At 43.8% G+C, this 144,179-nt stretch overlaps 2 protein-coding genes across 2 annotated transcripts; one reads left to right on the forward strand and one right to left on the reverse strand.

Annotated features, from left to right (window-relative positions):
• Positions 1–19,640: 19,640 nt before the first annotated feature.
• LOC144766928 (zinc finger BED domain-containing protein 4-like) lies at positions 19,641–24,190 on the forward strand. Its single transcript, XM_078650621.1, has 2 exons — positions 19,641–21,736; positions 23,999–24,190. The coding sequence occupies exon 1, from the start codon at positions 19,716–19,718 to the stop codon at positions 21,729–21,731; it is 2,016 nt and encodes a 671-aa protein (XP_078506747.1). The 5' UTR covers positions 19,641–19,715; the 3' UTR covers positions 21,732–21,736; positions 23,999–24,190.
• Positions 21,994–66,524, reverse strand: LOC144769197 (uncharacterized). The gene is made up of 4 exons (XM_078653215.1): positions 66,329–66,524; positions 24,731–24,823; positions 23,360–23,491; positions 21,994–22,633 (listed from the first exon to the last, which is right to left on the reverse strand). Exons 1-4 carry the CDS (start codon positions 66,522–66,524, stop codon positions 22,233–22,235), a joined length of 822 nt encoding a protein of 273 aa, XP_078509341.1. The 3' UTR covers positions 21,994–22,232.
• Positions 66,525–144,179: the final 77,655 nt, after the last annotated feature.

Here is a 144,179-nt window from a genome sequence, read left to right on the forward strand (position 1 = left end):
GGCAGAGGAAGCGCAAAATCTAAAAATATAAATCCTACCAGAGGTTGGATGACATAGTTCAATGAGCCGAGGACCCTGGGATGAGTAGAAACAGCTTCACGAAGAAAACGGGTCTTCAACACAACGCAAGCAAGCTCGAAATATTGGTGACTGCTGTCTTCTTTATACCTTCTCCCGCTTGTCGCCAAATTTATATACTGAAGAGGCAGACAGCAGTGGATCCGATAAGTATATTTATTGCAGGAAAACAAGACAGCTTAAACAGCCACCCACAGGAGCAGACAGCAAGGCAACCGTCACCATGTAGAAACTCCCCACGGTTCCCTCAAAGACAGCCCTACATTCTAAAAATACACCTATTTCCGTTCACCCGTTCGACCTATAGCTTTGTCTAAAGTTTCCTATGGAAATTAACATGGAGAAAACATGTTTTGGGACCCCCTTTTATCTTGGCCCTTCCTTGATGAATCACCTCCAAACTGTCAAAATAGGAGCTGATATGAACAAAGAATTAATTTGGAAAATTTCATGAAGATTCATAAAACGACGCCAAAGTTATAAACAAAAAATAAATGCTCTTCCAATGGAAACTTGGTCCTAACTATAACTACCTACTGGCGACCGCCAGTAGGTAATATATATATATGTGTGTGAATATATATATATATATATATATATATATATATATATATATATATATATATATATATATATATATGAAGCTCCACTGTCACAGACAGGAGGACCAGCACTCGTGTTAGATTAAATCCAGTCTAGGATTTATTGCGCAAATCAAAATGAACTGACGCGTTTCAGCCATAGCATCCGTCAGTGTCAGCTGGCGTCTGCGAGGCGTAAGTACTTACATATTTACAATGAGGTAGAGAGCGGACTCAAAATTTGATAATGGTCGCCATGTTGGACTGTGCAAATCAAAATAGGGTGAACGTTAATCCATTCCTTCAACGAAAATACGTATTTACAATATTTACATATCCTGCACAAAGATACTGAGTGCTAGTTATCAGACCAAACCCTATAGGCTCAAGGTTGAGATGTTTTCTGCATATTGATTCACTTCAACACATTCTTAGTACAGGTACGGTCGCCATATTGGAACGTAAAATTCATTTGGAAACGTTTCATCCCTCATAATTAAAAATCATGTTATTTATCAACAGACCCAACATCTATTTTCTCCAATTTCGTAATATTGGTTACAATTCATTTATAGATAGTGTGATTCAATATATACAGATTCTATTTACAGGAAGTTAATTAATTGAGCCCTGGATGGGCTAAGATGACACATTTCGCATCAAACTTCTTCTCATAATTGTTCTTGTCTGTGTCTAACTAGTAATCACAATATAACCTGTCGCATTATCACGTATCCATGAACCACACTACATCTCAACTAATTTAACCACATTATTTTCCTGATCGTTTCTCTACCTTTTAATGTATTCATCATTAGACTCGTTCTTGGACTATAAGTGCGTTATAAGTTCCTCTCCTGCATTCAAGCCCTTAGGTGACTTTGTTTGGAGTTCAATGATGTATCTAGACTCCAAACGTCGTAAACTTTTTTCTTTGTCACCCCCCCTGATGTTAAATGGGATACAGTCTAAGCAAAATAATTTAAGAAGATTTCTATCGCTATTGTGATGGCTAGCGAAATGTCGGGCTACCGGGTAGTTCTCATCTTTATTAGCAATCGCTCTCTGATGTTCTAATATGCGTTTCTTTACCGCATTTACTGTACTGCCTATGTAGCGGTAGCCACACGGGGATTCAAGACAGTATACCCCATAGGGTGTGGAGCAGGTCATGAATTTCATGGTCTTAGTTGCAGATGTTTTGTCTGGGATTTGGAAGGTTAAAACCTATTTGCTAGTACTGAGTGCTTTACATTTCCCACACGGAAATAATCCATGGAGGTTTTGTAGTCCTGAGACTGGTCTCTCTTTCATCAGGTGACTTTGCACGAGTTTGTCTTTCAAAGACCTAGATTTTCTGAACGTTATTAGGGGGTACTCAGAAAGTTCCTTCCCTATGGTGTTATCTGATTTTAGAATACTCCAGTTTCTGCGCATTATGCCCCTGATTTTATTGGCTGCAGAGGAGTAGTTGGTAATAAGTCTAAACTCGCCTTTCCCTTCTTTCGATGTGACACCTGGTACTTCTCTCAGTAATATCTGCCTAACTATGGTTTCTACCTTCTCCTTTGCCAATTGAAGGACCTTTCCTGAGTAGCCTTGTGACTTAAAGCGTCCCAAGCTGCTGCTAGCAGCCTCTTTATAGTCTTCTTTTCTAGAGCTGTTTCTTTTGATTCGTAGTAGTTCCCCAATCGGGGATACTACTTACTAAAGTCTTCGGGTGGCTACTTCGACCATTTAAGACGGATTTGCCAGCCGTGGCTTTTCTGTATAGGGCTGTTTGGATGCTTCCGGCTTCTACAAAGACTTTGAGGTCCAGGAAGCTGACTTCAGTCTTGCTCATCTCGTGGGTGAATTTTAGGTTCAGATTGTTCTCATTTAGGGCATGAATATACATTTCGGCCGATTCCTGTGATCCCTTCCAAATGACGAAGAGATCATCAATGTATCTCCGCCAACTGATCACTTTATCCACCCATTCACCTTTGTCATCGGCCCAGACCACCTGCTTCTCCCACCAGCCACGAATAAATTCGCGTAACTGGGGGTGAAGGAGGTGCCCATCATCGTACCCCTTATCTGCCGGTATCTCTGATCCTGGTAAATAAAGACAGTGTTATTTAGGCAAAACGAAACAAATTCCATTAACATTTCGCTATGTTCCACATACTTTGCCGGACGATGTCCGGAAGGATTTCACTGCTGTCATTCCATCATTGTGTCTTATGCTCCTATATAAATTGCAAATATCTAGGGTGATCATGATAAAATCATCTTCCCACCCAATGTTCTGTATTTGCCTGAGGAAATCTTTAGTATCCCTTGTGTGCGAGCTTAGTTGTTTGACCCAAGGTGCCAAATATATATATATATATATAGTTAATATTCATTAAAAACAAAATGTTACACAAATGTTATAGTTGGGAAACTTACATTTGAAAAACCTTTGAAATTCACAGAAAAATGAAACCTAGGAAATTCATTTAAAATCTGCGAAATTCACCAAAAAAAACAAATGTTAAATGCAATTTTATTTAGGTACATATTTGATATGCACAAAACCATAGAAATTCAGCAGCTAATATTACCTGGGCCAACGATAAAACATATATATATATATATATATATATATATATATATATATATATATATATAAATATATTGCCAATAGGATCACGGGTCTCTCTGCCACTTGTTGATGTTGGGCTCTAGTGAGGTCGCGAACCTCAAATACTTTCCTAAAAAACTTCCGTAAATCTTACAATTTCACGCTTGAAGATTTTGGGCGGAAAAAAAAATATATATATGACATCATCATCAAAACCACTCCCACACCCACACAACCTCTCACACACCAACTTAAAGACCCTCACAACCACTCACACACTCATACAACTGCTCAAGCACCCATTCACATACCCACAAAACCACTCACATGCCCACATACATACCCATACAATTACTCACAGACCCACTCATACACAATAATGAATGTCCATGGTTTTAATACTATTTCTTAACTATATTCTTAACTATATTGTCCCTGCAATCTGGGTGTTTGACAGGGTGTGTGAGTGGTTGTATGATGTGTAATTGGGCGTGTGAGTGTGTGGTGGATGGGTATGTGAGTGCATGTGACTGGCTTTGTGGGTCAGGGTGAGTGTGGGAGTGGCTGTGTGAGTTAGTGTGTGAGTGGCTATATTGGTGTGTGAGTGGTTCTGTATATATGTAAGTGGGTGTGTGAAAGCTTTGAGTGGGTATGTGGGCAGTTTTTGTGGGTATGTAAGTGGGTATGTGAGTGGGTGTGTAAGTAGATGTGTGGATCATTGAGTGAGTGTATGTCTTTTAAATTGGGGTATGGATCTTCAGCTCACCTGAATTTAGAAGGAGGTTTTGAGGAGGGTACATGGAGGATTTGAGGCTCCTTGCATGGTAAAACAAAGTTTTTGCACAATTTCTTGCCCATGAGGGATCCCTCACAGACCCCTCCATTAGTCTTTCACCTTTTAAGTTTATGTTACCGTGCTTGGAACTGAATCCTAATGTAAATGGGGATAAAAATGGTGGTGATGAAAATGGTGACAGCAACTTTCCTCTCAGGTTACAGCCAGCCAATCACAGCATTGCTTTTAGTTCATGGATTCGCAAATCCAAGAAAAAAGGAGGTTCCATGGAAGATCTGAATCCCTATATAAATAAATTTGGATTTCAGTTAATACGGATTTACATCAAACTCCAAAAGGTCGCTTTTTAGACCACAATCTAACTTTCTACCAAATTTGGTGTCCTTCCATTAAGTGGTTCAGACTGTAGTCGGGTCGAAACTTCAAATGGAAATTAACAGGGGAAAGACACTTTTTTTGACTGCCGTTTTCCTCAGCCCTCACTTGACGGGTCAACTCAAAACTTTCTATGCACAACAAGAATTACTGCAGCACTTTTTTGGGAACATCTTGTGAAGATTCGTCAAATCACACCAAACACATAGCAAGTCAAAAAATACTTTTCTTATATAAACTGGGCCCTAACTATAATTACCTAGTGAATTTCTAAGATTTTTTAAATTCTATCTCCTAACTATAACTAACATCACTGTAACCTTTGTTTTTTTCAGTGAATTTCCAAGGTTTTTCAAACTCTATTTCTTAACTATAATATCCATGTAACCTTTGGAACTTTTAGTGAATTTCTATCCAAAAATCTTTTCTCTGACCCCGGAACTGTTAAACTTTCTCCAGATGGTCAGCAATGGTGATTTTAGAATTTTTAATCTTTTGACCTTAAATGACTATTGCATGTGAATTATCACTTTTGGAACTAACATAAGTGTGTTCAGAATCATTTTACCCTCCAAAATTGGTAAAAATTGTAGCTTCTGACTACGAAGAAAAGGCTGTAAAAATTGCAATTTTGGTCACTGTGAGGCTTTAAAAAGTGGTTATTCAACATGAGGCATAATCCAAATGACATTTTGTAAAAAAAAATCTACAGTCTAAAAAAAACTATTTTCTGATGAAAAACGATGACCTTGGGCCTGTCGAACTTTTTACAGATGGTTTTATGTTTAATCTTTTGACTGTAAATTAGTATTGCATGTGAATTATCATTTTTGGAACTAAAATAAGTGTGTTTATTGTCATTTTCCTAATCGAAATCGGTCAAAATAAAAGCTTCTGAGTAGCAGGAAAAGTCTGTAAAAATGGCAATTTTGGTCACTGTGAGGCTGTAAAAAGTGGTTATTCAACATGAATTGACATTTTGAATAATTTTTTCCCAAAAATCAATGATCTTATGAAAAACGATGACCCCGGACCTGTTGAGCTTTCTCCAGATGTTCTGTTATGGAATTTTTTTAATGTTGAATCTTTTGACTGTAAATGACTGATGTGAATGATCAGTTTTGGAACTAAAATAAGTGTATTTACATTCATTTTCATGCCCAAAGTAGGTCAAAATAGTAGCTTCCGAGTAGAGGGAAATATTTGTAAAAAATTGCAATTTTCGTCACTGTGTGGGTTTGAAAAGTGGTAATTCAACATGAGGCACGATCATATTGACATTCTGAATAATTTTTTGTACAGTCCAAAAAATCAATTTTCTGATGAAAAACGATGACCTTGGAACTGTTGAACTTTCCCAAGATGGTCAGTAATAGTGACTTTTTAATGTTTAATCTTTTGACTGTAAATGACTATTGCATGTGAATTAATACTTTTGGAATAAAAATATGTGTCTTCGGAATAATTTTCCTGCCTGAAATAGGTCAAAATAGAAGCTTCTGAGTAGGAAGAAAAGTCTGAAAAAACTGCAATTTCGGTCACAGTGGTTATTCAACGTGAAGCACAATCCAATTGACATTTTGAATCATTTTTTGTGCAGTCTAAAAAATAAATTTTCTGATTACAAACAATGACCTGTCAAACACTCTCCAGATAGTCAGTTATAGTGATTTTATTAATGTTTAATCTTTTGACTAAAAAAGCCTATTGCATGTGAATTATCATTTGTGGAACTAAAATAATTGTGTTTAGAGTCAATTTACTGCCCTAAAGTGGTCAAAATAGAAGTTTCGGAGTAGGAGGAAAAGTCTGTAAAAATGGCAATTCTGGTCACTGTGAGACTTTAAAACGTGGTTATTAAACACAAGGCATCATCCAAATGACATTTTGAACCATTTTTTGTACAGTTTAAAAAATCAATATTCTTATGAAAAACAATGACCCGGGACCTGTTGAACTTTCTCCAGATGGTCCGTAATGGTGATTTTTTAATTCAATTCACTATTGCATATAAATTATCACTTTCAGAAATAAAATAAGTGTTTAGAGTCATTGTCGTGACTGAAATTGGTCAAAATAGAAGCTCCAGAGTAGGAGAAAAAGTCTATAAAAATGGCAATTTTGGTCAGTGTGAGGTTTTAATGAGTGGTTATTTAAAATGAGGCATGATCCATTTGGTTTTTCTCAACAATTACCCACTCCCAACCCCACCCCCCTCCCTCCAGGTCGGACAAGTAAACATACATTACATATTTGTATATGCTCATGATATGCACATTTCATCATTTTCATAAACAGTTTACAAATTAACGTTCACATTCCCCAAGGATGCATACAATGAAATAAACTTCCTCATGAATCATAATATATTACTTTGGGTTTGACACCAATCCATTAGAGGGGTCTAAATTCTCAACCACTGTTTGCGCCTTTTCTTGCCTTTCCTTTTATAAATGGCAATTTCCAAATTAAAGATTGCCAGTAACCTCGCAAGTCATTGCTGAAATGATGGAGCAATCGGATCCAACCACACCGAGGTTATGCAAATCCTTAACACTGCCATAGCAATAAAAATGAATTCCTACCCGAATCTGGGAGTGCTAGGATCTGAGACCCATAATAGGATAACTTCATTAGGCAGGATTATATCTCTTTTTAATACGGCGGAAAGGAATTTCTCAATCTCACGTTTTAAAAAGGTTAATCCGTCACAGGTAGAAAAAATATGTACACAGTCGGCATTGAATAGCTTACATCTAGGGCAGCATGTCCCTTTTCCACACCCCCATTTGGCAATTTTATCAGGAGTATAGTATAGTATAAGAAAAAGCAAGTTTAGTAAAACTGTGCTTGGAGTTTTGTGGACATAAGATATGTTTTAGACATTGAATAGGCATTGTTAAACTCATCCAAAGTTATACCTATTTTCCCCTGCCACGTCTGAGCGGTTTTCTCCAGATCATCTGGAAACATCATATTTAAAAGCGAGTATATCCCCCCAATGGTGTTTCTATTACTGTAAATTAATGTTTCCACTAGTGCGACTTTCTCAGATGGGGCCCCTCCCCCCACCCTTCGTGAAGGATAATCTCAGATTTGGAAAAATTACAAAAAAATCCCGCATGTCCACCTGGAAGTTTTCCCTTAGTTCCTCAAAAGATAGAAACCCGACGGGGGAGAAGAGACACCCAATATGGGTTATTCCTGCCGCATCCCATTTATTCATGCAGTTATCTCTAAAAATCTCTGGCAGATCAGGGTTATCCCTGGTATAATATAACACTCGCCCAATACCCAGCATTTTTCTCATACCTTTCCATGTTTTAAATCCACTGAATAATGTCTTAAACTTCACTTTTTTTCTGGTAGCTGTTGTGCAGTTGTCACCATAAATATCCTGTGCTTTTACTTCCTAAAATTAGCTGAAAGAAGGAAGGCTGGCTGCCGCCTGGGATCATGTCATCCCTATTATTTTGTAATAGTTCCCAACTGTAAAACAGTACAGAAGCCCAATAATATGCTTTAACTCCTTTGCTGCGGCGGCTATTCCGCCGCAGCGCTAACGGTCGCGGGCGCGCGGCTCACCTGCGCTGGTGACAGAACCGTTCCGTCACGGCTCGCGGGTGAGCTGTGCTCATGACGGAACGGTTCCGTCACAGCCCCGCCCGCTTAATGAAACCCGCCGCGCAGGCGCGAAATCAACGCCGCGCAGGCGCGGCGGCCAGGCCGTGACGGAACCGTTCCGTCATGAGCACAGCCCACCCGAGGGGCGTGACGGAATGGTTCCGTCAGTAGCGTCGAAGGTGTTAAGATTTGGGAGGGCTAAACCTCCTCTTTCTTTTGTAAGGGTCAGAAATTTATAAGCACGCCGGGGTTGCGCGTATGTCCAGATGAAACTGGAAAAGGTATGTTCCATAGATTTAAATCATTGATCAGAGAATTCTAAACATATGGCTCTAAATAGGTAAAGAATTTTAGGAAAGAAGACCATTTTCAAGGCGTTAGCCCTACCACTTAAGGAAAGATGTAAATTATCTAGCCGGCGGAGATCCTTTTGCATAGAATCCAACATTGGCTTCACATTTAGTTCTACCAAACTCTCAAGTTTAGATGTAGTGCAGATGCCTAGGTATGTCGCCTTATCTACCACTAGAGGATCGCAAATCTCAATTTTCATATTCAACACAATCTGTGTTTACCCCTGATTGAGTGCATATCCCGATACCATTCCAAATTTGATAGCCTCCCTAGTGATAGTAGTCGTAGCTAACTTCGGGTCTGCTGTCACAATCGCTATGTCGTAGGCGTAAGCCAAGGTTTTGGTTGTGTGTTCCTGTGACAAAATCGGTTCTATCTCTTGGTTTGTTTACAGTCTGCGAATAAAAGGATCAAGATATATCGCAATGATTAGGGGGGAGTAAGGGCACCCCTGCCGGGTTCCTCGAGATATAATCAGCTCTTTAGTAAGGCTGCCATTTACCATTACCATAGCCCGGAGGTTAACATATAATTTTTGTACTGCCTGGATAAACCCCTTTTGAATACCAACCCTGGACATGGCAGTCCACAAAAATTGCCAGGAGACCCTATCGAAGGCCTTCTCGGCATCCAGAAGAACCAGCACCATAGGGTCTCCTTCAACTTCCGAGTGGTCGAATAGGGTAATCACTCTTTGGATATGATTAACTGTTGATCTCCCTGGCACAAAGCTGTGCTGGTATTTGTCTATTACTTTGTGAATGATAGGGGCAATTCGGTTTGCCAGGAGTTTCGAGAGCATTTTGGAATCTACGTTAATGAGAGTGATAGGGCAGTATGAACCTAGCTGTTATGGAGGTTTATTTGTTTTAGGGAAAATTACTATCTTTACCTTGGACCAGGAGTTTGGGGGCTGCCCTCCTTTGAAAATGTAAATAAATAAATCAAGTAGGATACCTTTAATCTGGTCTAAAAAAACGAAATAGAAATCAGATGGCATATTATCTAAACCGGTTGCTTTTCCTTTCGGTAAATTTTTGATTATAGTAAAAATTTCTTCTGTATTAGGAATTTCTTCTAGAATAGCTTGATCTGTTTTGTTAAACCTATCAAGGCCACCACTATCTATATAACTTTGAATCTCGGCTGGGTTTCCTCCACCCTCCTCCGCATATAGGGTACTATAAAATCACCAAAAAGCCTCTCTAATCAATTCTGCATCAGAAATGTGGCCTTCCACTGTCCTGTATCTCCCGTATCAGATTTACTGAAGCCTGTTGTCTCTTATGAATAGCTAACTGGTGGCCGACCTGCTCGTTAACCTCGTACACCATCTCCTGCTGCTGCTTTTTTATGGCTTTGGCGGTAAAAATATCTGTGAATGCTGCCCTTGCGATTGCCACTATGCTTTACTTTCTATTAATTTCTTCTATCCCTTGGTTCCCAATGGTTGCGATTAGCAACCCTTCTTCGGCCAATCGAAGATTTTTTTGCAGCTCCCTCATAGACTCTTTGGCAATTTTATTAGCTTTAATGAAAATTGCATTGTTTCCCGGCGAATCCCTGCTTTTAGGGCATCCCACATAACTTCAATAGAGACACTCTCGAAGTTATCTTTTAAAAAATTAGGGATCCACTCTCGCATGTGTGTGCAATAATTGTCATCAAACAGCAGCGATTTCTCAAATGACCAAGATCTGGGTGTTATGTTTTCCCGTGCTAAATCTAGTGTACAAATTAAGGGGTTATGGTCTGAGAGAATTCTGGGCAGTTTCTTGATTTGAGACTTAGATTTAAGTGAATTAGACATCAGGAAGTAATCTATTCTTACGTGTGTATGGTGTGGGTATAGTATCACCGGAATCATTAGTATTTAAAATTTGCCAATAAGCTCATGTGTATAGCACATGTGTTTTATCGCCTTAAACACTTTTGGTTTCCGGCCATTGTACTGCCAGTCGTCCTTAATGGACCAGTCGCTGGGGAGGTTAATATTGAAGTCCCCGCAAATCAGTAAAGGTTGAGGCCAATGTGAAAGTTCGTTAGAGATGTCATTAAAAACAGACGGGTCATTGCTATTGCTCCCATATACAGCACAAATCGTTATCTTTAGCCCCTCTCCGTCCTGACAGTTTGTGACAGCACAGCGGCCAAATTTATCATCTTTGCAGAGGATAAAAGTATATCCTGTGCCCTTGGCTAAAATAGCAACCCCCGTTCCTGAGCCCCTTGTGGACGTTGCACAAACCAATTTATAGCCCAGTGTTTTTAAAAGGTGTATTTAAGAACCCTCTATATGGGGTTTCTGTAAACAGACAACATTAGCACCCATAGTTTGTAATCCTATGGCAACATTTTGCCTCTTCCTGACATCATTTAGGCCGCAAATATTTAAGGATAACACCCTTAGTGCCCCCATCCTTTAATCTCAAGTTTCCCGACTGTTTGCTCCGGCTTTTGCAAGGACCCTTCGTCGTGCCATGACCTGATATTTTCAGCATACCAGTTTACCCTGCTCCGGTTACTCTTACTTTTGCTTGTACTGATGACCTTTCTGACCTTCCACCCTTCCCCCCGCCAGCCCTCCCCTACCCCCCACACCTCACCATTATTGGAGGTTACCTGGCCAGCACCGGGCCAGGGGTGAGACATCCGTCATGCAATACCCCAGTGAGTCCCCTGAGACACCCCCCTTATGTAGTAACTATTTAAGGAACACCAAAAGAACCAATACCCAAACCAAAACCAATATCAGGCCAGAAATCCAGCACCATATAGTTTGCAATATTTACACGCAGGCCTTGCACTACAACTATAGCTGCTACTTTCAATACCACAAACCCACATCAAATGCCAGTAAGCAAAGCCAGGATATCCCTGAAGCCAGGTTTTAGTGCATATTACTTATGTCCCGAAATTTCATCGAGGTACTTTTTGGCATGTATTTCAGAAATAAAGCTACGAGTATTCCCTTGATGAACAATTTTTAGTCTGGCAGTGTTTTGAAAATACACTGTTGCCCCGAGTTTTTGGAAGAGCTGCCTCAGACTCCACCTGCGCTCAACTGTGGCATGTGCAAAATCCGGCCTGGTGAAAAATGTTATTCCATCAAACGATCTTTTGCTTGTGGGTGTGGCGATATCATAAAGGGCTTGCCTGAGCAGAAAGTTTCCAAAAAACAAAAGCATTGCACAAGGGTGTTGTTGAGTTGAGGAGTTGCGCTTTCCAGGAGTCAAAAGAAACCTATGTGCTCTTTAGATTTCCATGTCCCAATCCCATGATTGTAGTTCGGGGACTGACCCCCTAAGGAACGAGACCATACATTTTCTGGGATCATCCTGCTCAACACCTTCTGGGATCCCTAGGAAGCTGAGGTTGTTACGTTTCTGTCAATTTTCCTGTTCCTCCAGTGTCCACATGTAATCTTTTATCGTCCCCCTCATGCTCGTCAGATTTTGTTTTAAGTGAGGTAACATCTTTCTCTAGTTGTTCAGTTCTTTCTTCCACTGATGCCATTCGGTCTACAATTTCGGCGCAAGTTTTTCCCACTTTCCTGACTGCTCCTTGCAATTTCTTGGCTGCCAGGCGGGATCTGTGGCTGTCAGCTTTTGCTTCAGCTTGAAAGCTTTTGATATACTGCAAAATGTCTGTTAAATCCAGGTTCACCACTTTGCGCACCTTGCGTCCCCCTTTGAGCTATGCCAGTATCAATAATAGTTTGGTTGCCCCCTGATGTGCCCGTAGTGTTAGAACAGATCGTAAGTGATGTATCATTATAATCCCATTTTAGCTCAGTGTCTTCCTTATCAGAAAGATAATTTTTCTTCTTGTGGCGATCTCTGTTTTTCTTCTTTTGCACTTTCTTAGAGCGATGTTTGTGTCTCTGTAAGTCGGAATTAGAGCTACTGCTCCATTTGATTTCCTCTTCTCCACTCGACAAATTCAGATTAATCTGTAAGAGAGTAGAATAGGTCTTGATTGTCAGGTGTTCTTGGCTTGTAGCCATGCAGTGTGGTGCTGATGGCCGGTGGTGATAGTGCAGCCACTGAGCAGTCAGCCTCTATAGCATTAGGATTATCCCTTGGGAGAGCGCTGGTATTGTTACCACTGTTGATACTGTCCAAAGGAGTACTTTCTAACTGAGCAGAAGGTACTGACCCAGTTATAATAACCTGAGTGGGGTGAATGGGGGACTCAGGAAACAGGAAAGTGTTAGATTTGGCTGATGCGGAGTGATCTGCTATTTCTCCTTTCGTTGGTACAAGCATAGCAGCTGTTTCACCGGAGCACCCGGCCAAAGTACCAAAACTGCTTGTAATTAATGGCTGACAACAGTCAATCTCTTTAATTAGGCGGGTGAGTGTTTTCTTTGCCATGGTATTGTTTGCTGCATTGATCTCCCTGGAACTTTTATCAGCACCTTCCTTTTTCCCCCCACCTTTATATCCCTCACTTCTGCCTTTTACTCCCAAGGTTTCTGGTTTCTTTTGGCGTGAGGTTGCCAGGGTTGTGCTGCCCTGTGTAACAGTTATAGTATTTTTGCCTTTTGTAGCACGACCCCCCTTGCTAGCCATCCTTACTTGTGTCTTCTGGATGATAAGGAGGGACTGCACAGTGGGTGAACCGGCACTAGGAAACGGTTTGTGGTATTCACCGCACGTTTCTGGTGAATTGAAGTCTCTCCTCTGTACTCCCCGGCGCTTTGCAGACTGCCGCCAGTTTAGCCGCTCCTTGAATGACACCGCGAGTGGCACAGCGGGTGCTCCGGCTCCGAGAGATGCTTTGTAGTGTTCACTGCGCATTACCAGCGAGTGAAAGTATCTCCTCTGTGTTCCCCCCACCCTTTGCAGAAAGCTCCCGGTTTCTCTGGTTTCGCCGATCTGTCTGTGATGCACGCAGGCTAGATTCAATCCGGGATACCAGAGCCCGCAGACGTCCTCGAGGCAGTGAGATTGCACTCCATCAACCCATAACCGCCAGGTCAGGGAAAAATGCTTTTCTTGCAGCATTCCTTGTGTGTCTTGAAGTATGATGAGGCAGTTTTTACGAAGAAGGTGTTCTCAGCGGAGCATCACAATGGTGTTGTTTAGCCGGACGCCATCTTGCCTCCAACTGCGGCTTTAAAAAGTGGTTACTCAACATGAAGCACAAATAAATTGACTTATTGAATCATTTTTGTACTGTCTAAAAAATACATTTTATGTTTAAAAACAATGACCCCGGACCTGTCAAACCTTCTCCAGATGGTCAGTAATAGTGATTTTTTTAATGTTTAATCTTTTGACTGAAAAAGACTATTGCATGTGAATTATCACTTTTGGAACTAAAATAACTGTGTTTAGAGTCATTTTACTGCCCAAAAGTGGTCAAAGAAGCTTCTGAGCAGGAGGAAAAGTCTATAAAAATGGCAATTTTGATCAGTGTGAGGTTTTAACCCCTTCCATGCTCATGTCGAGCTCAGCTCGTCATGCAGTACACTGCTCGTGTGCTCATGACGAGCTGAGCTTGTCATGAACAATGGGATACTAGAGACACCAGCACCGGGGGAGAATTGCTGTAGCATTGAAGGTGTTAATAAGTGGTTATTCAACATGAGGCATGATCCAATTGATATTTTGAATAATTTTTCGCACAGCCCAATGCATCAATTTTCTGATGAAAAAAAATTACCCTAGACCTGTTGAACTTTCTCCAGATGGTCAGTAATGGTGATTTTTTAATGCTTAATCTTTTGACTGTAAATGACTGTTTGATGTGAATAATCAGTTTCTGAACTAAAATAAGGGTGTTTACAGTTATTTTCCTGGCCGAAATAGGTAAAAAAAGAAGCTTCTGAGAATGAGGAAATATCTGTAAAAATTGCAATTTTGTTCACTGTGATGGTTTAAAAGGAGGTTATTCAACATAAGGCATGATTATATTAACATTTTGAATAATTTTTTGCACGTACCAAAAAATCTCTTTTATGATGAAAAATTATGACCACGGACCTGTTGAACGTTTCCCGGATGGTCAGTAATAGTGACTGTTTAATGTTTAATCTTCTGACTGTAAATGACTATTGCATGAGAATGATCACTTTTGGAACAAAAATAAGTATGTTTAGAGTCAAATAGAAGCTTCTGAGTAGGAGGAAATATCTATAAAAATGGTAATTTTGATCACTGTGAGGGTTTAAAAAGAGGTTATTCAACATAAGGCACAATCATATTTGACATGTTGAATTATTTTTTGCACAGACCCAAAAATCTATTTTCTGATGAAAAACAATGACCCCGGAACTGTTGAACTTTCCCCGAATGGTCAGTAATGGTGATTTTTTTAATGTTTAATCTTTTGACTGAAATTGACTATTGCAGTGAATTATCACTTTCGGAACTAAAATAAGTGTGTTTAGAGTCCTTTTCCTGTCAGAAATTGGTCACAATAGAAGCTCCTGAGTAGGAGGAAAAGTCTGTAAAAATGGCAATTTTGGTCACTGTGAGGCTTTAAAAAGTGGTTATTAAACAAGAGGCATGATCCAAATGACCTTTTGAACCATTTTTTGTACAGTTTAACAAATCAATATTCTTATGAAAAACAATGATCCCGGACCTGTTGAACTTTCTCCATATGGTCAGTAATGGTGATTTTTTTAATGTTTAATCTTTTGACTGTAATTGACTATTGCATGTGAATTACCACTTTCGGAACTAAAATAAGTGTGTTTAGAGTCATTGTCCTGCCTGAAATTGGTCAAAATGGAAGCTTCTGAGTAGGAGGAAAAGTCTATAAAAATGGCAATTTTGGTCAGTGTGAGGTTTTAATTAACCCTGGGCGAAGAACTACGCTCCGTTCGCGGAGCTTGCGGAGTTTCGGCAGCTCCGCGTTCCGCGGAGAACGCGTAGCTGTCGATAACTCCGCGATCCGGTGCGTAGCGTAGTTCTCGCGCGCTGAATAACATTATCGCGTGCGCGGCAATGGCTTACCTTCGTTCTGCGTTCGTTTTTTCCTGGTCGCTTGTGCCACCATGTTTGGAAACACTCTCGCACAGTCCCGTGCGACTGTGCGAACGCGATAACGTCATTTTGATGCGCGATAGCGTCATAAGGATGCGCGAGGATGCTTTTTGGTAAGATCGAGTTGCCGAACACGCAGAAACTGCATTCTTGCACAGAATAACTCGCGAGCATGTTAAAACCATAATAAATTACCATTTTGGTTAGGAAAAAAAAGCAAAAAACCTTAAAGTTGTACCTTTGGCTTTATTTTTAGGGGGAAGGACCCCTCTTTTTGTTTCTACTCTTGTTTTGAAGAGTAAGGAGGAAGGGCTCTTGAGTTTACAACTTCCTGTTCCTGTCCACCAGGCTCCTCCCAGTGCTTTGTCCATGTGGTGCTCACTTTCCTTTGGATTTTGAGCTGGAAGGATCACTTTCTGTCTGTGTTGGCTGCATTACTGATTTACCTTGGATTTAATGAGGACTTTTTGAATTGGAATTCTCTTTTTCAAGTAAGTTTGTGTAATGTATGAGTGATGTAGACTTGTGCTTGTTTGATTTGATTTTTTTTTAACTACAGTATTCAATCCTGGAATGAAATTATTGATGGAGGCCTGTACTTTCATGAGGTCCCAAATTGTAATTTTTTTCTAACATTGCATTTTGTGGAATTTAAAATGTTTCTAATTTTTAAGCCAATATCTGACCCTAGTACCCCATGTAGTTAGTGTGTAGGCATGCATGAGTTCATTGTATTAACTTTCTGTGGTTGGCCTGGCCATGTGTTGGCGGCCATTTAATGTTTCCAGCCACTTTGCTCTTGCCATAGGCCTCCAACCTTGTGGCCTACTCTGGCAGTAGGCCATAGGTACTACTCATAGGGTCATGAAAGTTAATCAACTGTTTTTGTGGTGTACCCTTAATGTGAAAATCATGGATGGCTTGGATTGATATAGAAAATCTTATTTTTATGTGTGGGGTATTTCTGGTTTTGGGTGTGTTTAAACTTTAAATACTCTGTCAATTTCTGCCATTAGGTAACCCTAGGAATACAGCTTGGGTAGTTTTGGTAACTTCGCACAGTGTGAGCACGTGAACTTACATTTTTTGTCTTGTTCGCGCACTCAATGTACTTGCTCGGGAACGCGAACACGACTTTTTATTCCATTCGCGCTGCCGAACATGCCGATTTAGCATTCTCGCGGACAATATGTCCCGAGTTGCATAAAAGTTTCTCAAAAATGTTGCAGGTGTTTCTTGTGCACCCAAAAAGTCCTCATTTATGTTATGTTGTCATTTTGGTTGTAGTTTTCTCTTTTTGGAGCATGGACCACTTCCATTTTCTGTCCTCTATGTAATTTTTTTTTTTTTTTGGGGTGGGGTGACCAATTTGGGCGGTGGTGTGGTGTGTCCATTTTCTGAAGCAAAGCATTGTCCCTTTGCCATAGGCATTATTGTCTGTCTTCTCTTTCTTGTCATGTTGTTGTTGGTGGCCAGGCCATGTGGTGGCGGCCATTTTGTGTATGCTTCCTTTGTGATTTATTTTGCCATGTTGTTGTTGGTGGCCAGGCCATGTGGTGGAGGCCATTTTGTAAAGTTGTCCATGTTGTTGTTGGTGGCCAGGCCCTATGGTGGTGATCTTTTTGTGTATGCTTCCTTTGTGATTTATTTTGCCATGTTGTTGTTGGTGGCCAGGCCATGTGGTGGAGGCCATTTTGTGTATACATCCTTTGTGATTTTGCCATGTTGTTGTTGGTGGCCAGGCCCTATGTCGGCGGCCATTTTGTGTGTCCTTCCTTTGTGCTTTTGCCATAGGCATAGGCCTCCAACCTTGTGGCCTACTCTGGCAGTAGGCCATAGGTACTACTCATAGTAGGGTCATGAAAGTTAATCAACTGTTTTTGTGGTGTACCCTTAATGTGAAAATCATGGATGTCTTGGATTGATATAGAAAATCTTATTTTTATGTGTGGGGTATTTCTGGTTTTGGGTGTGTTTAAACTTTAAATACTCTGTCAATTTCTGCCATTAGGTAACCCTAGGAATACAGCTTGGGTAGTTTTGGTAACTTCGCACAGTGTGAGCACGTGAACTTACATTTTTTGTCTTGTTCGCGCACTCAATGTACTTGCTCGGGAACGCGAACACGACTTTTTATTCCGTTCGCGCTGCCGAACATGCCGATTTAGCATTCTCGCGGACAATATGTCCCGAGTTGCATAAACGTTTCTCAAAAATGTTGCAGGTCTTTCTTGTGCACCCAAAAAAACAGAATTTGTCATTTGGTTGTTGTTTTGGGAGCCTGGGCAGGGGTTTCTTTGTATGTGTTTTTGCGGTGTTAGGTTTACAACCTCTGTCTTAGCCATGGGCTATTTATTCCTTGCACATTAACCTGTCATGTGCAGCAGGCATCCTCGTTTTTCTGTCCATATTGGTATCTATAGGCCTGCTAGACTTTATTGGTTCTTTCTGGACTTCATGTGGCCTTTGAGCTGTGGTGCTGCTGGACTGGTATTATTAGTCTTCTGTTTTGTCTTTTATACATTGACCTGTGTGTCTTTCAATTGTTCATGTTGCCTTACTGCTTGTTTGACTGATGTTGTTCTGCCTTCTTTACTTGTAGGTGCACAAAAAAGACTGAGGAGGTGCTGGTTGTTTTTTCATCCATCGCTCGTTCTACTGCCAGACGGACGTCCTTCAGTTGTACGCCACGTGTGGTGTGTGACTCATCTGACCAGACATCTCTGCAATTTGTGCTGCTGTGAGCTGACTGACATCAGAAGAAGATGGGCCCTAAGAAAGCTACCAGGTCCTCCACCACAAAGAAAGTTGCTGCGAAGAAGGAACAGCAGAAGGAAGTGTCACTTAAGTCTGGTATGGACCCCAAAACCTTTTTTGGCACCCCAAAAGGTACGCCTGCAGCAGCGGGGTCTGGGGTGCAAGCTGGGACCAGCACATCTGCATTAGTGGGGGCAAGCCAGCATCCCAGGGCCAAGCACATGATGAGGGTCGAAGAGGTAGCCAGCCTTCTGCTTGCGAGCAGTGATACTGAGCCAGAACTAAACTTATCGCTGTCTCAAAGTAGTACACAATCCACGCAAGATGGAAGTGCTCAACAACCACCGCCCGCAATAGGAGTTGTTCACCCACAACCACAACCACTTCCCGCAACAGTTGTTGAACAACCACAACCACCGCCCGCAACAGTTGTTGTTGAAAAACCCCAGCCCGCAATAGTACTTCCTCAAGAACAACAACCACCATCTCCGCACCAAATAGTAGTAGTTGTTCCTCCCGAAGTCGGGGCAGTTCAGGAAGTAGAGCCTCCTTCCGAACAAGAAGAAGAGGAAGCCACTTCTGTAGGTGATCTATTTCCTTTGAATTCACCAAGGGAAAGGAGGGTTAGTGCATCGAGTTCTTCGCAAAGCATCCCTTCCGATGACCTTGATACGGATTGGCAGCCACAACTATCTGCGCATTCAAAGGAGAGACATCCCAAGAAGACCATGCTAGGAAAAAGGAAGTTTCCAGGCAGGCTTGAACTTATGGAGGTCGATGTAGGTGAGCAGGATACTGCTGGTGATAAAGACGGGTCTGACACTGTCATCATCACAAGCGTTATTCCTGGTGCAGAGGATGTAGAGACCAACATTTTCACCCTATCCAGAAATGCTGCAATGACTGATGAGCAGGTACCACGCATAACTCCTACACACTCAACACCCACAGTAACACCAGCTCCAATTTTTTCAACAGCGAAGGCCCGGCAGCATCCGACATCCAGCAGAAGCGCCACTTCAACAGAAGGAGGTAGTGGCAGTACTAGGACTGAGCTGTCCCATAGTGAAATTCTACAATCCTCCAGTCCATCCGGCATTGGCAGTGGGTCCTCCTCTTCCTATGGCAGGAGACAAAAGTTTACCTCCCCAGTGTGGGACTTCTTTACGGTTCACCCAGTTCAGGAGAACATTGCTGTATGCACCATTTGTCATGTCAATGTTAGTCGTGGTAAGCTTGGTACAAACTATGGGACTGGAGGCCAAACGACCCATTTGAAAAAAACACACGTGATCAGGTGGGAGAACCACCTTGCAAGCTTAAAAAATGTTAGCACTCGTGTTGGTGGGGATACAGTGGTACAAGGTCCACTCATGGTTGACCAGGAGGTAGAAGAAGAGGGAGACGATGACCTTCTATCTAGGAGTGGTACACAATGGACCCCTGTCGCCAGCACTGGAGTGGTAAAGTCCACATCCTCCGCATCTGCAACTTCTCAGTGGCACCAGAGTCAGCTGGAAACACCAAGGAGTGCAAAGTCTGCGATGCAAGGTGGTCCGTCTAGCACAACTCAAAGACATGCAAAGCAGCTTACCATTCCTAGCATGTTAAGGCAGGAGGGAAAGTACGAGCGGAACCACCCAGTAGCACGTTTATACAATGCCAAACTTGCGAAAATGTTAGCACTGGACCTTCTCCCATTTTCATTTGTTGAGGCTGTTGGATTTCTGGAATTAGTGGCAACCCTCTGCCCAAAATGGAACGTTCCCAGTCGCTACTATTTTGCCCGAGTGGCTGTTCCAGCACTACACCACGATGTGCTGGAATTGATTGGGAAAGCCTTACAACAGAGTGTTGTCCATTGTATCCACCTGACAACAGACATGTGGAGCAGTTGCGATGCTACAGATTTCATGTGCATCACCGCACACTGGATCTCTTTTGCAGGTGTTAAAGACAAGTTAACTTCAGGCCTCCGTGACGTTGCTGGAATTTTTAATGATACGCGCAGACATGCAACTATAGCCATGTTTGGTATGGACAAAAGTCATACTGCTGAAAACATTTTGTCTGACTTTAACGACAAGGTCTTTGAATGGCTGAAACCAAGAGGCCTTAAGATTGGTTTTGTTTCCACCGACAATGGCAGTAATGTAGTGAAGGCAATGAGAGAAGGACATTATTTCAGGGTACCCTGTTTGGCACACTGCATAAACTTAGTCGTGCAAGACTTTCTGAAAAATGAAGCCAAAGTCAGCAACATAATGGCCATCTGCAGAAGAATATGCACGCACTTTAACCATTCTTTCAAAGGACGGAAGCTGCTACGGGTCATTCAGCAAGAGCATAGGTTGCCAGTCAAAGCACTGATCCAGGAGGTCCCAACACGTTGGAACTCAACTTATTTCATGCTTGAGCGTCTCTTTGAGCAGTACATCCCACTGAATGCTTATGTCATGTCAAGAAGATTAGGGGATCCTACTGTTAATCTTAAAGCCCTGACCATTGAGATGTGGCAGTGGGACCTCATTAAATGCATCACAGAGATGCTACAACCCTTTGAGGTCTTCACACGTGCAGTTAGCAGGGAGGACTGTACTATGGGCCAAGCCATCCCATTGTTGTACATGCTTGAGCAACAGGTGAAGGAGGTCTGTCAAACATACGAAGGTGACGAACAAAAAGTTGATGCATATACCTTAGCCAAGGGCTTAGTCAACCGCTTGTGTGAAAATGTAAGGCTCAACAATATTGTGTCAGGTGAACATTACATAACTGCAACAATCTTGGATCCACGGTACAAATTATTTGTCAGCAGTAACGAAGTAATTCCATTTTCAGATGAGGATGTTGACAAGTACAAAACTTCCATAGCTGCGGAAGCTAATGAGTTAGAAACTGAACGGCTGTTACTTAAAGGCCTGCCACTGCCAGCCCAGGCCAGTCCAAGTACTCCTGACGCAAGTTCTTCACAGCGTGAGAGCAGTGCGTCTGCTTTCCAGCAGGCACCAACAGTACCAAAAGCAGCACCTACACGATCTGATTCAGCAGACCCAACCAAAAGCATAACTGCTTTTTTTCTACAGAAAGGGATGGGTAAGTCCGTTGCTGTTGCAAAGGGAAAAGAGGACCAGCAAAGCCGAGCACCAATGAACATTGAGCGGATGGTTCAGGCCTATCTGGATGACACAACAGAGGTGTTCATGGAGCAAAGCCCATTGGTCTATTGGTATGAAAGAAGGAGACAGTGGCCAGTGCTGAGCAGGCTGGCGATAAAGTATCTGGCTTGTCCTGTAGCCAGTGTCTCCTCTGAGCGGGTTTTCAGTGCTGCTGGTGCCATTGTCACATCGAAAAGGACTAGTCTCTCCCCCAAAAGCGTGGAGCGGCTGACAATGATAAAAATGAATCAACGCTTCATACCACCAGACTATCAAGTACGTGAATCACCGCCGGATGAAGAAAGCGAGTGTGAAGAAGACGTCCTCACTACTGGGTTACATGACCTACTTCTGTCTGAACGCACAGAGTTTGAGGACGAGCTCCTCTTCCCTGACAACTAGGACAGGTATATTAAAGGAATGATGCAATGCATTGCATAGGATTGTTTAGCCGACTCTGAGCAAATGTGCATGGAATTAAAGTATACTAGTAGTAACTTCAGACTCACGTGATGGGCAATTTTCCCATGGGTTTTAATAATATAAATTATTTATGCACTTGTGACCCTACTACTACAGGTGCAGTCAGTACTTAATTTATCGTTCGTAGTTCATGTTCATGTTGCACAACGTACATTATTTGGTGAAACAGTCCCCCCTCCACCCCCCCAACAAACACAAATGAACTTCAAATGTTTTCTTGTGAAAATATCTTTGTTTTATTTTTATATTTTCATAATGATAATAGAAAAATAAAATATATAACAAATGTAACCCCCTGACCCAGAGCTGTCCCTACCCTCCCCTAACCCCAACCAAATTTCAACCCAAATGTACACCCCAACTCCCACATCCCACCCACCAACAAAAGGATTAAAAAAGGGGCAAAAAACAGGGTCCATTTCAAAGCCGGCGGGCTTTCAGGTGTTTGTCCACCATTATCTTCACACGCTCCTCTAGACCGTCCTCCAGCTTCTTCCGCTCCTCCTCCAACTTCGCTACCCGGCGGAGAATCTTTGCTTTGAAATCACGGCACCTACACTTGCATGCATGTTGTTGTTGTTGTGGGGGGGCCGCCGAAGATGTAACAATGCGGCGGCGGGCGGCTGCCTGACCACGGCGACGTAGTCCTGCAGGCTTGGGGCCCGGGGCATTGGAAGAGGCAGCAGCTGCTGCCGCCGCCTCCTCCTCCTCCTCCTCGGCCTGATCCACCAGCCGGCGGTAGGCCTCTACAATTGCCTGCAGTTTCCGCTGCCGGGCCCGGACTGCCAACTCCTTCCTTGTTGGTTTTTGGGAAGGAGTAACTATAAAGAAAGAAACAGAATTGTTGTAATCCAAACTCCCCGCAAATCAAGAACACAACATTGATTCAACACATAGTGGGCGGCACAGTAGCACTAGCAAGCAAGCTGAGTACCAGAAATTGTGTTGCGTCTATCTTGAACATTCTACAGCCTCTATTAATTTTTTGGACTTTTTGGCACGGCATTATGCCTGCCCTATTAGCATGGGTGTACTTCAACGGTCACACACATTAGAACGAACACCTGTCTTTTTCATATCTCCTTTTGTATTATATACTCTGATTCCGGGAAGGCGGGAACACTCTCAAAGTAACATTAATTAACAGGGGGCAGCTGGTAGCACATGTCTAGTAAATACTATAATACTTTATACCGCGCAACAAACCTTATTTGGTTTGTGTTTCACCAGCAACGACCCATGCACCCAGTCGTCCCCTCCTTCCCTTGCCTTTGGGTTTGCCCAAAACACCGCTGCTGCTGAGACTATCCACTAACCACCGGTATTGGGTGTGTCTCCCAACCACGCTGGCAGCTGTGTTTTCCCCTTTACATGCTTTAACAACAACCCATGCATCCGACTGCTATCAGCCACTTGCATTACTGTAGTGGTAATGCTTAGCATGCTAATGACAAGTAAAGGTAACATCATATATTTTCCAGTAGAGTACAGTGAGAAAGTTTTCCCCTCCCACCAAGTAATGCAGATCACTATTGAATGTAACTTACCATCGCCCGCCGCTGTTGGCTCCCCCCCCACTGCTGCTGGTGTAGGTGCCTCTGTTCCTCCTGTCCCCGCCGGGATCGCTGAAGCTGCGCCGCTGTCCCCGTCGGCACTGGTCGATGGTAAGGGTTCTGCACCTATAAAAATAAGTACACCTTTTTAGATGGATGCACAGCCCCCTTTGTACTTGTTCACCAAGAATGGAGTTCTTCAAAACAGTTAAGTACAACGTACGTAATCAGTATGAGTCCACATTGCATAGTACAGCAGAGTCACTACACATATTAGCATTCATTGTTATGGTATGGTACCCAAGCTCATCTCATCTGTCCTGCTACTCTAGTCCTTGGAAATTGGAAGTGAACTATGTAACCTTTGTACATCAATGTATCCAGTTTTGCGCATGTTAACTCGCAGCTTGTTGCGCAGTACGAGAAGACGCTCTGGGGCAACACATCATTGTTCAATGCATACACCTGAAGAGGTGGGAAAGTAAAAGGGCCCGTATTTAAGTTTTCTATGTGGATTGTGGAATAGAGTTTGCTTACAGGTTACAACTTCTTTTTAGCATGGCTGCATAAAACTGGCATAAATGTATTTCATACTGTCTAACGTGCACCACTTTTGTCATTATTTTTCGGCAGGTGAGAAGATTGCCTTCTACGAAGCGGACATTTCCATAGCTTACAAAAAAAGAGGAATATCTGACCAGTATACGTTGGTGAGAGGTCTCCGATAGTTGCCACATTTCCCTATTGTGCACTAGTAGCTGTACAAATGTTGATTACTTTATTATGCCTGTTTTAACTCTGGATTTTTTCTGGTGGGCCCTTCAACGTATTTGACGGAACAACTTAAAAACATTGATGTTACTTACTTACTTCTAACAAAATAAAGCTTTTGAATGACCACTTTGACTCTGAAGTTTATTTTCAGTGTCTGTTGTCTTAGAGACTCACACGAGTGAGTGAGCAAAAGGGGGTTTCTTAGGTAACGGTTTGTGTCCTAAAAGCATTCGGCATCTTGGTATTGGGGTTCAGGAGTGTGAATTGAATAATTGACCAATGACTCAGGCCATATAGGCTGACGTTCAGTGAATTGTGCGTTCCTCAGAGTTCTGTGACTGAGGTGTAAGTAAGGTCCAACCTGCCTATCAGTACCAACAACATCCAATTTTCGTGTGCATAGTTACATAGTTGTGTAATATGTATATAACTCCATAGGAGATAGAAGAATACCCACAAGACTAGTAGTGGTATACTAACGTTTACAAAAATACTAGACAAACATCATTCTGGATGCATACTTGGTTGCTGTCAATTGCCAAAGCACTGCAGACACATTACAGAGGAAAAAACAAGCACTGTTGGACTTACTGGGGACAGCAGCAGGATCCTCAGTAGAGGAGCTCTGTGTAACTGGTGGTTCACCCGCCGACTCGGTCCCTGTATTCTGCTTGCCCCTGGGTTCTGTGGTTCATGTAAAAATTAAAATAATAAACAAAGAGAAAAACATTGAGTGCTGTGAAACATAGACATCATTGCAAAAAACACTGCTACAGTGGAACAGAGCCGGAGGCAACAAATCCATGCCAGGGGCCGCAACGCAAATATGTATCCATCCTTAGAGTATTATTAAATTAAGGATATCTATTGGTGCGGTGGCCCCTGAAGTTTGGTGCCCCTGTGCAGTTGCACAGCTTGCACATGCCCCCTAGAGCCGGCCCTGGCTGAGGTAAGAAGAACAAAGTAACGTTAGCATTCTTTGCAAGAAAAGGATTCGATTCATGCAGAAGAGAAGGCCGTGAAAAAAATGCTACAATATGCAAACTACGTACAATTATCCATCCACCGCTATTTCACTGACGGACAAAGGAAGGACAAGACTCTATTAATAGCATTAACTAACTTCAGTTCTCAACAATAAAGAAAATCTCACATCAATAAACAGCAACAGCTAGCGCCAAGTTGAAACAACACGCAAGAGCCAGTGAAGAAGAAGAACACTGTCATACAATGACAGTAGATATACCGGAATACATCGCAAATGTAACTAGGGGCAACAGTCATCGCGTTACTTATTCAGCCAATATTTACAAAGATACAATAACAATATTTATACAACTATATATATATATATATATATATATATATATATATATATATATATATATATATATATATGTATATAACTATATATATATATATATATATATATATATATATATATATATATACACACTTTATTTTTGGGGTAGCCACTCACCAAGACCCACAACCTCCACACCAAGCAGGTCCAACAGGTCCTGCTCCCGGTCCAAAATGTCGGCCCAGCGGTGGGACAGCTGATGGTGGGTACGCCGGATACCGGAGCAGCGGAAGACTGCACGGCGCACCTTCGCCCACCGCCGGAGACGCTCTTCAATGCGCTGGTAGCCGGAGCCGGGCCTGCCGCCTGCTGCCAAAGTCAAGGGGAGGTGACGTTGGATAAAAAAGACCAGGGCGGCCACCTCCTCCTCCCCAAAAAGTTGGCGGGGCGTCACTCCTGCCGGGCGCATTCTGCCGCAAGGCAGCCGGGTTTTTTTAGGCACAGCCGCCTTGCCCTTTGAGCCGCCGATGCTGCTGGCACCCTTCACCATGGTTCTGGGTGGAGGGGAGAAGGAAAGTTGAAGACAAAAAGGTTAGGGGAAGAAAGAAGAAAGATAAAAGAAGGAAGTAATATAAAACAAGAGAAAAGTTGCAAAAAAAGTGGTAAAAGTAAAAATAAAATGAGAAATATAAACCTAGGCACAGACAGAAATAGGTAAGAAGTAAAGAAAGTTAGAAAAACTGAGGGAAAAGACCAGGATGGAAGAGATAGGAGTGAGAAGCTAAAGTAGGCCCAAAACCATAGCCAGAGTGTGAAATCGAAGATGGCTCTGCCCGTCGCGACCGCCGCGGTAAGTTCGCGCGATATTTGACGCGATCACGCACTTTGGCAGTGCGAACGAGAAGATGAGTTCCCGAACATGTCTAACACAACGCGAACACGTTACTTGTGACCCGGAACCGGAAATAAGGGAACGCAAGCGGGCGGGACAAACCTCATTGAGTAACTTAGCGCGCTAGCTATTGCGAGCATGCAGGCAGCGCCCCGAACACGCGCACCGCGCTCCCGAAGACGAAAAACGGCGCGCGAACGGGTCTAGCAAGCTACTACGCATGTCCGCGGAGCTACGTGTAGCTCGCGGAGTGCAAGTGCGTCTTCGCGTAGCATCGCGGAGTGCGGCTACGCGAACTACGCCCAGGGTTAGTTTTAATAAGTTGTTATTCTTCACAAGGCATGATCCAATTGACATTTTGAATAATTTTTTGTACAGTCCAAAGAATCAATTTTCTGACGAAAAACGATGAAAAACCTGTCAAACTTTCTCCAGATGGTCAGTAATGGTGAATTTTTAATACTTAATCTTTTGACTGTAAATGACTGTTTGGTGTGAATAATCAGTTTTTGAACTAAAATAAATCTGTTTACAGTCATGTTCATGCCCGAAATCGGTCAAAATAGAAGCTTCTGAGTAGGAGGAAAAGTCTGTAAACATGGGAATTTTGGTTCCTTTGAGGCTTTAACAAGTGGTTATTTGACATGAGGCATGATCCAATTGACATTTTGAATAATTTCTTGTCTTGTACAGCCCAAAAAATCAGTTTTCTGATTAAAAACGATGACCCTGGACCTGTCGAACTTTCTGCAGATGGCCAGTTATAGTGAGTTTTTTATTTTTTAATCTTTTGACTGTAAAAGTCTATTGCATGAGAATTATAACTTTTGGAACACAAATATGTCTGTTCAGAGTCATTTTCCTGCCTGAAATTGGTCAAAATACAAGCTTCCGATTAGGAGAAAAAGTCTATAAAAATGGCAGTTTTGGTCACTGGGAGGCCTTAAAAAGTAGTTATTCAGCATGAGGAGCAATACAATTGACATTTTGAATCATTTATGTACAGTCCAAAAAATCTAATTTTTGATGAAAAACAAGGACCCCGGACCTATGGAACTTTCTCAGAATGGTCAAAAATAGTGTTTTTTAAAATGTTTACTCTTTAACGATGAACCTTTGGAACTTTCTCCAAATGGTCAGAAATGGGGATTTTTTAATGTTTTATCTTTTGACTGTAAATGACTCTCGGATGTAAGTCATCACTTTTGGAACAAAACTAGGTGTGTTAGAGTCGTTTTCATGCTCGAAATCAGGCAAAACTAAGTTTCTGAGCAAAATTCTATTAAAAAGGCAATTTGGGTCACTGGAAGGCCCTACAAAGTGGTTAATCAAGATGAGGCACAATACAATTGACATTTTGAATAATTTATTAACAGTCCGAAAAAAACAATTTCTGATGAAAATTGATGACCCCAAACCTGTGGAACTTTCTCCGAATAGTCAGAAATGCAGATATTTTTAATGTTTAATCGTTCAACGGTAAAGGACTGTCAGATGTGACTCGTCACTTTTGGAACTAAAATGATTGTGTTTAAAGTCATTTTAATGCTCGAAAACGGGCAAAATACAAGATTCCAATTAGGAGGGAAAGTCTATTAAAATGGCAGTTTTGGTCACTGGAAGGCCTTAAAAAGTGGTTATTCAGCATGAGGCGCAATATAATTGACATTTTGAATCATTTTTGTACAGTCCAAAAAATCCAATTTCTGATGAAAAACAATGACCCGGACCTAAGAAACATTATCCGAATTGTCAGTAATTGTGATTTTTTAATGTTTAGTCTTTCCACTGTACATGACTGTCGATGTGAGTTATCACTTTTGGAACTAAAATTAGTGTGTTTTGGGTCATTTTCATGCTCGACATTGGGTAAAATAAAATTTTCCGATTAGCAGAAAAAAGATATAAAATGACAATTTTGGGCACTGTGAAGCCTTAAAAAGTGTCTATTCAACACAGAAATCCCTTTTCTGATGACAAATTGTGACCTCGGACCTGAGTAACTATTTAAGAATGGTCAGTAATGGTGATTTTTTAAAGTTTAATCCTTTGACAGTGAATGACTCTCGGATGTGAAACATGACTTTTGGAAGAAAAATGTGCTTGTTTATAGGCATTTTTATGCTCAAAATCAGCCTGGACCTGAGGAACATTATCCGAATTGTCAGTAATTGTGATTTTTTAATGTTTAGTCTTTCCACTGTAAATTTGTGTGTTTAGAGTCCTTTTCGTGCTCAAAATACAGAAATATACATCTTCTGATTAGGAGGAAAAGGCTATAAAAATGACAATTTTGGGCACAGGGAAGCCCTTAAAAGTGCTTATTCAACAAGAGGCATGATACAATTGACATTCTGAATCATTTTTTGACACAGTTCCATAAATCAAATTTCTGATTAGAAATGATGACTCTGGACCTGAGGAACTTTCTCTGGTTGGTGAGTAATGGTGACTTTTTAATGTGTAGTATTTTGACTGTAAATGACCGTCAGGTGTGAATCATCACTTTTGGAAGTGAAATTAGTGTCCTTAGAGTAATTTTGGTGCTCTAAATCAGGCAAAATACAAGCCTCTGTGCAGGAGGAAATGGCCATAAAAATGGCAATTTTGATAACTGGGAAACCTTAACAAGTGTTTTTTCAACAAGAGGCGTGATACAATTGACATTTTATGCATTCTTTGCACAGGCCAAAAATCCATTTTATAATGAAAAAAGATTAACCCTGACCTGAGGAACTTTCTCTGAATGGCCAGTAATTGTGATTTTTTTTTAATGTTTAGTCTTTCCACCCACTGTAAATGACTGTCAGATGTGAATGATCATTTTTGGAAGCAAAATGAGTGTGTTTAGAGTCATTTTCATGCTCAGGCAAAATACAAGCTTCTGAGTAGGAGGAATGTCTATACAATGGCAATTTTGGTCACTGGGAGGCCTTAAAAAGTGGTTATTCAACATGAGGAATGATACAGTTGACATTTTGATTTATTTTTTATACAGTCCAAAAATCAACTTTCTGATGAAAAGCAAGGACCCACGACCTGAGGAACTTTCTCCGGTTGGTAAGTAATTGTGATTATTTAATATTTAGTCCTTTGACTGTAAATGAGTGGCGGATGTGAAACATCACTTTTGGAAGCAAAACTAGTGTGTTTAGAGTCATTTTCATGCTCGAATTCAGGCAAAATACTAGCTTCTGAGTAAGAGGAAAAGTCTATAAAAATTGCAATTTTGGTCACTGGGATGCCTCAAAAAGTGGGTATTGAACATGAGGTGGGATGCAGTTGACATTTTGAGTCATTTTTTTATACAGTCCAAAAACTCAATTTTATGATGAAAAAAGATGACCCCGGACTTGAGGAACTTTCTCCGGTTGGTAAGTACTGGTGATTTTTTAATGTCTAGTCTTTTGACTGTAAATTGCTTTTGGTCTGAATCATCACTTTTGGAAGCAAAATTAGTGTGTTTAGAGTCGTTTTCATGGTCGAAATCAGGCAAAATACAAGCTTCTGAGTAGGAGGAAAAGTCTATAAATATGGCATTGTTTGTCACTGGAAAGCCTTAAAAAGTGGTTATTCAACAAGAGGGATGATGCAATTGATATTTTCAATCCTTTTTTGCACAGTCCAAAAAACCCTACTTTTGATGAAAATGATGACCCCGGACATGAGGAACTTTCTCCAAACGGTCACTAATGGTGATCTTTTAATGTTTAATCTTTCAACCGTAAATGACTGTTGGATGTGAATTTTCACTTTTGGAACTAAAATAGGTGAGTGTGGAGTCATGTTATGATCAAAATCGGGCCAAATACAAGCTTTTTTGAGTAGGTGGAAAAGTCTATAAACATAGCAAATTTGGTCACTGGGAGGCCTTAAAAAGTGATTATTCAATTTGAGGCGCGATACAATTGACATTTTGAATCATTTGTTGTACAGTCTAAAAAATCCAATTTCTGAAGAAAAACCATGACACCAGAACTGTGGAACTTTCTCCAAATGATCAGAAATGGTGATTATTTCATGTTAAACTTTCGACCGAAAATGACTGTCGGAAGTGAATCATCACTTTTGGACCTAAAATAGGTGGGACTTTTGGACACTGGAAAGACTTAAAAAGTGGTTATTCAACATAAGGCGTAATACAATTGACATTTTTTATCATTTTGTACAAATGCAATAGAAGCCAATTTGGAACACATGGAGAACAGAATGTCAAACTGTGATGGCCAGGTGAGAGCTCTAAGAGCAGGACGGAAAAGAAGGAAAATAGAGTCAGCCATGTAGAACTGGGCATTAGTGGGACAACAAATATGCTGATGTATTTCTGACTCTTGAGAGGATAATATAGGTGTTGAAAAATATGAGAAAATTGAGGTGTTGAAAAATAGGAGTAAAGCATTGAATATGCACGTTCTAGGATTTCCCTCAGTGCCTCCAGTCTAATCACTGGATTTACAGGACCCAGCCATGCTCAAAGCAGCTGCAAAGAGACACTTTCGCCAGGAGGATAAGAAAGGACAATTGCTCTTCCCGGATTTCAGAGTCTGTACCAAGAAAGAGCAAACACAAGTCTTTCATAAGTTTTTGTGAATGGTATCTTCATGATGGCTGATGGAGAGGAGATCTCCTAAGAACCTCCGGGCCAGGAATAAACATCAAGGTCAAATCCCTAGGCCACCGACTACCACTCTGCCATCAATCTAAAACTAACATTACCAATCCGACGAAACATCAGTGTATCTGAGGGTAAAAAATACTGAAAGTTTTGAGCAACAACCTACCGGACTCTAATAGTGCTGCCCACCAACGCTGCCCTTCAGATAATCCAGCTGTTGATCTGGCCAATGAGGCTGCAGTGCAGACGGCACCCAAGTGTGCCTGGAGGCAGCCCTGCAGTGCATGCACCCATGGTGGTGGCGCCCGCAGAAGTCAGGTGAGTCACAACCCCAATGCTCCAACTGTCGGACTGGTTGATGATTGCTAGCCCCATTGGAACTTGGCACCCGATACCACTGCATGTCCTGGGTGCTACTCCTGCTTGCAACGCCAGTCTCCCAAGTACTAGACCGGCAATCTATTTATTTGCCTATTATCTATACTACCCTTGTGCCTGAAAGGCCGTGGGCCAGTATTCAGAGCTGCACCAACCAGATAGGGCCTGGCTTTGTGCCTATATTTACCCACTAACAGACCTTTAAATTTGGAGACGCGCTTCCAGACAGGAGCTGGCTCCATATCCAGTATTTACTCACCAATGTAGTGATTGGTGGGGCATGGATGGGCACGACCGGGACAGCACCCCAGCCCCGGTCTGCCCCACAGCCCCTGCAAAATGTGATGTGACACAGGAGTGGCCAAACGAACACTACATGCTTGAGGAAGTGCCAGCGCTCACACGAAGAATTCTCACAGCAAGCCTCCCAATACTCCTCATTTCTGCACTATTGTGAGCCAATATTTGTGGCTGAGCTACAGTGCAGCAGACAGCATTAGTTGGGGGTCCAGGTCTCATCTCCCCACGCTCTCTCAGTAGCCGCAAAAGAATGAAGGAACCTCAGAAACAAAAGAGGTTCCCTCTAACCCCCTAACCTCTATAGCAGAAAGAATACTGAATCAACAGAAAGAGGTTGAAAACCTCAAAAGCAATGGCCATCTTAAAGAGGACACACTCCCACCAACTAAATACAAAAACAGCAGCCACAGATAAACAAAGGTCGGTGGCCATCTTGTTTTGGGCATAACAATAGAAAGGACTAATAACTAAAAACTGCAAAAGAGCTCACCAACTAAACACCAAGAACAACGGCCATCCTGGTTGGGCCAGCTGCACACCAATGTTATCCCTACTGCATTCACAAAGTCACCTCCCCGTGATCCAAATAGAGAATTAACTCGGACTCTTCATGGTTTTTTTTCACGATAGGGAGGCCAAAAGTGTTTACTAGATGCAACTCAAATGAAGATTTCTTTTTAATCATCAAGATCTAAGAAGACACAAATATGCATGCTTCCACAGCATCCTCAACCTGTACACTGCCCAACAACCTGAAACCCCATGGACCTAACTTCTTCTCCATAACCTAACCCCCAAACCTCTCAGCGAATGCGGCCAAAAATCTCAAACACAAACTGATCAAGCAACACCCATAAACACTAATAGCCGTTATCTACTACAACTCCTCCAAAGGGCTAAAAAAACAATCTCATCTTCAACACACCCCATGCAGCGAAATGGTGCACAACCCTAACTAACATCCTTACTATTACAAAATCCACCAACATCCCATACGGCTGAAAACTGATGATCGCCAACTCTCCCACCTTCAAGGGCAAAGCCACCATAACCATCTACAGGAACGGAAATATCATGGTCCAAGATAACGACATTAACCTACATTACTTCGACTCCATTTTTCCAACTCTAAGGTATGCCATTTACCTTAAGGCTAACCACCCCCTCCCGGCCCAAACTCCACCTCAGGGTATGATACAGGATGGTAACAATTCAAGACCCACCAATCATTCCATCTCTAGCTCCTCTACCATTATTTTCGCTGCCCACTCCACCAACCTGACTGAACCTGCCTCCGCCACCCCTCTCAATTACATCGCATCCCATCACACTGCAGCGGCAGGCTACCCAGCTAACAAGGCAACATCAACATCAACAACCCTATTGCACAGCCTTCCACCACCCATGTACACCTTAACCTACCCCCCTTTCTATTTCCCTCCCATACCTCACAATAAGCAGACTAAGAGGCACCTGCACCCGACAAACCCAAACAGCACCCCATTCTTTTCAACTCAACAAAGTCTAAAGTTCACAGATACTCTTTTAATCCCAACTCGGTTCAAACCAGGATAGATATTTGCAGCAGCTCCACGCTCACCCTCACTAAACTCTGCCCTCCATACCTAAAATGCTTCACACAAGATAAATCTCACCTCAACTACTCTTCTCTCCCCTGACTAAACCCTATGTCCATGACGGATATCAAGGAATGACTAACTCACATGGATAACCAACTCTATAAAGTAAAGCAGGACATTAACAATATTCTATTGAACCTCAAATTGTATCATGAACTGGCCCAAAGACAACTCCTCCCCTTCTCCTACCCCTCAAGACAACCCACACGATTGTCAATGAAACAGTCTCACAGCTGGTGCACAACTCCCCTCAAAAGCCTAGCAAACAGGCCAAAAAGATCAACCCTGGGATGTCTCTGAAGGAACCAATAGTTCTAGCCAAAAACCTATGACTTAAATTCCGCACCGGACAACCCCATCTCCAAGATACAGGTCATGGACGGAATCAGGCGAGACATCAACCCTTCAAAAGTTGCCAGAAACCCAACTCTCCATATCAAGGCCTCCCTGGCACCATCTCAACAGCAGCAGTAACATCAACTGCATGCTCACAAACTGCATATCAGCAACTAAACATGCAACTGACCTAGCTGATACCATCCTGAACTATGACATTGCCAGTGCAGTTATCACAGAAACACAACTAAACAACACCTCCTATCCCATCCTTGACCTACTAGACCCTCCTGACTTCTCCATCATCAAGAAAGATAGGGAAAATTGCAACGGGTGGAATAGCCATTATCTTCAAGAACATCCACATGGCAGAAACCAACATCTATACCTACCCCTCATTTGAACATACCAGCACAAACTTAACGACGAACGATAAAACAACAACATGCCACATTCTTTATCAACCACCAGGCAACACACTGCTTCGGAGAACACCTATTGAAACTGCTTACTCTTCAATGACAATCACTTATTCCTAGGTGACTTCAATCTTCACTTGAATGATAAGAAAGACTCACTTATACAATCCCTAAATGATCTCCTTCTCAGCAAAAACCTTATCCAGCACTGCAAGGGCCAAACACATACCAAAGGTGCAACCTTAGACGACATCATAGCCCACTATAAAGAGGTAAGGACTGATAACATCCTTCCAGTCGGCTCATCAGACAACCACTCCATTGTTTTCCCCCTCAACCAAACAGAAATGAAATAGACCCTATTTGTACTCAAAAAACAAATAATGGGCCTGCAATATACATCAGATTCCCATGGAGGATCTGGAAGATACAAATATGTCCCTACTCCCTCCCTGCCCCAACAGACAATCTCTTCACAGTCTCACACCCCTCTATATCTCAAGAACGTCATCCATCCTAGGTCAACAAGCTCCCTGGAAACCTAAAAAAATTAGAGACACTCACTTGAGAGCCTGGTGCAACAAATACCTCAACGTAGAAAGAAGACAACTGAGAGCGGAAGAAAGACTCTGGGCAACCAACCCCTCCACACCAGGTCAGTATAGAATGCAGAAAATATAAAAACCACATCATAAAGGGTAAAGCCACACTTTTGTGTGAATTTGCTATTTGTGAAATGGCAGTATGCCATCACTCAGTGAAGTTTTACAAAGTTGAACATCAGACCTAATGAAAGAAATATTAAATAAGGGTGCCAAAACGACCCAGAATTCGAAGGGCTGCTGACTGGAAAGCTAAGGCTGCCTTACATCATCACTCCACAAGCCAGGAAGGCAGCTGTGTGTCTGTGATATATAGTGCAGATTTTTATGTAAAGTAACTATTACGATTAAGATTGTGAAATGTTTCTTTCAGTAATCTGAATACTACGCCCATGCAGAGCAACCAAATTGATAATATTGATCTGGCCAACACACAAAGACCTTCAAGAACCTAGTATGGTGCACTGACATTAGTTGGTGTCCCTACTGTAACGAATACTTGGTCGCAGCAGGGGTAACTGTTGAAATTAATTGTAATGCACTCTTTTTGTATTTAAAATGACGGATTTGTGATCACCTGTGGGCATTTGTTCCAGGTGCACTGTCAGCATTAACTGGGTCTGTCTGTCTCCACCCCTACACTTTAACCTGCAAATGATCACATCTTGCTATCCTTGTCTCCCACTTACTGACCCTCTTAGTCCTGCTTGTATGTTAGCTCCATCTGATTAGGCATCACTGACCAGCCCGATTGCCTCAGGAGCCAGGTTCACAACATTATTGATGATTCAGATGACCCAATTTTGGAAATAAATTTGGAGGAATTGCAGGTAGCACCTTAGAATGGTAGGGGGCTTGTGGACTTGTGAAATTGTAATTTCATCTTTTTTTAGGATTGGACGATGTTGTTTATTTCACTGCCAATCTCTGCTCCTGCCCCTTCAGCTCTCACACACTGACCCATCTGCTGCTGTCAACCAAAAACACTCAACACCCTCGCTTCTCCCTGCCCCTTCTGCTCTCACCATGAACGCTGAGTCTTTTCTGCTCCCTGCTGGAATAACATAGTTCCTGGCTCAAAGTGCGAACATGTTCTTTGAGGTTTGTGGGTTCCTGACTTGAGTATTCATTGGTCCATTCACTCGAATTGATCTACAAAGGCATAGACAACACAACAGTTATGTTTGACATAATAAAAGTGCTTGATCCTAAGGGGCCTTTACCCCTAGAGGTGGATTAAACTTTTTATATAATTACCAAGACTTGGAAACTATCAATTGCATCTCACAACAAGCGTTGGCAAAGCCAATAAATCTAGCATATGAAAGAACTATTGGCTTTCTCAATGGTTTTTGCCATGTTGTACAACATGATTATATTATAATTCAATATAATATAGTATAAAATCATTGCATGATAACTTTTGCATAGCATGATATGGTATGGTATGTCTTGTCATTGTATGAAATGGCTTGTCATTGTAAATGGTATGTCTTATGAAGATCTGGTATGGCATGTCATTGTATAGTATGTTATGCAATAGCATGGCCTGTCATTTTATGGTATGGTCTATCATTGTATAAAATAGTATGGTATGGCATGTTATTGTATAGTATGGTATGGCATGACATCGTCCAGGGAAGACATGGCTTGGCAGTTCGGGCTGGACTGTTCCCATGAGGCACAGGGTCAAGGCTAATTTGCATATGGCCATGTCTGAACTGAGGTGGTGTGGAGTGCAAAATACTATGGATTTAGGCCCAGATCTTTGTACTGGGGTGAATGTATGACATTGTTCTGCATTCTGTCCATCAACTGTTGTTTTTGCATTTGTCACCCCGAGTGGGACGGGTATGCTCAGATGTGAGTCCCGTGCTCTCCACAGCACTGGAGTCAAGCTATCCTGGCTGATGACGGCTGATAGCCAGAAACCGGTCCTAGGATGCTTGATTCCGGTCCAGGGAAGACATGGCTTGGCAGTTCGGGCTGGTCTGTTCCCATGAGGCACAGGGTCAAGGCTGATTTGCATGTGGCCATATCTGAACTGGGGTGGTGTGGAGTGCAAAAATACAATGGATTTAGTCCCAGATCTCTGTACTGGGGTGAATGTATGACATTGTTCTGCATTCTGTCCATCAACTGTTGTTTTTGCATTTGTCACCCCGAGTTGGACGGGTATGCTCAGACGTGAGTCCCGTGCTCTCCACAGCACTGGAGTCAAGCTATCCTGGCTGATGACGGCTGATAGCCAGAAACCGGTCCTAGGATGCTTGATTCCGGTCCAGGGAAGACATGGCTGGGCAGTTCAGGCTGGTCTGTTCCCATGAGGCACAGGGTCAAGGCTGATTTGCATGTGGCCATGTCTGAACTGGGGTGGTGTGGAGTGCAAAAATACAATGGATTTAGGCACAGATCTCTGTACTGGGGTGAAACTATGACATTGTTCTGCATTCTGTCCATCAACTGTTGTTTTTGCATTTGTCACCCCGAGTGGGACGGATATGCTCAGGCATGATTCCCGTGCTCTCCACAGCACTGGAGTCAAGCTATCCTGGCTGATGACGGCTGATAGCCAGAAACCGGTCCTAGGATGCTTGATTCCGGTCCAGGGAAGACATGGCTTGGCAGTTCGGGCTGGTCTGTTCCCATGAGGCACAGGGTCAAGGCTGATTTGCATGTGGCCATGTCTGAACTGGGGTGGTGTGGAGTGCAAAAATACAATGGATTTAGTCCCAGATCTCTGTACTGGGGTGAATGTATGACATTGTTCTGCATTCTGTCCATCAACTGTTGTTTTTGCATTTGTCACCCCGAGTGGGACGGGTATGCTCAGATGTGAGTCCCGTGCTCTCCACAGCACTGGAGTCAAGCTATCCTGGCTGATGATGGCTGATAGCCAGAAACCGGTCCTAGGATGCTTGATTCCGGTCCAGGGAAGACATGGCTTGGCAGTTCGGGCTGGTCTGTTCCCATGAGGCACAGGGTCAAGGCTGATTTGCATGTGGCCATGTCTGAACTGGGGTGGTGTGGAGTGCAAAAATACAATGGATTTAGGCCCAGATCTCTGTACTGGGGTGAATGTATGACATTGTTCTGCATTCTGTCCATCTGTGGAAAAGTAAATTTTGCCATGTTCTGTGTCCCTACGTGTCATCCATCATATGTTATGTGTGCATGATTAAATATGCATATGCATTCCCCACGTTCGATTAATGACGCAATTACAGTTGTGTCCACCTCTAGTATGCCAGTTTCCAGTTCTCGTGAATACTACGAATATCAGGCCTATGTAAAGCTACGTTGCCACGTTTCTCAGTGTGCACGTTATTTCATTATAAAGTCCCCGTTTCTAGGCCTCAAAAGGGCCTGGACACCAGATTCAGCTCCTGTCTCCTGAAACTTCGCTGAGGAGCGATACAGCCCCCACCTGTATCCTCGACCCTTCACTTACTTCCTGCCTCGCAGTGCCCGGCTCACCCTGGCTCAGCCTCTGAGTCTGCCAAGAATATGTTATGATTCCAGTTATCAGTTCAGTCCTCCTTCTCTGCATTCCTAAAGCTACTGAATCGCATCAATAGTTTCCGTCATTGTCTAGCCTTCACGTCTCCACGTTAGAGAAATACTGCATTTAATGGTCATTTAATATTCTTCATCACGCACTACATGTAGAATAATGCATGGTCCAGTCTTAGAATCAAGTTAGCCTTTCCCCTCCTGACTTATAGTTTATATCAACATGTTCTCTAAACATCAGATACTAGATACTGTTTAGGTACATGTCGCCCTGACTCTCCAGACTTCAGTCTCTGCTCCTAGCACAGAGTTCATAGCCCCCAGCTTCTCCTAGTAACACGTCATTGCTAGTTTGCGCGCACCATCAGGTTAGAGGTCCCGGCTCCTCAGGTAGCCCCCTCCATGGTTTCCGCCCCATTCATGACATATTCTGTTACGTTTGCATCACATGTCTATGTATACGCCCCGTTACACCTCTTTTCACCCTTTGCTCCACCCACTGCTCCGCCTATCATATGTACTGTAATGCAACTGTTTTACTATATATGCTTGTGTATTGTTATTAAATGCTAGCGCGCTCATCCCAGATCCAGCCCCGGCAGCTGTTGGGCCCTGCCATCCTATTCCTATGCAGGTTGTCCTGTTCCTGTCCTTTATGCTGTAATAAACCTGCGAAACTCCTACTACCTCGAATCTTGACTCTTATTTATTGAGCTATCTGTTATTCATTTATACATTCAAAAATAGGGTATTATTTATTTATTTACCACATAATGGCGCCCGAACAGGGACTTGCCCTTTCCCCACGCGTCGGTGAAGCCACGCCGACCCCCTGACCCTCTGCAGTCGTGACGGAACTCTTCTGCGCACCGGCAGATATTTCTGCTTCAAGTATCCCTCAGGCCCACGGAGGAGACGGAGGAGGCGGTCCAGCATCCAAACGAGACGGTGGAGGAACGCGGCGAGTCCCGACCAGAGCCCAAGCCGAGAGTCCAAGGTCCGAGGTATCCGGAGGTCCACCCGTAACTGAAGTCCGAAGTTCGCCCGTCCGGCGTCCAAGCAGTCCCGTCCAGTCTGAGGCTTTCCGTTCTTGCTGCCCGGTGAGTACCGTTACTGGGGTAGTATCTAGACAGGGTCAATTTAATTGACTCTGGTCCGTGGGTTGGTGGTACACAGACCCACAAACGAAGTGTCCACTTCGGTGGATGCGGGTCCTGACGTGTCTCTTTATGAGACCGGTAAGTTTCGTACTGTTTCAGCAGTGCATCTAGTTCCTGTTCTAGTCAGTTCTGTTCTCGAGAAAATTCATGTATTCTGTGTTCCGTATTCCACGTAGTATTCTGTTCGAACTGTTATTTTTAAATGTTCTTCATGTATTTTAATGTCGTGGTATGAATGGGGAATAAGTATCGTGTTTATTGTGTCTAGATTATAGTTCAGTCATGCCGCTCTTTTCGAAATTACGTCAGTTAAAAACCAGAAAGGGTCTGCTGGAAGCAGCAGTTCCAGTTCCGCCTAGGGACAGTCCAGGTCATTTTATGTATCAGAAGCATGGCATAAGCGCCATACTGTATCTAGATTTATGGGTAGAGTATACCAAACAGTTAGAAGAAAAGTATAGATGGCCCGTATCGGGTACATGGGATGCCGAGTGCATCATGCGAGTAGAAGAGGCATTATGGAAAAAGAAAGCCAGACAGTCACAGAAAGATGCCATCGAGTTATGGCGCAAAGAAGCTCATAAAAGAACTGAAAAGGAAATCAGAAAGTCAGAATTAAGTAGAGAATCCTTAGAACGAGCACAAGAAAAAGAACTAATCGAGATAGGTGAACAAATCAAAGCCGAACAGTTAGACAGACAGAGGCATGCCCTTATTAAGGGTATGTATCCTCTTCTTGCCGAGGGCTTGCCAAAAGCGACCCCGGAGGCATCCAGTAATTTCCCGCCACCATTAGTTCCGACCAAACTACGTCACAAACAGCACCGCAGCCTATTGCTGCAACACAGCACGTCACACAGCAGATGTACCAGTATGCACAGTCTGAGTATCCAGAGTACCAACAGTATTCATGAAACAGCCTAGAGAGGGAGGTAGGCTTGCCTCTCATCGAGATACCTGTAGATCAAGAAGGTCCCTATGTTCATAGTCAAGTATTAGGGAAAGACAGAAAGTTTTTGATCGATACAGGGGCAAGTAGGACCACAATTAGTCACGCCGAAGTTCCAGGGGCTCCGCTCTCAGGCTCAAGAAATGTTTCCCTTGGATTTTCAGGAAAACCCATTGTAAATGAAATATCAAAGCCAGTTACTCTAGAAGTAGGTCCATTGTCCCGCACTACTGATCTGTTACTTACTAAGTCATGTCCAGAAAATCTATTAGGCATTAAGACACTGAAAGAGTTAGGTGCAGTTATATGCTGTTCCCCAGAGGGAATACGATTGTTCCTACGTGACTTTAAGGGTCACTATGTATTACGAGATTTTGATTCAAGACTGTCTAATGTTCCGCAGCACTTATGGGCGCAAGGTCCAACTGATGTAGGTTACATGCAAATCACACCCTATCGTGTGACTCTCAAGCCAGGTGTAGTGTTACCACGAATCAGACAGTACAGATTGCCACCTGAGGCTGTAGCAGCCTTATCCAAAATTATTGACGAGCTCATGGCTCAAGGAGTGGTTGTAGAAACTGACTCCAATGTATGTAATTCTCCGATCATTCCAGTCATGAAACGTACTGATCCAAATGCACCCCCAGTATATCGATTAGTGATTGACCTACGAGAGCTTAATAAGTGTATTATTCCTCAGTACCCAGTTGTCCCAGACATCTCTTCCCTATTAACAGCCATTGATTCCGAAGCCACGTTCTTTACTGTAATCGACCTCAAGAACGCGTTTTTCAGTGTCCCTATTCATCCAGACAGCCAGTTCCTTTTCGGATTTTGTTTAAATGGAAGGAGCTATATGTTTACACGAGCTCCTCAAGGTTTCACAGAAAGTCCTAGTATTTACAGTCAAGCACTCAAGAGACAACTAGACAACATTCACATGCCAACTGACACTGCCCTGCTCCAGTATGTCGATGATCTACTGATCACAGCCCGTTCTGAACGTGCTTGCGAGCAAGCATCCCTTACAGTCTTGTATTTCCTAGCCGAGATGGGGCACAAGGTGTCCCCTTCTAAGCTTCAATTCTGTGTCCAGCAAGTGGTCTACTTAGGACACTTACTGTCCAAGAGGGGTAGGCAGTTGACACCAGACCGTATCCAGTTAATAGCGAGTCTTCCACAGCCCAAGACCCAGAAGGAGGTACGTGCTTTTATCGGCCTCACTTCTTACTGCAGACAATGGATTCCTCAGTATGCATTTCTAGCCAAGCCACTGATACAGTTAACGACACAGGAGGCAGCCGTATCGACTGTCCTCCCTTGGACATCTGAACATACACTTAGTTTCAATGAGTTAAAGAAAGCCCTATGCCAAGCTCCAGTTCTAGCGACACCGAACTACAGTAAGCCTTTTACACTTTTCGTCACTGAACGTGAAGGTACAGCATTATCTGTTCTCACACAAGATCAAGCAGGACAATACAAGCCCTGCGCTTATTTTTCGAGCACATTAGATCCTGTAGCCCAGGCTCTGCCTGCGTGCCTCAAGTCAGTTGCAGCCGCAGCCCTAGCTATCAGACAAAGTGATTCCATAGTCTTAGGACATACCTTGACAGTACAAGTTCCACACTCTGTGGAAGTTCTTTTAAACCGAACACAAACTCAGCACTTGACAATTGCACGTTTAACAGGTTATGAATTGACACTGTTCCAGCCACACATAGAAATCAGACGCTGCAACATTTTAAATCCTGCTACATTGTTACCATCAGTTACTTCGAATTCTGCCACACATGACTGTGTGGAAATAGTTAACATTACGACAAAGCCAAGACAAGATCTGACAGATATTCCATTACCAGATCCAGACCTGACACTTTATGTGGATGGTTCATGTATGAGAACAAGTACAGGAGAACTAGTCGCCGCGTATGCAGTGACTACTGACACCGAAGTTATTGAAACACACCGTATTGACACCCTGTCCGCTCAAGCAGCAGAGCTAGTTGCTCTGACACAAGCCTGCATACACGCCAAGAACTTGAAAGTTAATGTTTACACAGATTCACGCTACGCATTTGGAGTTGTACACGACTTCGGAGTGCTCTGGCAGGAGAGAGGTTTCATGACTTCTCATGGAACCAAGATTCAGCATGGTCTCCTTATTCAAGCTCTGTTAGATGCCATACACTTACCGACATCTATCGCTATCATGAAATGCAAAGCACATACGAAAGTTACTGACATTATTTCCCAAGGTAACGATCTAGCAGATCGCACAGCTAAGCTTACAGCACAGACTCTAGACATTCCAGTTAACATGACACACACTCCAGATCCGATTACATGTATGACAGTTAAAGACCCTACACAAGATGTCATAGACATACAGTTACACGCTACTCCCGAAGAAATCAAGAAATGGTCCGAACAAGGAGGGGTCCAGACAGATCAAGGATGGTTAACGAAGGGTAGAGCAACATGGTTTCTCCCCGACTCTATGGTTCAAGTCATTATTAATACCGCACATAGTCCAGCACATTTAGGAGAAAAAGCTATGTTAGACAGTATCCAGAATATTTGGTTCAACAAACATTTACGAGCTGCAGCCAAGCAGAAAGTCCGTACCTGTATGATATGTTGTCAGTTTAATCCAGGTAAAAGTGTCCCGGTGGAACAAGGTGGATTCCAGCCCCCTGACCACCCTTTTGAAGTCCTCCAGATGGATTATATTCAGATGGAGCGATGTCGAGGTTTCAAGTATGTCCTTGTAGTTGTATGCGCTTTGTCCAGGTGGACAGAAGCATATCCAGTCCCAGATTACACAGCCGCGACCACTGCCAAGCAGTTGGTTCGTGAGTTCTTCCCCCGTTATGGACTCCCTAGAGTCGTATATTCTGATAACGGTCAGCCATTCTCATCTGAACTCATGAAGCATGTTTCCCTGTTGTTAGGGTACCAGTGGAAGTTTCATTGTGTACGCCACCCTGAAGCAGCCGGTCTCGTAGAGAGACATAACCAGACTCTGAAAATCCGAATCGCCAAAGTATGTAAAGAGAAAGGTGTGGACTGGCTGGTAGCTCTACCAGTCGCTTTATTTTATATGCGCATGGTCGCACATTCCAGATCAGGTCTGTCCCCGCATGAGGTCGTTTTCGGCCGCCCCCCTAACATGTGGGGTACTCCTAGACCCCGAAGTATTACCGATGTTTCAAGTAATATGCTGACAGATTACCTAGCTTCCTTGATGTCTGCCCTCAACTCATGTCGTTCACAGGTTGCCGCCGCATTTCCAGACAATACCGAGGTGGCACCGCATGAAATCGTTCCAGGATCCATGGTGATGGTGAGGAATTTTGACAGATCAAGTCCGCTGGAGCCTCGCTGGAAGGAGCCCCGACAGGTCCTCCTCACCACCCGTACAGCCGTGAAGTTGGAAGGTCGCAAAGGCTGGGTGCACCTTTCTCATGTAAAACAGTTTAATGGACTGAAGCCCGTCTTAAAGAACATTTCCCAGGATTTGAAGGATTGCCAAAGCATTGTTCTCAAGGACTGTCCCGCAAAAGACATTGCTACAAACCCTCCCCTGTTAGAGAAAACTCCGCAACAGGAGTATAAACTCAAGTTAAGGTCTAGTAAAATAAGTCAGTCAGTTTGATTGTCTAAGTCCTCCCCTAGGTGAAACGGTTAGACTGTTTCTGACATGTATAAAATAGACCCCCATAGTGAGAGAGTTAGTCAAAACTCAATTCGATGTATCGTTTTTCTATGTTTCATATTGTTTCTCAGCATTATGATGTCCTGCACCAGTTATGCATTTTTCTTGTATTTCCCAGTTCTTCATGTAAATAAGTCTGCTAATGCTACAGTAGAGCACATGTTTAGTGATCTGCCTCCTCATGAACTCTCTTACCGCCTCGCTATGCGAAATAATTCCTTTATCCGCATGTTACATTACTCACACCAGACCAGCAATGCCACTAATTGTTGGGTGTGTGGTCGACTCCCCCCTTTCCAGATACCGAAGGGAGTTCTGCCACTTTTTCCTTATCCATTTTCACATAATGGTTCGTGTGGAGCATGGTCCACGTTAACGTCATCCTCAACAGATATGTCTTTTCTTAACAGTACATGTTTTCCAGACAAGCAAGGTCTTCCCCACAGAACAGGCTTAGATCTAGAAAACGAAGTGTATAATTTAGGTAATTATTCTTCGAATTTCATGGTCTTGAATGTTCAGTCTGATACTACTCCAGACTTACCTGCTATTTCAGTACTACCAGTCAAAGGCGAATTATGTGTCCGAAATAATGGTTCCGTACATGTAGGACACAGTGATTGTACTACTATTGTCAAGTATAGTGACAGTGGGAAATCTATTTTTAAAGCCTCACGTCATTCTTATTTTATTTGTGGTCAAACTGCATATGTTCGTCTGCCCCTCGATTGGGAAGGAACCTGTTACATTGCCTTCCTACTGCCACCAGTTTTCCTAGCCCCACCTGATTATCATAGAAATACACATCTAGTACACATTAGACATAGAAGGGAGTCCCCAATTGTCGATTATACTGAAACTGCTCTAGAACAGTATGCAGATTTCAATAGAGGTTTCTTCTTCTTTATAGGACCTATCCAGAATAGTAAGCTAATCCGTAGGTTAACAAGAACTCTTGAAGCTGTGGTAAATGAGACTGCCTCTGCTCTAGGTAACTTAACCGAAGAGCAATCTGCTATGAGATTTGTCGTTTTACAGAATCGTCTCGTCCTTGACGTCATACTGGCCGATAGGGGCGGGGCCTGTAGAGTCATCGGATCTAGTTGCTGCATTTTCATTCCAAATAACGCGCCGTCTGTTTATTCAGCTATAACCAGACTCCATAAAATTGCCCATCTGATACACCAAGATCCAGGCACCTGGACATGGTCCGGTTGGTTCTGGAATATAATTTCCGCATGGGGATGGAAAATATTGTCCTTCCTAGGTATTGCAGTAGCGATCATATTCAGCTGCTGCCTCTGTATACAATGTGGCCCTGCGATTTGCGGCATTTGTGCTACCTCTTGTATTCCTAGTCCCAAGCCCCGTTCTAAATCCCGTTCCAGGATAATTCGAGACGAGCAAATGATACTGTATGAAATGATAGATGGTATCATGAATATTGATGTTTCCTGATGGAAACGTAGTGACAAGGAGGGAATGTGGAAAAGTAAATTTTGCCATGTTCTGTGTCCCTACGTGTCATCCATCATATGTTATGTGTGCATGATTAAATATGCATATGCATTCCCCACGTTCGATTAATGACGCAATTACAGTTGTGTCCACCTCTAGTATGCCAGTTTCCAGTTCTCGTGAATACTACGAATATCAGGCCTATGTAAAGCTACGTTGCCACGTTTCTCAGTGTGCACGTTATTTCATTATAAAGTCCCCGTTTCTAGGCCTCAAAAGGGCCTGGACACCAGATTCAGCTCCTGTCTCCTGAAACTTCGCTGAGGAGCGATACAGCCCCCACCTGTATCCTCGACCCTTCACTTACTTCCTGCCTCGCAGTGCCCGGCTCACCCTGGCTCAGCCTCTGAGTCTGCCAAGAATATGTTATGATTCCAGTTATCAGTTCAGTCCTCCTTCTCTGCATTCCTAAAGCTACTGAATCGCATCGATAGTTTCCATCATTGTCTAGCCTTCACGTCTCCACGTTAGAGAAATACTGCATTTAATGGTCATTTAATATTCTTCATCACGCACTACATGTAGAATAATGCATGGTCCAGTCTTAGAATCAAGTTAGCCTTTCCCCTCCTGACTTATAGTTTATATCAACATGTTCTCTAAACATCAGATACTAGATACTGTTTAGGTACATGTCGCCCTGACTCTCCAGACTTCAGTCTCTGCTCCTAGCACAGAGTTCATAGCCCCCAGCTTCTCCTAGTAACACGTCATTGCTAGTTTGCGCGCACCATCAGGTTAGAGGTCCCGGCTCCTCAGGTAGCCCCCTCCATGGTTTCCGCCCCATTCATGACATATTCTGTTACGTTTGCATCACATGTCTATGTATACGCCCCGTTTCACCTCTTTTCACCCTTTGCTCCACCCACTGCTCCGCCTATCATATGTACTGTAATGCAACTGTTTTACTATATATGCTTGTGTATTGTTATTAAATGCTAGCGCGCTCATCCCAGATCCAGCCCCGGCAGCTGTTGGGCCCTGCCATCCTATTCCTATGCAGGTTGTCCTGTTCCTGTCCTTTATGCTGTAATAAACCTGCGAAACTCCTACTACCTCGAATCTTGACTCTTATTTATTGAGCTATCTGTTATTCATTTATACATTCAAAAATAGGGTATTATTTATTTATTTACCACACATCAACTGTTGTTTTTGCATTTGTCACCCCGAGTTGGACGGGTATGCTCAGACGTGAGTCCCGTGCTCTCCACAGCACTGGAGTCAAGCTATCCTGGCTGATGACGGCTGATAGCCAGAAACCGATCCTAGGATGCTTGATTCCGGTCCAGGGAAGACATGGCTTGGCAGTTCGGGCTGGTCTGTTCCCATGAGGCATAGGGTCAAGGCTGATTTGCATGTGGCCATGTCTGAACTGGGGTGGTGTGGAGTGCAAAAATACAATGGATTTAGGCACAGATCTCTGTACTGGGGTGAATGTATGACATTGTTCTGCATTCTGTCCATCAACTGTTGTTTTTGCATTTGTCACCCTGAGTGGGACGGATATGCTCAGGCATGATTCCCGTGCTCTCCACATCACTGGAGTCAAGCTATCCTGGCTGATGACGGCTGATAGCCAGAAACCGGTCCTAGGATGCTTGATTCCGGTCCAGGGAAGACATGGCTTGGCAGTTCGGGCTTGACTGTTCCCATGAGGCATAAGGTCAAGGCTGATTTGCATATGGCCATGTCTGAACTGGGGTGGTGTGGAGTGCAAAAAAATGATGAATTTAGGCCCAAATCTCTGTACTGGGGTGAATGTATGACATTGTTCTGCATTCTGTCCATCAACTGCTGTTTTTGTATGAATATTAATAAGCCTCTCACAATTTGCGAGCCCATTGGGAATGACAGTCCCACCCAGGGATGGTGGCCTGCTGGGCTCAGCAGACCACCATCTCTGGGACAGCTTTTAAATAAAGCAGCTTTTTTTTTTAATGCAGCCTGTTTTCCGGTATTCATTATTTTCTTTTTTCAAATGAAACATTTTCGTTACAGTTTTTGAGGGCAGGTAGTGGTCCCCGAGACCACTGCCTGCCCTTAAAAAATATTTCCAGAGTCTGTCACAAAGGGGAAGGGGTCCCCTGGGAAACCCTTCCCATTTACGACTCCATTACCACCCTCTTGAAAAGGGTGGGAATTTGCAAATGTTTAAGCGACCACAATTGCGGTCACAATACATTGGTACATGCTTTGCGGTCGCTCTTTGGAAGGGAACGCCCCTTCCTAATAACGAGTCGCAAAACCTATTTAGCGAGTCGCAAATAATTTGTGACTGCCTATATAAGCTTTGTACATGGCCCATGAGGTTTCTGCATGTGCAAACGGATCGCAAACGCGTTTGCGCATGCAAAAACGGGTCGTACATCTGGCCCATATCCACTTCTTTGGACCTCGTATTCTTCCAGTGGGGCAAGGCTGCAGGCTGTAGTCGAAGAGCGCTCCACAAGGTGAGATACACTCTACACCAAGTCCAGCTGAATTGGATTTGGTGCTGCAGAAAAGCTCATAGCGAGAGCAACCTAATTTTTGGGTCAGTGTCAATGCAAATTAGTCGGATCAGCTTGGCAGGAGGTCTTGAAGATCTGTCTGTTATTTGGCCTTCTCAGCCTTTGGTGGACACTCCTGTTTTAGCAGATGCAGACTGTCAATCATTGGCACATCTGCAACATTATGGAGTCTTTGCTTCCTTACTTGGTACTGGTTGGCATTCCTGCTTGCAGTGTGAGACATTTTGACCTCAGTAACTGACAGATTTTCTGCACTGACAGTTCGGCACCCACACTAATTTCTAAACTAGATAGTATGCTTAATTGGGTAGCCCCAGCCTCTCTTTGCCCTACAGAGCCCAGTGAACAAACTATAGAGAAGATATATTACCTTCCTTACACATATATACCTTCCATAATCCCATGTATCTTTATATTTCTTTCTTTACTCCTAATTCAGCATCTCCAATACACTACCCCATACCACTCTCAATATATTCTACACCAATACTCTGTGACTCATCCCATAGCTCATTCTCCTAATCTGCACAAGTTCTAGATCCCTTCCGTAAGGGTGCATTTTCTCCGGACCATGATAAATGCTGCTTCATTTTTGACTGCTTTAATAAATCTGAGTGCATACACACCCTGTTTATTGCATTTGTTGCAGCACATGTCCCAGAGAATCACAATCTTCAGGTGCACCAGTTTTGGCATGGAAAGCTATGTCAGTGGTCAGAGTTAGCAAATTGTGAACTGGCTGATTTGACGTTGCCCGTCTCAATTGGCAATGTTGAGATGGCCTTTACACAGATGGGAAGGAAAGAGTGAGTGTGCATGATCAAAGACTCACTAAATAAGTTTTGTATGTTGTACTACAATAAGTTTGATTTGTAAAAATGTGTTTGGACCCCATAAACACTGTAGTACACTGCCTATATACCATTCACTATCATTGCAGAAAGGAAGCAATAATAAAAGCAAAACGTTCTATAAACATCGGAAAACCCCTGTTTCGGTTATTTTTAATGGCATGAAAATGTGTAACCACTGATAACCATTGTTTTTTAAGGTATTGAAATCACTGGGAAACACTGAAAAAAAACACCAGAATTGACCAAAAATAGAAACTGACAACAGGAAAGCCTAGGTATGGCATGTCAAAACAAAGATTACCATACTATACAATGTACACATAAAGCTGCTGGAGCAAGCTCAAGCTCAAGTACAAGAAATATGAAAGAAAGCCTTAACACCAAGGTCCTACACGGCCGTCGTACGTATTAACAAAACATAAATCTATCAACCTTGCACTTTTCTGCCGTACAAACAGACATAGATCCTCTGAGATTTGATTACATCCAATAAGAGCCACTGTTCTATATATTTTCTATTTATTGGCTGTAGGTGCTAAGTGTTAAAAGGAACTTATAGTGGTAGTAGTAAATAACTTAAGGGATTATCATGTATAAACAAATGTGTTGATGTTAAATGATTACCCCTATGAAATCTTTCTTAAATGTCTATTTCAGTACTTCCACCAATTTGCCTCAGTGCTTGATCTTGGCTATGAAGAGCTATATAAATGCATTTACAGTACAATACCAAGGTTCCTTGGTGGATACAGGGTTGGCACTTTTATGAATATATGTGGTATAGATCGCAGCCAGATGTCTGCCCATATTTCTCTCTGAAAAAAGAAAAATCGGAATCATTTATACCATGTTTACTCCAAATCCAGTCAGTGATATCTGATCCATCTCACCTCTATTACTAGATGAGGAAGTAAATTGATAGCACAGGCTGTGACAGGAATAGTCTGTTTAAAATGCAGTTTGGTGTGCAGTTTATGTCCTTCAGATAGACTGTAAATTTGTGCATCAGACCCTGTTTGGAGGGACCCAAGGCAAGTGTTGACTTTTGGGCCTCAACTGTGATGGTTGAGGTTGTTTGCCAATGGTGTCCTAGGGACTCTCCTACTCTAGCTCAGCAAACTGGGTCAAGTGCATGTCCACACTTGGATTGCAGGGTAGTGTGGGAGCCAAACCCCAATAATCCCATGAACCCCAATATTTCAAACATCCCAAAATGTACCAAATTAATTTGAGTGCAGGATCTCCAAACATGTTGGGGCTAGAGACTACACTCATCATGTAAAAATATACATTTCAGCAGAGTAAAATAGAATAAATGAGGAAGTGCTAATAACTGAGTTCTAGATCAAAAATAGATTTATTACAGGATGTTGGTAAACAAGGTACAGAGATACATGAATGAACTGCCATTAAGGCCCAATTATAGATATCCAGAATTATAACCTTAACCCTAACAAATAAGCTAAGCAAATCCCAAGTTGAAATCATAAAGAGCACCGACAACAACCCCATTAAAAATACTTGTCAAATAGATATAAAAAATAAAAAATCTCCCAGTTTCAGCAGCGCTAGAAACAAATGTAAAAATTAACCCTCCCGTATTCTAAATCCCAAGAGTTTTTATAAACAAATCGCAAATTTTATTATTAGATTCTGTAAATTCAGTATAGTATAAACATGGTTAGGGTCGCTTTGGCAAATCAGAAACAGTAACATAATTTAAAAATCTTTAGCACTAACGCATTTCTCAAGGTAAGAGAAATATTTTACCTACTTTCTCAGCAACTGCACTCCGGAGATGAGCAGCACAAAATGAAACATTTCCTAAACAATGCCTAATAGAATTCTCATGCCTTCAGCTGACCTTCCAGTGGAAGCTCTTGAATAGGATACTTTTGGGTACATGATGGAAGCTTCATTCACAATACACACTTCCTAACACAATAGTTCATTTCTGAATCCTTGATGTCAGTCCCATGATGATCCGCTGTAAGGAGCAACAAGATGGTTTCAGCAGGACACTCATTGGGAGGGGTAATGAGCAGGAGCAAGATGAACAGACCACCAGGAGCATAATCCATTTTGAAATAAATGGCGTCTCACAGAAAATGTGGCATAACTACTTCACAGTATAATTTACATTTAAAAGTGACTCGGTACTCTCATTTCAAGTGCAACATTAGTAATTCATCAATTACAACTATATACATCATTAAGACCATCACATTTCAAGAATAATTTTCACCCAAAATTTTCACATTTGCTCATGAAAAAAGCTACTACAATAGCGAGGGCAAGCAGTCCAAGGTATTTGATTTTTTGTATTTTGTATGGGGTATTTGTAAACAGCGTACTGTCGCTCCGAAAGGAGCATCCTGGCGCTGAAGTAATGTATTGTACAATGATGGGAATTAAATGGAAGCCATTACAAAAACATCAGATAAATTAAAAATCCAAGTTTTCAGTTGTTTCCTAAAAGTGTTCTCATGGGCTAGGAGTCTAAGTTCTTTGGGCATATCTCAGGGAGTTAGGATGCGGTGCAAGAGTTTAGAACTCAACAGTCAAACCATTGACCTAATAACATATTGTGTGGCTCAGTGCCTATTTTTTAGTTAAAATAAAGTACTTTAATCTCACAACAAAACCTAATACTACACAGTTCAGTAGGAATGAAAGTACAGCGTTGTTATCTCAGTTACAATCTTCAGTAAGGAGTTACACCCCCCCTCGGTATTCTCCTTCTATAGGAGGTATCTAGTGGCTACTACCCACAGTATAATGTGGCATAGGCAACAATTATTGGTTATGTGGGTGTGTGAGGAGCACTCCGTTGGTTGTCCTTCTTTATAAATTTTAAGAATCGGCGCCAAGGCTAATAAGCGTAGTCACTCCTTGTTTCTAAATTTAAGTTATGATGGGTTTACAAACTCATCTAGACGCGCACTGTGCACTTGGTGTGTTACACCTTCACCATTTTCAAAAAGAAATTTTAACTAAACTCTGTGCCAGCAAACAATTCACTGTTTTAATACATGATACTCATTGTTTACTGTACATTTATATACTCAATGCTGATTATTTCATCACATCAACAAATGCATCATGATATCTGCTATTGCTTTAAATCATTCATATACAATATACATTCCATTGTTATTTCTCAATACAGTATTCTTATGCTGCCCAATGCATTTCGGTACACAATGGTACCTTCATCAGGGGCCAGTCTGAAAAAACTAAGATATAAGGAGATGTAAGTGTAATGTAATTGTAAGAACGCCCATGAGTGTGGTATTACTGTTGTATTAAATTCATACCTGTATGAACAAATCACTGTGCTTGCGAGCTGAAAACAATAGAAATATGTAAATGTTCGATCTATCCCAAATTGATACTCTACTACACTACATTGGTAGATCTCTTTTTTAGGAATGTTTAAGCTTACCGTGTTCTGAACAGTGTTATACTGTAGATAAGCTGAAAAAACGAAATAATGATAATGATGAACTCTCACTGATAACTACTGGTATTTCCATATTGAATACCCCAAATATCATCCGAACATACCTAAGCTGTTGCCGAACCGTTTCTAGTCCTGCAAAAATATATATCCGATGTTATGGTAGTTGACGGGCCAAATATTCATATGCTCAATATTACCGTATTAACGTGTGTACGTACCTCAATGCTTGGATGTTAAATCTACAAAATAAACGAAACGAAAACAACACTGTAAATTCCTGCCGCTTATTTAAATGTTAAAGTGCTAAAGCCTTCATATGAAGCCCAACAAGCTCCGTATTTACCTGTACTAGTGTCTCTTCCCGCCTACACGTTAACGAGGTTTGCAAAACTGCGTTCAAAGTCGCCGCCATTCGCGGGCAGGTTTTAAGTTGCTCACATCAATGCTCTGCCTTAAACATAGAAAACGGACTGTAAACACTATTCTAGACATATCGCTAACGCCCGTGATCGCCATCTTAAACTAGCTTAAAGAGTCACTAAAACCTAGTGAATATCTATAGTTATTCCAACTGCAGGCTGTGCGCTTCCTAAAGATATTCCCAATACGTACTGGTTAAGTTTATGATGTACGTTCCGCGTGAATTCTAATGTTGAAAAAAATCCGGGTTCCGATAAACATTACGTGATGCTGCAAGTTAATTATTGCTAATCCTGTAATTCACTCTCAATGGGGTAAACGATCTTTCTATTCAACCACAACTATTAACAACGTTACCGTGGGGAATTATATGCCTGTGTGACCAAGATCTCCTCCATAATTTAGATTTTTATCTGTGTTATGTTAAACTAATGTACGATCGTTCTGAGTGTGCTATAATGACCGTATTTCATGGGATAAGATCTGATGTAAAAGTTTACCCCGTACAAAACTAAAAGCATTAATCATAAAAAATTGAAAATTGAAAACATTGCGTCTAGTATCGATATTGATTACATGAATTAAATCTCGAGGTTGATACAGTTCTCTTTTTACAGGACAGTTCATACCTGGATGATGATATGTAGTTGATAGATATTGCTCATTTGATACTATATGATGTTAGATCTCCTAAGCTCAACGAATACATTATAATTGGATACAATTGAAAACATTCCAATTTAAAACGATGTCACATACTTAAATACCAGTTGAGTGTTTTTAGGTCTATGTTTGGAGATAGCATGAGAAACCATTCCTTAATTACGATGTTATAAACCATATACTATAGTGAGACAATATCTAGTTACATATGCTTTGGTATCAAGTTCATCTTATACACCATCATAATAAAACCGCTATCGATTGTTCAGAGATTAAATCCCGCTTACTATGTTTTATGTGTCCAAAAGCTGTGTTTACAGATAACACGATAAATCATACCTATCATTCAGACCAGTCGGGATCATGGTGTTTAGATGTTTTATCCAATATAGTTCACGTTGTAGCAATCTTTGGTCATTGTCTAGTCCTGATCGCATGTCTACTTTCTCAATAATAAGGAAACAAATTTGTGAAATGGTGTGTTTTGCATCTCTCCAGTGCGTAACCAATGGTGATGACAAATTTAAATTGCGTATTCTACTCTTGTGCTCGGTCGGTCTGATTTTTAACTTCCGTTTGGTTTTGCCAACATACATCATCCCGCATGGACATTTGATGCCATAAACAACGTGCTGAGCATTGCAATCACTTGTGTGTCTCAGTTTGATCTGTGCTCCTGTTGTAGGGTGTGTGAATGTATTTCCAGTAATCACATTGTTGCAATGTGTACAGTTCTGACAACGCACTGTGCCTTTATGAGATGGTACTTGTTGTGCTGCTTGTTTCTGTTTCTGCTTAAATATTTGTCTTAGATTTTGTCCTCTGGTGTAGGCATGCATTTTTTTTTCTCTGAATATGTCTTTAAACTCAGATTCTGTGGACAGCAATTCCCACCTTTGGAAGGAGCAATGGTGATTATGGACACTCATTTTTATGAGAGGAAAGTTAATGAACACGTATTAGACACTAACACCTACCTGTTGCTGGAAAGTGATCCTACAGGGAAACTGCAACAAATGTTGAGAGACCTACTACAGAATGCCATTAACCAACAATGGATTGATGTGAACACACAAGCTTTTCTGATGACTAAGCATCCAAGATGCCCGAAGCTATATATGATTCCAAAGGTCCATAAACATCTGACCAACCCTCCATTTAGACCGATCGTCTCGGGGTGTGGGTCGAAATTCGACCCCGTCGGACGGTATTTGGATTATTTCCTGCAACAATTTGTGCAAGGGTGGAGGTCCTATATCAGGGACACAACAGATTTCTTGAATAAATTATCCACAATGCAACAGGATTTTCAGGAACATTGGATCTTGTGTACAATTGATGTTGTAGCGCTTTATACCTCGATTCCACATTCATTAGGTCTTGAATCAACAGAATGGGCACTACTTAAAATGGAGAATTTACCCACAGATAAAGTATTTTTACTACAACTTCTTCAGTTTTGTCTGCACAACAGCTATTTTCAGTGGAAAGATCAATATTTTGCACAACTATCTGGTACATCGATGGGTTTTGCAGGGGCCCCTGTGTACGCAAATATATTTATGGCTCAATTTGAAGCAGATAACTTGATGAACACCAATGAATGGAGCAACATTAAAATGTATTGTCGATTCATCGACAACATATTTTTAATATGGGATGACACAACAGACTCATTACAAGAACTAATTTTGAAACTCAATCAGGTGAACCCTAGAATACAATTCACTCACAAAATTGACAACAACGTGATGGACTTTTTGGACGTCAGAATAATTAAGAAACCAACAGGATTTGAGACTGAACTGTACTCCAAGCCAACAGATCGCAATAACGCATTGAGCTATGCGAGTTTCCATCCCAGGAGTCTGGCAAAGAATCTTCCACTTTCTCAGTTTATCAGAATTAAGAGAATTTGCTCAGACCCAAAAACTTGTCGAATGAAGTTGCAGGACCAGGCAATAAAATATGAGGACAGAGGCTATCCCAGAGAAGAACTGCAAGCAAGTATTGAGAGAGTGATCAAGATGGACAGACAAGAGTTACTCACACCTAAAATCAAAACAACCAGTGACAGGATGGTCCTTGTCACTAAGTATACTACACAATCTAAAGCTATCAAAAGTATCATAAATCAAAGGTGGGAATTGCTGTCCACAAAATCTGAGTTTAAAGACATATTCAGAGAAAAACCAATGCATGCCTACACCAGAGGACAAAATCTAAGACAAATATTTAAGCAGAAACAGAAACAAGCAGCACAACAAGTACCATCTCATAAAGGCACAGTGCGTTGTCAGAACTGTACACATTGCAACAATGTGATTACTGGAAATTCATTCACACACCCTACAACAGGAGCACAGATCAAACTGAGACACACAAGTGATTGCAATGCGCAGCACGTTGGGCCCGATTCACAGAATGAACTTAAGACTCAATCCTAAACTTACTACTATTTTGGTATTCACAGAATGCACTTACTACTTTTGGCATTCACAGAATAAACTTACTACTTTTGGAATTCACAGAAGTTAGGATTTTGTCTTAAGTCTGTCTTAAGTCTGTCTTAAGTTTGTCTTAAGACAAACTTAAGACAAAATCCTAACTTCTGTGAATACCAAAAGTAGTAAGTTCATTCTGTGAATGCCAAAAGTAGTAAGTGCATTCTGTGAATACCAAAATAGTAGTAAGTTTAGGATTGAGTCTTAAGTTCATTCTGTGAATCGGGCCCGTTTTTTATGGCATCAAATGTCCATGCGGGATGATGTATGTTGGCAAACCAAACGGAAGTTAAAAATCAGACTGACCGAGCACAAGAGTAGAATACGCAATTTAAATTTGTCATCACCATTGGTTACGAACTGGAGAGATACAAAACACTCCATTTCACAAATTTGTTTCCTTATTATTGAGAAAGTAGACATGCAATCAGGAATAGACAATGACCAAAGATTGCTACAACGTGAACTATATTGGATAAAACATCTAAACACCATGATCCCGACTGGTCTGAATGATAGGTATGATTTATCGCGTTATCTGTAAACACAGCTTTTGGACACATAAAACATAGTAAGCGGGATTTAATCACTGAACAATCGATAGCGGTTTTATTATGATGGTGTATAAGACGAACTTGATACCAAAGCATATGTAACTAGATATTGTCTCACTACAGTATATGGTTTATAACATCGTAATTAAGGAATGGTTTCTAATGCTATCTCCAAACATAGACCTAAAAACACTCAACTGGTATTTAAGTATGTGACATCATTTTAAATTGGAATGTTTTCAATTGTATCCATTTATAATGTATTTGTTGAGCTTGGGAGATCTAAAATCATATAGTATCAAATGAGCAATGTCTATCAACTACATATCATCATCCAGGTATGAACTGTCCTGTAAAAAGAGAACTGTATCAACCTCGAGATTTAATTCATGTAATCAATATCGATACTAGACGCAATGTTTTCAATTTTCAATTTTTTATGATTAATGCTTTTGGTTTTGTGCGGGGTAAACTTTTACATCAGATCTTATCCCATGAAATACGGTCATTATAGAACACTCAGAACGATCGTACATTAGTTTAACATAGCACAGATAAAAATCTAACTTATGGAGGAGATCTTGGACACACAGGCATATAATTCCCCACGGTAACGTTGTTAATAGTTGTGGTTGAATAGAAAGATCGATTACCCCATTGAGAGTGAACTACAGGCTTAGCAATAATTAACTTGCAGCATCACGTAATGTTTATCGGAACGCAGATTTTTTTCAACATTAGAATTCACGCGGGGCGTACATCATAAACGTAACCAGTACGTATTGGGAATATCTTTAGGAGGCGCACAACCTGCAGTTGGAATAACTATAGATATTCACTAGGTTTTAGTGGCTCTTTAACCTAGTTTAAGATGGCGATCACGGGCGTTAGCGATATGTTGTGTTATGTTATGTTAAAAAAGACTTCTATAGCGCACAGCTGCCCCAGCAAAGGGGCGTCCCGGCGCTTAGGATAGGCAGAAGAAACACAACACTACAGAAAACAGCAGGAAGACCAGGGGCATAGAAAATTTAAAAAAGGAAGGAAACAGAAACGTTTTGATAGCCCTCCTGAATTCGAACAGGTCATTGAGGGCACGAATGTGACATGGAAGTGAATTCCAGAGTTTGGCAGCTAAAACACGAAAGGAACGTCCACCAGCTCTACAAAGCCTAAATCGTGGAACAACCGCCAGATTTTGGCCAAGAGACCTCAGAGATCGTGAAGGGACATAGGAAATAAGAAGCTTCTGAAGAATCCGAGGAGAGGATAACTTGAGAATCTTGAAGGAGAGACATAAGGTCTTAAAGTCAATCCTTTGCGCCATCGGTAGCCAGTGGAGTGCGCGGATAGTTTCTTTTGCAGAGCAGAACCTCTGTAGGCCTACCACAGCCCTAGCCGCAGCATTCTGTGCACGCTGAAACCGGACAATTTCCGCTTGATTAGCCCCTAACAGAACTGAGCTGGCATAATCAAGTCGGGATAAAATGCTTGCCTGCATAATCAGCTGCCTGGTAGGGGCATCAAAAAATTTTTATACGGGCCTCAAGCCACATAAAATCCCAAAACAGGTCGCTGCTACTTTTTTTGAATGGCCACAGAAAGTGAGGGCTGGATCTAGCCAGACACCTAGGTTTTTAACCTCCGAAACCGGGGTAGGAGTGATTCCTAACTCTGGGGGCCACCAATTATCACCCCAGAGGTTGCTTTGCTTGCCCACAATCAAGACGTCCGTTTTCTTGGCGGTAAGCTGAAGACAGTTAGCTGTCATCCAGCCAGCCACTGCCAGGAGACCATTTCGGAACCGAAGGGCGTCGATGTCAGAATTCCCACTAAGAGTAACCGCCAGCTGCGTGTTGTCAGCGTAGGAGACAAAAGTCATACCCCACAGCTTGGCGAATAGTGTTTACAGTCCGTTTTCTATGTTTAAGGCAGAGCATTGATGTGAGCAACTTAAAACCTGCCCGCGAATGGCGAATGGCGGCGACTTTGAACGCGGTTTTGCAAACCTCGTTAACGTGTAGGCGGGAAGAGACACTAGTACAGGTAAATACAGAGCTCGTTGGGCTTCATATGAAGGCTTTAGCACTTTAACATTTAAATAAGCGGCAGGAATTTACAGTGTTGTTTTCGTTTCGTTTAGTTTGTAGATTTAACATCCAAGCGTTGAGGTACGTACACACGTTAATACGGTAATATTGAGCTTATGAATATTTTGCTCGTCAACTACCATAACATCAGATATATATTTTTGCAGGACTAGAAACGGTTCGGCAACAGCTGAGGTATGTTCGGATGATATTTGGGGTATTCAATATGGAAATACCAGTAGTTATCAGTGAGAGTTCATCATTATCATTATTTCGTTTTTTCAGCTTATCTACAGTATAACACTATTCAGATCACGGTAAGCTTAAACAATCCTAAAAAAGAGATCTAACAATGTAGTGTAGTAGAGTATCAATTTAGGATAGATCGAACATTTACATATTTCTATTGTTTTCAGCTCGCAAGCACAGTGATTTGTTCATACAGGTATGAATTTAATATAACAGTAATACCACACTCATGGGCGTTCTTACAATTACATTACACTTACATCTCCTTATATTTTAGTTTTTTCCGACTGGCCCCTGATGAAGGTACCATTGTGTACCGAAATGCATTGGGCAGCATAAGAATACTGTATTGAGAAATAACAATGGAATGTATATTGTATATGAATGATTTAAAGCAATAGCAGATATCATGATGCATTTGTTGATATGATGAAATAATCAGCATTGAGTATATAAATGTACAGTAAACAATGAGTATCATGTATTAAAACAGTGAATTGTTTTCTGGCACAGAGTTTAGTTAAAATTTCTTTTTGGAAATGGTGAAGGTGTAACACACCAAGTGCACAGTGTGCGTCTAGATGAGTTTGTAAACCCATCATAATATACATAGGCAACAATCAGGCACAAATGTAAATTACGGCTGATTACTTCAAATATCCCACTGCTTAAACATATCATTCAGTGCAATGCTTTCTACCCCTAGAGTTTTCTAGAGACTCATGTGCATGTTCGAGTATCTTGTTCAGTTGCAGGTCCTGCTTTTACCTGCGGTTTGGAGTTGCCTTTTTAGCTGTGTGGCTGGTGAAGTTCACATACCTGACTTCTCCTGGGTGGCTTCATTTCTGCAGGGGCTGCAGCAGCGACCTCGGTTTGGAATAGGGACTGCTGGGTGTATCTGGTGTAGCAGGATGTGCAGCAGCACTTGTCTTCAGCATGGAAGGCCCCTAGGGCAGGTGCTCAGGTATGGAAGTTGTGGCATCTGGGCCAATTGGGGCTTTTCTGGTTAGGCAGCACTGCAGCTGCTCTCCCCGATATCAGCACTGGCAGCACTAGTCTCTCGAGCTCAGGGTAGATTGTCAGTTGACACAGTGATACTTTTTTATGCAGAAGTCGAAGTGCAATTCACATGGGAGCTGCTCAGAAAAACCAGGGGACAATCTCCCATCATGGGTAACTTCTAGCATTGCTCTTTCTGGTAGTCAGATTTCTCTGGGTTCTCCCCTATGCTGGGAACACACTTAGCCTCTCCTCCTACATAACCTCTCCTCCTGCGGGTCAGGCACACTCTTCCTCTCTGCTGGAAGACAGGCGTCTAATCACTTTGGGGAGCTTCTCAGTTCCCCAGCAGAAAGTGCAGACTTCACATGATGTCCCCTCACTCTGGGAGATAGGCTGACAGGCAGACAACAGGCCTAGTCACACAGCACCCCTTGGGTACTCTCCTAGTCACACAGCACCCTTGGGTACTCTGTGGAGAATACCTTTCCTTGGTCATGAAGAAAGCGGAACAAAGTGGGAGTGGTTTAGGTGCCACTTTTAAACACATTTTCCAGATGAGGAATGATGACCAAGTTTCTAAGGTTTCAGAACTGGTTTGGGGTGGTTTTCCTCCACATGTACTTTTTTGGCTGTTCCTCAAACACAGATATTATTCAAAGTGACAGCTCTCACAGCTGGTAGCAATGGCACGGACTGCAAGCAAGCATGATTATCCAAAACAAGGTTAAAATAAGGTGCAAGATCTCTGCATCCACCTGCAATTATCCTTCCTAACTCAGTATTTAGAAACAGATAAAATGAGAGGCCCAGCCTAAAAATTTCCTTCAACGGGAAACAGCCTTTACCACAATGGCTGATCCGCGTGCTGCAGGTACAACCCAGCCGTTACAACGAATGCGTCTTTACCATGCATGTTGTTAAAATAACATGCCTTAGGGAAAGCAGCATTGGACTTTAAAGTCCAATGCTTTCACTAATGCTGCGCAAACTCGAGTTGGAATAGTAGATTATACCACTCCAAAGTTCAGCGCTTTCCCTAAGGCATGTCGTTATAACGATATGTGTGGTAAAGGAATGCATAATAAAAATTGCAGAGTAATGGCAGGTGTGGTAAAGGCATTCATTGTTCTGACATGCAACCACCTTAAACAACAGAAACTGCAGTCTCACCCAGTGCCCCAACCATCTACCATGTCTAGCCCTCTGAACACGTGCTCGATTAGCATTTCACTAAGGCCAAAAAAATGTCAGGATATCAGTTTCACATGCAGCCAGGTTCACAAGGCAGAGGGACACAACAGTTCACCATGCAGGGGACATTCACATCTCAATAGTGCCCGTATTTAGGGGTGGCTTCAAGATTGGGCAAGCTAGGGTGTAAGAAACTGACTCTATATACTGCACCAAAGTGAGGTACAGTGTGTGTATAGAGTCCAAGAGTCCCTAGAGGTTTAGCAGAGGTTAAAGTTAGATAGAACCTTACTCAATTCAATTCAATATGTACTTTATTCGGTTTACTTGATATGAAACCATAAAAGTTTACAAGTTACAGAAACATTATAGACATAGGTTAAAATACACAATATAAAAACACATTAAATGTACACGTTCCCGAATTATAAAACAATGGCGATGGTATCACTTCAATATATATATATTTTTTGTCCTCATTTGCCATTACCCCCGTGTGAGGAAACCACCGACCACCATTGTGTGTCTATGTATCCGTGGCCAAAGATCGACAAATTGGCACTCAGACCGAGACACAGATGTCTTTCTGGCGGAAGAGGGAAAACCAGCACAAGATGGGCGTCCTACTATACTCCATCAAGGTATATTGCAACCAATAGGACATCAATTTCGCCAGGAAGAACCATAACTTTAGGTCCTTGGAGCAGAAAGTAGGCATAATCATAGGACCCGGTGAAAAATATATATATTTTTTTTAATTTAAAAAGAAAAGAAAAAGAAAAAAAAAACGGAAATCCTAGCTCCATTTTACCAATAAGTCCCAAAAGGCACGCTTTTTCTTACTGCCAGATCTAGCCAGGTCAGTCCTTAAAACTTCGTGTAGGGACGTCAACCACCCAGAGTACATAGGGGGTATAGTATCCACCCAGAACCTGCATATCTGTCTTCTTGCCAAGAGAATTGCAAAAAAGAGGAAAGATCTGTCTTGCCCAGAGATTTTTTCATTAATCCCAAAGATAATTAAAGGGAGTGTAATACACAGTGGGGTCTTAAGTATGGAACTCAGGGCGTCCTTCACTTCTTCCCAAAACTGACTGATAGCAGGGCAGTCCTTAAACATATGCACATCTGTCGCCTCTAACAGGTCACATTTGTTGCATTTTTTCCCAGGAAGAAACGTTGCCAGTTTTTGTGGGGAGAAATATGCTCGATGTAAAGTGAAAAGATGGTTTCACCTCAGCCATGCTGGCTTCACAATCTGGTATAATCGGCTAAAGGAATCCAACCACATCTGTTCGCAATTAGCACCAACCTCTCCTCCCCATAATTCCACGGCAAGTTTAAAATCTCCGTCTATCTCTTCCAGGATCACCCAATACCAGCATGAAACCTTCTTGCCTCCCCCTGGTCTTGTCATCAATTGAATTTCCAGATTACTAGAAATTCCCAAGGGGATGCCCTTCCTAACCATTGCCTGAGCCCAACTGGTCAGTTGCATATGTTTGAATTTCGAAAGGCCGGCCCAACTCTCTCCCGCAATTCTTCCCATGACACCATTGAGCCGCTAGCCAGCAGATCCCCCAATGCAAGATTTCAGCCTCGTTTATTGGGCTAGCCAGTCTGTCTTTAAGACACGGTGGAGTGCCTGGCGAGTCCCACATAGGTGCTAGGTTTGAGAAGTAGCTGAGCCCTGTGCACTTTCTCATTTTAGCCCAGCTTCTAGCCAGTGATTGAAGTATTTTTAATGTTACTTTTTTAAAGAATTTCTGGTCCCCAAACTTAAAGAGGAAGCCGTCCGGTGAAAGATCGGCACCTTCTAGCATGGCTCCAAACATCTCTCCTCTGGAAGAAGCTGATGGTGATTTTAAGAGCATTCTAGAAAAAGATAGCTGGAACGCCCATGCGTAATACTGCAGGTCTGGTAGTGTTAGCCCTCCTTTTTCCCTCCTCCTCCTCAGCTTCTTCCAAGCCAGTCTAGTGGCTCCATATTTCCAAACAAAGGAATTTAGCTCACGTTGACATTTGTCTATTTGAGTGGAGTCGAAAGCCAGGGGGATGGAGGGGATGGAATTAAACAGAAAAGTGTATTTAGGCAGGATAGACATCTTAATTAGGATTGTCCTCCCCGAGATGGAAAGAGGGAGGTGAGCCCATGCCTTTATTTTTTTTTGGCATTCTTTATGTACTCGATCAAGATTCTGGGCAGCGATTCTATTGATATCTTGGAAAATTCTAATACCCAAATATCGCATAGAAGGAGCAACGTCCAGATGAGTAATATTGATGTTCCAGGCCATAATTTCCGTGTTGTTGGCATTTATCTCGTAACCGGAAATTTTGCCGAACTCCTCCACCCTCTTAATCACCCTTGGGAAAGCAAGGTCCAAGTCAGATGTCATTACAAGAATGTCATCAGCATATAAAGCTACTCGCTTTTCCCACCCTCCAAAACTAAAAGGTAAAATATCAGCCTCATCTCTAAGAGTCTGAGCAAACGGCTCAATATAGAGATTGAAGAGAAGTGGGGAGAGCGGGCAGCCCTGCCTTGTTGTAATTTTAAAAGGCTCTGTCAGGGAGTTATTTATGGATAACCTAGCAGTTGGAGCTTTATATAGTAGAGCTACCATTCGGCAAAAGCTCTCAGGTAAATTGAATTTTCTCATGACTGCTGACAGAAAGGCCCAATTGACCCTGTCAAAGGCCTTGGTTGCGTCCAGGGTGAGGGCAGCCAGCGGAAAGGAGTAAGTGGAGGCAATATCAATGGCCCCGACTAGATCGTGTGTAAGGTCTGCTAGATGTCTGCCTTTTATAAACCCCTTTTGATCCTCATGAATTATTGAAGTAACCACCCCCCCCCCCCAACCTATTAGCCATAATACCGGCGAAGATTTTATAGTCGCTGTTAAGGAGCGATATTAGGCGATATGACCCACACTCCTTTAATTTTTTTCCAGGTTTGGGTATTAAAACTACCGTGGCGTCATTCCAAGACTTTGGGGGTCCATCCTTGCCAAAAGAATGCTGTTGAAGAGAGTGGCCAAAACTGGGGTAACCTCCTCAATGAGCACACGATATAGTTCCACCGGTCGACCATCGGGGCCACCCGCCTTGCCACGCTTCCCTTGCCCTATTGCTTTCTTGATCTCTTCTACTGTGATCTCTGTCACCAGAGCCGTACTTTGCACACATGAAAGCCTTGGCATAGATCTATTATTAAGCCAAGCATCTCTCGAATCTGGATCTTCACAGGTATCCTCTTTATAGATGGCCTGGAAAAAGTCTTGAAACGCACTACCTATGTCTGACTTTGAAAGCCGAGAAGCTGCTTACCCTTCCACCCTGATCTCCCTAATATGGTTCCGAGCTTGGTCGGCCTTGGTTTTCCAGGCAAGAATCTTTCCTGCCCGCCTAACCAAGCTCGAAGGGAGAGTTCTTACTCGCTTCCTACCTTCTGGCGACCCTAGCCTGTAAAAGGCTATCCAGTTCAGATTTTAATACTACAAGTCTGTTTTGCTCCTCCCCTGAGCCAATATGGGCGCCTAAGTTGTTCTAGATGCCTTTCATTTCTGCCTCCAGCTTCTCAATGCTTTCTCTGTATTTTTTCCTTCTATAAGAGAAGCGACTAGTAATACAGCCCCTCCATATGCTTTTAGAGCGTCCCACATGATCCGAGCATCGGCTGAACCTAGAATTACCTCCAGAAAGTGCTTGGTCTCTGATCGAAGAAAGGTAATTTCTTCTTCTTCAAGTAAAATAGTTTGGTCAAAGGACCAAGAGGCATGGGTGTGAAGCTGGCCTGTTTTTAAAGTGAATAAGATGGCCGAGTGGTCAGAAAGATGTGACGGGAGATAACTGATGTCTATTACTAGGTCTTTAAGACTATAACTGAATAACACATAATCAATCCTAGATAAGTGTTTGTACTTAAAGTTACGGAAAGAGAAACCCAACTTATCTCCCTCCCTTTCCCTCCAAACATCTGCCAGGCCTATTTGTGACATTATTGTTGAGAGTACCTGCCTAGATTTCGAAAAAACACAGGCTCTAGAGCAGGGGTCTCCAAACCGGTCCTGGAGGGCCGGATCCATGCCAGATTTTTAAAATAACAACATGTATCTAAATGGGGACTAGAGCTTGCAGACTTGTCCAATTTTGGATTTAAGACAATGTTAAAATCGCCAGCCTAAATTATGGGGTATTGAAAGGCAAGCAGGTGGTCACAGATAGTGTTCATGTAGGATGGGTCGTCCTGGTTTGGGCCATAATACCCAACCAAGGTATATGGAGAGCTATCCAGCAGAACCCTTACCAAAAGCCACCTGCCGCTCTTATCCTCCCTATACTCTACTATTTGAGCTTTGGCCTGCTTTTTAAAAATGACTAGGACTCCCCTAATATTCGGCGATTGATCTGTGCCCAGAAAGATGTCTATCCACTTTTCTTTTCTTAAAATCTCTGTTGTTTCTACTTTGAGAAGATGTGACTCCTGAATGACAATGACCTGCGCCGGGGAGTCTCTTAGATATTGAAAGATCTTCGTTCTTCTACTCCTCGTGCACAGGCCATTGACATTCCAGGATAAAAAACGTAACTGTGTCATCCCATCACATCCCACCTCACTAACCCATCTAAACACCCTGAAGTTCTATTATCCTGATTTCCTTTGACTAAAAATACACTGGTCTTGTTAGTTCTCTTTAAAATAAAATGAGGATTCTGGCCTACGAGGAAATTTTTCAATTTTAACCCTACCACCCTACGTGATAGCCCCCCTCACCCCCTGGAAAACCCAGCCCTACTTACACTGGCCTGATGAATATCCAGTTTTCTGCACCCTCAACCAACCCTACCTCCTCCCCCCCCCACTGCCGAACTGTGTCATAAGTAGTGCATGAACGTTTTCACTCTCCCTGTATTTTTATATAAAACACCATCAGTGCCCTTAAGCCCTATTACCTTTTAGTTCTGCCTGCTCTAATTTTAGACTCTCTCTCTGTTTTTTATTTTTTATTTTTATTTATAAGTGCTTCTTTGTGCCTTTTTAGCTCCTTAGTATTTTTGCATTCAGAGGAGAGTATATTAATACTTTGTTTTCAAAATGATATTGATTTTATTTATATTTTTTTTATTTTTATATTCCCCATTTTTTATTTTTACCTCTAAGTTCCCAACTAATGAGGAAAAGGACCACTAATTCAGCTTACAACCCCATCGAATTTCCTGCCCCTCGTGTGAGGTCCCTCAATGACTCCAGCATCTCATCTGCCTCAAGAGGTGATCTAAGATTGTGCATCTTGTTGTTGAAATGACTCTAGGGAAAGCAGGAAACCTCATCTGTACCGTCACACCCAAGGCTCTGAATTTTTCCATCCTTTGCCCACTCCCACTGCCGATCCAACGTGGTCTTCGATAGGTCTGAGCGAATATCAAACTGGAAGTCCGGGCCTTTTAGCGATTTAGCATTTAGGGCTAGATTTAGTATTTTTTTCTTAAGTGTGTACGTAAGGAAGTTTACCAAAATTTTTCGGGGCTTCATCCTGCCAGGTTTTAGACGGAAAGGGTCCCTATGTATCCTTTGAATGTCCTTATCCAGTATGTCCGCCGTCTCCTCCAGATTTAATGCGTCTTTTAAAAGGCTCACCACATAGGTTTTAATATCACTCCCCTCTTTCCCTTCTGGAACCTTCAAGAGCGGAGGTTGTTTCTCCTTGAGGTGTTCTCCAAGGACTCAACCCTCTCGCGGAACTCATCTCCCTCTTTTTGAAGAGATTGTATTTTTAATTCGGCAGATCCCAAATTCCCCTTAAGCTCCTCGACGGATCCTTCCAATGACTCAGTCCTTTCATTTAACCGATCCACCTTTTTTTCCAAGACGTCACAGGTAGCCCTTATCTCATTTTGGTTTTCAGCCGAGACCGAAAATCCCTTCCTTATGTCTGCTTTCAAGGAGACTAGTAAAGACTCGATTGAGTAGCAGGCTAAACCGGTGTCACACCTGCTCATAGAGCCACCAGCTTCTGGTACAAAATTAGCTAATGTATGAGCCATAGATACATTGGGTATCTCGCCTATCTCAGTTCGATCAAGATCGAGAACATATGTGGAAACCTTGACTAGAGCTGGGGATGTTATAACATCAGGCACACAATTCTCCTGTGGCTGCTGGAGGCAGGTTAATTCAGCTACCTCTGCCATTTGGGCAGAGATACCAGATCTATCTCCAGGAGATGACACCACTGTATTGGAGGTCTTCTAAGTAGGCGACTGGCAGCTCGAATCTAGAAGCCCAGAGGGAGCTTTGTCAGAGGGAGACTCTTGAAAGTTTGATTGAATGTTTAAAACCTGAGGCAGTACTTTGAAAAATGAGCGCAGGGAGGGAGTAATGCGCGGTGGCCTTATTTCTCTGTGTTTTTTTTAAAGCCTACTCCCTGCCTTAAACTCCCCTTCTCAACCGCCTCAACTGACTCAGCCCTGCTTTCTGCACCCCTTGCAGGAACCCCCTTATGGGTCTCACTGTCACCTTCTATTGATGGAACTTGGGAAGAGTAGCTGTTCTTACCTCCTCTGCCCCTACCTCGTTTGGGCTTGCCCTTAGCTTGTTTAGCTTGTTTCTTCCCGCTAAGCAATTTTGGACTTTTGCTTTCCTCTTCTCCTGCCACAGCCACTGAGCCGAACGGTCGTCTGTTCCCCTTGTTGCTACTCGCGGGCTCTGCAGAACCTCCGTCACTTTCCTTTTCTCTGGCTCCAACACAAGCAGCTACACACACCCCCCGTCTGCCGGGAGCTCAGCTGCAGCGAAAACGTCTGAAGGAATAGCCTCAGAAGTTAAGAACACACCTATACCCGGCACACCAGCCGCCGCCTTGCTTTGAATCGGGCCGCTCCCGCTTGTGCTGACTCTGCCGGCGCTTCCTCGCAGGAGACCGCGGGCTGCCGCTCTGCGGCCCTGCCTCAGCTCCACGGCTGCGAACTCCCAGCGCTGCGGCCGTGAGAGACCAGGAGTGAGAGCCGGAGCCTGCACCCCAACTTTATGACACATCCAGGGACCATCCAGCACTCTACAGCGCCAGGAAGGTAAACATAGGTTCTCCCCACGTTCCGGCACCGATTCCCCGTGCTAAGGATCAAAAGAGCAGCACTGCGGGGGGCGAAGGGCGGGGATTACTGGAGAGGGTGCGCGCTACCGCTCAACATGCGGGCGCCATGTTCTCCAGAACAACATTCTTTTTTCGAAAATGTGGTATCACTTCAATATTAACAAGATGGGGAGGGCATCATAAAAGATCCAATAAATAATATAAGATTATAAAATCATAAAATACTTTGACCAATTCATTTAAGGTTCCAGACATTTTCTATACTTCAGAGAACATTTCAGGAAACCGGCCACAAAAGGAATACATTTAGGTTTTAACAATTGCAGGTAATAGAGAGCGGGACGTACTTGCACAAAATTTAACTTTTTTTAAAAGGGTTTTTAAATAAAGGATCCTAAGCATTTCATACAATTTACAGAAAAACATAAAGTGCAGCAGATCCTGTGGAGACAAATTGTCGCAGCCACAGAGTGCTAGAACTTTCCCTTTATGACATCCCCTAGGAACAGCTAATAAAAAATGGAAGAGGTCCATTCTAAACCTGATTAGTAAAAATCTCTCGTAGGCTGGTAACGGCCAAGATTAATATGGTTCCAAGTCTAGTGATGTTTTAAGCATCATATATTTACGAACACTTGGCTTCAACAGTTCTTTCTCCTCTCTTTCCATTATTTTACATTGGATGAAAGAGAGTTTTACAAGTGCTACATCTTCTTTGACAATACAATCAGGTTTTAAAAAACAAGTCCAAGCGTCCCAACTCGCTAAAACACATCTTTAAATATTTCATCCATGGAATGTTAATCATGTGATCTAGGTCCATGATCTCTTTAAGAAGGTTGTGTGTGAGATCAAGATGTTTATTAAGCCAGCATTGTAGCCAAAAAGTTACAGGCCGCAGAGCCAACATATCACTTAAATATGGCTTGCCAGTTTCTTCGTGTACTATTATATTCGCAGTCCCCTTTGGAACACTCATTAGCTGTTTTAAAAAATTGTTTTCCGTAACCTGTAGACCCTCAAGTCCGGAATATCCTCATAGGTCACTCCCATAACTGGCTATAGATACGTTCCTGGCTCGATAAATTTTTAACATTGCAGCCACTGGGCGATTGCCCATTTTGGCTGCAAAGCCAAATAGCGCAGCGTCGGCCCTGGTGACTTCTCCCCTTTTCTTGTTATGGAGAGCGACCCAATTAAGCCGGTCGTCTAAAAGGATGCCTAGATACGAAAAGGTCGTGCAAAGTGGCACTCTATCACCATTCACCATGAAGGGATACTGTCGTTTTGGGCGCAGCCCTACCTGCATCACATAGGATTTGGAGTTATTTATGGACAGATCTCTTTTTGCCATAAACCCATGGAAAGCATCAAGTAGGGTTTGTAACCCTTTCCGGGGTGCGAGCCAGGAGGACTGCGTAGTCTGCATATAGCAAGACCGGCAGGCCCCGCCGGCCCACATAAGGGTAGTCAGCCCCGGTTTCTAACAGTGTTCTCTCTAGGTCATTAATACAGAGATTAAAAAGGAAGGGTGCCAATATGCACCCCTGACGCACCCCCCTTTCTGTGTTAAAATTCCTAGTAACCTTGAGGTCTAGGGTGTATCTAATATTTGCCTTGGTATCTCTATGCAGTTCCATCAGAAAGTCCACCAAATCAGGCTCCACTCCCATGGCCCTCTTGGACTGCCACAGATTTCCCCGGTTGACGCAGTCAAAAGCAGACGAAAGGTCCATGAAGGCCATGTAGATGGTTCCCGGGCGAGCGATGGTGTACTTTCCTAGGAGCAGATAGAGATTTAGGCATTGTGCCATGGTCGAGTTGCCTGGGCGGAACCCATACTGGATATCTGAGATAATCTTCTTCTCCTCCGCCCAAACAATCAATCTCTTCAAAATGACTCCCCCTATAACCTTTGCAACGGAGTCGAGCAGGGAGATTGGCCTATAATTCATGGTGCTATTGTGATCCCCCTTTTTAAATACTGGCACAATTGTTGAGATTCCCCAAGATGTTGGGCATCCTTCTTTAGCCGCGGCTTTACCCACCGCTGTCAGGATCGAGGCCCAAAAGGAGGGATTTGATTTAAAAAGTCCGGAGGAATACCATCCGGGCCTGGGGCCTTCTTTTTTGTAAGGTTGTTAATACCCTCCTCCATCTCGTTAACAGAGAACACGATTACATCCTTGCCCGATCGCGTATCCGGCAAGTATGGCGGGATTGATGTACTTTTAAAAATATTGACAAAGTGGGTCACCCATTCGTCCTCCGTTATATTAGTACCCACTTCTTTAGCCCCTTCCACTAAAAAAGGCGATCTATTAATAATGCTCCAGAATCTGGAGCTGCTAGATAGGGTCAGTGGATCTAGGAGCTCCCTCCAGATTGCTTCTTTCATTTCCATTTTTCGAGTGGCCAATACTTTTTTATAATTTTTCCGGAGTCTTCCAATCTGGGTTCTGTCCCTGGGTGTTTCTTTCGGTCCCGCTTTAAGATCTCTTGCGGCTTTTGAACATAGGGGACAGAACCATTTAGGATCACTAAAGACCCTGGGTTTCCCTGGAGCCAATAACATACCCCCCACTTTAGAAGCAATCCCTTCAAAAGCTTTAAGAATTCCAGTGGCCGATGTTTCATCGTGGAGGCAACAAGAGATTTCTGCAGCACAAAGTTCTTTAAATTGTTCATGAAAAAGAGACAGAATTACTTGGTTCAATTTTAACCGCCGTCCACCATCAATTGGTTGCAGCGTATTGGTACCTCTTACTGAACCCTTTTTCTTCATGATGCTCCCACCTATAGTAACACAGACCGGGTTATGATCACTAAATGCACTTGGTGCTATTAAAAAACCCTGAAGAAGAGATAAAATGGTTCTGGAGAGCAATATGTGATCTATAAAGGAACCACCTCCTCTACCTTTATAAGTCGGTTCCCCTTGATTACTAAGCGGAGGAGTATAACTCATTGCGGAGAACAGATCGAACTTATTAAGCATATCTTTAAGAACATTACCCTGTTTGGAATGCTCAAAATTAAGTCCCGGAATCAACGGACAACCCGGTGTGCTTATGTCATTAGATTTAGGATCACCACATGGGCGCACATTGAAGACTCCTACGATGATTAAATTATTTCTAGAAAGGCCACAGCACTGTTCCACAAAATTATTCAGCTCGCTAATCCCACAACCCTTTTCATTATTAGTGGCATAGTAGAAGTTTATCACGTGAAAGCTATTGTTTTTTTGCCCCAGGGAGATGGCCTGTATGTTTCTGTTAACATTAGGGATGGCCCTGATGTTGCATCTCAAGGCCAAGGATGTAAAGATTGCCAACCCTCCCTTTGCTCTACCACTATTAGATGGGGTTGCTGGAACAAAAAAAGCTCTATACTGGTTACAGTTAACAAGCCACGTCTCTTGGAGACATATTATCGAGAAGTGGCTGATGAATTGTACCCAAAGGGGGTCTGCGACTTTCCCTGCCAACCCCGCAATGTTCCATGAGAGTATGTTATGATCCATGGTGTACTCATTTGGACCGAAAGTAACGTCCTGTTGCTCCCCAGGAGAATTAGCCATTGTTTCTACAGGGGGGTTATCTTCCCAGGTCCCTCCTCCCGTGGAGGGAACAGGAATTTGCGGGAATACCTCCACAGGCAAAGACTCCGATGCTGAACGATCATTTTGAGGGTGCCAATTGGGGAATATGCTACTGTTAACTTCGGCGGCTGATATGGTAGGTTTCCAGCGCAGTCAATCACAGTCAATAAGACCAGAGAGAGCTTCGTATTTGTTTGCGCCCACTGGAAACGGGGAATAGCCATTTCCAACCCAAGTGTGTACCCCATTCGGTCTCGAAGGTAAAGGGCCCAGCCTCGATTGATTTCTGGGGTAGGGTGGCCTATCTTGTTGGCCCCTATTCCAGTTATCGGGCCGACCTGGTTTCTCCCTCCTGTAAAAGAAATCCAGTGGCAGTATCTCTATACCTTGGCCCCAGGAAACTGTTCCCAGCTCCACTTCCCTAAATATCCTTTCCACTGCAACAGGGCTGTTAAAGTTTATCACTATACAATCTCCCCTTCTAGCTTTTCTCAAACTACCCAGCCAGGATACCCGGCGAACCATGATAACATCATACACAGCCATGTGTCCTTCTACAGTGTTACAGGACAGCCAATGGGTTACCTTATTTTTTAATTGGCTGTAATAATCTTTGACTCCCTCAAGGAGAGGTGGAACATTACCCAGTACTATCACCAATGGGGTAGATTGTGGGGGTAGGTCGATAACGGGAAGGTTTCCCACACTTCTAGTTGTCTTTTCTGTGTTCAGACTTCCTTCTAACTGTATTAATGAATACAGAGCTGTTTTTCCTGTTTACCCCCTCTGCGCATTCTTTTCCCGTAATACCCGTAAATTAGATTTTTTCAGCCTCTGCGTTGTACTCCCTATTAGTTTGATCGTGATACTCTTTACCTACAGTGGTAAGTATTGGACATGCCATGGATGATGGACTTTTATTGGGCTCTGCGGGTTTTTTGGAGGGTGGGACAGGGCCGCCAGTTTGCATGCAGGCTGACAAACTTTCTAGAGTATGTGTGTTTTCTAAGGTGGCCTTTTGCAGTTTTCCCAAACTTTCATTTATTACCTTCAATCTCTCTATTAGTGGAAGCATAAATGACTTAAGTATCTGTTCCACTTGTGCGATGAGGCCGTCAGGAATGTGTAGTGCTGATTTGGGGCATTTAGAAGACTGAGAGTTTGCGTTAGAGATGGTAATTTTGGGAACTCTCTGCATTGTAATGGGGGCGCTAGATGAAGAGGGGTTAACTAGGGGAGTTAAATTTGCCGCAATATTAGATGTTTTAATTACCTTTGGGCATCGGCCCTTTTGTCTTCCCCCTCCCCTCTTCCTTTTCCCAGGTTGGTTGGTATGTGTTACAGGAATTTGTGGTGTGGGCTCAACTAGGTCCTTGGTTGAACCTATTTCAATAGGCCCACTATCTGCAGATAATATACTACTACCTAAAGTGGTGTCCACAGAGGAGATGTTATTACACCCAGCTAATCCTGTACACACTTCTGGCAAACTGGCCCTGCTATGTCTCTGGCTACCAGGTTGTTCTGGGGTTACAGCATTCTTGATATTACTCAAAGATGACCGCTTCGAGCCAAGGCATTCCAAAGATAGCCGCTTCTCGGTGAGGGCTATCTCGCGTTCTAAGACAACCGCTGATCTAGTGATAAAGTTGTCTAGTGTCCCAATGATACTGCCCCCTATAGTATTCGGCACTATTTTCCTCCCCTTCCCCGATCGTTGTGCCATAATCACAGGTTATATGTTGCCTTTGTGAAAGCAAGAAAATACCTGTACCCAAGTCAATATACAAAGTTCACAGGCAGGGTCTTTCTTTTACGATGGGGGCATGTTAGGGGGGTGGCTCAGCACTGCCTCCTCCTGCCCCGGATGGTCACAGACGGCCCACCCTTTGCCCGGGCTTAACCCGGCACAACCCGCACGCGATCCCGCGATGTGGGGACTCAACTCTGATTCATGCGCCTCCGGGCGCGATGAGGGCAGAGGCGGCTTCCGCCGCTAAGGATCCTGGGTCTTGTGGTCCCCCCACTCCATGCTGGCCGCGCTGCGTTGTTTGGGCAGCGGGAGCGGGCCAAGGCAACCGGCAGCAGGGCGAGAGAAAGTGGCGGCAACAAGGTAAATGTCTCCATGCTGAAGTAGTATCTGAGCTCCAGCTCCACCCGGGCTCAGCTCTGATTTATGCGCCTCCGGGTGCGGTCAGGGCGGAGGCGGCTTCCGCCTCTAAGGATTCTGGGTCTTGTGGTCCCCCCACTCCACCCTAGTTGCGCTGCGTTGTTGTGGGCTGCGGCAGCAGGAGGGGACCAAGGCAACCGGCAGCAGGGCGAGAGAAAGTGGCGGCAACAAGGTAAATGTCCCCACGCTGAAGATAGTATCTGAGCTCCCGCTCCACCGGGGCTCAGCTCTGATTTATGCGCCTCCGTGCGTGGTGAGGGTGGAGGCGGCTTCTGCCGCTAAGGATCCTGGGTCTTGTGGTCCCCCCACTCCACGCTGGCTGCGCTGCGTTGTTGTGGGCTGCAGCAGCAGGAGGGAACCAAGGCAACCGGCAGCAGGGCGAGAGAAAGTGGCGGCAACAAGGTAAATGTCCCCACGCTGAAGTAGTATCTGAGCTCCCCACAGAACCTTACTCTCTAAAGTGGTAGCTTGGTCGAGCAGTAAGACAGTATCAGAGGACAGTGTTAAGCATTTGATGTACCCACTCAGTCAGCAAATGAATTCACACACTCAAGAACTGAACTCTAGGCCAATTGTTTTGGTATAAAAAAATATACTGTTGTTTATTTTTAGAACCAAGCACGCCTGGAACACGTATGCATTAAATACTTTTCAGTAATAAGTTACTGGTTATAGAACTGTTTGAAAATGCAATAGGAATTGTACTTTGTTTGGTTTACAGGGGAGCAAAAGAATGCAACACTTAGTAAATACAGTACATTGGAATGAATAGGTTTTTTCAGTCGATTTCAGATAAGTTAGTTTTATGTTACTTTTTCTAACTCAGTGCTGGAGGCCTAGATTCAGCACTGGGAAATTTCCTGAAAATAGTTCAGAAAATGCGCTTAGGTTATTGTTATAATTTTTATGGAATATTTCGAGTTTTCAAAACTCCACACTTTCTCGTTTTTCTGAAGAAAATTGTCCATGTTATTCTATTGAAAAAAACAGGTTATCGACTGTGGGAGTTAAGGTCCCGGGGTTAGGCTCAGGGGTCCCCCAAGGTCAGTGATGCACTGTGATTGCACCCTCACTGGCACTAGGGCGGCCGAGTGCAGTGTTGAGGACCAATGTTATCCTATGGAGGATAGGAGAGCTCCGGTTGGTGGCTGCTGGCAAGCATGCCACGGGGCTGTGGGAGCAAAGCTCCTAGGGTTTAGCTCAGGGCAAGCTGGGGACCAAAGTAGCACCAAAAGTGCACCCTCAGCGGCACTAGGGCGGCCGGGTGCAGGGTGCTGTTTTGAGTTCAGGTGCCCTGTTGATTTCAATGGAGATTCTCCGGTACAAAGAAACACTGCTGGTTCGGGGACGAGGATCTTCCAGGAGGGACCACCACTTTAAGGGGTAAGTTGGGATGTTGAGGGTTGGTTAGGCACCCCTGGGTTGGGCACACAAGCCCTTGGAGAGTCGGGTGCAGGGGTGCCTTTGGACGATGGATTTTCTTACCCGCTCTGGCCGCGGTAGGGGGGTCCTCTGGATTGAGGCTGTAGGCGTTGTCTCAAGGCTTGAGGCAGGTCAGGGGTCGCCGGATCTCGGGTCAGGATGGCCGGGGGACCTCCTTGTGGTATTTTTCCACTCGCTCGGGCCGGATTCGGCGGGTGCAGAGTGGGCTGGATTCGCGGTCATGGCTGGCACCAGAAGCTGCAGTTTAAACACGTCTGGTGTTCATGGGAGAAACAGTCTTGAAAGTGAAGGCAAGCAGGTCCTCTGGGGTTTTTGAGGTTGCTGGCTGCTGGACACGCTGGGGTTTCGCGGGAGCAGGTTCGAGGGGAGACAGGCCTGTAGGGATGGGTCCAAGTCAGTGAGCGTCGTCCTCTTGTTAGCTCTGAACGGCTTCTCGTCCTTCTTCTTCTCTTCTTTTCTTGTGGTTGCTGGAGCAGAGGAAGGAAGGTTCAGGGTGACCCTAAATATTCAATTTAGAGGTGTTACAGGTAGGTAAAGGGCATGGACCAATGGGTCCCTTCCCTGGCATGGATACACCTCCTATTCTGCCACTCTCCAGTGGGAGGGGGCAGGAGCCTGTCCCTGGTTGGCTGGGTCCCCCATCCTCAAGTTGACCGGGACCCGAGGTTGTGCTTCACCTCGCCTTCCCCACCTTAGGGGTGGAGTTGGCAGAGGTGGGTACACCTCTCTTCCTCACTTGTTTTTCCTGCCAGTTCTTCCGTCCGAAGTGGGGGGTAGAACTAGTGGGGACCAGTTGCTGAAAGCAGCAAATGGTCTGGAGAGGCTCACAAAGATGGCATGCCTTTGAAGCCTCTCCTTTTTGAACCCTGCCCATCCTGGGGGAGGAGGCATGGCACCTCGTCCCAGGATGTGCATTGTTTTAGGCCCCGAGAGCAGCAAGCTCTCGACCCAGGGGTCCAGAAACATGTCTGGTGGTGGCAGCCTAGGCAGCCACTCAGTCAAGTCACTAGAAGTTGGTCGAGTTTCAAGGGGCATCTCTAAGATTTCCTCTGTGGTGTATTTAAAATTAAATCCCACACTGGCATCAGTGTGGGTTTAAAGTGCTGAGAAGTTTGATACCAAACTTCCCAGTCTTCAGTGTAGCCATTGTGGGGCTGTGGAGTTCGTAATTACAAATTCCCAGCACCATATACTCCTAATGGCAGCACTGCACTTACAGTGCCCAGAAACGGACCTGGTTACTGTAGGGGTACAGGGTTCATGCACCTGTACCCTCACCACTGGCATAGGGCACCCAGCTAGAGTGGTGACTAATGTATGCCAGGGCAGTGTTGTGTGGGCATGGCACACAGGGATGTGTGCCATGTCGACTCTTCACTTTGCTCTGCACCAAAACACGTAGCCTGCAAAGGCAGTGTGTGAGTGTCAGGGTGCAAGGCCTCTAAGAGTGGCACACTAAGTGCTGCAGTCCTTAGAGGCCTTCTCTGGTCACAGTGCGCTGGGTACCTATGGTACAATTTACCAGGGCCTGACATGTGGCCAGAGATACCAATTAGGTATAGGCTTCAATGCAGTTTTAGGGAAGGAACATAGGCCCTGTGTACCTGATTAGCAGGAGCCCAGGGCACACTCAGTGAAAGAACATCAGCAATTCAGCAAAAAGTGGGGGCATACCATGCAAGAAAGAGGGCACTTTCTCACATAGGGTGGTAGTCTGAGGCATCAGGCACAAGTGAATGCAGCTGTCTCACTACTCTCGGACATACGTCAACAAAGAAGTGCCTCGATTTTCTCAATGATTTCCCCACATTTATAGTGCTTATCATTAATCTTCTTCTTCCCACTTCCTTCACCACTGAACTCGACTGCATGTGCGAGCACTGGTGTTGAGACAGAAAAGTCTGCATGGTAATGGACGTGCATCCCTGCCCTGAGTGCCCCAACTCTATTGGCGTCTGGATCCCTAATGCTGAGGTTTGTTGTCACAGGCAGACACTGATCATGTGTGTGCATAATGCCATTGGACTGTCTCATGAGCAGCGTTCTTGTTAGACCAGGAGGGATACCCAAACTCTACCCTCATAGTGGTAAAAGGCTATTGTGCTCACAAGGAGTTAAGTGGCACTAGAGCTGTGGTAGCAGCATACCATGTGGTGATCAGTAGGAGTGAGCAGGTACTTTTTCACCTGTGTCACTTCAGTGAGGCCTTTGAGCTCACTCAGTTAAATTTCTACTTCTTTGTGCTTAACTCACCCTTGGCCTACATCAGTGTGGTGTGTAGCGCTGCCCTGCGCATGAGTGGTGTATCTGCATTGGGTATATGTGTACATGGGAAGGGTAAATATAGCGATAATGCAGCCCTGTGCAGTGCATGCATGGTAAATGCATGTGCTGGATGTATGTTTGCCTATGAGTGGAACCAACACCTAAAGGGTGTAGTGCAGTGCAGTGTGTGCTTGTTAAATGTATGTGCTGGATGTATGTGTGCCTATGATTGATATTGTACATGCAGAATACAGTGCTATGCAGTGCATGCATGCTAAATATAAGTATTGGGTGCATGTGTACCCATGAGAGGTACAGTACAGGAAGGATTCAGTGATGTGCAGTGTGAGTATGCTGTACACATACACTTTGTGAATGTGTGCCTGTAAATGGCACAATACATGGAGGACCCTGGGTTTCATTTTGGGACACCCAGGCCTGCACAGTGAAACGTGAGTAGAGGAGGTAGAGGAATCCCACATACAGATTTGTGTATTGCTGCATTCTTGTAATTTGGGTGGGACACATCCTACAGACACCCTAGAGAGGGGACAGCCAGGCTTCCCCATACACTTAACGGTGCTCTTTGATTCAGTGCGAGGTCAAGGAATGGGCCTAAGCATATCTCAGGAAGGGGATAGAGCTAATAACAGAAACATAAAGAGTAGGGTTGGGCCGTGGGCTAACCTTTTCATACACATCACAGTGGCTGACATAAAAGTATGAACTCTAGTCCCTCCTGTGGTCTGTGCTGTGGGATCAAGGGCAAAAAAGTGGGCATTTCAAACAGTGGCGGCTCCTCCACTATGGCGGCGGAGCATCACTCCACTGCTTTCAAGCAGTACGAGAAGAGGAAACATAAAATTATAATAACTTTCAGTTATCATCATTTTTATGTTAGTGCTGCTTTGCGGGCGGGGCTGCTCTGCTGTCTGAGGAGGGCAGGGGAGGAGTGATTTGCCCACTCCTAAGTATGCAATGACTGTTTGGTCGGCAGTCTGGGACCACCCAAACCAGTCATGCACACTTTCCTCGTTCTCCATCCAGGCTTCATTACAGCCTGCTTGAAGAACATGCCCTGGGGCGCATTCCCTAGTTGAGTGTCAAACCAAGACGCTCAAAACCAATTACAACACTGCATTGCAGTGGTTGGTTAGGGGAGCCTGGGTGCTTACCAATCACAATGCTGCATTGCAGCGCTGTGATTGTTCAGTGTTCCTGTTCCTCGAGGAGAGCAGGAGCAGAGACACATGACCCAGCAGGAAGATAAGTTAAAAAAAACTTTTTTTTAATTATGTGCTTCCTTGTGCAACGCCCTCCGCTGCCCGCCATGCTGGCCGCCACTGATTTCAAAAGAAGTAGACCCCCAACATAAACTTCAAAGACTCAGACTGTTGGGAAATGGAATATAAGAATGGGAGCTTGAGGCCACCCAAAATTGTCATCTACAAAGCCACGCTGTGTATGGAGGGGTAGCTCTACAAGACTTGGCCAGGACTGAGGGCCAAGGCCTGCTAGTCTCCCTGTTGGGTTAGGTGACATCACCGAGAGAAACCAAGACCACCTGCCCTGGAGCCAGGAGCACTAGTGCCTGCTCGCTTGCCAAGACTAGTGTGCTCTGTGAGACAGAGTAGAGTGGAGGAAGCAAGGATCAGTGGGGAGCCCTGTCTAGTGGCTCCCTTTCCGAGGTGTGAGGAGACATCTGCTGCACTGATCATGTCAGTGCCCATATGCAGGGAACATTTGGCGACCCTAGTATGTCAGAGGAAGGGCCACTGTGAATTGAGCCATGTGCATCCGTGTGCCGATTGGGCCTGTGGGTAGTCAGGAGTCGGAGAGCCTGTGTGCCAGGAGTGGCCATCGCAAGAAGATTACTGTGTTGTGAGGGAACATGCCCCTGTGTAGTGGTGAGCAGTGACCCCGTATGCCAGAAGGTGCCGCCGCTGAGAACTTCTCAATGGTGAACAGGTTAAAACCTGTGTACAGGGAGGATACAATGACTCCGTATGCCAGAGGGGGTCACCGGGAGCAACAAGACTTGCACTCTTATCGACGCCTTCCTGCCAAAGACCACTATGGGAGTAACTGCGCACTGTCATCAAGGCAAGTGACCTGCTTCAGAACTGTTGCATCTCCCCTAAGCCATCATGGGATGAACAGACACTTATCCTGCAAGGAGGAGCCGCAATAGAACTCAAGTTGCTTCTGTGGCGCAACCATGTGTGATGAACTCTGTGCCCGCTAAGTGCGGCCAACCTGGGCTAAGTGTGTTGAACTCACCTGATTCAGCCGCTAACGCTCTTGGCACCCATGGATGGTACGCACTCAGGAACTCTGGAAGCTCTAAGCCTGCAGGTGGAGATAAGACTTATTTTGAGTCAGGAAGCCCCGGGGAAACTTGCTTGCTAGTAGGCGCTATAGCGCTGGAACACTGTTGTATTTAAAATAGAGTCAGAGTGGACTCTGGAGACTCGTAACTACTAGTTGGGCTTGCCATTGATGTTGTCTACAGTGAATGAGGAATAACTATTATTACTAGGAGGAAGTGAAACCCGGGAAACTGCCCAAAGAAACACTAGAGCCCTGACCTCAGGACTATGTAGTTCTTTATGAATATCAAATTCTTCTTTTGTGTTGTTAGCAGTAGAAATAAAATTCTTCTCTTTTTCATAAAAGTGAGTATTTGACTGGACACTAATTTAATGATGCTGCTACATGCATTCTGAGTTGTGAGCTTGTGTTCACTCCTCTGAATCCACCTTACCCCGAGGGAGCCATGGACTGCTCCGACCACGCTTTTCCTAAGAGTCAAGTGCTGAAGGGGTACTTGACTCCGCCGGCCTGGAGGATGCGGGAAAACCGCCGCGGAGGGTTGAAAGACCCACCGCCAAATTAGGATGGCTGGTGGGTCTTGCAACCTGTCCTCCACTTTTCCGCCGCGGTTGCCTTCCGACCGCGGCGGAAAAGCATTAACATGGCTGGCGGTGTCTATCAGACACCGCCAGACATATTAGGATGGAGTAGAAAGTATGCTTTTCCACGGCGGCTTTTCCGCCGTGGAAAAGCATACAGACCTTCACTTTGGGGGCCCGTTGCGGGCCCCCTGGGTGAAGGGGGGTTGGGGGGTGTACATGGGGGTACCTATAGTACCGCCCTGCATTTGTGTGAACAAAGCGACAGGCACCGCGCGGTGCCTGCTGCTTTGTGCACGCAAATGCCGTGCATGCATTTTTAACATTGCAGCAGGTGCAGCTTGAAGCTGCACCCGCCGCAATGTTAAAGATAGAGGATGTGACCGCCACCCTGGCGGTCACATCCTAATCTGCACGGAGGGACCGCCGCTGCCCCTGCGGACGGTCCCTCCAACTCTATGGTGGCGGACGGACTCAGGTCTGTCCGCCATCTTAATCGGCCCCTAAGACGGTAAGTCATTTGATTTGAAGTGAACACAAAGTCCCCACCCACCCACACCAACTCGACTCATCTCCTGGCTCTGGAACTCAGCTCTGTAGCACTGTTTAATAGCAAAGTCAATATTTGTGTGCACTATACAATAAACAAGTGCACTGAGTACTCGGCTCATGCCCCACATTGGGAGTGTTCGCGTGGCATGGTGGACTTCCGGTCCCATTGACATTCTTTCATTTGCCACTCAGCCAGTGCTCACGAATGCTAACAGGGCTGGGGTAACGAAACTAAGCATGAGAGAGGCTAGTTTTTCAGGTCGTAGCCTATCAGACAGCACAGCTGTCTTGTTTGCTAACGTAATCTTGGGACATTCTGAAAGCTTCCCTGGGAATACATTCCACCCTTTGCTTGCCTCTGGTTTTGCGGTTTTTACCCCACATTTGCTTGCTTTCTATTTTCTGGCTTTATTTGTTTTAGGCTGCCCAGCTTGAGTTAGTCACTTCCCTTGCCCAAACCTTATTTACTGTATTCTTCCACCAGTACTGCATTTTTGTAAACTGGCCATTAAATCTTGTTCGTATCTTGTCACGATTGCTGGGTAATCAAAGACAGATGTCAAATATCAGGCTCTGTCTTCCAGGGAGCTTGGGGTTTACTTTTCCTTCTCCAACTTCAAACTGAGAGGAATTATGTGACAATCATGCTGGCTACTGCGGGTGTGCTGAATGGAAGGCTGTAGGATGTTCTTTTTTTCTAACACACACCAACCTTGACAAGACTAAATGAACAGTGCAGATATTTCAGAATTAGGACAGCACAAATTAAGCAAATTTTTGGGTAATTCTGAAGTGTGGTGGAAACAAATATGTGAATAAGATCAAAACAAATGAATACACTAGGTGATGACATTTCCACATATTATGGTTTGCACGTTGTATACTTTCATCAGTAAAACTGTACATCTGTGCAAATGTAGTGGTCACTTCAATAGAAGATGTGTGTTGCCTGTAATGGCAGTGCGCTAGCACACCATGTATACTCCACTTTACCATACTCCACTGTACTCTGCACCGCCCCACTACATTTTACTCTAGACCACTCTACACTGTGTCACTGTACTCTGCACCACTCCATACCTCTATACTGTATGCCAATGCACTCTTCCCCACATTACTCTACTACACAGCACTGCCCTCGCTCTACTCTGCGCCACTCCTCTCTGCAACACTGCCCTCTATGCTAATGCAATTTACTCTGAGCCACTCTACCTCACTATACTCTGCGCCAATAGACTCTACCTCACTCTACTATACACCACTGCACTCTATGACAGTCTGCTCTGCAACACTGCACTCTCCGCCATTGCACTCTACGTGACTCTAGACGAATGCACTCAGTGCCACCATTGATCTCTACACCACTGTACTCTGTACCACTGCACTCTACTCTGCACCACTCTGCTTTACGCCAATCTACTGCACTCTACACCAATGCACTGTAATCCATTGCACTCTACATCACTCCACACTACGCCAATCTACCCCAAGTCACTCTAATCTACTCTGCACCACTGCACTCTATTATATGCCACTGAACTCTAAGCCACTTTATTCCACTCTGTGCCATTCCACCCTACACCACACCATGCCACGCCTCTGCAATCTACCCTGTGCACTCCACTTTGCAACACTTTATTCTATGCCGCTGCAATCAAAACCAATTCACTCTATGCTAATCTACTTTACACTACTGCACTCTACGACACTACGGAGGATGATTGGGTCCACCAAGTTGACCTAGAACCCTCACCTATTGTTGCACTATTGGGGTGGGTGGCACCTATCAGTGTATTGCACCGCAAATTTATTGCATTGGCGCTACTCCTGGCGAAGAGAAGAGTGGCGTGCAGATGGGGTAGGGGAGAGCGCCCAAATTTAAGGTCTGGTTGAATGACCTCGTATATTGTCAGGAACAGATCACAATGTATGCTGAATTACTGCCGCTGAATTCGCGGCCTGCTGATATATGGGCCCCGCTGCGGTGTTATTTACTAGACCATGCTGACCCTGACGTTGGGGATGGGACACGCTTGTCACAGGTGGGTTGAGGGGATGCTTTTCCAACCTTGCAGTTCACTGTCTTCTATTGCATGGCAGTCTAATGAGAGGGGCTCAGTAGTTCACATTTGACACGCTCCTTGCTATGGGTACATACTGGTGCGCATTGCTTAGTGGCCCAGCTATCGATGAATGAAGGACACATGTCATAGACTAATATATCGAATATGAACTGATATGGTTATCTCAATAGCTGGTGCATATATGCCTATTTGAAAGTTAACAGATGTAACATTTTGTCTAGAACACCTTAACGATCACTTGCTAGATGTCTCGTTCACAATATGAGCTGTTATTGTAACCAGTACTGAAAACTTGATTTCGCTTTTTATTTTTACTTTCCTGGCTGCAGCTTTCCATGTAACTATACCCCCTATGTCTGTTGTATGCTTCACAAAAACCTGAAAAATAAAGTTTATAAAAAAAAAGAAACATGTCCACTGTCATACGGAGGCTCTTACGAGCCTCAGATGGGGACCATGAGCCAGTAGGCCCACGATGGTTCAATTCAGTTTGTTTCCAGGGTTCTAGGAAGATGAGGCAGGCCTTAAGTAACAGGCCTGAGACGTGGTGGAGGTAAAAGGACTGCGTAGAGCATATAAGGCCGCACTAGCAACTCGTAAGTCCTCGCTGAAGGAGGAGGCCTGGGCTGATCTAGTGGAGACAAGCACACTGCACAATAGCTCAAAGGTTTTGGGCCCTCATTAATAGCCCATTTACTTCATAAGAGAACGTCAACTTATTGGACGCCCACATCACGGAGGATGATTGGGTCCACCAATTTGAGGGTATCTTTCAACCAAAGTCCACACTACCTGAAGGGCAGGAAACTGTGAAAGGCAAGGCGGATCTCTTTTTTTCTATGCAACCCAAGAAGTAAGAGCTGGTATATTAGCTCTAACCAAAAGAAAGGCCCCAGGGTCAGATGGGATTCATCCTCACCTTCACATTGCCCATATAGACTTTTGGGCGCCTGTCCTTACAGCTGTTATTAATTCTGCAGTGTGGGTCGGCCGCCCAGACTCCCTGGCTTTATCGACCATAGTGCCAGTATTTAAAAAGGACGACCAGGACAGTACCTCATGTTATAGGCCCATTTCTCTCCTAGACTCTGTGGTGAAGGTGGTGGGTCATATGATTCTTAACCGGTTGGTAACTTGGGCGGACAAAGGCAACTTTTTATCAGAAATGCAATGTGATTTCCGCCCTGGCCAGGAGCAGTGTTTGAACTTATATCATGTTTTGAATAAGTATACTGTGGCTCATTCATGTAAAATATATTTAGCCTTCATGGACCTGTCCTCAGCCTTTGACTGTGTGAACAGGTCCATGTTATGGCTGCTGATGGTATCCATTGGCATTGATAAAAACATAATTTGGTTCTTGAGGGACCTTCACCGAGATTCAAGGGCGGTTGCCTTCTATTATAAGGACTTGAAAGTGTCCCTCAGTTTAACATCAGGAGGGGGGTACGTCAGGGGTGCATTCTTGCACCCTTCCTTTTCAAGTTATACATCAACTCTCTAGAAAAGGCCCTCTTAGGAACCAAAGCTGACAGTCCCCAGGAAGGCAAGCGTAGCCTGCCAGTCCTTATATATGCAGACAACGCAGTCCTCCTGGCGAGGACTGCAAGTGGCTTACAACTTCTCCTAAACTGTTTTGCCTCTTTTATGGAGGAGCTGGATCTGTCGGTGAACCACTCTAAATCATATATCATGCAGGTGGGCCCCGGAAAGGCTAAGGCTAAGCAGCCCATCTTTAAACTAGGAAGTTCTTTAATACCCAAGAAAAATGTTTTTTCCTATGTGGGAGTAGTGTTTGACGATTCACTGAGCTGGAACCCCCTGCTTAACCGAAAGAAAGGGGACCCAGTGAAAACTTCAGCTTCTGTTTTTAACTTTGCCAGCAGAGTGGGAGGGAAGCCAATAGGGGCCATGCTGAAGATCTACCAAGTGAAATGTATCTCAAAGGTCTGTTATGGGAGCAAGATATGGGGCCATATTGCGCTTGGGGCTCTGCAGAGCACCGAAAACTCATTTTTGCGAAGAGCTCTTTCTGTCCTGGAAGGTACCCCATCTTATGTTGTGCATGAGGAATTGGGGATGCCTTATCTCTCTGAAGACTTGGCTTTTCGACCTCTGGCCTTGTGGTTTAACATATGGGCCAAGCAAGCGAGCATACTTAGTAAAGACGTCCTACGGGACTGTCTTTCTCTTGATCACTTTACATGTATTCCATGGCTCCGGTATATAAAATATGGCCTTGCCAGACTAGGAAGAGTTGATCTCTTTACGAATCCTGAGGGAATTGATAAAAGGGACCTCACTTGGGCCAAGGAGTATTTTTTAAGAATGCAACATAGTGAAAGGGAAGGAAACGTGCTGTGTAATCCCAGTGTGCACGAGTGTGCCTGTCATAGAGCCTTATCTTCTAGGGCTGAAAAGCATACACAATCGTTTTCTTTTGAGGAGATTCCAGCTTGACCTTTTCCACTACTTATTGGCATACCCTGATGGTTCTCACAGAGGTCAGTGCCTCATGCCCTGTGACTGTGATGGAGAATCTCCTCAGGACATGATACGCTTTCTAATGTTCTGCACTTTTTATGCTGTTCCTAGAAAGTTATTTATTATCCCTATCTTAAAAAATGGGCTTTAGGAGGGTGAGACCAGCTTTTATTCTCTTACAACTTCTTTCTAGTGATAATTTTTTGTACACTATCAATTTTTTACGGTTCGCCATCAGACAAACGGCAAATTGTAAATATTATCTGTATTGTAACTTATGTTATTTATATGTGTATAGCTCATTTGGATTTTATAACATTTGTCAACTTGTAGTCTGATTTATGGTATAACATAGGCTGTATGACTTTTATGGTTTTATCCTTTAAGCGGAATCAAGCGTTATTGATTGATTGATTGACTACTAATAACGCAGACACTGTAAAGCATGATGGGAAGTAATTTATATTTAATTAAAGACAAATTTGTTAATATTTTTAATGCTGCCCATTTAATGCCAGCTCACCACAACTTTCTAAACTTCTTACAACACATATAATAACATAGAACCAGCCTTTCTCTTCCTTCTTTGGTTTCTGCTTAAAGAAAAGTTTAGTTTCTGCTCCTTTGAGACACTGATTGTGTCAGAGGTGAGCACAAAATTTAAGTAATATATAAAATGTAGATATAATGTTAAAGGGGTATGCTACTTGATGGCATAGATGTAAAAGAATAAAGTGAATCACTAAGATCTCATTGTAATATTTTGGTCGAATAATATTCATTTATGACACTCCTTTCCTATGGATTCTTTGTGATTTTTAATGTAAGCAGTTTAGCGTTTTCACTCTGGAGAACACACCAATAATAGTGTCAAAGGCCTTTTGCTACTATTGTACTTTAATGTCAAGGTGGGTCATTTTAACTCTTGCATCAAAAAGGGATGCCCGATCATTTTCTATTGATATAATTGATATTTGATAGCAATGGATTATGTAGATGAAAAGCATACGTTCCTTGTGATCTTGGCTATAGAAAGTACTATCCTTCCACAGAAAAGAAGTTGATAACGACCATTTACAATCTACTAAACTCACCATGTTCTTCTGGGATGGATTGGTTTCAATAAATTTACCTTATTATTTGCTGGAGATAAGCAATAAAATCATATTGTATGCAATCACTTAATATCATTTACACTTGTCTATACTTTCTTCTGATAAATAACAAAGAGAAGGCAAAAATTGGGATGCTTTACTACTTTATTCAGAAGAGACACAAAGGACAGCATGATCCTAAAAGGGTTTCTAAAGATTAAGACCATCTTCCTCGACGTGTAGAAATCGAAAATAGTCCCTTGTGTGGAGATTTGAAAAACAGAGCATTCATCCACCACCATCTCTGTGCAGTACTTCATGTGGCGCCGAGATTGGGGCTGGAGATCTTCAGAAACAGAAACATATGAGATGTAAGTGACTAGGATTAGGACTATAATACACCAAACAACTAACTGAGAAGAAAGAAGAATGCAATAGCTCCATAAAGAAAGGAATATATACATCTAAAGAACTATCAGTCACTGTCAAGAGATACCATATGGCTGGTTGCTCGGTTGTAGCCATGACTCATTGCTGCCTAGTGCTCACACAATCAGCTGTCTCATTTTGTGATATTTAATGCCATGCTCAGTGCTCGAAAGATTGCATGTGAAAAATTGAATCACCAGATTCACTAAATTGCGAATGTTCGTTTGCAAGGTAAATTCCACCTTAAAAGCTGTGGGCCTCATTTATGAGGTTTTGCCGTAGGGAAGCGCAGCAGGCCTTCCTGCTGCGCTTCCCTACGGCAAAAGAAAAGGGCAGGAATGTGCCGAATCTATAAGATACTGCGCATTCCTGTCCTTTTCCCCTGTGGTGGATCACAATGGGCAGCCTGTGCCAACGCAGGCACCTTTGCACAATGGTGCAAGGGTGCCTGCATTGCGGGGATGATTATTTTTGTACAGGAATGGAAACCTTTGCAAGAGTTTGAGCTATTGGCATTGTAAATGACGATGCCTTTTATTTACGCGTTGGTTTTATAAACAAACATAAAAGACATTGTCATTTACAATGCCAATAGCTTAAAAAATGCGAGGCATTTTGATTTGCAAATGCTTGTTGGCAGATGGACGGAGAGCTGGGTGTGGGGTAGTTAAGTCCGCACGGCGCTTGTCACCGCGTCCTGTCCTGCCAGCTCAGGTGAAAGGGGCTGGGAGAGGTGAGGTGGTCCTTGGAGCCCCATGTTCTCCCTCGTTCAAACTTGCTGAAGGAAAACCGTGACTGTTCTTACCTTCTCTTTTTCCCCTCCATATTACCCTGTGAAATGGATTGAAAGAAGAAAAACATTTTGGGGAAGTGTTGTCGCTCTTTAGCATAGTCTGTCAGAACTGCAGCCTCGGGGCGGAATTGGGCGGGAGGGGGAGGGGACTCAGTAGTTCGTGGAGCGCTGCCCTGGCTCGACCTAAAACCTTAAGAGGCCAGAACTAATCAACAACATGCAACTGTGTTTGTTTAACGCTTTTGAGAGTGCTTGCTCTTTAGTCCACTCAATCACGTTTTATAGATGCCGGCTTTAGAATGTTGACCTTATTTGTAGGCTCCATTGGAACACAGGGGTGTCACTCTTGAAAAAGTGTACTTTTGGTCGATTCTGAGGGAAGGCACTCTTATCGAGCTGCAAAGGATACGTTATGTAACTACCAACAACCACACAGACTCAGTTCAGCTACAAAAAAAACCTAGGCTTTTGATGTGGACGGGACCCTCTTTATAGCAGCTCCTTTCAGCCCAGCATGCATTGGTTGTGTTCATAAGAAGATCTTATAAGACCCCCTGAAACAAAGGCCCTGGCTGCTTCCATTGTATATGATCCACCCGTACGCCTTTGTTTGTCGTTTTTTTTTTATTTCTTTATTGTATTTTAAATAAAACAGCATAAAACTTGTACGTTCCCTTTAGAGCTGTACATGACATCGCAGCATCAGCTCCAAGGTGCGTCCCATGTCAATACATTGTCACCTGCGACTGCCTCTTCATCCCACAATACCATGGGACACGTTTGTCACGTTCATATGCTTATGTAACAGAACCCACATAATCTGTTGAAGTGAGCCTTACACTGGGCTTTAAGTGCGCCGGGTCCTGCCAGTGCTGAGCATCGGCAGTTGTAAAAAGCAGTTGCGGAGACGGGTCCATATCGGGCTCTACATTTTTGCCCTCACCTTCAGGATGCCAAAAAAATCTTAACTCTGCAGCTGTACCACCGTCACTGCCTTTGAGGTAACTTCAAAGAGACTGGTTATACATCCTTCATCTCATCATTTCAGAACAGAAGCATTTTCAATATTCTATACAACGAAGCCATAGTTGTTGCTTATTTCTCTCATACAACTACCATTGGCAAGCCAAAAGTCCTGGCTTGATGGTGTAATGTTACGTGTTGTATTATAGATCTGGTTGTAATGACAGAAGCAGCAAATTACCAGTGAGGTGGCACACTATGCTGAGCACACATTTTTAGCTAAATTGTGTTAAGCCACGCCCTACTTATCTCGCCCACACCCCTTTGAGATACCCCCCTTTTTTTATCCCACATGCCTTAGTCAGAGGCATCAGAATGCTACTGTAGGAAGACACTGCTTCTCATCCCAGCATCCTACACGTATGTGCAAAGCTGCCAGCAACACATCACCGAGCACCCTCGGTGCCTTCTCAGACCGCAAGGGCAGGTACCTTCCAACGGGGCCCCATATGTCTGTCGCACCAGTATTGTTCAATCAAAACCAGTTGTACCAGCACGTCACCTGTAAGTGTCAAGGCTACGGTGGTGGGCAGAGACCAGACACTATCAAATGTCCAGAACCCAAGTCTGTAAGCATCTCCACCCACCCTGGTCCCCAAAACATCTGCAGAACTAACTTGGAGTGATATCTGTAGGTACCTTGAGTGCGCGGAACCTTAGAAGCTGGGCTTACACTCTTGTCTGCCGTGCCCGCTATTGTATGGGCTTACTGTGGCTGCAAGGGAGCGTGGAGCACCCTGGGACACAATCACGACCCCTACGCCCAGTACACATGGTCCCCCGCCAAGGCTTTTAATGGTAGTATAGAAGTGCAGGTACTCGCTATCCAGAGTGCCCATTTGTTCCTGGAAAGTGTCAGTACTCTCCTATTAAATGCATTGCAGCAGTACTGAGAAGTTGTGGTAAATAAATAAATAATACCTCTATTTTTGACTAGATATAACAATAACAGATAGCTCAATAAATAAGAGTCAAGATTCGAGGTAGTAGGAGTTTGCAGGTTTAATACAGCATAAGGACAGGAACAGGACAACCTGCACAGGCAAGATCTGGGATGGCTAGCCAACAGGGGGGCCCCGACAGCTGTCGGGCAGGATCTGGAATGAGCGCGCTGGCTTTTAATAACAGTACACAAGTATATATACTAGAACAATTGCATTACAGTACATACAGTAGGCGTGATAGTGGGTGCAAGTAGGTGTAACAGGAGGCGTGAACATAGACATGTGATGTAAACGTAACGGAATATGTCACAAATGGGGCGGAAACATGGAGGGGGCTACCTAAGGAGCCGGGACCTCTAACCTAGTGGTGCGCGCAAGCTGGCAATGACGTGTAACTAGGGAGAAGCTGGGGGCTATGACTTCTGAGCTAGAAGGAGAGACGAAAGTCTGGAGAGTCAGAGCGACATGTACCTAAACACTATCTAGTATCTGATGTTTAGAGAACATGTTGATAGAATCCAAAAGTTATCGGGGTAAAGGCTAACAGACTCTAAGACTGGTGCATGCATTATTCTACATGTAGTGTGTGTTGAGGAATATTAAATGACCATAAATACAGTATTTCTCTTACATGGAGACGTAAAGGCTAGACGATGACTGAAACTATTGATGCGATTCAGTAGCTTAGGAATGCAGAGAAGGAGAGCTGGACTGATAACTAGAATCATAACATACTCTTGGCAGACTGACAGGCAGAGCCAGGCCGAGCCGGGCACTGTGAGGCAGGAAGTAAGTGAAGGGTCAGGGATACAGGTGGGGGCTGTATCGCTCCTCGGAGAGGGTTCAGGAGACAGGAGCTGAATCTGAGTCTGGGCCCTTTTGAGGCCTAGAAACGGGGACTTTACAATGAAATAACGTGCACACTGTGAAACGTGGCAACGTAGCTTTACATAGGCCTGATATTCGTTGTATTCACGAAAACTGGAAACTGGCATACTAGAGATGGACACAACTGTAATTGCGTCTTTAATCGATCATGGGGAATACATATGCATATTAATCATGTACATACAACATAAGATGGGGAACACGTAGGGACACAGAACATGGCAAAATTTACTTTTCCACATTCCCTCCTTGTCACTACGTTTCCATCAGGAAACATCAATATTCATGATACCATCTATCATTTCATACAGTATCATTTGCTCGTCTCGAATTTTCTTGGAACGGGATCTAGGACGGGACTTGGGACTAGGAATACAAGAGGTAGCACAAATGCCGCAAATCGCAGGGCCACATTGTATACAGAGGCAGCAACTGAATATGATCGCTGCTGCAATACCTAGAAAGGACAATATTTTCCATCCCCAGGCAGAAATTATACTCCAGAACCAACCGGACCATGTCCAGGTGCCTGGATTCTGGTGTAACTGATGGGCAATTTTATGAAGTCTGGTTATAGCTGAATAAACAGACGGCGCGTTATTAGGAATGAAAATGCAGCAACTAGATCCGATGACTCTACATGCTCCTCCTCTATCGGCCAGTATGACGTCAAGAACGAGACGATTTTGGAGCACGACAAATCTCATAGCAGATTGTTCTTCGGTTAAGTTACCTAGGGCAGAAGCAGTCTCATTCACTACTGCCTCAAGGGTTCTGGTTAATCTACGGATTAACTTACTATTCTGGATAGGTCCTATAAAGAAAAAGAATCCTCTATTGAAATCTGTATACTGTTCTAGAGCAGTTTCAGTTTGGTCGACAATCGGGGACTCGATCTCCCTTCTATGTCTAATGTGTACTAGATGTGTGTTTCTGTGATAATCAGATGGGGCTAGGAAAACTGGTGGCAGTAGGAAGGCAATGTAACAGGTTCCATCCCAATCGAGGGGCAGACGAACATATGCGGTCTGACCACAAACAAAATAAGAATGACGTGAGGCTTTGAAAATAGATTTCCCACTGTCACTATACTTGACAATAGTAGTACAATCACTATGTCCTACATGTACGGAACCATTCTTTCTGACACATAATTCGCCTTTGACTGGTAGTACTGAAATAGCAGGTAAGTCTGGAGTAGGATCAGACTGAACATTCAGGACCATGAATTTCGAAGAATAATTACCTAAATTATAAACTTCATTTTCTAGATCTAACCCTGTTCTGTGGGGAAGACCTTGCTTGTCTGGAAAACATGTACTGTTCAGAAAGGACATATCAGTTGAGGATGACGTTAACATGGACCAGGCTCCACATGAGCCATTATGTGAGAATGGATAAGGAAACAGTGGCAGAACTCCCTTCGGTGTCTGGAAAGGAGGGAGTCGACCACACACCCAACAATTTGTGGCATTGCTGGTCTGGTGTGAATAATGTAACATACAGATAAATGAATTGTTGCGCATAGCAAGACGATAAGATAGTTCATGAGGAGGCAGATCACTAAACGTGTGCTCTACTGTAGCATTAGAAGACTTATTTACATGAGAAATTGGAAAACATAAATGAAATACAAGACTGTAAGTGATGCTCGCTCGCAAGCACGTTCAGAACGGGCTGTGATCAGTAGATCATCGACATACTGGAGCAGGGCAGTGTCAGTTGGCATGTGAATGTTGTCTAGTTGTCTCTTAAGTGATTGACTGTAAATGCTAGGACTTTCTGTGAAACCTTGAGGAGCTCGTGTGAATTTATAGCTCCTTCCATTTAAACAAAAACCGAAAAGGTACTGGCTGTCTGGATGAATTGGAACACTGAAAAATGCATTCTTGAGGTCGATTACTGTAAAAAATATTGCCTCAGAATCAATAGCTGTCAATAGAGATGAGATATCTGGAACAACTGGATACTGGGGAATAATACATTTATTGAGTTCTCGAAGGTCAATCACTAATCGATATACTGGGGGTGCATTTGGATCAGTACGTTTCATGACTGGAATGATCGGAGAATTACATACATTGGAGTCAGTTTCTACAACTACTCCTTGAGCCATGAGCTCGTCAATAATTTTGGATAAGGCTGCTACAGCCTCAGGTGGCAATCTGTACTGTCTGATTCGTGGCAAGACTACACCTTGCTTGAGAGTCACACGATGGGGTGTGATTTGCATGAAACCAACATCAGTTGGACCTTGCGCCCATAGATGCTGCGGAACATTAGACAATCTCGGATCAAAATCTCGTAATACATAGTGACCCTTGAAGTCACGTAAAAACAAACGTATTCCCTCTGGGGAGCAGCAAATAACTGCACCTAATTCTTTCAGTGTCTTAATGCCTAACACATTTTCTGGACATGATTTCGTAAGTAACAGGTCAGTAGTTCGGGACAATGGACCTACTTCTAGAGTAACTGGTTTTGATATCTCGTTTACAATAGGCTTTCCTGAAAATCCAAGGGAAACATTTCTAGAGCCTGAGAGCGGAGCCCCTGGAACCTCGTCGTGACTAATGGTAGTCCTACTTGCCCCTGTATCAATCAGAAACTTTCTGTCTTTCCCTAATACTTGACTGTGAACATAGGGACCTTCTTGATCTACAGGAATCTCGATGAGAGGCAAGCCTACCTCCCTCTCTAGGCTGTTTCATGAATACGCTTGATACTCTGGATACTCTGTCTGTGCATACTGGTACATCTGCTGTGTAACATGCTGTGTTGCAGCGATAGGCTGCGGTGCTGGAACTGTCTGTTGCGCATTCTGTGGCTGAGAAGTCTGTGAAACTTGTTCTTGTCTAGGCGGACGTGGTCTTTCTTTAGTTTTACCAGTGGCTATGTTGTGTTTCAGAACTGCACACTCGTTTATAAAATGACCTGGCTGTTTACAATAATTGCATGTCCCTTTAACGGGAGCTGCAGGATGACTGGCTTGATTCGGACCCCTCTTCTGACTGTCTTGAGGAACAGATTGTGCAACTAGTACTTTCATTTTCGTGTCTTTCATACGTCTTCTCTCGTGTTCTTGCTCTTCTCTGATTCTATTCTGGTGATACTGGAGCATCTGGAGCATTTGGGACGGGGTACTAGCTTGCCAAGTACTTTCGACTTTCAAAACTCGATTTTTAACTTGTGGACTTGAATTCTCGACTAATTTAGTAACAAAAAGATGAGGGTATGACTCGCTACTCGTCTTCAAACCACTGTTTATGATAAAACATTTCTCAAATCTGGAATAAAAATCACTAGTGTCTTCGTCTTGTTTCTGTTTACAGGCTGAGATTGCATCCCAGTCTTCCTTTTTAGTGGCTAATAATCTAGGTAAAACTTGTATTAATAATTCTGGTAATTCTTTACATTTGTCTCCAAGACCGGTACCTGGTACTCGTATCTTATCTTCAGCTTCTAGAGCTGTCCAATCGATCTTTTTCTCTCCCACCTCCCAATCCTTTTCCTTGAGTTTTTCATATATGCCTGCAGGCAACAGGACTTTTAACATTTTAATAATATCTGGATACGTGTATTCTCCCATACGGAGCATGTCTTTTAATTCTCGGTGGAACCCTGCTGGATCTTTGTCGTGACAGGGAATTAATTTCTTCATCTCTAAGAGTTCCATCTTGGTGACTGGGGTGTAAACAAATACTCGTTGCATTTCACCATCTGGTGTCCTAACTGGGTGTACTTCTCGTAACGGATGCTGTCTGTCTATGTAAAACGGTTTACTTTCTGGAGGTGAGACATGAACAAAAAGCGGGTTTAAAAACGTTCTGTATTTGTGGCGCTGTTCTAGAATGACACTAATTAAATCGGTACCTAAACCTTTCCATCTATACTGGAGTAACTCATTCAGGACATCATGTAACGGACCTGGATCAGAATGTTGACCCTCATACAGTGTAATGAGGTGTTGGATCATATACATACCCACCAGTCGCTGCTCGGCTGGGGGCAGTTTCAGAAACATTTGTGCCACTATTTCGTCTGGAAAAGTGGTAGAATCAGTAATCCATCGGACTGCTGATCGGGCTAGTTCTTGTTCATGCATAGTACTTAATTCACTATAACCGATTCGTGATTTCAGAATTTGATCGGTAGCTTGAAATACTTGTTCTAGGGAACCTTGTTCCGGTGCTGGAAGATGAACAGTTTTCTTGTGTTCTAGGCGTAAATGTCGGTCTGGAATTCTAGATTTACCTACATACGCTATTCTGGCGGTATTCTCGTCGTCTACCTCTTCAGTAGAAGAGTCATTTTCTTTCTCGCTTACTTGTGCTTCTTTGCGTTGTTCGTGTAACCTTATTATTTCTTTACGTATTTTCTTGTACATATTCTCAATACTATTGAGTGTCTTGTGCTTACCCTCGGCTATATTATCACTCCACTTTGTCAGAATTTTCATTTCGGTCGGATCTTTAGTCGGGGAATCTTGTTCCCTAATTAAACAATTGATCAGAAACTTTAATAACATGAACTGGATCTCAGATTTTCTGAGAGACATGACTTCACCAATACTTTCTGGATCGTCTCCTGTACGAATGAAACGATACATTCTGTCTAGATCTTCTTTCATATTCGGTAGGGTGACCAAATACTCGGACACCTGCCTTATACGTACGGAATATATAACCATACTATCCTCGCTTGGGACTGGATCATAACAGCATTCAGTAAGAAGTCGCCTGATTTCTGCAATGGACTTATATTTAGGCGTACGCTGTAACGCACGTTCATGTAACTTGACTGCTCCTAAACGTCTACTTGGCGGCGGGGTACCAGGAGGACCTCCTCCCGCGGCCCCTATACTGGAATCGTCGACTGATACTCTTCGTGCTGGCAAAGTGACTGATGTGGCGGGAATTTGTACTACGGGCTGGACCGGGGGTACCGTAACAGGTACTGCAACAGGTGCCCCGGTGACTGGAGGAGCAGGATTTACATTATTTACAGGAGCTGGCGGAACAGGATTTGCATATTCTGGGACTGTGTCGTCCAAATAGGACGAGAGAAAAATATCAGCTGCGGTCGGTTTGTGACGTAGCTTGGTCGGAACTAAGGGTGGCGGAAAATTACATGGTGCTTCCGGGGTTGCTTTTGGCAAGCCCTCGGCAAGAAGAGGATACATACCCTTAATGAGGGCATTCCTCTGTCTGTCTGACTGTTCGGTTTTAACTCGTTCACCTATTTCGATTAATTCCCTTTCTTGGGCTCTTTCTAAGGATTCTCTACTTAATTCTGACTTTCTGATTTCTTTTTCGGTTCTTTTATGAGATTCTTTGCGCCATAACTCGATGGCATCTTTCTGTGACTGTCTGGCTTTCTTTTTCCATAATACTTCTTCTACTCGCATGATGCACTCGGCATCCCATGTACCCGATACGGGCCATCTGTACTTTTCCTCTAAGTTCTTGGTGTACTCCACCCATAAATCTAGATATAATATGGCGCTTATGCCATGCTTCTGATACATAAAATGACCTGGACTGTCCCTAGGCGGGACAGGAACTGCTTCTTCTAACTGACCTTTTCTAGTTTTTAACTGACGTAACTTGGAAAATAGAGGCATGACTGAACTGTAGTCTAGACACAATACAATACACAATGAACACGATAATTACACCACTTTCATACCACGACATTGAAATACATGAATGACATTTAAAATTAACAGTTTGGACAAAATACTACCTGGAATACTGAAAACAGAATACATGAATTTCTCGAGAACAGAACGGACTAGAACAGAAACTAGATGCACTGCTAAAACAGTACGAAACTTACCGGTCTCATAAAGAGACACGTCAGGACCCGCATCCACCTAAGTGGACACTTCGTGTTGGATCTGTGTACCCCAAACCCACGGACCAGAGACAATGCAATTGACCCTGTCTAGATACTACCCCAGCAACGGTACTCACCGGGCAGCAAGAACGGAAGGCCTCGGACTGGACTGGACTGCTACGACGACGGACGGACGAACTTCGGACTTCTGTTACGGGTGGGCCTCCGGATACCTCGGACCTTGGACTCTCGGCTTGGGCTCTGGTCGGGACTCGCCGCGTTCCTCCACCGCCTCGTCTGGATGCTGGACCGCAACCTCCGTCTCCTCCGTGGGCCTGAGGGATACTTGAAGCAGAAATATCTGCACGTGCACGGTATGGTTCCGTCACGGCTGCAGAGGATCAGGGGGCTTGCGTGGCTTCTCCGGCGCGTGGGGAAAGGGCAAGTCCCTATTCGGGCGCCATTATGTGGTAAATAAATAAATAATACCTCTATTTTTGACTAGATATAACAATAACAGATAGCTCAATAAATAAGAGTCAAGATTCGAGGTAGTAGGAGTTTGCAGGTTTAATACAGCATAAGGACAGGAACAGGACAACCTGCACAGGCAAGATCTGGGATGGCTAGCCAACAGGGGGGCCCCGACAGCTGTCGGGCAGGATCTGGAATGAGCGCGCTGGCTTTTAATAACAGTACACAAGTATATATACTAGAACAATTGCATTACAGTACATACAGTAGGAGTGATAGTGGGTGCAAGTAGGTGTAACAGGAGGCGTGAACATAGACATGTGATGTAAACGTAACGGAATATGTCACAAATGGGGCGGAAACATGGAGGGGGCTACCTAAGGAGCCGGGACCTCTAACCTAGTGGTGCGCGCAAGCTGGCAATGACGTGTAACTAGGGAGAAGCTGGGGGCTATGACTTCTGAGCTAGAAGGAGAGACGAAAGTCTGGAGAGTCAGAGCGACATGTACCTAAACACTATCTAGTATCTGATGTTTAGAGAACATGTTGATAGAATCCAAAAGTTTTCGGGGTAAAGGCTAACAGACTCTAAGACTGGTGCATGCATTATTCTACATGTAGTGTGTGTTGAGGAATATTAAATGACCATAAATACAGTATTTCTCTTACATGGAGACGTAAAGGCTAGACGATGACTGAAACTATTGATGCGATTCAGTAGCTTAGGAATGCAGAGAAGGAGAGCTGGACTGATAACTAGAATCATAATATACTCTTGGCAGACTGACAGGCAGAGCCAGGCCGAGCCGGGCACTGTGAGGCAGGAAGTAAGTGAAGGGTCAGGGATACAGGTGGGGGCTGTATCGCTCCTCGGAGAGGGTTCAGGAGACAGGAGCTGAATCTGAGTCTGGGCCCTTTTGAGGCCTAGAAACGGGGACTTTACAATGAAATAACGTGCACACTGTGAAACGTGGCAACGTAGCTTTACATAGGCCTGATATTCGTTGTATTCACGAAAACTGGAAACTGGCATACTAGAGATGGACACAACTGTAATTGCGTCTTTAATCGATCATGGGGAATACATATGCATATTAATCATGTACATACAACATAAGATGGGGAACACGTAGGGACACAGAACATGGCAAAATTTACTTTTCCACAAAGTGCAGGCTGTCTCCCTTTCAAATTAAAGAAGCGTAAGTCCTCAGTACTGGACAGTACCGGGCCATTTAAAGCACTGTCTCCCTCCACATTTTGAAGTGTGCTTGCACAATACACACCATCTGAACGGTGCGTTTAGATGTACGGTGGCCGCACCGGCCGTTTATTTGTGAAGGGTCGTTGTGTTGGGGCCTTAGGCTCAGCAGAGCAAGCAGGCCTGCTCAGGAGCTGCACTCACATGCGATGCCTGTGAGGGTATTATGAGCAGCGGATATTCCGTCTACCCTGCGGGTGGGGGTGGGGGTAGGGAGGGCTTCCATTGGGAACCCTTCAGCCCCATAACACCCACCGTAACTAACTGTTTGCGGCTTGAGTGCTGCGACTTAAATCCAGCACTTTGTAGTCACTGTGCGCACACAGGCGCCAATGATCTGCCGGGTAGACAACTGAAGGTAATGCCGTGTCCTGGATTGTGTGATGGCCTCGGTGTCTGCTACCGACTTCAACTGGAGTAGGAGCTACGAGGCGCTATGAAGAAAACCATGTCCTGGGCTGCCAGCATCAGACTTTTTCTGTAGTTTTTTATTTGAATTTGAATTTGAATTTAAAAACATTTGTACAGCGCTCGCATACCCAGCGGTTTCATGGCGCTAGTGGTGATCAGTGGACAGCAGCAACTAAGAAATTAGATCGGGTAGGCTTGCGTGAAAAGGAAGGTTTTCAGATTTTTCCAGAACAGGTGGTAGGAGGGTGAAGTGCGTAGAGTGACAGGGAGGGAATTCCAAAAGGTTGGAGCCAGGACGGCGAATCTTGCTCCGCCTGACCTCTGCTTTTTAAAGCGGGGGATGGTAAGAAGGGCCAAATGGGCTGAGCGAAGTTCTCTGCCTGGACAGTATGGCTTAATGAGAGAGCAGATAAACTCGGGGGCAGTGCCCGATCTGGCCTGGTACGCGAGACAGCCGAGTTTAAACAAGATACGCTCTCTGACAGGGAGCCAGTGCAATGTTTTGAGTAATGGGGTGACCCGATGATATCTGGGTAAGCCATGGATCAGGCGGGCTGCCTGGTTCTGCACCAGTTGTAGACGATGGATCAGGTATGCGGGGGCTCCGTTATAGACTATGTTTCCATAGTCTATACGGGACAATACCATGGCTAACATAATAATTTTTAGAGCTGAGGGGGAAAAAAAACGAGAAACCTTCCTGATTACCCTAAGGGAAAAAAAACATGAGGAAACCACAGAACTGACTTGTGGGTGAACAGTAAGTTGGGGATTAAGAAAGATTCCCAAGGTTTTTACTTTGGACACGGGAAGTGGAGGGGCACCGAGGGAGGGGGGCCAAAAGGAAGAAGACCAAGGACTGCAGCCACCTCCGGTCAAGACCAGCTCGGTCTTGTCCGGATTAAGTTTGAGGTGGCTGCAGTTCATCCAATCTTGAATGAGGGTCATGATTGTTTGGACGTTCAGGGCAGATGAAGGTGAGTGAGACAGATTGAAAATTAACTGGAGGTCATCCGCGTAATTGAACACGGTGACCTCCAGTTGCTGTAACATAAAAATGAGGGGGAAAATATAAAGGTTGAACAAAAGAGGGGAAAGTGATGAACCCTGGGGGACCCCGCATTCTACTTTGCAAGAGGCTGCCGTAAAGCCAGCCAAACGGACTGCTTGAGTCCTACCAGCAAGAAAGGACTCCAGCCAGGAGAAGGCTAAGCCTTCTATGCCCGCCGCCCTGACACGGTTAAGGAGGATGGTATGGTCCACCGTGTCAAAAGCGGCGGATAGATCTAGAAGAATCAAGGCTTGCGGAAGGTTGATGTCAATACCTTCACGCAGTTTTGACTGTTTATCACATATTTTAGAGTGATTATTCTGGTTAGCCAACACTTAACGTCTGTAGCCTGAGCAGTTGAGTCCTTTATTGGTGGGCGTGGATAACAATGTAGCGCCTACTTGACATGAGACGGCGGCATTAAGAGTCGGAAAACATACTTTGTTTAAATATATAAGAGCAAAAGTAGTTACTTGACATTGGTGGGCAGGGCAGATGAGGAATGCTAGAGCCATCATCCACTGTTTCCAAATCATGGAGCCTTCGAGCGTAACTTGGAAGTGATGACAGGAAGCCAGGCAACCTGTGTTGGGACGGGGCCACACGAAAACAGGAAGTAGACAGGAGCCTACCCCGCGCTCCTATGCCCGTGAAGTCAGCCTGAAGCGATCGTGTGAGCCAGCGTGGCTCCCGTGCTCGTGGAGAGCCCCGCCTTCTGCTGAGCCTACCCCGCTGATGATAGAGAGAGCCAGGTGAACAGGGAATCCTCGGGGCCTGGCAGGAGTCAGGAGCACCACAGAGGATGCCAGTGAGTCCAAGGAAACTCCACTGGAGGGTGCCTGCAGTGCGAAGTTACCGGCACCCCGGATGAAGAAAGCCATGCTTGGAGAGCAGCAGGGGAGTGTTCAGTCAGCCCGGTGAGTGAGGTGGGTGTTTAAACACAATGGCTATTCCATGTGTGACACTGACTCACCCCGCATTAAGGGAGACAAGAGATGTGCACAGCGCATGACTGTATGTGGTGAACGCGCGCGTTCACAGTTCTAGTCCGGTCTGCAGCCTGCGCGTGCCCATCTCCTGTCTCCCTTGAGAGCCCTTGGAAGCCAAGTAGACGACAATAGGTCTTGCTGGCGACAGCGCTTCGCGCTGCGTCGCCAGGTGCGAGACCTAAAAAACGATGAGAAATAAAGATGTTTCTCTGCTGTTTGGCTTCCCTTAAGCCTCCCGTGGGGAGGCATAAGCTTTTGCCACTGCCTTAGATTTACGATTTCTCGTAAATCTGGAGCAGTGTCAAAAGGCCATGGATGTTGCGTTAAAGGGACTGATATTTATCAGGTAGCATTAAGCAAAAAGAACTGGCTTAGTGCTGCCTGATAAATATCACGCAGGTTTCTGCGCCATGGAACGTCACAAAAAGTGACGTTCCAATGGCGAAAGGGGTCTCATAAATGAGGCCCTGTGTTTATTGGCTGATGAAGGTGTTTGAGTTTCACTTGGTATCCAGTGCTAAAGGCTCTGAGGTGTCAATAATTGGGATAGCAACAAGAAGCCAATTCCTCAGCTCTGTCTCAAGCATCTGTATTATTTAGTCCTTGAGAGGGGCTCGATGAATGGATATTACCAGTCTTGTCAGCAGTCATCAGCTTCACATTGCGGCAAGTGCCCAAATAGTTTTGACTTGTTTTCATTTTAGCAGGGCAGTGAACATTATCAGAGAATCAGCCACTTTGGGCATAATACTTAAAGAGATGTTGGCAACACAGGGGATACAATTTATATTGACCCCCAACTCTTTTCTATCCTTGTCATAGGTTTCACTGGAGCAGCCTCCATACTGGATTGCTCCCTAGTGGTAAGTAAATTGAGACACAGTACATCCTGGCGATACACTGTACACAGTCTCTCTTCTACCAACTCAATTTCTTTGTTAATTGTCCCCATAGTGCTAGTCAGGTAATTCGTATTAGAGGCTGTTAACACCCCCACTCTGTCCTTACCCCCCTATTATGGAAATTAGGTTCATCCTACCCATTATGAACACTCTATGTCTTCCTCTTCGCTTTCAATTTTTGCTGTTGTGGAAATTGGTGACTCTGGCTTCATCCGTGCTCTGACGGATGCAGAACAGGATTGTTCTTGGCCCAGTCTTTGACCTGAGCACAGCCCAGGCCTGGCCCTCAGTAGTGGATGTGCTATAAAGACCTGTGGGTTCCTTCATCCCCAAGTCATCCCTCAGGAGCAGCAGGAATCATGGGCCTTGAAGTCCGCTTTGTCCCTCACTCAATTGGCAAGACGTACTGGTGGCCCACCTGGTGGCCCACGCTTCAGGTGTATTTGATGCGCTATAAAGGCTCCTATTCCACCAGTCTACTCTCAGACACCGTAGGAATTAAGGGCCAGAACCTCGCTTTCGCCCCACTCAATCAGCAATCCTAACTGGTAACCTGTCAATTTCAGGGTATTTGTCAGGTTTTTTAGCGCACCTAATTCCAGTCAGCACCAATTGTAAGCTGCCTTTTCCAGAGGAGAGCTTCAAAGTGTTTTTTTAACTTTAATTGTACATGCTTAACCGTCAAAGCCAAAACTATTTTTTGTATCAATACCCAATCGTATTTAATTTTAATCTGTCATCATCCATGTAACAATTCTGAAAGACATGAAAAGTAAAAGGACACACCATTGTCTACATCTATCAGGGTTGGGGCTTGAAGTAGGTTCTTCAGTGGCTTTCATTTCCATGCCCTGAACACTACATTTCGGGTCATTACAAGAAACATAGATAAAATAAGGCCTTCTCATTTGTTAATTAAAATAAATTAACATAAGGGACTACTTAGGAGCTAACTTGACAATTGTAAACCCATTGACTCTCCGTAGGATTTCTAAATCTGTTATTGGCAGATTATCTTCCCACTGTTAATCGACCTGCACATTGACTGCTGCTGTAGGAATAAACTGGTGGAAGCAATTGACCTGGTGTATTATTCACTGGCTTAGAGTTCTCAAGTGACAGGATTAATACATATGCCCATCTGCTTATAATTATTCACTAAATTCCCTTTTCTTCACCTTTGTGAGCTTTTCGTCATATATTAATTAATTTCATAAATCCTTTTTTCCAAATATTTGACTTTAACGTATTATTTTTCATACCACCTTCTTCAACACTTTATTAACACTGTAGTTGACTCAGTGTGAGTGTTGGTGTCTCCTACAGTATTTTACCTCTAAAAGAAATAAATGGATCAGATCTCAAAACGATTTTGATTGGGCCTATATCTGCCTTGTACTTGGTCGTAATTAATCGCCATTTTTTAAAAGCAGATTACTAGAGGTGGAACTGGGTGACAGGAATGTTTCTGCATATTTATTATGTGTTTTTATTGTGGTATGGATGTGGCTTTCTGTTCTTTGTGCCGCTTTATTTTTGTACTGCTTAGTTGTAGCGTGAGGCTGTGTTTGTTATGTTGCTTTGTGTATGTTGTTTTTTTATTGTGTTCCATTGTTTACTTTAACAAATGTTGCTACCTTTCCAGTCAAAGCAAGTACCTACCTCTAAGGTGGTAAAATAGCACTGTCACAGATCCCTCAACTATTTAAGACACTTAAATATGGTAGAGAGGTGGTGCTTGCGGTGCTGACTTTATGTGATACTAGCAGCCTGTCCCGACGTTGTCCGGGTATGACATAGAATGTGTGTAATGTGTGTATTTGGCAAGGGCAATTTATTTAAAAATCTCGCGGTAGACAACATTTTTTGCTTCATTAGAATAGGGACGGAGAAGGCCCAGCTGCAGCCCTGGTTGATGTTAGCAGGCGCGTGTAATTGGTGTAGTGATCCGCCGCCTGAGCTCAGCTACAGACCTGGTTGATGTTAGCAGGCGCGTGTAAATTCGTTGAATGAGAGAGTTATCAGCCACGGGTAAATCCGTTTAATGAGAGAGTTGAGTGACAGCGAGTCGGAGAGGCTGCAGTAATTGTCCCAACAGACAGGCTCATTTGCGTGTTCCCCCGCTTGAGGCCCAGATGCAGGCCTGTTTCATGTTAGCAGGCGCGTGTTCCCCCGCTTGAGGCCCAGCTGCAGCCCTGGTTGATGTTATCAGGCGCGTGTAATTAGTGTACTGATCCGCCGCCTGAGCCCGGCTAGAGCCCTGGTTGATGGTAGCAGGCGTGTGTAATTTCGTTGAATGAGAGAGTTCAGTAACAGCGCGCAGGAGAGGCTGCAGTAACGTTACTTACCAGGCCTCCAGGTGAACGCGTTTGTCACGCCCCCAGCACACGGCCACAGTAAACGATCTTCTGATTAATGTACGACCCACATGGCATGAAGGGCGGAACGTAGCACAAGCCCCCAGCGTTTCTCACGCCCCCAGGGGCCCCTTGATGCTGCGCAGCAACGTAATTGGCGCTTGTATGCACGACTCAAATGGCATGAAGGGCCGGCACACGCCCCCAGCGTTTGTCACGCCCCCAGCGTTTGTCACGCCCCCAGCACATGCCCACAGCCCACGATGTGATGACAGTACCACACACCCCCAGCGTTAGTCACGCCCCCAGCCCACGCCCACAGCACAAGGCAGACACGCCCACAAGGGACTACTTTGCTGGCACGGTTCTTTTACCTTTTAAATGTATAGAGGAGTTGGCCTAACGGCTAAGGCGCTCGAACTCGGACCTGGGGATCTGGGTTTGAGTCTTGGTAACGACGCCAAACATCCTGTGATTCTGGGCAAATCACTTAATCTCCCCGTGCCTAACAAAAATTAATGTGTATCCTCATTTAATGTAACTGGTGCTATGTAAAGCGCTCTGATACCTGATTCAGTTCGGGTCAAGTTCGCGCTATATAAAACTCTGCAAAAAAAATATATATTTATGGTGGCCATCTACATAGCCTATGTCCTTCTCCTGCAACTGCCCTTTCCAACGCTGTATTGGGTATTGTGATTGGTGCTGTGGTTACTGAGATTACACGCCTCAAAGGTTTGGGCTCTCTCTTTATAATATTAGTATGGATGCCCACTCTAAAATCCCAGAGTTATTTAATTTATCTTTAACTAAAACTCTTTATTGGAGTTAATCTTGGCCTGTTCTGCATTTTACTAATGTCATGAAATGTGGTGTTAGACTACTCTTATGGCTCCATGTGGAAGCATCAATTGGCTAAAACCGTTATTTACCCATATTTGAATATTGACCTTATATTTTTATCTAGCATAAAATGGCATTACTACATCTACCCATAGTCTGAATTTTTATGGTGGTGATTGCATTTGAAGAGCTTTACAGTTCAAACTTTGCCATTGATGCATCAATTCAATCAATAATTAATTGATTTCAAAGTCAGTTATTTTATTAATTTTTCCATACAGGTGTTTTTCAACCAGGAAGTCAGTTACCTATGAACTCCAAAGGCCAGTCTCAATTCACCTCTCTCTGGCTACTCTCTATGTCACTGGTACCATGACAATTTGTACCATTTAGAATGGAATAGAGGGAAACATGACTTTGTATGATTCTTCTCATTATAGATTTTACATACCTTCTGTTGGAAAAAGAAAACTCACAAATTTTGTGTAAATGTTGCCGCAAGGACTCTCCAATGGGGAATTCGCCTTGGCACTCTTTCACTGTTGGTTTCCTTTCACACAGGCTGATGAATGGATACTCAGATCTCCCTAACTCATTTACCACCAGTGTAGACCCATCTCTACCAGTATTAAAAGATGCAGAAAATCACACAGAGAGGTACTACATGTATATAATCCATATACATTCAAATGGTTTTAGTGTCAATTTCCCTCTGGATTATTTAATGTTTGCATATTCCTTCACATTGAATGACACTCTCACAAGCAGGCCCAATTCAGCTTTATTTCTAAAGTTAGTGCAGGCGCAGTTATGGGCCTTTTGCCCAGCAATGTCTTTCGAAGAACGTAAAAAGCAGCGGTAAGTTTAAGAGTGTCCACCTCTCTATAAGAATGGGGGAGCAAGTCACTGAGAGGTAATGACCCAAATTCTGTATACTCTTTTGTCTTTTGGCCAAGCCTAGAAGCACACTATAAGAAGCTTAACGAAGAAAATATAATTTCCTAAAACAGCAAACATGTTTTTTTCGAATTGTAATTTGAATAAAATTCAATCTGGCAATGAACTAGTATGATTAACCAATAAAAATGAACAACAAAGTGAAAGAAAAATTAATTAAAAAGCTGGTTCTTACTTCTTAGTCCTAAAAGGGATACAAAAAATATGAGGATTAAATAAACACAATTCAGTAATAAAGAATCAATATTTAATATCACTCTTCTAAAAATGAACGAACTTTATGAGTATGAAGGAACAGAATCGAAACACAGAAATCCATCCACACAGGAGGAGAGCATCATTAGTTCCAAAGACAGAAAACGTTACGCACATGTGAAAATACGTCACACCGAGACAATCTAGTCACAGGTGTGGGCCTTTCTGAATGGGAATGCTTTGTAACGTGGGTTAACCTCCAAACACCTGCTAGTTTGCTGACATTCTCAAACTTTATCTCGACACATTCTCACCCAGGATATTTACTTAATCAAGGGTAAGGGCAAAAGTCCCTGCCAAACGTGTGAGTGCTATTGGAAGTCTGTGATGGTCCAGTTTCACTCTTATTCTGTAACTAAAAAAATGCAAAATATATCCAGAATATAAAACTAAAACTACAGGAGCAAATGCATAATTTCTTTTCAAACTCAAGCCGCACGTTTCTGTATTCCTCCTAGGGGACACTTAGGGCCCTATTATGATGGCGGACGGACTTGCATCCGTCCGCCACCCCTGCGTAAGAGGGACCGTCCGCATGGGCAGCGGCGGTCCCTCCATGGCAATTAGGATGTGACCGCCACCCTGGCGGTCACATCCTGTACTTTTTTACATTGCGGCGGGTGCTGCTTGAAGCAGCACCCGCCGCAATGTAAAAAATGAAAGCAGTGCATTTGCATGCACAAAGCGGCAGGCACCGCGCGGTGCCTGCCGTTTCATGCACACAAAGGCAGGGGGGTACCATAGGTACCCCCCATGTGCACCCTCCGCCTCCCCTTCACCCAGGGGGCCCGCTTCGGGCCCCCGAGGTGAAGATCCACATGCTTTTCCTCGGCGGAGAATTCGCCGCGGAAAAGCATGTTTGCACAGCCATCCTAATATGTCTGGCGGTGTCTGAGAGACACGGCAACCATATTAGGCCTTTTCCGCCGCGGTTGTAAGCCAACCGCGGCGGAAAAGCGGCGGACAGAAACCAGGACCCACCAGCCATCCTAATGTGGCGGTGGGTCTTTGGTGGGTCCGCAGAGGATTTTCCGCATCCTCCGGGCCGGCGGTGGCTTCCGCCGGCCAGAGGATGCGGAAAATCCTCCATCGTAATGTGCCCCTATATGTGAAAATATTTGGTGCAATTTTGGCGATCACAAAAAACATGAATGTCTTGATAACTTCAGAAACGTTGGTATATAAATGGGGGTAATTTCACTCTTCAGCCCAAGTGCTGAAATATCCTATTTGCTTAATCTTCAACTAATTAGGACGAGAGGGTAACATGTAGACCTGCACATAGTTATTATAAATTGCAGATGACAATTGTGTGGGTGACCTCTTTTGAGTGGATTCATAGTTTTGCCACACAGCTACTGTGGGTGACTTGCATTAGATTACCTTTAGGTCATGCAATTTCAGACCTAATTTTTGCATTTAGGGATGTGCATTGTTTAGGGGTGTTTTGCAGTTTTAAGGGATCAGGGATGACTACTTTTTAGGGTAGGAAAGGGTTTTTTGGATAGCTAGTGATAATGGGCAAAACATATCTTTTAGAGTTGGGGAATGGGTAGTGCTTAGGGTAATGAGGAATTTGTAGGGTTCAGTGATGGGTAGTGTTTAGGGGTAGCAAGAAGTCGAGGGACGACTAGTGTTTGTGGTAACTAGGCATTTTTATGGGTCGACCATGGGTAGTGGTCAGGGGTAGTAAGAGATTTTCATGGTTCTGAGTTGTAGTGTTTAGAAGTAGGAAGGGTTTTTTAAAGCTTATTTGACTCAGAGGAACATTAGACTTCCTCAGTAGGGAAGATAGGTTTGGCCATTGATCCGATCAAGTGTCTGTGCAGGCTTCACAGCCCTGGACTCCTGACATTGGTAATAGAGGGGGAAGTCAAGGTATTGTGAGTGAGATGCAGTTGGACATCAAAGACAGCTGCGCCTGACCTGCAACTATACCCCCTGGGGTTTAACCTCTTGGGATGGGCTTCTACCCTCCCCATGAACGGGAGGTCAGGCGCCAGCGGTCAACCTCCATGCTAGGACTGGGGGTCCTGCAACAGTTAATCAGTGTCTGACCTTAGGGGACTAATGGAGCACAGAACACTGTGACAGCCCCAACGTGTTTGGCATGAGAATGACTCTCATTCAGTAAACTTTCACAGTGTTGCCCCTTTGGAAATGCAGAAGAGGCAGGAGAAAGGCAGTGTTCTCTCTCTCTGTCATCCACACACCAAGATAGATCACCCCCACCGAGCTTCCCCTCTTGCAGTCAAACTTAATAGGTCAAAAATGTTCCAGGAGCTCATATCTGGAGCCATACCCTACAACACCAGACAGGAAAGCACTTTTCACAAAAGCAGAGGCTGTCAGACCTGCCGCTAGTCACCCTGGAAAGGCAAGCAAATATCCAGGCTGGATGACACAAGTCTTAAAACCTCTACCTAGACACTTGGAACTGAACATCCAGGTACTTGACACCAAGTAAGCGACACTACATCTGCACATCTGCCATTTGCTACACACCACTACTGCTGCACATCAAATTACCTGCCTGAGCAGCAGCAGCAGAGAATCATGCCCCAGGGCTACAGGAGTCAACTCACGTGACTACTGGGGTATATGTGTAGAAGTCTGAGCAGTAGAGGCAGCTCTCGGCGTGACCCTCAAAGGGACAACCTCATGAAGCCCATGGCGTTTACACCCAGTGGCTTTAAGCAGAACAGTGTCTCCTTCAGGATGAGCCGGGGTTTCCTCATGAGGTGACTACATCTGATCCAGCTATCCTGCCTTCCAGGGTGAGCCACTTTTTGATTTGTTTGGCAATTGAGGCAGGGTTGGGTTAGGCAGAGAAGACACAGGTAGCAGAACCTCCTGTGGCCCAACCATGGAAGGCACTATAGTTCAGTTTCCAGTGATTGTGCTGGGTGTGGGTCAGTTAGGACTTGTGAGAGCTTTCTATCACACTGGTACACTCCAAGTCCCAGGCTCAACAGTTAGGGTCATCACCACATGACTCATGCTGGCAGAGCGCTTTACCAAGCTAATCCTTCACCTCACATGACCTGGTTCTCAGGTGTCTGACATGACCTCTTGGGTAGGAAGACTTTACAAATACAACCAATTTTTAGTAATGATGGACAGTGTGTACAAAAGTCAGGGACATAATCAACACAAGCTGATGACCAGTATTTACTGAGAATTCTTCATTCTAAGGACATTATTTCAATTACAAATCCCTATCACAAATGGAGTTTAGAAGGTAACTCACACCTGTCAGTAAACAGTAGAAATAGACTGCTCAGTTAATTTTGGCACACATAGAGTCTTCATCATCTAAGGGCATCAAATACCTGTTGTTGCTCTATTTCATGTGACGGAAGATCGCTTGTCCTCTCTAAGGATGCAGGCTGCATAACTACTTATCATGACGGAGTCTTGTTTGTTATCATAATTAACCAGACAAGTCTCTCCACTGATTAAGAATGACTATGCACAATCTGTAAATCTTTTCTGTGTGCAGGATTAGTGAGTCTTCCAATGTTGAGTTGTTTATTTTCTGGAACCTGTTTGACAGGCCATAGAAATAACAATGACAAGTCATTAGTCAGCATTCTTTAAAGGTGAAACTACGAAGATTATCTGTTAGAAATTGGATTTCTCGTTGGCAGAGGTATGCACCCAGGAACCACAATCCTAGTCAGTCTTAAGACTGACTAGAATTAAGAGGAAATGTGTAAATTATTTGCTCAGCAATTCAAATAGAAACACTGTGACAACTTCACACAAAGACTCCACACCAGCTTAGCAACAAGAAGTATTGCTATATAAATTGAACAAGACGAAAACAACAAAAATCCCATAAGTAGAAGTCAAGTATAAAAAGTAATTGTAATCGGTCATTTATAGAGCACCTGGCTACCCGTATAGGTGTGTCCCCGCACTAGAAGCACATCAGCTGCAGTGGAGAAGAGAAAACGGACTAGAGTTGATATAGCCAGGTTTTCAGGCCACAACGAAAGGTGGGCTTAGATTTCTCTGCACGCAGCAGATGAGGGAGTGTGTTCCAGTCTTTGGCCACCAGATAGCCTAATGAGCGAGCTCCCATCCTTGCATTTTTTATCTAGGTCTTTTGAGTAGAGGCGCTCCTGTTGAACTTAGCTGTTATGAATGTTTAAAGATTCAAAGTGAAAAATAGCACTAAGAAGCAATATACCTATGGGGTTATCTGGCTGCTTTGTGTGCATGTTCTGTGGTTGCCAAAGCCATTTGCATCTTCTCTAGATTTCGGGGTGCTTATGGTGGCACTGAGAGCTAGCTGGTCTCTAGGACAACATATCCTACGGAGTGCTCGGAATCAGTCCGGCACATTCCCTACATTTATGTTGCCCAACAAATGAGGAGTTCCAACTGGAAACTGCACAACAGCATGTCATCAGTGAAGAGTGAATTGAGGAAGTCTTGTTGGAGTAGGGCATTATTTCCAAAAATATCTCTTGTACTTAATAATAACCACCACAACCCTTTCTTGTTTATTTCTGGTTAAGCAAATTATGTCAACAAGTGTACATGCTGGAATATACTGCTGTTTCCAACTGTAATGAATACCTGCTTGTCAGTGCAAAGATGACTCCTAGGTGCATATGGAAACATGTCCACTGTCATACGGAGGCTCTTACGAGCCCCAGATGGGGGCCATGAGCCTGTAGGCCCAAGATGGTTCAATTCAGTTTGTCCCCAGGCTTCTATGAAGATGAGCCAGGCCTTAAGCAACAGGCCCGAGACGTGGTGGAGGTAAAAGGGCTGCATAGAGCATATAAGGCCGCACTAGCAACTCGTAAATCCTCGCTGAAGGAGGAGGCCTGGGCTGATCTAGTGGAGGCAAGCACACTGCGCAATAGCTCAAGGTTTTGGGCTCTCATTAATAGCCCATTGACTTCAGAAGAGAAAGTCAAATTATTGGACGCCCACATCACGGAGGATGATTGGGTCCACCAATTTGAGGGTATCTTTCAACCAAAGTCCACGCTACCTGAAGGGCAGGAAAGTGTGGAAGGAAAGGCGGATCTCTTTTTTTCTATGCAACCCAAGAAGTAAGAGCTGGTATATTAGCTCTAACCAAAAGAAAGGCCCAGGGTCAGATGGGATTCCTCCTGACCTTTATATTGCCCATATAGACTTTTGGGCGCCTGTCCTTACGGCTGGTATTAATGCTGCAGTGTGGGTCGGCCGCCCAGACTCCTTGGCTTTATCGACCATACTGCCGGTATTTAAAAAGGACAACCTGGACAGTACCTCATGTTACAGGCCAATTTCTCTCCTAGACTCTGTGGTGAAGGTGGTGGGTCGTATGATTCTTAACAGGTTGGTAACTTGGGCGGACAAAAGCAACTTTTTGTCTGAAATGCAATAGGATTTCGGCCCTGGCCGGAAGCAGTGTTTGAACTTATATCTTGTTTTGAATAAGAATACTGTGGCTCATTCATGTCCAATTTTTTTAGCCGTCATGGACCTGTCCTCAGCCTTTGACTGTGTGAACAGGTCCAAGTTATGGCTGCTGATGGTATCCATTGGCATTGATAAAAACATCATTTGGTTCTTGAGGGACCTTCACCGACATTCTAGGGCGGTTGTCCTCTATTATAGGGACCTGAAAGTGTCCCTCAGTTTAACATCAGGAGGGGGGTGCGTCAGGGGTGCATTCTTGCACCCTTCCTTTTCAAGTTATACATCAACTCCCTAGAAAAGGCCCTCTTAGGAACCAAAGCTGCCAGTCCTCAGGAAGGCAAGCGTAGCCTTTCAGTCCTATTATATGCAGACAACGCAGTCCTCCTGGTGAGGACTGCAAGGGGCTTACAACTTCTCCTAAACTGTTTTGCCTCTTTTATGGAGGAGCTGGATCTGTCGGTGAACCACTCTAAATCATATATCATGCAGGTGGGCCCCGGAAAGGCTAAGGCTAAGCAGCCCATCTTTAAAATAGGGAGTTCTTTAATACCCAAGAAAAATGTTTTTTCCAATCTGGGAGTAGTGTTTGATGATTCACTGAGTTGGAGCCCCCTGCTTAACCAACAGAAAGGGAACCCAGTGAAAGCTTCAGCTGCTGTTTTTAACTTTGCCAGCAGAGTGGGAGGGAAGCCAATAGGGGCCATGCTGAAGATCTACCAAGTAAAATGTATCTCAAAGGTCAGTTATGGGAACAAGATATGGGGCCATTTTTGTGAAGAGCTCTTTCTGTCCTGGAACTCACCCCATCTTATGTTGTGCATGAGGAATTGAGGATGCCTTATCTCTCTGACTACTTGGCTTTTCGACCTCTGGCCTTGTGGTTTAACATATGGGCCAAGCAAGGGAGCATACTTAGTAAAGACGTCCTACGGGACTGTCTTTCTCTTGATCACTTTTCATGTATTTGACGGCTCCGGTATATTAAAGTTGGCCTTGCCAGACTAGGAAGAGTTGATCTCTTTACGAATCCTGAGGGAATTGATAAAAGGGACCTTACTTGCGCCAAGGAGTATTTTTTAAGAATGCAACATAGTGAAAGAGAAGGAAACGAGCTGTGTAATCCCAGTGTGCACAAGTGTGTCGTACTAAAAACTGTGCCTGTCAAACAGCCTTGTCTTCTAGGGCTGAAAAGCATACACAATTGTTTTCTTTTGACGAGATTCCAGCTTGACCTTTTCCACTACTTATTGGCGTACCCTGATGGCGCACAGAGGTCAGTGCCTCATGCCCTGTGGCTGCGATAGAGAATCTCCTCAGGACGTGATGCACTTTCTAATGTGCTGCACTTTTTATGCTGCTCCCAGAAGGTTATTTATTATCCCTATCTTAAAAAAATGGGCTTTAGGAGGGTGAGACCAGCTTTTATTCTCTTACAACTTCTTTCTAGTGATACCGTTTTGGACTCTCAATTTTTTACGGTTCGCCATCAGACAAACGGCAACTTGAAAATAATATCTGTATTGTAACTTATGTTATTTACATGTGTATAGCTCATTTGGATTTTATAACATTTGTCAACTTGTAGTCTGCTTTATGGTATAACATAGGCTGTATGACTTTTAAGGTTTTATCCTTAAAGCCGAATCAAGTTTTATTGATTGATTGATTGACTACTAATAACGCAGACACTGTAAAGCATGATGGAAGTAATTTATATTTAATTAAAGACGAGTATGTTAATATTGTTAATGCTGCCCATTTAATGCCAGCTCACAACAACTTTCTAAACTTCTTAGAACACATATAATAACATAGAACCAGCATCCATCTTCCTTCTTTGGTTTCTGCTTAAAGAAAAGTTTAGTTTCTGCTCCTTTGAGACACTGATTGTGTCAGAGGTGAGCACAACATTGAAATAATATATAAAATGTAGATATAATGTTAAAGGGGTATGCTACTTGATGGCATGGATGTAAAAGAATAAAGTGAATCACAAAGATCTCATTGTAATATTTTGGTCGAATAATGTTCATTTATGACACTCCTTTCCTATGGATTCTGTGTGATTTTTAATGTAAGCAGTTTAGCGTTTTCACTCTAGAGAACACACCAGAAATAGTGTCAAATACCTTTTTCTACTATTGTACTTCAATGTCAAGGTGGGTTATGTAGATGAAATGCATACGTCCCTTGTGATCGTGGCTATAGAATGTACTATCCTTTCACAGAGAGGAAGTTGATAACAACCATTTACAATATGCTAAGCTCACCATGTTCTTCTGGGTTGGATTGGTTTCAATCAACATACCTTATTATTTGCTGGAGATAAGCAATAAAATCATATTGTATGCAATCACTTAATATCATTTACACTTGTCGATACTTTCTTCTGATAAATAACAAAGAGAAGGCAAAAATTGGGATGCTTTACTACTTTATTCAGAAGAGACACAAAGGACAGCATGATCCTAAAAGGGTTTCTAAAGATTAAGACCAGCTTTCTCGACGTGTAAAAATCGAAAATAGTCCCTTGTGTGGAGATTTGAAAAACAGAGGATTCATCCACCACCATCTCTGTGGAGTCCTTCTTGTGGCGCCGAGGTTGAGGCTGGAGATCTGCAGAAACATATGAGATGTGAGTGACTAGGATTAGGACTATAATACACCAAACAACTAACTGAGAAGAAAGAAGAATGCAATAGCTCCATTAAGAAAGAAATATATACATCTCAATAACTATCAATCACTGTCCAGAGATACCATATGGTTGGTTGCTCGGTTGTAGCCATGGCTCAGTGCTGCCCTCTGCTCACACAATCAACAGTCTCATGTTGTGATATTTAATGCCATGCTCAGTGTTCGTAAGATTGCATGTGAAAAATTGAATCACTGGATTCACTAAATCGCGCATGTTCATTTGCAAGGTAAATTCCACCTTGAAAGCTGTGTTTATTGGCTGATGGAGGTTGTTGAGTTTCACTTGGCAACCAGTGCTAAAGGCTCTGAGGTGTCAATAATTGGGACAGCAACAAAAATCCAACTCATCAGCTCTGTCTCAGACATCTCTATTATTTAGTCCTTGAGAGGGGCTCGATGAATGGATATTACCAGTCTTGTCAGGAGTCATCAGCTTCACATTGCGGCACGTTGCCAAATAGTTTTGACTTTTTTTCATTTTAGCTGGGCAGTGAACATTATCAGCGAATCAGCCACTTTGGGCATAATACTTAAAGAGAAGTTGGCAACACAGGGGATACAATTGATAGGGACCCCCAACTCTTTTCTGTCGTTTTCATAGGTTTCACTGGAGCAGCCTCCATACTGGATTGCTCCCTAGTGGTAAGTCTAATGACAGACAGTAGATCCTGACGAAACACTGTACGCAGTCTCTCTTCTACCAACTCAATTTCTTTGTTAATTGTCCCCATAGTGCTAGTCAGGTAATACGTAATAGAGGCTGTTAACACCCCCACTCTGTCCTTACGCCCCCCATTATGGTAATGAAGTTCATCCTACCCATTATGAACACTCTATGTATTCCTCTTCACTTTCAACTTTTATTATTGTGGGAATTGGTAACTCTGGCTTCATCCGTGCTCTGACGGATGCAAGACAGGCTTGTTCTTGGCCCATACTTTGACCTGAGCACAGCCAGGGCTGCCCCTCAGTAGTGGATGTGCTATAAAGCACTGTGGGTTCCTTCGCCACCAGTCATCCCTCAGGAGCAGCAGGAATCATGGGCCTTGAAGTCCGCTTTGTCCCTCACTCAATTAGCAAGCCATACTGGTGGCCCACGCTGCAGGTGTTGTTGATGCGTTTTAAAGCGATGCAGGCTCCTATTCCACCAGTCTACTCTCAGAAACCGTAGGAATTATGGGTCCAGAAGCTCGCTTTCGCCCCACTCAATCAGCAATCCTTTCTGGTAACCTGTCGATTTCAGGGTATTTGTCAGGTTTTTTAGGGTACCTAATTCCAGTCAGCACCTATTGTAAGCTGCATTTTCCAGAGAAGAGCTTCAAAGTGATTTTTTTTAACTTTAATTTTACATGCTTAACCGTCAAAGCCAACACTATTTGCTGTATCAATGCTCAATTGTATTTAATTTTAATCTGTCATCATCCATGTAACAATTCTGAAAGACGAAAAGTAAAAGGACCCACCATTGTCTACATCTATCAGGGTTGGGGCTTGAAGTTGGTGTTTCAGTGTCTTTCATTTCCATGCCCTGAACACTACATTTCGGGTCATTACAAAAAACATAGATAAAAAAAAGGCCTTCTCATTTGTTAATTAAAATAAATAAACATAATAGACTACTTAGGAGATAACTTGACAATTGTAAACCCGTTGATTCTCCGTAAGATTTCTAAATCTGTTATTGGCAGATTATATTCCCACTGTTAATCGACCTGCAAAATGACTTCTGCGGTAGGAATAAACTAGAGGAATTAATTGACCTGGTGTATTATCCACTGGCTTAGAGTTCTCAAGTGACAGGATTAACACATATGTGTAAATCAGTTTTTTGACCACCTGCTTTTAATTATTCTCTAAATTCCCTTTTCTTCACCTTTTTGAGCTTTTTGTCATTATATTAATTAATTTCATAACCAAATATTTGACTTTAACTTATTATTTGTCATACCACGTTCTTCAACACTTTATTAACACTGTAGTCAACCATGTTGGAGTGTTGGTGTCTCCTACAGTATTTTACCTCTAAAAAAAATATATGGATCAGATCTCAAAACAATTTTGACTGGGCCTATATCTGCCTTGTCCTTGGTGGTAATTAATCGTCATTTTATAAAAGCAGATTTCAAGAGGTGGAACTGGGTGACAGGAATGTTTCAGCATATTTATTACGTGTTTTTATCATGGTATGGATGTGGCCTTCTGTTCTTTGTGCCGCTTTATTTTTGTACTGCTTAGTTGTAGCGTGAGGCTGTGTTTGTTATGTTGCTTCGTGTATGTTGTTTTCTGCTGTGTTCCATTGTTTACTTTAACAAATGTTGCTACCTTTCCATTCAAAGCCAGAACCTACCTCTAAGGTGGCAAAATAGCACAGTTACAGCTCCCTCAACTATTTAAGACACTTAAATATGGTAGAGACGTGGTGCTTGCGGTGCTGACTTTATGTGATATGCCTGCTCTAAAATCCCAGAGTTATTTCATTTATCTTTAACTAAAACTCTTTATTGGAGTTAATCTTGGCCTGTTCTGCATTTTATTGCTGTCATCAAATGTGGTGTTAGACTACTCTTGTGGCCCTATGTGGAAGCATCAATTGGCTAAAACCGTTATTTGACCATATTTGAATATTTACCTTATATCTTTATCTAGCATACAATGGCATTACTACCTCTACTCATAGTCTGAATTTTTATGGTGGTGATTGCATTTAAAGAGCTTTACAGTTCAAACGTTGCCATTAATGCATCAATTCAATCAATAATTAATTGATTTTAAAGTTAGTTATTTCATTAATTTTTCCATGCAGGTGTTTTTCAACCAGGAAGTCAGGTACCTATGAACTCCTAAGGCCAGTCTCAATTCACCTCTCTGTGGCTACTCTCTATGTCACTGGTACCATGACAAATTGTGCCATTTAGAATGGAATAGAGGGAAACATGACTTTGTATGATTCTTCTCATTATAGATTTTACATATCTTCTGTTGGAAAAAGAAAACTCCCAAATCTTGTGTAAATGTCACCGCAAGGACTCTCCAATGGGGAATGCGCCTTAGCACTCTTTCACTGTTGGTTTCCTTTCACACAGACTGATAAATGGATGTTCAGATCTCCCTAACTCATTTACCACCAGTGTAGACCCATCTCTACCAGTATTAAAAGATGCAGAAAATCACACAGAGAGGTACTACATTTATATAATCCATATTCATTCAAATGTTTTTAGTGTCAATTTCCCTGTAGATGATTTAATGTTTGCATATTCCTTCACATTAATGACACTCTCACAAGCAGGTCCAATTCACCTTTATTTCTATAGTTAGTGAAGGCGTAGTTATTTATGGTTAAGCCTTTTGCCCAGCAATGTCTTTCGAAGAACGTAAAAAGCAGCGGTAAGTTTAAGAGTGTCCACCTCTCTATAAGAATGGGGGAGCAAGTCACTGAGAGGTCAGGACCCAAATTCTGTGTGAAATACCTTAAAAGTTGGAGAGAAAAAGTTTTCTGTATACTCTATTGTCTTTTGGCTAATCCTAGACGCACTCTATAAGAAGCTTAATGAAGAAAATATAATTTTCTAAAACAGCAAACATGTTTTTTTCGAATTGTAATTTGAATAAAATTCAATCTGGCAATGAACTAGTATGATTAACCAATAACAATTAACAACAAAGTGAAGGAAAAATTAATTAAAAGTCTGGTTCTTACCTCTTAGTACTAAAAGGGATACAAAACATATGATGATTAACAAACACAATTCAGTAATAAAGAATCAATATTTAATATCAATCTTCTAAAAATGAATGAACTCTGTGAGTATGAAGGAACACAATCAAAACACAGAAATTCATCCACACAGGGGGAGAGCATCATTAGTTCCAAAGACAGAAAACTTTACGCACATGTGAAAATACGTCACACCGAGACAATCTAGTCACAGGTGTGGGCCTTTCTGAATGGGAATGCTTTGTAACGTGGGTTAACCTCCAAACACCTGCTAGTTTCCTGACATTCTCAAACTTTATCTTGACACATTCTCACCCAGGATATTTACTTAATCAAGGGTAAGGGCAAGAGTCCCTGCCAAACTTGTGAGTGCTATTGGAAGTCTGTGATGGTCCAGTTTCACTGTTTTATTCTGTAACTAAAACAATGCAAAATATATCCAGAATATAAAACTACAACTACAGGAGCAAATGCATAATTTATTTTGAAACTCAAGCCCCACGTTTCTGCATTCCTCCTAGGGGACACTATATGTGAAAATATTTGGTGCAATTTTGGCGATCACAAAAAACATGAATGTCTTGATAACTTCACAAACGTTGGTATCTAATGGGGGTAATTTCACTCTTCAGCCCAAGTGCTGAAATATCCTATTTGCTTAATCTTCAACGAATTAGGAGGAAAGGGTAAAATGTAGACCTGCACATAGTCGTTATAAATTGCAGATGACAATTGTGTGGGTGACCTCTTTTGAGTGGATTCATAATTTTGCCACACAGCTACTGTGGGTGACTTGCATTAGATTACCTTTACGTCATGCAATTTCAGACCTCATTTTTGCATTTAGGGATATGCATTGTTTAGGGGTGTTTTGCAGTTTTAAGGGATCAGGGATGACTAATTTTTAGGGTAAGAAAGGGGGTACCTCCATGCTTGGACTGGGGGTCCTGCAACAGTTGATCAGTGTCTGATGGAGCACAGAACACTGTGACAGCCCCAACGTGTTTGGCATTCAAGTGACTCTCATTGAGTAAACTTTGACAGTGTTCGCCCGTTGCAAATGCAGAAGAGGCAGGAGAAAGGCAGTGTTCGCTCTCTCTGTACTCCACACACCAAGATAGATCATCCCCCACCGAGCTTCCCCTCTTGCAGTCAAACTCAATAGGTCTATCAATGTTCCAGGAGCTCAGATCTGGAGCCATACCCTACAACACCAGACAGGAAATCACTTTTCACGGAAGCAGAGGCTGTCAGCCCTGCCTCTAGTCACCCTGGAAAGGCAAGCAAATATCCAGGCAGGATGACACAAGTCTTAAAACCTCTACCTAGACAATTGGACCTTAACATCCAGGTACTTGACACCAAGTAAGGTACACTACATCTGCACATCTGCCATTTGCTACACACCACTACTGCTGCACATCAAATTACCTGCCTGAGCAGCAGCAGCAGAGAATCATGCCCCAGGGCTGCAGGAGTCAACTCACTTGACTACTCGGGTATATGTGTAGAAACCTGAGCAGTAGAGGCAGCTCTCAGCCTGACCCTCAAAGGGACAACCTCATGAAACCCATGGCGTTTACACCCAGTGGCTTTAAGCAGAACAGTGTCTCCTTCAGGATGAGCCGGGGTTTCCTCATGCGGTGACTACTTCTGATCTAGCTTTCCTGCCTTCCAGGGTGAGCCACTTTTTGATTTGTTTGGTAATTGAGGCAGGGTTGGGTTAGGCATAGAAGACACAGGTAGCAGAACCTCCTGGGGCCCAACCAGGGAAGGCACCGTAGTTCAGTTTCCAGGGATTGTGCTGGGTTTGGGTCAGTTAGGACTTGTGAGAGCTTTCTTTCACACTGGCACACTCCAAGGCCCAGGCTCAATCAATCAATCAATCAATCAATCAATCAATCACGGTATTTATAAAGCGCGCTACTCACCTGGGGGGTCTCAAGGCGCTGGGGGAGGGGGACCGCTACTGCTCGAACAGCCAGGTCTTGAGCTGCCTTCTGAAGGAGAGATGGTCCTGAGTTCGCTGAAGGTGGGTGGGGAGGGTGTTCTAGGTCTTGGCTGCCAGGTAGGAGAAGGATCTTCCTCCGGCGGTGGCTTTGCGGATGCGTGGTATGGTGGCGAGGGCGTGGCTAGTCGATCGTAGCTGGCGGGTGGGCGTGTAGAAGGTCATGCGGTCGTTGAGGTACTTGGGGCCCAGGTCATGGAGAGCCTTGTGTGCGTGGGTGAGGAGTCTGAACGTGATCCTCTTGCTGACGGGGAGCCAGTGCAGGTCTCTCAGGTGTCCGGTGATGTGGCTGTGTCGTGGGATGTCCAGGATGAGTCGTGCGGAGGCGTTCTGGATGTGCTGGAGTCTTTTTTGAAGTTTGGCTGTGGTTCCGGCGTAGAGGGTGTTCCCGTAGTCCAGGCGGCTGGTGACGAGTGCCTGGGTGACGGTCTTCCTGGTTTCAGTGGGGATCCATCGGAAGATCTTGCGGAGCATGCGCAGGGTGTTGAAGCATGAAGATGAGACGGAGTTGACTTGTCTGGTCATCGACAGGGAGGAGTCCAGGATGAAGCCCAGGTTGCGTGCGTGGTCTGTTGGCTTAGGAGCGGTGCCCAGGGCCGGGGGCCACCAGGAGTCGTCCCAGGCGGAGGGTGATGATCCCAGGATGAGGACTTCCGTTTTGTCTGAGTTCAGTTTGAGGCGGCTGTTCCTCATCCAGTCGGCGACGTCTTTCATCCCTTCATGTAGGTTGTCTCTGGCGGTGGTGGGGTCGTTGGTGAGGGAGAGGATCAGCTGGGTGTCGTCCGCGTAGGAGATGATGTTGAGGTTGTGTTGGCGTGCGATGGCTGCGAAGGGGGCTCATGTAGACGTTGAAGAGGGTTGGGCTGAGGGAAGATCCTTGTGGTACGCCACAGATGACTTCGGTGGCCTCGGATCTGAACGGGGGGAGGCGGACTCTCTGGGTTCTTCCGGCGAGGAACGAGATGATCCACTCCAGTGCTTTCTCTCGGATCCCGATGTTGCTGAGGCGCTTCACTATGGTGTGGTGGCAGACGGTGTCGAATGCCGCAGAGAGGTCCAGGAGGATGAGGGCCGCTGTTTCCCCGTTGTCGATCAGGGTTCTGATGTCGTCGGTGGCTGCGATTAGGGCGGTCTCGGTGCTGTGGTTGGCCCGGAACCCTGGCTGCGAGGGGTCGAGGGATCCGTTCGTCTCGAGGAAGCGGCAAGCTGTCTGTTGACGGTCTTCTCGATGACTTTGGCCAGAAAGGGAAGGAGCAAGATGGGACGGTAGTTCTTGAGGTCGGTGGGGTCCGCCGTTGGTTTCTTCAGGAGGGCGGTCAGCTCGGCGTGCTTCCAGCTTTCCGGGAAGGTGGCGGTGTGGAAGGAGGAGTTGATGATGTTCCGGAGATGGGGTGCGATGATGGCGTCGGCTTTGTTGAAGACGTGGTGTGGGCAGGGTCGGTTGGTGATCCGGAGTGGATGGAGTTCATCGTGCGGGTGGTGTCTTCGGTGCTGATCGGGGTCCAGTTGCAGAGGGTGGTGGTGGCGGGCGTTGGTTCGGTGATAGGGTGCGTTGTCTGTGCGTTGAAGCTGTTGTGTATGTCGGCGATCTTGCGGTGGAAGAACGCGGCGAGTGAGTTGCAGAGGTCTTGCGAGGGGGTGATGTCGTTGTTTCCGGCGCTGGGGTTGGAGAACTCTTTGACGATGCTGAAAAGTTCCTTGCTGTCGTGGGCGTTGTTGTCCAGTCGTTCTTTGAGTGCCGACTTCTTGGTGGCGCGGATCAGCTGATGGTGTTTGCGGGTGGCGTGCTTGAGGGCGGTCATGTTGTCTGTGGTTTGGTTGAGCCGCCAGGCTTTCTCCAGGGTGCGGCAGTTCTTCTTGGATTCCTTGAGTTCGCCGGTGAACCAGGGGGTTTTCTTGCTGGCGGGTCTGCTGGGGGGATTCTTTAGTGGTGCGATGTCGTCGGCGCAGGCGGTCAGCCACTTGGTGAGGTTGCTGGCTGCTTCGTTGGGGTCCGCTGTGTTGGTGGGGGTGTTCTGGCTGAGGGAGGCGGTGAGCTGCTCGGCGGTGATCTTGCTCCAGCTCCGGCGGGGAACCTGTTGCGGGTGGTGGTGGGTCGCAGTTTTTCTGAAGCTGAAGTGGACGCAGCTGTGGTCGGTCCAGTGGAGTCCGGTGGCGTGGCTGAAGGAGATGTGCTTGCTGGATGAGAAGACGGGGTCAAGCGTGTGGCCGGCGTAGTGGGTGGGAGTGTTCACCAGTTGCTTGAGTCCGAGGTTGGCGAGGTTGTCCAGCAGGGCAGTGGTGTTTCTGTCGTTGTTGTTCTCCAGGTTGATGTTGAGGTCCCCTAGGAGGATGTAGTTGGGGGAGGGCAGGGCGTGCGGGCTGACGAAGTCTGCGATGTCTTCGCTGAATTGTGTGCGTGGTCCCGGGGGTCTGTAGATGAGGGTGCCTCGGCGGGTGGTCTTGGGGTCAGTGTGTATCTGGAAGTGCAGATGTTCGGCCGCGGTGAAGGTGTCGTCGGAGTTGGTCGAGATGCGGATGGTGTTCTTGTGTACGATGGCGATGCCTCCTCCCGTCTGGTTGACGCGGTCCTTCCGGGTGATCTTGTATCCGTCCGGGATGCCTATGGCGATGTCGGGGGCTGAGGAGGCGTTCATCCAGGTTTCGATGAGGAACGGGACGTCCGGTGCTGTTGCGTCGAGCAGGTCCCAGAGTTGCACAGCGTGCCTGTGGACGGAGCGGGTGTTCAGCAGGATGCACTTCAGGTGGTTACTGCTGGTGCTCGATTTGGCGGGGGTGGAGCAGGTCCGGAGGCAGGTGAATCGGCAGGCTTGGCAGGAGAAGGGTCCGTGGGTGCGTCTTGGGGCGGCACGGCAGCAGGCAGGGTTCCGGCCGGCATTGAGTGCGTTGAGGGTGGCGGCGTCGTAGGTTCGTCGGTTGGTGTTGCATCGCTGGGGACCAGGGGTCCTGGCGCTGGGCGCGGTCCAGGAGCGGACGGGCGCAGACGGGCTTGCCTTTGGCGCGCCTTCGGCGCACAACCGCGCGGTCGCCATTTATGGCGAAGTGGGAGGGAGGGAGTAGCAGCTGGGAGGCGGGGAGGGCACAGAACAAAAAGGGGGCGTGGCCGCTAGCACGGCGGCGGGAAGTGGGGAGCGGGGCGGGCAGGCACAGGGGGGCTGAAAGACAATACAACAGCACTGAGAATAACAAAATGCAAGAAAAACAAAAGGGAAACAACAAGATTAACAAAATGCAGGAAAAACAACAGGGAAACAAAAAAGATTCAACAGTACATGCAAATACGGCGGAGGGGCGGGATCGGCGAGGCAGGCTCTACGAGGCTGCGGGCAGCAGCGAGGCGAGGTGCACACACCACAGCTGGTGGCCGTGCGGCGCAGGGGTGTCCTGAGAACAGGTCACACTCACCTGCGCCGCGCGGTCGCCATTTATGGCCAAGTGGGAGGGAGGAGCAGCTGGGAGGCGGGAGCGGGGAGGGCACAGAACGAAAAGGGGGCATGACCGCTAGCACGGCGGCGGGAAGCGGGGAGCGGGGCGGGCAGGCACAGGGGGCTGAAAGACAATACAACAGCACTGAGAATAACAAAATGCAAGAAAAACAATAGGGAAACAAAAAGATTAACAAAATGCAGGAAAAACAACAGGGAAACAAAAAAGATTCAACAGTACACGCAAATACGGCGGAGCGGCGGGATCAGCGAGGCAGGCTCTACGAGGCTGCGGGCAGCAGCGAGGCGAGGTGCACACACAACAGCTGGTGCCCGTGCGGCGCGGGGGTGTCCTGAGAAGAGGTCACACTCACCTGCGCCGCGCGGTCGCCATTTATGGCCAAGTGGGAGGGAGGGAGGAGCAGCTGGGAGGCGGGAGGGCACAGAACAAAAAGGGGGCGTGGCCGCTAGCACGGCGGCGGGAAGCGGGGAGCGGGGCGGGCAGGCATAGGGGGGCTGAAAGACAATACAACAGCACTGAGAATAACAAAATGCAAGAAAAACAAAAGGGAAACAAAAAGATTAACAAAATGCAGGAAAAACAACAGCGAAACAAAAAAGATTCAACAGTACACGCAAATACGGCGGAGAGGCGGGATCGGCAAAGCAGGCTCTACGAGGTGCACACACAGCAGCTCATTGCCGTGCGGCGCGGGGGTGTCCTGAGAACAGGTCAACAGTTAGGGTCATCATCACATGACTCATGTTGGCAGAGATGCTGGCAGAGCGCTTTACCAAGCTAATCCTTCACCTCACATGACCTTGTTCTCAGGTGTCTGACAAGACCTCTTGGGTAGGAAGACTTTACAAATACAACCAATTTTTAGTAATGATGGGCAGTGTGTACAAAAGTCAGGGACATAATCAACACAAGCTGATGACCAGTATTTACTGAGAATTCTTCATTCTAAGGACATTATTTCAATTTCAAATCCCTATCACAAATGGAGTTTAGCAGGTAACTCACACCTGTCAGTTAATTTTGGCACACATAGAGTCTTCATCATCTAAGGGCATCAAATACCTGTTGTTGCTCTATTTCATGTGACTGAAGATCGCTTGTCCTCTCTAAGGACGCAGGCTGCATAACTTCTTATCATGACGGAGTCTTGTTTGTTATCATATTTAAAAAGACAAGTCTCTCCACTGATTAAGAATGACTATGCACAATCTGTGAATATTTTCTGTTTCCAGGATTAGTGACTTTTCCAATGTTGAATTGTTTGTTTTCTGGAACCTGTTTGGCAGGCCATAGAAATAACAATAACAAGTCATTAGTCAGCATTCTTTATAGGTGGAACTACGAAGATCGTCTGTTAGAAATTGGGTTTCTGGTTGGCAGAGGTATGCAACCAGGAACCACAATCCTAGTCAGTCTTAAGACTGACTAGGATTAAGAGGCAATGTGTAAATTATTTGCTCAACAATTCAAGTAGAAATACTGTGAAAACTTCACACAAAGACTCCACACCAGCTTAGCAACAAAAATTATTGCTATATAAATTGAACAAGACGAAAACAACAAAAATCCCATAAGTAGAAGTCAAGTATAAAAAGTAATTGTAATCGGTCATTTATAGAGCACCTGGCTACCCGTATAGGTGTGTCTCTGCGCTAGAAGCACATCATCTGGAGTGGAAAAGATAAACTGGACTAGAGTTGATATAGCCATGTTTTCAGGCCTCTACGAAAGGTGGGCTCAGATTTCTCTGCACGCAGCAGAAGAGGGAGTGTGTTCCAGTTTTTGGCCGCCAGATAGCCAAATGAGCGAACTCCCATCCTTGCCTTTTTTATCTAGGTCTTTTGAGTAGAGATGCTCCTGTCAAACTCAGCTGATATGAATTTTTAAAGATTAAAAGTGAAAAATAGCACTAAGAAGCAATATACCTATGGGGTTATCTGGCTGCTTTGGACCTGGGTAAAGTCAAGAGTCCAAACTGACTTTGATGGAGCGCGGATACAGGAGCCACACAAGGCCTGCTGAACAAAAGTACATTCATTCTAGTCACAACAGCGAGGTTCAGGTTCTACTGAGCGATGTGTCGTTGTCGATCCTGTCGAGATGATTTGTCAATTTTCTTCACACAAAGATGGTGATGCACCGGTTCCAAAGACAAAGCGCTGGGTCCAAGATGCATTGGTTCCAAAGCCGATGCAGCAGCGCTGGTTCTATTCCTGCAACAGCGGCGATGCATAGATTCTGCTCAGGCAGCAGAGAATGCGTTGGTTTCACTGGAGCAAGCACCTGAATCCACTTCCAATGGACTAGGCACAATATCAGAGGGTAAGACTTTGATATCCCTGAGTCTAAAAACAGGAGCAAAGCCAGTTTGCCCTTGGAGATCACTCTGGGTTCATGTAGGTTAGTCCGGTTCTTCCTCAGCAGGGCAGAGGGCAGCAGGCAGCAGGGCAGTACAGCAGAAAAGCAGTTCTTCCAGAGGATCAGTCCAGCAGATTGGCAGTCCTTGTAGCACAACAGCAGTTCTTCCACCTGACAGAGTTCTTCACAGGTCTAGTGGTGTCTGATTTGGTGGGGTCAGAAACACAGTACTTATATCCAGTTGTGCCTTTGATGTGGAGGTGACTTCAAAGAGGGGCTTTGAAGTGCACAGAGGTCTTATCTCCCAACTCTGGCTCCAGACTCACTCCAGGGGGTATGCAGCCCTTTGTGTTGGAACAGAACGCATCCTATTCAGGTGTAAGTGTCAGCTCCTCCTTCCCATCCTGCCCAGGAGGGCCCATTAGGATGTGGATGGCCACTCAGTCACACCTAAGCTCCCTTTGTGTGTGGCTGTGTAGAGGGAATTCACAGAGTCCAGCTATCACCCACCACAGACATGTATTGGAGACAGTCTGCAGACACACAGGGCTAAAAGCAGAAAAAGGCCATTGTTCTAAAAGTGCCATTTTTAAAAGGGTAATGAAAAATTTACCTTTACCACTAAAGAGGATTTATCATTACCATTTCAGTAATATTAAACATAACAGATCTATTCATTCTCAATCAGGAATTACAGCTTATAAGTGTAATAAGGAATTTCCAATGTTAACCTATGAAAGGGATAGGGCACACTGTAGTGAAAACAAATGTGGGTGTTCTTTAATACCAGGACATGCAAAACTTAAAAGTACGTGTCCTTCCTTTTGATTTCCCAGCAAAATGCCATAGGGACTAACTGGGGCCTGCCTTACAGGTGAAATATATGTAATAAAAGGGCAGTTTATGGCTTGGTAAGGGGATTTAAATGTCAAGTCAACATGCAAATGTAAAACTGCACACACAGGCTCTGCTGTCACAGCCCGAGACATGTTTAATGGCTACTTGAGTGGGTGGCACAAACTAGGGGTGGGTGGAATTTGCATAGTTGTGCTACGCAAAGCTCAGCAAAACAGTAAAAAATCTCAGCGAGCACGCAAAAGTTCAGCGAACACGTGGAATTGCTTGTTCCGGCCGTTCGCGATGCTTTTTTCCTGTTCGTGAATGCTGTTTGTGTGCTCGGGAAGAAATATCTCACGAACACGCATTTTGAAAGAGCAAACAAGCAAAAAATTCCGCGAAAACACGGGACAAGGAATTTTTGGCAATTCCGCGTTCTCTGCGGAACGCGAAATCCCCAAATTCCGCAAATTCCATGAGCGGAACGGAATTTACCACCCAGGTCTAGCACAAACAGTGCTGCAGTTCCACTAGTAGCATTTAATGTACAGGCCCTGGGCACATGCAGTGCACTTTACTAGGGACTTATAAGTAAGTTTAATTTGCCAATTATAGATACATCATTTAAACCAGGTTCAGTGGAGAAGCATGTGCACCTTAGCACTGGTTTCCCAGTGGTAAAGTGGTAAGAGTCCTAGGGTTAACAAAAGGAATCCAGCATATTTGGAGGAAAGCAGGCAAAAGAAAATGCATTTCACACTAACATATAGTCAGAAATGACAGATTTGAATTTAACTTAGTTACTCACAATTTTGGTGAAATTTCACCAAATTACGCAAAAGCATATTATGTTCATTTCACACTTCCATCCCTATGTGGGACGGGATATGTAGGAGCTCACTACTTGGTGGACAATTCGCTCAATTCCAAGCTCCAACTATAAGGTTGTTAATTGCAGCAACTTTAACATTATTACCATGGTTGCTGGCACCGGAATTGTCCTCCAACGGATCCTTATTAAAAGATGTGAAGATTAGTCATTCCAATTCCAGGCTTTGAAAGCAGTTTGGGATTGTTAACTTTGGTAGCTTTGGTACTAGAGTGGAAACTGGGTAATTTGAGCTCCTGCTGACTTTCTAGAATGTGCTAGCCATTTCTCAGGCTCTTTCTTTATAATCAAACATTAATTCCTCTTAATGTGTGGCCATCATGGTCACCATGGTAGGACTAGAGAACACCAGCTAAAATGAATAGTGTTGACTTCTGAATGTACCATCACAGGATATGGAAAAGTGCAATTGGCCCAAGGATATCTAGAGTCACAAAGCAGAAATGGGAGCCCAGATTTGTTGTCGTCTGACAAATGCATGCTTCCTGGGAGGTCAGTGCTCATTGCCATGTATTAGTTCAAGAGTTGCCACAGCTATCCATGATATATATCGATCAAACAAACCATAACTGATTTAATGAGCCATTTGAAGTTTCACTGTACTGACCGTGTGCACTTACATAATCATGGCGCAATCTTTGAGTCAAGTGTTTACTGCTGGAGGGATAGACACATCTACTAGAAAAAGGAGCCCCATGCCTCTCCCTGACTGACCTTCTTACTACTACAAACACATGGGCCCTGGCTATCTAGAGGAGCTAGGAATAAAGGGTGATTGCACACTCACCAGTAGCCCAGTCTGCTCCTCAATTACAGAAGGGAGATACAGGCCGAGGTGTAGCCTGATGAAGACTTAGGAGGAGTTCTTGCAACGTAAGTGAAATTGCTGGTGGGACACCCGTCTGAAAAGTTGTTTGAGCTGCTGAAGAAATACGCTTGGAGAAGAAGTTCAAACGTGTGGCATATATGGCCTCAACCACCAGGTCTTGTCAAGAGCTACCATCACCAGACCCCATCTACTTTGGTCAGATCACTAGTGGTCAATCAGTCAGACTGTTTGACTTTCAAATGTCAGAACCTTGGTCTTATCCAAAGTTACTATCAATTTTTTCTTACTACAATAAGCATTGAATGACACTTATTTTCTTTAGAGTTCTAATTCTGTCACAAATGGAATCTTTCTTACCAGTGCTGGGATGGTTACAGACTTCAAGTCTTGAAGGTTCTGGTCTGTCCGAGGTATGGGTGACCCTTTCCAGTAGCCACGGTGCTGCAGACAATGAAAAGTCAGAGCAGACTGTGTCTTCCAGAAGTAGCACCAACAGGGAAAAACCTCTGTTGCAGGTGGAGACTGCAGGAACGGAATGGAAGGAGAAGAACAAGAAACAAAGGCAGAACACCAGCAAAGAGAGGGGACTTCAAGACAATAATGCCAGGCAAGAGCACAAGGCTTCAAGGAAACCAAACTGGAATAGGAAGCGCCAACAGGAAACAAAAGTGAACCAACAGGAAGAAAAAGTACACCAAACAGGAGCAAAAGGCACCAACCAGAGCGAGAACACACCAGCAGGAGTGTTGCAAGGCAAGGAATTGAGGATTCAGCCCCATATGTACCCATAGACAGGAAGTGACATAACAGGAAGTAAGCAGTCACCATCATGGATAGGGAAAAGAAAATGCAAAGAATAGGTAAGCTCGCCATCTTAGAATGGTAAAACAAAAACCTCATGGCTCTCTGGGAATCAAGACTGTGGAATCATGGGAAAAAGAAGGTAAAAAGACGGCCCCAAGAGAAGAAATGAAATCAGGAATTTAGTTTGAACATATGGCCAAGCAAAAAGGTAAGTGAAATATGCCCAATAGATGATAGTACTGGGAGCCGCAGTTCTAAAACTGGACCTGCGACATTCCAAAATAGCCAAATTATGCCTCAACGGGCCACCCCATGGAGCTGCGGCTTGCCCGACTCAAAAAAACAAATAGGCGTCGCAGATTGCATCCACGATGCCAGGACAGTAATATCTGGCCTGCGCCTGAGAGAGGGAGGCACAACATAATTCTGTCATATCCATGATGATAAGATCGCCCGCATAGAAGAGTGGACATGTGTGCCATTCATTTTTAGACTCATGCAATTTGATGCTGATAGGGCAGCTGATAGATCGGCTAAAAATGTAGAGAAAAGCAAGGGGGGGCAACATGCTGCCTTGTTTCAGACTATTCTTGATTGTTATTTTACTGGTCAGTATTCTTTCTGCATCTATTACACCGCATTCCCAATTCTGCCTGTGTACTTCTTGTGAAATTGAAAGAAGACCTTTTGGGATTTCTTATTATATCAATGTTTTCCCATATTTGACCCCCTAAGTCAAAAACAGCACAAAAGATTATGAAGCAGCAGAACAGTTTTCCCCTGTGCTCCACCGACTTTTACACTCCTGCTCACAGAATAAAGCAGTGATGTAATGTTGAGTGGCCTTCTGTGAAACCTCCCTGTTTTATTCCTTGTATCTGACCCATCTTTTTGCAGGCACAATGCTATTTTAGAAGCTAGCTTTTCCCCCACATCTAGTAAACTAATCAGTCTATAGTTTTTGGGTATAGTGGCATCATTTTTTTTATGACTAGGTCTTATAATTATACCCTTCCAGTTTTCTGGAAACAAGCCTGTCAAGAGAATTTTGTTAAACACTGAATAATATAATTTGACCCATCAGTCCATGTTTGCTTTAAATATAACTACTGGAATGTAATCTGATCCCATTGCTCTAGTCAAATTTAATTACATTATTGTTCCCTTAATAATCTTAATGGTGAACTGGGTTTTGATCTCCTTACCTACAATACACTGCTCCTCCTGCAGTGCCTGTGTATAACTCCTACTGTATTTTTCCTTCAGATAAGTTTCCCATGCTGCCTCACCCAACAAGTACCAGTTTCCATTTCTCCTTTCCTTTGTTGCATGAGCTGCCATTATTGTATACATTTTTCTTTTCCATCACCTCCAGCATATCTTTGAACACTACCATACTACGTTTTTTTCTTGTTATCAGTTTTATCTTATAATCCCTTTTGGCTGTCATAGGAGGATTTTTAAACTCATAATCACATTTATTCAAAATTTCTGTCTCACATTTTTTCAGTTTTTTAGACTTCTACATTTCCTATCAGGATAGACCTGTTGCTTTCTTGTGTACATCAAGCCTCTCTTCTCTCACTGCTTATTAACCTTTAATTCTACCTTTAAACATTCTAAAACCTATGCAATTATTTCAATATGCCATTTTTTAAAATTGTCCTTCACTTCCTCCTCCTGTGCTTTATCTTTTCAATTAGCCGACAACCATGAGTGTTTAATTAAAATCCTGGTTGTAAGACATTTTGGATAATCTACTTGTAATGAGACGTCCTTCTTTTTAATGTCACGAACCCCAATATTTAACACTAGTTGCAGCAGGTGGTGATTGCTTCCATACAGTTGTGTAACCTTAAAATTCTCCACTCTGTGGAAAAACCACACATGCATAAAAATATCAATGGGGCACATTTGGTTTCCATCAATAAAAGTTTGTCTAGACGGGTGGTCTGAGCTGCGACCATTTATACAAAACAATCAGCTGTCTGTCAAAAAGGTTTGCTATGCGGATGCCAAACTATGGCTGCATTTACTGGGAAACATGCAGGGCTGATATTATATGCTGATAATACTTCAATGTATAGTGGATCACTCTTGCAAGGGTCTAATTTATGATTAAAATCACCCTTCAATAGCAATACATATGCACACATCTTTGCCTTGTCTTCTCTAAACAATATTAGCTGAACTCCATAACCTTCCACCTTAACTGGTTGAAAATACACATTAATTACAATTATATACTTCCAAAGCAAAACATTTTTAAACAACTGCAATAGGCATACCAAAATCCAATTATTCTTTGCAATTATCTCTGTAACCTTGTATGTCAGTTTGGTAGAAATCAGGGTTAATAACCCTCCCTCCTGAAGACCCACCTGAGCCCCTTTTCTTTGCTTTTTAGCTAACCTGTAGTAATCTATATATTAGAGGTTGGTTTTCACACAGCCAAATTTCCTGAAAACACATGATCTCATATAGATCCAAATCTATTTAAAAACCTATAAATACAATTGTTTCCTGAAACTACATATTCCTTGAAAGTACAGGTTGTGTGAACTTTTGATTAAAGATTTTGCTAAAACACCCCAGATATGTTTCCTCTGTTAATGCTGGACCAATGTAACGATTCCCTTCCCCATAGCTAGCCCTGCCAGCATTATCTATTTGAACCGTTACTCTCAGGGAGCCCTTATTTCCACTATCTATCTGTCTACTATTCCAACATTTGTCTGATAGTTTTAATTTGTTTTTCCCTAGCCCACATATTGTAGGAAACAATGACTCCAGTGTTCACTCTTAACTATTTCCGTCACAGACACAAATTTAATACCTTCTTTTAAGATCTCCTCTTCATTTTCCAAGGCTAAGTGTACAATTTCTGAAAAGAGTAAGACCTGTGTGACCTCTTTCCCTGCTTTGTCCGTAACAAACCCCATCTGCTTTATGTCCTATGATGACCTCACTTTCAGACTTGGGCATTTTGATAGGGAGAAAGCAGCTGTGTATGGTTCATAGGGGTCAGTTTTGTTAATATTTGCATGTCACAATATATGTACATATATTAACGAACTCGCATCACCATTTCTGTAATCACCCAATGTGACTTCCCTCTCAACACTGAGTCAGAAGTAGGTGGTCAGGCAGGCCCTGTGACTTAGGCCCGAAGCAACTGATTGACAGATCACAGGTAGGGTGACATGTAAACTTTAGACAAACGCACAAACCGGAAAACCCAGACTGATCCCACAGGTAGGCAGCAACACAACAATGGTCTTAGGAGATTGGTCGAAATAAAACCCATTTGGCCAAAAGGACTGCATTCCTAAAACATCATAAAGTCAGATGCCACACTAAGTTTGGAACACTCCTATCAGAACACAGCATGCACACTACACGCACTGATCACAACCTCTCTATGTCAGACATCTGGATACACAGCCACTGACTCCACATTGTGTCCATGCAAGGTCGAAACCCACCTGTGTTTCTTATCAAATGATCAGATTTATGCCCTGTAACTGTGTACAGATTTGTGTATTAAAAAGAATGTGCAAATTGCTTTATTACACTTTGTGAAATGTATAAAATGATGTCCAAATCCAATGTACTTTGAGACGGTCTTCAGACCTAGACTCTGCTGCTTGCTGTCCCAGCCCCTCCATTTAATTAAACCAACTGTTCCTTTTTAGCCAAATGCCCCTTGTCTTTCTTTTTTCAAGGTAAATTCACATTTGAGCAACAGTTTTCTAATTCTTTTGGCAACTCTCAACATTTTCTTTAGCTCTAGATAAACCCATAACGTATCTTGTCTTTGATCTCTCTGATCGACTTCCACACTGTTCCTGGCACCTCTTTCCACCTCCCTTCCATATACCCTCTCCTCCTCAGGCTCTGATGAGGCCCACTGTGTAGGCTTTGTTTCCTAACTCTCACCGTAATGACCTTGCCCTCTGGCCTTGTTACTGCTTGAGAAGTTTAGACTTCTCACTTTTCCACAGCTTACTTTGGCTTCCTTTAATGAAGCATTCTTTTGGCTGCTGGTGCTTTTAAAGTGCTTGCTTATGAAATACTTTAGAGGATACAGAACATTTGTTGCTTTCCTTGCTAGAATATCTCTGGGAGGTCCCAACTCATCCTGGTAGTTAGTATTTCACGGCTTTCTCCTTAGCTGGCTTGCCGATTCCTTTACAGTAGTATTGGTAGTGGGTGTAGCTGTTCTGCTACCAGTATTGTGTGTAGTGTTGCCTTCTGTTGAATATGTAAGAAGATCTTGATTCTGGGTTACTGCTTTGAATTTGTTGTCTTCTGCTTGTATGCTTGGATTGCGGAGTACTGGTTCAACTCCCCTGGCTCTTAATTGTATCCTTTTCACTTTTTCCTCCTGGGTTACTACACCTGTTGCCCTTGGCCCTCGCTATTAACATTGCCGCCAGTTCAAATGGGCAATGCCACCAGGCACCAGAAAAGGATCCGAGAAGTGTAGTACTAACAGTGCACAGTGTGCTTACAGTATGATTCACTTACCTCCTCCCTCACTAACAACCTGCAATATACTGTGCAGCTGGTGCTTAGGTCAATGCACACGCACTGTCACTTGCTTTTCTCACCCTATCGAGCTGAGAAGACACAGTGGTCACACGACCGCTGTGGAAGGCGCTGTGCCCGCTTGCACTAACAAGACCCATGAGGTTTCTGAAAGGAAGCTAAACAAGTTGTACAGGATAGGGGATTACCCTCTCACACATGCTGGACTGAACAACCAGCAGAAAAACAGGGGGTGACCCACATCCACTGCTGCACTATTGGCTTTCCATATTTCATCTCTCCTTCTGTGTTCTTCGTGTCCTCCGTGATTCAGACAGGCACACGCATGGCAGGTACTGGCTTACAGCAGTAGAGGGTGAAAGACAGCTAGTACAGGAGAAGTTTGTAATGAGAAACTGAAAGCCAGGTTGGAATGAATAGCATAGCACTGTGTGCCAATTTCATATTAGGGAAGGTCGTTATACAAAGGATTACAAAATCAATGTGTAATCCTATTACAGCAGGAGTCAAAGTGAACCACAATTCTGCTGGCAATAGTGTGACTATCTTCTTTTTTTTATTACTTTGGACTAAAAAAAAAGATAACTTCCTGCTTGGTAACAAATATGAATCCAAGATTTTGCACTATTTTGACTAGCGGCAGACATTCCCATAAAGTAGTTGGATGCCAGTCCTGAAATAGTAGATCCTACTCCAAGAATTGAGACCTTTGTCTTGTCTAAATATGGTTTCAAACAATTCTCTCCCATCCATGGTTCAATTACTTTTATTGTGCTTTTAAATTATTCAATGCAATAATTCAATACAACAAGCTTTGTTGCACATTAAGAAAAAGTAACTCATCATCTTACAAAAATCATTGAGTTTTCAGTAATTAGGTTTGCCAGCTCTGGCACTATGACTGCAACAGTGAATATTTCAGTCCTCCATCATGAAGCAAGTGGACATTTATTTATTTCCAACTTGGAAAGAGTTGAAGAAAGAGGAACATATGAGCGAAAAGCATGATTAATCCAGTGACACAATAGAGGGGACGCTAGTTAGAGGGCTGTGAGTAAGTGGTATGGTGCCAGATCCTAGTGTTGGTCTAGATCCACTGTATGTCTTATTATTCCCTATCAGAGGAGGACACAGGAGGAGTAGACTGATGTGAGATGACAGAGGCATACTTTGCTTTGTGTTCTGTGAATTGTATTAGCATGGTGTCCCAGGCTGCTGTGATGTTTACTTATTATCCTTTGGGCTTTCTCCCAGTGCAGCGGAGAATTTTCTGCCTCACCCCAACGGAGCAAAGCTCGACACCACAGAAGAAAGGATTGGGGCTGTTGTACACACCAATGCATAGTTAGTATGCACTCAGCTAAAAGAAGGGCTAAATTAGCAAAGCGTATACGCACCTTAAAGCTTTTCTTACTTAGAAAAATACCCAGTGCTTTAATTTCCCATGATTTGAGTGTTGTTAGCTCTGTAACTGTAGCTAATATGGTGTGTACCGAATGCCAGAAACTGGCAATATCTTGACACACCCAAAGCATGTGCCTACGGTCAGCTAAAAGTGCTCGACATCTAGGGCAGGTATGTTCAGTTGATGAGAACATATGGTTTAATCGAGAAGGTGTGAAGTAAGCCCTATGAAGAATCATAAACGGTATGTTCTTAAATCATGCATTTCTAGAAATAACATGAGATTTAAGTGCTAGCATCTAACCAGTGTCATATAGGGGCTGTGCTAAATCCTCCTCCCATTCCTAATTGAGTTGGCTCAGAGAGATCACAGTGTGATCACTGATGGATCTGTAATCTGCATGAGTAGGTGTTGACCTGTTCCCAAGGTGTGTAGCACATGCATCACTGCATGTGTTAGTGGTTCTGTGTTCATCACACCCACAGCGTCTTGACGGCTCCTAATAACTGCTCATATAGTAGAAATTGAGTTGGAGGAATACTATTTTCCTGGCATACCTGATCAAATTTAAGCAGTGGGCATTCTGAAACAAATCCACCACTACATCAATAGAATGCTCATACCAGGTTGATTACTACTTTGGAAATACCTCTAATTCCAAATTTGAATTTGGATATAATTACAATTTAGAAGCTGCCTACAAGGCTGCTCCGGCTTTTAAAATGATAGCAGGCAACCCAGTAGCACACACTCTAGTGCAGGGATTATACTGTGGCACTAAACCTCCCTGTTCTAATATATATTAGGGATGTATAGTTTTAATCCTCCTTGCCTTAAATATATACTCGGGACTTACAAGGGTCTGTCAGTTCCAATTGTATTATTTTATACGTAATTGCCATGTACTTTTAATCAGAACAGAAGCCTTGGGTCTAGTTATCAGAGCCCAGGGCACATTCAGTAATAAAACATGCACATAGTAGTCAAAATGTGGAGGGACACTGTAAACAGGTCCTGATTTCTCACATCAGATAAATGGAGGAGGAGAGGCAAAAGGTTTAAGAGAAGACTGCTCTTAGGCTGACAGGCCTAACATGTGTCTCCCAGCTGAAGTTAGGGAGAACTATCCAACTCCTTGGGAGTTTTCTTCACTAAGACAGAAATACTTCGATCAACCATCATCATTGCTGTGTTCTGACTCAGGATGGTGTTCTACCTTAAAGTCCAATCCCTGTAGGGAGATTGACCACCTTTACAGTTTTGGATTCTTACCCCTCATTTGCATTACCCAACTGAGGAGCCTGTGGTCTGTCTGAATCTGCAAGTGAGTCCCAAACAAGTATGGTCTCAGCTTCCTCAGTGCTCAGATCACAATAAAGGCTTCTCTCTCAATAACACTGCATCTCTGTTCACTGTGAAATAGCCTCCTAGGCATGAATGCTATAGGTTTACCTATGCCCTCCTCATTTAGCTGTGATAGAACCACCCCTATACAACGCTCAGGGGGATCTGTTTCAATATTAAACTTCTGAGAGAAATCAGGGGCCTTGAGCAAAGGGGCTGTGCATACAACCTGTTTTAGGGAGGCAAAGGCTTTCTGACAGGCGCCTCTCCAGATCATCTTCTTGGGGCCATATTATGAAAGTGCCCCAGGGTTGCAATATGAATGTGTGCCCGCTTTACACACCCCAGGGGCACTGTGGTATTAAAGAAGGGTTCTCAGATGCTTGTGCATCCCCTTCTGTAACACCAATAGTGCTGGTGTATGTAAAGCACCTGCGCTATCTTCAGAGGGTGTCCTCTCATTTGCATGGGGGCATAGCCCCATGCAAATGAGGAAATCCCTTTGCCTCTGTGCCCATGCCGTATTACAGACACGGGCGCAGAGGCAAAGAATGTTTCAGGGGGTGCACTAACCGTGCGCCACCTAAAACATGGTGCACTGTCAATGTGCCCCCTGATTGTAGCTCTCTAGAGGGGGAAGGGGGTCCCATTGACCCCCCAGACATCCACTTGCAGGCAGGTGCCATCACTCACTGTACTCGGCTGCAAGGGGATCTCTAATCTCCTTTAAAAGTACAGGTGGGCTGCCATCTGCAATGTAGAAATATAGAGCGGCATCAAAGCAGCCACTCCATTTTTCACATGAATGCGCTACCCTCAGAGAAGCACAAGTTCATTGTTGTTCTGGGGGCAGCGCATTCACCATAATGCTGCACATTTCCGTGGTTATCACTGGGTGCACCTTTTAAAAGGTGCACCCAGCGCTAACCAGGAACATGCGCCACATACACAATACGGCCCCTCGGTCTGCTTCTTGGAAGTTAGCTCAGTCAAGGGAGAAAAAATTGTGCCACATCCCTTGGCAGACCTCCTGTAATACCCAGTGAGGCCCAGGAAAGCCCTCACTTAAGTCTGAATCTTTGGGACTCTCAAGACAGAACAATATTTATCTTGGCCTGCAGGGTCTGCACTTACCCCTGCCTACCTGATGTCCCAAGTACACCACAGATCCCTGCCATATTTGGCACATACTGGCCTTAATAATCATGTTTGTATGTTTCAGAGCCTGAAAGCACTTCCTGCAGGTAAACTAGGGTTTCTTGGCAAATGATGCTGAAGACAGCTATGTCATATAAATATGCAGCACTGAAGGCCTCCATTCCAGCTAAGACCTGGGTCATCAGCTTCTGGAAGGGAAGATGGCACGGTTGGTCCTTAGTCCAAAGAGCACAACTTTAAATTGAAAATTGCCCTCAAGGGTAGAGAAGGTTGATCTCTCTTTAGCCCTCTCAGTCAGAGCAGTCTGCCAGTACATTGATGTCAAGTCGTCAAAAGTGCACAGGAACTTGGCAGCCCCTAATCTATCAATGAGCTCAATAGCTATGGGATGGGGTGTGCATCAGTCTTGGTGACCAACCTAAGAACCTAAGATCTGAGGTGGTGCTCGGTGTGGGCAGCTTTTGGTACCAGCACCACTGGCTACCCCAGGGACTGCTATAGGACTCAATGATCCCCATTTAAGCCTTGATGCTGGCCCTCACCTTGTGAGACTGCCTGTATATTTTAGTTTTGTCAGGTAGGCTGTTCCCAGTGTCTATATCATGAGTACACAGTGAAGGAAAATTGGAAGGCAAATGGTTTCAGAAACTGGTGACTGTCCCTCTGCTACTCTGGGTCAGGGTAGGGAAGAGGTTGACACCTTCCACTGACCCGTCCTTCTCTTTAGATGATAGAAGATCAGGGAGTTGTTCACACTCCCCTCCTCCACATTATTAGGTACCAGCAGCATGGTGCCTTAGACCTCTCATAGTGGGGTTGTAGGCAGTTGAGATGGAGTACCCTTAAGAGGATCCTTAGGGTCTTGAGGTCCACCAGTTAGGTTGACTCCCTTTTCCTCTCCACCACCTAATAGGTCCCAGTCCCGCAAATCCTGGAAAACCCCGGGCTTTACTTACTCCATCACCTATACATTCTATCCAGGTTGAAATTCCACCATGGTAGCCTCTTGGTCATACTATTGCTTAATTAACTCCTGGCCAGCCTCCAAGTTCTCAGAAGCCTTCTTCTAGGACTTTACCATTGGGGTAGCTTGTAGCTAACCACATCCTAGGGGGCTTCCTTCGGAGCTTGACCAGACTGAGAGGCCCCTCATAGGCTGACCATACAGAAGTTCAAATGGACTAAAGCACACTCCTTTCTGTGGTACCTCATTGTAAGCAAAAAGCAGGCATGGTAAGAGGACATCCACTTATGCCTCAGATAGGCCATAATCATGTCTTTAACGGTCCTGTTGAATCTTCGAGCAAGCCCATGTGGATGTGAATGGTAGGTTGGGGAGAACGAATAAGTAACCCTACACTCCATCCACATAGACTTCATGTAAGTGGACATAAAGTTGGTGCCCCTGTCTTATATGCACTCTTATAAAAATCCCCATAAGGGCCCTAGCTACAACAGATGCAGTGATGGTCCACAGAGTGATGGCCTCTGGGTACCTAGTGGCATGGTTCACCAAGACCAGGATAAACCTATTGCCCATAATGTTTTTGGGTTCAAGGTTCCTACAATATCAATGCCCACCCTTTCAAAGGATGTGGCAACAACAGGCGTGGGAGTCGAGGGAACTTCTAGCTTTTTACAAGTCTACTCACTAGCCTAGCAGGTAAGACCAGTCCTACACAATGCGTCAGTAAATGTCCTCGTCTGGGGCCAGTAAAATTGGATGACAAGCTTTGCAAAGGTCTTGTCCTGCCCCAGATGTCCTGCCAAGGGTATCTCATGAGTCAACCCCAGTAGGAAGGCCCTGTACCATTGAGGAACTACCAATACAGGAGTTGCTCCATGCTCAGGAGCCTTAGGCTCACTATGCAGGAGGTTATTCTCCCAAAACATGAGTTGCCCTCCAGAGGTATCGCCACCTGCCTGGGCTTCACCTTGCCCCCTCAGGCTATCAATGGTGGGTGCTCCTTCTGTGCCTTGCAGAACGCGCCCCCTGGTGGAGTCCACTTCTATGTGCTATTCAAAAAGTTCAGGCAGTTTACCACTGACCAATGTCCTCATGAAAAGGCTTTGGGGCAGCCTCCTCTGGTTCCCCATCCACCTGGGATGGGAGGCATGCAGGGGCTGGTTTCCCATGCCCTTCCTATTCCTGACAGCTGTCTGGGCAATTCAATCATGTTCCAGACCTTCTTGACTCCTCTCATGGGCATCCAAGGAATTGGTGGTCACATAGATCCACTCAGTCAACCCTAAAATATTAGGGCTCAGAGCAACTTTCAGAAGACCTGTGCGCTCAAAGGCAATCAGAACCACAGGGTAGTATATCTTCTGCTTATCTGCAACCACAACCTGGTAGAATGTATTGGATATCACCTGCTCTGAGGAACCCAAGTGACACTTTACATTAGGCATACTGGCTCCTGTGTCCCTCAAAGCCTAAACCTTCTGCCCATTGATGGGGACCCACTGCCTTGAATTTGACGTATTGGAATGGATGTGGGCTTTAGGCACCATCTCTGTGTCACCCAGGGACAAAAGGTTAACCTCAGATGTCTCCCTCACACTAACTGGGGCCCTCTCCTCCCCAGGTGCTACTCTGGCCATCCCCTATGACTGCCCAACACTGGAGGTTGGTGCCCTCCTGATGCACTTAGAATCTCCTTGACATAATCATATTCGTAGCACTCATAGCACACAAAGATAAACTTTCCAGTATTCTTACCTAATGATGCTTTTCTTCTCGTAGCCAGATTGGGATCCCTTTCCCATTGGGATTGGGATCCCTTTCCCTGAAATGTTTTGGAGGCCTGGAGAGAACTCCTTGGTTTTATTTTTATCTCCCCTCCTCTTTCGGGGACCTCTAGACACTATATATATAGCTTCCACCCGAAATTGCTACTCAAAAGCATCCCATATGGGGAGTTTGTACGACTAAAAAGAAACTGTTCAAAGCCAGAAGATGCCGAAAATAAAATACTTGAAAGTAAAACTAGATTCCAGTCAAGAGGATACAAGGACTATGTGTTAAAAAACTGCAAAAAGAAAGCAGATAAAATCAGCAGAGCAGAAACGTTGGTTGAAAAACAAAAATCCCCACAAGAAAGAGATCCACCGAGATTCATAACAACATACAACAAAGAAAGTGAGCTAATAGCTAAAAAAATGAAGAAGTATTGGCATCTGATAAGCAGCGATCCGGATTTAGAACCATTGGTGGGTAAATACCCCTCCATCACGTACAAGAAGAACACATCCCTTCAAAACCTATTAGTTAAGAGCTACTTCCAGACCAAAGAACAACCTAAATGGTGGACGGAACAGAACATAGGATTTAAGCCATGTAATACATGCAAAGCATGTAAAATAGGTAAAAAAATGAAGACTGTGTTGGAACCTGATGGAAAATACATGCAGATCAATCAGTACATCACCTGTACATCAAAAAATGTGGTGTATGTGGTGGAATGCAAATGTGGAATGAAATATATAGGATCCACCACATGCATGTTAAAGAAAAGAATTTTGGAACACATCCGGGCTGTGAAAAATTCAAACATGTTGTATGCCACAGCAAAACACTTGAGCACTTGCCAAAATGGGGATTGGCGAGGCATGAATTTCTATGGATTGAAAATGCTGAACAAATGAGAGAGAGGAGGAGACACAGTCCGTCTTCTTCGACAGATGGAATCACGCCTCATCGTCCGATTCCGCACAAAACAACCCAGAGGCATGAACTTTGGAGAGGATCTCCACATACATCTTGAGTAGATATGAACACTGGCAAGATTAAAACATGGATAAGGGTACTATACCCTATACTCTATATTTCAAAAAAACTTTGAAAAACCTTGAACTTTTGAAAAAAAGAAAAAAAAAAATACATGTAACAAGAGACGCCCTGAAGTGAAAACAAATTTGGACGCTAAGTACTATACTTGCTTATCCAGAACACACCAGTCCTTTGTCTGTTCATTAATGTTTTTAATTATGTTTGCTTCATAAACTACGTATCCCACAATGCCACTTTAAGGCTCATGTGGGCTAGTATAAAAAGAGAAAGCAAAAAAGGACTTGCTGACCGTGAGAAAAGCTGTGAGGCTGAAACGCGTCGGTGGAGTGTTGTTGTAATAAATAACTTCTAATAAGTATCCGGTTGTGCCGCCTTTCTTGTGTTCCAAAAATATATATATATATATATATATATATGTATATATGTATATATATATATATATATATATATATATATATATATATATATATATATATATATATATATATATATATATATGTATATATATATATATATATATATATATATAAATGTATATATATATATATGTATATATATTTACCTACTGGCGGTCACCAGTAGGTAGTTATAGTTAGGACCTAGTTTCCATAGGAAAACCGCAACATTCTATTGAGAATAACTTTGGCGCCGGTGGACGAATCTTTGCGAATTTCTCAAAGAAGATGGCCTGCTCCGCTCCGCTCCTTCCCTGAAAGTTTGGGGGGGATTCGTCAAGTGGGGGCTGAGATAAAAGGGGGGTCCCAAAACGTGTTTTGCCCATGTTATTTTCCATAGGACGTTTAGACACGGCTACAGCTCGAACGGCTGAATGGATTTATAAGAAATTTGGTAGAAAGGTAGAGTCCGGCTCGCAGATTACGCTTTTCTTTGAATGGTGTAAATCTGCTCAGTAGTTGCTGAGAAAATTAACTTTGAAAAAATATATATTGGGCTACATTGGGCTATATATATGTTAGAGCCCAAATGTAGCCCAATGTAGCCCAATGTAGCCCAAAGATGGCCACCAGAGACAATAAAAAACAAATGTAGCCCAAATATCAGCCAGATGTAGCCCAACTATAGCCCAATGACAGAATGTCCCAGAGTGTTCTAAAGAACAACTAGAGCGCTAACAGTCTTTCTTACTTATGACAAAAGTATGGCACACCTGAAGTCATCTTGATTGGAATAAAGTGTTAACACTTAAAACATTTAATTTGCAAAGGAACAAAATGAGGGGGTTCATTTTGCCATAGAAATTATGATTAGTGCTGAAGAAAGAAAAATTAGGGCACATTTTGAGTGACTTCTCAAATCCTCTTATATTTCATTAAAAAAATTCTGATATGCAGTCTCCCAAGATGGCCACCAGAGACAAAAGAGCCCAAATGTAGCCCAAATATCAGCCAGATGTAGCCCAACTATAGCCCAATGACAGAATGTCCCAGAGTGTTCTAAAGAACAACTAGAACGCTAACAGTCTTACTTATGACAAAAGTATGGCACACCTGAAGTCATCTTGATTGGAATAAAGTGGTAACACTTAATACATTTAATTTGAAAAGGAACAAAATGAGGGGTTTCATTTTGCCATAGGAATTTTATAATATATATATATATTCACTGAAAAAACCATAGGTTTTACACACGTTATAGTTAGGAAATAGCATTTACAAAACCTATGAAATTCACTGAAAAACCATAGGTTTGACACCAGTTATAGTTAGCTGGAAATTTTACTCGCATAAAACCATTGAAATTCCCACGTTATAGTTAGTGGGACTCACTATAACTTGCGCGTGCAATGCACTGCTGATGACGTCACATATTACATCACTCATGACATGGTCAGTGACATCACTCATGACATCACTGATGACACCATCCAGTGAATGTGTGTCTTTCTGAAAAATAAATATGTGTTATATATGTATATGTAAAAGTTGATGGAAGAATAAATGTTTAAATAAGTGTTTACATAGATTTTTTTTTTTAATTGATTGGTTAACTGGTTTATTAAGTGTATCTTAGTGAATACATATATTAGAGAGTAATGTTTAAATATTTAAATATATGTATTAGTGTTTCACTTTGTGTATAAGTGGCTGCATGGGTTGGTGAGTAGCTACATGTGTATGTATATGGGTTATTAGATGTTTTTCTTAGTATCAGTATGAGTGTTTGTATGGTTTAGTGGGGGTATTACTTAGCACATAGATGCATGAATGACTGACTCTCTCTTTGTATGTGTTTTGAAGACAGCATATGTGCAGGACTGTATGGGTGGATGAGTGTGTATATGTGTGTGTTAGTGAGTGAATGACTGTCTCACTAGTGTCTTTATCAGTAACTACATATGTTTTAATGTAGTATATGTGAATATTGATGTATATAAGTGAGTATATGTGAGAGTGAGGGATTGTAAGAGTTCCTGTTTAAATAAGTACGTGTTTCTATAAGTGATTGTTTAAGAGAGTAAGTATGTGTAAGTTTCCTTAGAAGTAAGGTGGTAGTGTGTGTATAGCTGTATATGCAAATAAATGGATGTTTAATAGTTTATTTGCATGTGTGAGTATGTATGAGAGTATCTTTTGGATGACTGTCGGTGTGTAACAGGATGTATAGGTATATCACTACATATGATGAGTGAGTATATGTAAGAGTGACTATATAGAACTGTTGTTGAATGAGTGGATGTGTATATAGATGGTGGAATTATTGAATTGGTTGTTGTAACTGGTATGGGTATCTCCATTTTTTTGAAAATTTTACTTTCTATTATTGAATATGTGTTTCAAGGGTTACA

Source organism: Lissotriton helveticus, chromosome 7 (assembly GCF_964261635.1).
Source record: "Lissotriton helveticus chromosome 7, aLisHel1.1, whole genome shotgun sequence".
Classification (NCBI taxonomy): domain Eukaryota; kingdom Metazoa; phylum Chordata; class Amphibia; order Caudata; family Salamandridae; genus Lissotriton; species Lissotriton helveticus.

Coding starts and splice junctions, on each gene's coding strand:
- LOC144766928 (XM_078650621.1), top strand. CDS start 19,716: ATGCAAGGTGGTCCGTCTAGCACAACTCAAAGACATGCAAAGCAGCTT.
- LOC144769197 (XM_078653215.1), bottom strand. CDS start 66,524: ATGAAGCCCCGAAAAATTTTGGTAAACTTCCTTACGTACACACTTAAG. Junction 23,492..24,730: donor GGATCCTGCTGCTGTCCCCA/GTAAGTCCAACA, acceptor TTATTTTTATAG/GTGCAGAACCCTTACCATCG. Junction 22,634..23,359: donor GCCAACAGCGGCGGGCGATG/GTAAGTTACATT, acceptor CTTTCTTTATAG/TTACTCCTTCCCAAAAACCA.